General features: G+C 51.5%; 9 protein-coding genes across 25 annotated transcripts in view; 4 read left to right on the top strand and 5 right to left on the bottom strand.

Moving 5' to 3' along the window:
• Nucleotides 1–414, bottom strand: part of LOC131670317 (endoplasmic reticulum-Golgi intermediate compartment protein 3) — a 2,867-nt gene extending 2,453 nt beyond the window's left edge. Inside the window, exons 1-2 of one of the 2 annotated variants that reach the window (XM_058945824.1) lie at nucleotides 272–401; nucleotides 106–210 (exon numbers count right to left, since the gene is read on the bottom strand). Coding sequence is in view for 1 of the 2 variants with exons in the window: in XM_058945823.1 (XP_058801806.1) it covers nucleotides 255–342 (88 nt within the window). In the remaining variant the exon portion in view is untranslated. Of the gene's footprint in view, nucleotides 1–105; nucleotides 211–254 lie in introns of both variants that reach the window. The other variant, XM_058945823.1, reaches the window with a different exon arrangement.
• A 1,331-nt stretch (nucleotides 415–1,745) lies between these two features.
• On the bottom strand, nucleotides 1,746–9,630 carry LOC131670338 (protein PALS2). The gene is made up of 8 exons (XM_058945853.1): nucleotides 9,294–9,630; nucleotides 7,517–7,674; nucleotides 3,895–4,227; nucleotides 3,555–3,791; nucleotides 3,016–3,490; nucleotides 2,603–2,937; nucleotides 2,138–2,212; nucleotides 1,746–1,988 (listed from the first exon to the last, which is right to left on the bottom strand). The coding sequence occupies exons 1-8, from the start codon at nucleotides 9,484–9,486 to the stop codon at nucleotides 1,812–1,814; spliced, it is 1,983 nt and encodes a 660-aa protein (XP_058801836.1). The 5' UTR covers nucleotides 9,487–9,630; the 3' UTR covers nucleotides 1,746–1,811.
• Nucleotides 9,631–10,684: 1,054 nt separating this feature from the next.
• LOC131670336 (venom dipeptidyl peptidase 4-like) lies at nucleotides 10,685–18,340 on the top strand. 2 transcript variants are annotated; one of them, XM_058945850.1, is made up of 13 exons: nucleotides 10,685–10,741; nucleotides 14,333–14,599; nucleotides 14,704–14,775; nucleotides 14,864–14,916; nucleotides 14,997–15,193; nucleotides 15,281–15,450; nucleotides 15,906–16,006; nucleotides 16,087–16,307; nucleotides 16,395–16,652; nucleotides 16,746–17,034; nucleotides 17,115–17,309; nucleotides 17,419–17,579; nucleotides 17,821–18,340. In XM_058945850.1, the coding sequence occupies exons 1-13, from the start codon at nucleotides 10,700–10,702 to the stop codon at nucleotides 18,168–18,170; spliced, it is 2,376 nt and encodes a 791-aa protein (XP_058801833.1). In that variant the 5' UTR covers nucleotides 10,685–10,699; the 3' UTR covers nucleotides 18,171–18,340. The 2 variants fall into 2 exon arrangements, with proteins under 2 accessions (XP_058801833.1, XP_058801834.1); XM_058945851.1 differs by lacking the exon at nucleotides 10,685–10,741 and adding an exon at nucleotides 13,884–14,038.
• A 1,651-nt stretch (nucleotides 18,341–19,991) lies between these two features.
• On the top strand, nucleotides 19,992–24,609 carry LOC131670337 (venom dipeptidyl peptidase 4-like). Its single transcript, XM_058945852.1, has 13 exons — nucleotides 19,992–20,128; nucleotides 20,837–21,061; nucleotides 21,158–21,223; nucleotides 21,461–21,513; nucleotides 21,587–21,783; nucleotides 21,859–22,031; nucleotides 22,613–22,710; nucleotides 22,777–23,003; nucleotides 23,077–23,331; nucleotides 23,408–23,696; nucleotides 23,772–23,966; nucleotides 24,049–24,209; nucleotides 24,280–24,609. Exons 2-13 carry the CDS (start codon nucleotides 20,846–20,848, stop codon nucleotides 24,594–24,596), a joined length of 2,247 nt encoding a protein of 748 aa, XP_058801835.1. The 5' UTR covers nucleotides 19,992–20,128; nucleotides 20,837–20,845; the 3' UTR covers nucleotides 24,597–24,609.
• Nucleotides 24,610–27,921: 3,312 nt separating this feature from the next.
• LOC131670339 (inactive dipeptidyl peptidase 10) lies at nucleotides 27,922–63,887 on the top strand. Of its 6 annotated transcripts, none has more exons than XM_058945859.1 (15): nucleotides 27,922–28,357; nucleotides 35,136–35,175; nucleotides 42,209–42,264; nucleotides 48,080–48,264; nucleotides 49,645–49,751; nucleotides 49,835–50,033; nucleotides 52,650–52,724; nucleotides 52,830–52,882; nucleotides 53,207–53,504; nucleotides 54,074–54,312; nucleotides 55,631–55,949; nucleotides 57,512–57,937; nucleotides 58,036–58,480; nucleotides 60,123–60,328; nucleotides 60,391–63,887. In XM_058945859.1, exons 4-15 carry the CDS (start codon nucleotides 48,172–48,174, stop codon nucleotides 60,493–60,495), a joined length of 2,565 nt encoding a protein of 854 aa, XP_058801842.1. In that variant the 5' UTR covers nucleotides 27,922–28,357; nucleotides 35,136–35,175; nucleotides 42,209–42,264; nucleotides 48,080–48,171; the 3' UTR covers nucleotides 60,496–63,887. The 6 variants fall into 6 exon arrangements, with proteins under 6 accessions (XP_058801842.1, XP_058801838.1, XP_058801839.1 ...); XM_058945855.1 differs by having other exon boundaries at nucleotides 48,080–48,273; XM_058945856.1 differs by lacking the exon at nucleotides 35,136–35,175 and having other exon boundaries at nucleotides 48,080–48,273.
• Nucleotides 63,888–64,863: 976 nt separating this feature from the next.
• On the bottom strand, nucleotides 64,864–66,547 carry LOC131670329 (meiotic recombination protein W68). Its single transcript, XM_058945840.1, has 4 exons — nucleotides 66,465–66,547; nucleotides 65,729–66,177; nucleotides 65,294–65,648; nucleotides 64,864–65,218 (listed from the first exon to the last, which is right to left on the bottom strand). The coding sequence occupies exons 1-4, from the start codon at nucleotides 66,545–66,547 to the stop codon at nucleotides 64,918–64,920; spliced, it is 1,188 nt and encodes a 395-aa protein (XP_058801823.1). The 3' UTR covers nucleotides 64,864–64,917.
• A 22,635-nt stretch (nucleotides 66,548–89,182) lies between these two features.
• On the top strand, nucleotides 89,183–93,605 carry LOC131670341 (transcription factor glial cells missing 2-like). The gene is made up of 7 exons (XM_058945867.1): nucleotides 89,183–89,313; nucleotides 91,328–91,430; nucleotides 91,499–91,729; nucleotides 91,817–92,086; nucleotides 92,165–92,258; nucleotides 92,325–92,857; nucleotides 92,927–93,605. Exons 1-7 carry the CDS (start codon nucleotides 89,303–89,305, stop codon nucleotides 93,572–93,574), a joined length of 1,890 nt encoding a protein of 629 aa, XP_058801850.1. The 5' UTR covers nucleotides 89,183–89,302; the 3' UTR covers nucleotides 93,575–93,605.
• A 2,033-nt stretch (nucleotides 93,606–95,638) lies between these two features.
• On the bottom strand, nucleotides 95,639–110,576 carry LOC131670340 (RB1-inducible coiled-coil protein 1). 6 transcript variants are annotated; one of them, XM_058945861.1, is made up of 15 exons: nucleotides 110,172–110,576; nucleotides 109,827–110,094; nucleotides 108,834–109,564; nucleotides 105,847–106,055; nucleotides 104,437–104,725; nucleotides 104,050–104,359; nucleotides 103,283–103,561; nucleotides 102,686–103,093; nucleotides 102,392–102,609; nucleotides 101,776–102,307; nucleotides 100,391–100,806; nucleotides 99,991–100,309; nucleotides 99,542–99,902; nucleotides 99,016–99,473; nucleotides 95,639–98,936 (listed from the first exon to the last, which is right to left on the bottom strand). In XM_058945861.1, exons 3-15 carry the CDS (start codon nucleotides 108,905–108,907, stop codon nucleotides 98,844–98,846), a joined length of 3,966 nt encoding a protein of 1,321 aa, XP_058801844.1. In that variant the 5' UTR covers nucleotides 108,908–109,564; nucleotides 109,827–110,094; nucleotides 110,172–110,576; the 3' UTR covers nucleotides 95,639–98,843. The 6 variants fall into 6 exon arrangements, with proteins under 6 accessions (XP_058801844.1, XP_058801845.1, XP_058801843.1 ...); XM_058945862.1 differs by having other exon boundaries at nucleotides 109,827–110,067; XM_058945860.1 differs by lacking the exon at nucleotides 109,827–110,094.
• A 9,324-nt stretch (nucleotides 110,577–119,900) lies between these two features.
• LOC131670320 (junctophilin-1) overlaps nucleotides 119,901–136,350 on the bottom strand; it is a 21,816-nt gene continuing 5,366 nt past the window's right edge. The window contains exons 3-13 of one of the 5 annotated variants that reach the window (XM_058945827.1): nucleotides 134,839–135,050; nucleotides 131,290–131,573; nucleotides 131,044–131,211; nucleotides 130,491–130,954; nucleotides 129,852–130,422; nucleotides 129,605–129,688; nucleotides 129,078–129,319; nucleotides 128,868–129,002; nucleotides 128,502–128,793; nucleotides 121,057–121,266; nucleotides 119,901–120,491 (exon numbers count right to left, since the gene is read on the bottom strand). In XM_058945827.1, the coding sequence (XP_058801810.1) occupies nucleotides 120,405–120,491; nucleotides 121,057–121,266; nucleotides 128,502–128,793; nucleotides 128,868–129,002; nucleotides 129,078–129,319; nucleotides 129,605–129,688; nucleotides 129,852–130,422; nucleotides 130,491–130,954; nucleotides 131,044–131,211; nucleotides 131,290–131,573; nucleotides 134,839–135,050 (2,749 nt within the window). In that variant the 3' untranslated portion in view covers nucleotides 119,901–120,404. Of the gene's footprint in view, nucleotides 120,492–121,056; nucleotides 121,267–127,353; nucleotides 127,557–128,501; nucleotides 128,794–128,867; nucleotides 129,003–129,077; nucleotides 129,320–129,604; nucleotides 129,689–129,851; nucleotides 130,423–130,490; nucleotides 130,955–131,043; nucleotides 131,212–131,289; nucleotides 131,574–134,838; nucleotides 135,051–136,350 lie in introns of those variants that run through there. The other 4 variants (XM_058945828.1, XM_058945830.1, XM_058945829.1 and 1 more) reach the window with 4 other exon arrangements.

Below are 136,350 nucleotides of genomic sequence, written 5' to 3'. Positions count from 1 at the left end.
AAAGCAAACATAAGTGAAATTCATTCGAAGTTCTTGTTGAATTTACAAAAAAGAAAAGCTGAATGAAAATAGTAGCTTGGAATTTTAATTGCTAAGATGACTTACGATCGATCGATGTTTAGTATCGAAATGCAGTGACCGATCGAATCGTCGCAAAATTAGAGCGGCAGGTGTTCGAACACCGCCAAAACAAATTTGAGTATCAGCGCGCTGAAAAAGAAGAGGTTAAAAGGGGAGTCGAACGATAAATTTACCGATGGCACCGCCGTACGTCTTGATCCGGAAGTCCTCGAGAGTTTTAGGGTAAGCGTCAAATTGACGTAGCCTCTCGGGGAAATTCATGTTCGTGAAACTCACAAAAAGTCGATCATCTGGTCGATGTTGTGCGTCAAGAATCAAACTGACTGCAGCGTTGGCTCGTGCGGTCCGCCGTGGCAGCGCAAGCGCGTAGACTTAGACTTCCCTATACTTAGGTATGTATATAGGTGTGTGTGTGTGTGTGTGTGTGTGTGTGTGTGTGTGTGTGTGTGTGCGTGCGAGAGTGAGTATCTTATGCAGCAGCATGGCCACGGATGTTGGGCCCCTATTATTCTCATTCTATTCGACCTGATCAACCGTAATTACCTTCGTTTATTTGACATTCCATGGCATATAATTTCAACAAATATGCGACTGCCTCGACTTTCAGCGAACTTTCGCGTATACTCTTAATTATAATAACAGGAAGGGCGCCAATCAAATGAAACATCGATTGCGTATAACAAAGTTTTATAAATTTTATTCAATTCATTCATCACACTTTTGGTTTCGGTTTTTTCGTCAAATCCATACACAATATGTTATCGACTACATTTAGTGCCTTTCTATATCCATCATTCCTTTAGAAATTCCACGGTAATGGCTCTTTATCTATGGTAAAAAATATATATATATTTATTTGTTTTTAATTTATTTTCGTACCCTTACATAATGCACGTACTCATCATACTGCGATGATATTTTGTTTTCGTTACTGTGTCTCTAATGGCGTGGGCTTTTTCATTTATTATTTACGTGATTGTAACGTATCGCAGGTGATATTTCAAGTACAAACGAGTACTGATATTTCGAAATCTCTCTCCGTTAGTACGTTTATCGGGACTCTAATTCGTTCGGCGTATACCTAATCGAGTATATATTGCACTACGCATTACCGTTTTGTAAAAGGATTAAAAAAAAGCTTTTCACCGTTATTGGAATTTCTCTGAAAACATACGATAAAGTACATAGAAAAAAAATAACAACGAGAAAACAATAAATTGGAAGCAAGGGAGTTCCGAAGTATCAGTAGCACGAGCAATTGGTTTGTTTTTTTAAGGCAGCGCGTGCCGCTATCTAATTGGTGCATCATAATTGGGCTAGTACGATCGAGAGATGTACAAACAAGTAAGAAGATAGACATCCGATAGGAGGAAAGAGAAAAAAGAAACAATATCGATAAAAGATTCACTCGACTCGCGTGAAATCTTCGGCGAAACTTATAATTAATAAATGGACGGCGCTCTGATGAAAAGAAAACTAGTAATTAATAATAATCCTCGCAGTCGCGAGCTTCATCTACACGTAACGATCGCGCGATCGAATGAGAAGTAAAAGGGCGACGATGACAAAACCGCTCGTCAAAATGTAAACTTGAATTTGCCAAAGAAAGAGGAAAGAGCGGAAAGGGGGACAGAGGCGTGTTGGTATTAAGAAAAAAGAATATATATCGACGAAAGCGGAATGCCTGCCTCTGCCCGTTATATACAGGAATCGGTATAAAATAAGCTGAATTAGTAGATCCAGTTGACAGGGACCCATTGGTCCTCGCTCGCCAAGGCGTCGAGAGCAGCTACAACCTGGCGGAAAGTTTGGTCAAAGTCCTCGTTTACGATCACCAAGTCGATGTACTTCTCGTAAGCTCGCTGCAGGGCTGCCGATTCTTCCAAGGTTGATTTCAAGTCGTCCTCCTGAGCGAACGATTATCATTAGATTAAACGTCGAGAAATAAATTTCACGTAAACAAAGAAATATCTAATGTTTTTCGAATATTTCACGTCGTATGATGCAACATCGAGTGGACGTTGGAAAATAATAGAGCAACGTGCAAAATACAAACCTCGTACAAGGACGCCAAGGACTCCAGGGTTCTAGCGCGTCTCGAGCTGTACCTGATGGAACTCTGGCGATCAAACTAGCAAGGCCAACAACAAATGACATTACATGACAAAGGAAAACCAAAGGTGAGAAATAAAATATAAAAATGATGGTCGTAGACTCGTGTGGGTATGCTCGTAAAATAAGTTCTGAAAGTAACAACGAAATATCAAGTTAACGAGCGACACGCTGAGCATTAAAATTCTAATGAGTCAGCCTTCGAGTATGAAATGTCGCAACGTCTCACGGGCTACGAACACAAAATATTCTACTCGTTAGGAAGGTGAAATTACTCGTAGGTCCATACACGATACACAAATGCAGAAGGGGGCAGAAGGGGGCAGAAGGGGGCAGAAGGGGACTCTACTCGGCGAAAGCCTAGCAGCCAAGGCAGCAAGGACGGCGGAGGCTGCAGGGCCGAACGTACCGTGAGATTTCGGCTGCTGGCCCCGGTGGACCTGCCCAAGTCGTAGAGCGACTTGAGCTGCTCCATGCCCGGGGCGGCGATGAAGATGACGTAGGGCATGAACTCGGTGCTGTTGTGGAGGATCTTGAGCGCGGCGGGACTGCAGTCGAGCACGCACATCTTGCCGGCTCGGATGAGCTCGCGCACCGAGTCGAGCTTGGTGCCGTACAGGTTGCCCCCGTGCTCGCCGTACTCGAGGTAGCGGTGCTCGCGAATGTCGCGCTCCATGGCCTCGCGGTCCGTGAACCAGTAGCTCTTGCCGTTCTCCTCCAGCACCCGGGGCGGCCGCGACGTGACTGCGGTGGGACAAGGAGTCTTTCGTTACTGGCCGAGCCGCCGTCGCCGCCGTCGCCGCCGTCGCCGCGTCAACTCACAAGGCACGATCGTGCCGAACTTGTCGGGATCGCTGTTGATCAGCCGGTTCTTGAGGGTGCGCCTGCCGACGCCCCTGGGCCCGACGAGCGCGAGGGTCTTGCGCCTGAACGGCGGCATCCTGGCCACCTCCTCGTAGAGCAGCAGCTCGGCGTTGTCGAACTCGCCGTTCGACTTGGACTGGTACATCCTGCGCTTCTTCTTCTTGGAGATGCGCGTGCCGCAGATGCTGATCTTGTGCACGAAGTCCGCCTCCGGCGGGACGAAGGCCTTCCGGCGCTCCTCCAGCTCGAGCGACGGGACGAGGCCCAGGGCGCCCAGGCTGTTGCCCTCCACGCGGCGGGCCTGCCACCAGTTGGGGTCCGCCTGGTCGACGATCTGCAGGATGTCGCCCTTCCGGAAGGCCAGGCCGATCTCGCGGCAGGGCAGCAGGCTGTCGTCGGCCGGCTCGTAGTCGAAGAGCGCGCGCATGTAGCTCTGTCGGACAGACAGACGGGCTCGAGTCTCGGCCGGCGCGCCCGCGGACGCGCGCGCCACTCACCGTGGGCTTGACGCTGCCGGGGTCGTCGGACGCGAGGCCGGGCGCGAGCTTCAGCGTGAGGTTCTCCTTGGCCTCCTGGATCGCCTGCTGCAGCTCGTCCGGGCTGTGCACGCTCTTGCCGTTCACCTCGAGGATCACCTCGCCGGGCCGCATCAGGCCCTGCTTGGCCGCCGTGCTGCCGCCGAGGATCCGGGCGATGATGAGGTTGCGGTTCTCGTCCACCTGTATCGTCAGGCCCTGCGAGCCGAGGTGGCGAGCGTCAGAGACCGAGCGCCGGGCCGAGCGCCGGGCCGAGCGCCGGGCCGAGCGCCGGGCCGAGCGCGGACCGCGGACCACTTACCAGCGGCTCGTCGGGCTGCCTCAGCAGGCCGACGATCCTCACGGCCTCGGTGAGCGCCTCCTCGCTGCTCGGCATGCTCCCGAAGAGGGGCGGCCGCCCGCGGGCTCGGCCCTGGGCGCGCGCGAGCTCGGCGTCGGCGACTCTGGCGGCGACCACCGCGTCGTGCGTCTCGAGCAGGCTCCTCAGCTGGCGGCCACGCAGCAGCAGCAGCAGCTCGCGCGACTCGGGGCTGCGCGAGGGCTCGAGGGCCCGCGTCACCTGCTGCAGCGTCTCCCGGACGGACGCGCACGCGGGGCTCGCGTGCTTCGGCGGCTGCTCCGGGCGCTCCTGCACCTGCGGACACGCTCGGGTTACGCGGCGCTCGCTGGCGGAGCGCGGCGGAGGCGCGGCGCGCTGGCGCTTCGTAACCGGAGAGGAATGTCGCGGCGCGGCAATTAGCGGCGGCGAGCGAGCGACAGGCCCGGCCGAGGACGGTCCTCGGCGCGCAGGCGCGCGCGCGCGCGCGCGAGCGGCCAGCGACCGTTAACCTCGCAGCGCAGGCCGCGCCCGTGCGCCTGGGCTGCGTGGCGCGGGTCGCGGCGGCGCGGGGACGCTCAGCCGGACTCACCTGCGGCACTGCGGAGGCACGAGTGGCTGCTAGCGCGCACCAGCTGGAGTATCGATCGCGTCTCGGAGCGGCGGCGGTGGCGGCGGTGGCGGCGGCGGCGGCGGCGTCCTCGTGTGGCTCGCGCGACGCTTCACGACTGCACGACTGCACGACTGGGCGACTGCGCGACTGCGCGACTGCGCGACTGCGGGCCAGCGCTTCGCCTGCGCTTGGGCCGCGCCTACGTTCGGAGGGGCCTCTCCTGCGCGTAGGCTGCCCGCGACTCACGGCCGGCGCGGGTGGGGGCCCCTCTCCCGCCTCGATTGTCTCCGCGACGGCTCGACTCGCGCGCCGAGCGGCCGACGGGGCCCCAGGGCCGTAGCCGCAGTCGCAGCGCAGCCATCGATCGGACGCTCCGACGCGGCTCGCAGCCGTCGGCCAGCGCGCGCCCGCCGGAGCGCTCGTATCGACGCGAGCCGAAATTGGGCGCGCGCGCGATCGACGTCGGAGCGACAGAGGAGACGCCGCCGGGCGGAAAGTGGAGCGGGCCAAGCGCCTCGTTGGTACCTCGGTGCGCGTGCCCTCGTTCGGCGTCTTGCGGCTGCACCTCGACGCGTGCTGGCCGCGCTCCCGACGCGAATTATCGAGCGCGCTGTCCGCTTTCGCGTGTGCCCGACGGAGTTTCGCGAGGCGCCGCGCGGTGGGATTGGCTTACTCGAGGCCGACACTGGACTCGCTTTTGTCGTGCACTGCGCGAGCCAGCCGAGCCCGCGCGTAACGCGACTCGCGGGAGCGCTCGCTCGACGGGGCCGCCGGCCTCGCTCTCGTGGCTTCGGCCGCACGGCTCCGCGCGGCGGCGCCCACGCCCGATCGCGTCCAACTGGCGAGACGCCTCTCCGAGCTCGGCTGTTCGGCTGGAAGTGCACCGGACGCAGGTTTTTCGGCAAGTGGGACGACGACGACGACGTCGACGACAGCTCCAGCGCAGCCGAACGAATCGCGCGTGCCGACGTTCTCTCAATAACAGAACCGGACGGACGTTAAATATATATCGGCTACCTGGTCCCTGACCAGCCGAACCATTGGGAATAGAATGCGATCCTCGCATTCCGAGCTACGAATGTCGGGAATACGAAAGCCCGCCGTAAGTCAAATTGACAGCGAGGCAGCCGCACGCGCGCTGCTCCACGGCTCTCCTCTGTAATAATAATCCGTCGGGCTGCGTCGCGTCGTTGAGGCGAAGCGAGCGTGGGTTGGGCGGCGTCGACCGCCGCGCCGCAGTCGGCTGCGGATCTGAATTTCGGAAAACGATAGCACGCGCGGCCGACGAATCCGTAAATCCGGAGCGACAGCGTCGACCGCGCTCCCCCCGTGGCGCGGCCCCCAGGTCCCGTTCGGTCCGCGGCCACGCGAGCTTCGAGGCGCGAACGTTCGCGTGGCACGCGGGAGGGCCGGACGGACTCCCCGGCCCCCGGCCGCCCTCTCGCTCGACGCGACTACGAGGAGGACTACGAGGAGCTCGCGAGCCGTGGTTATATTTATGCGAATCGATAGCCGCCGCCGAGCCGGCCTCGTCGTTTTCCGTGCGATCGCGTGGGCCGAAGTGTGCCGCTGCTCCGACACACTGCGCGGCTAATTGGCACCCGCTGCCCTTGTCGCGGCAAGGCCGGCTCGCGCTCGTCGCCTCGCAGTGTCGCGTACGACGACGGAGCGCGCTCGAGAACTCGTGGTCACGCGCGTCAATCTGGAGCGTCGATCGATTGTCGCTGCGCGAATGCTCGCTCGGATCTTCGTTTTGGCTCGTTTGACGCCGGACGAGCGCACGAACCCGCGGCAATTATCCACCGGCGATTTTTCGACGATCCCGATATTTCGGGAAGCGGGGGTCGCTTGTCAAATCTTCCGCTATTATGTCCGCGTCGGCGTTCGCTCGCGAGAAGCGGGCGCCGCGAAGCGCGCTCGCGCTCGGCATCGCATTTCAAAGGTTTTCCGCGCGAAAATAAATGACCGCTTCGCAGAAAACTTCAGAAAAACTTACAGGCGTGCGTTTATTTATATGAGCCGCTCTTCAGCGATATTCAGCGACGTTCATTTGGACTGCGCGAGTGTCGACGAACTCTTGTGCAACGATGGAAATACGCGTGTGGTCGCAGCGGACCGCCGTGACAAACAGTTTATTTATAATTGTCGCTCGCTTCATTCCGAGAATACTGAAGAGAACGCCGACAGGCAAATTCGTCCAAGCGCAATGCTCGCGATCGCCCGTCGAATTGGTCGCGAAGCGAAGGCCCATATCCGGCGAACAGCTCCGCTCGTCGCGTGAACTTGCGAGTGGCGGGCGGAGCGACGCTCGGCCCGTCAGTGTGCGGGCACGCGTTTGGATGCCAAAGCTCGCCACGTTGCTCATAATATTATGGCACCCTCGAGCGTTTACGCGGCAGTAAACAGCTGGCTGCTGTTGTGCGCGTGACGCGAGCGCGCGGCCCCCAGGCAGCCGCAACGTCAGCGGGCGCCGAGCTTGCGAATATTTCCGATGGTTCTATTAATAACGCGAACAATATCCGAGCGCGTGCGCGCGTCTTGTGTCGCAGATCGAGCGAGCTTTCCTTTCGATGATTCGTGACGTCGCCGACGGCTGAGCCCCCCCCCCCCCCATGACGTAATGCGCCGAGAGCTTGCGACGGCGCTCACAGCGTTCACCGGCTCGTTTATCGCGAGTGCCGCGAGCGCAATCGGACTGGCTTTACGTCGATGCCATTCGATTTCCTTACGCACGAAGATATTTCAGCGAAATCGCACGGTCGCGAGAAAAGTGGAAGGAGACGGAGTGGCTTTCGTTGAATTTGATCCGAGCGTGGAATGAATAATTCCGCGCGGACACTTTGGAAATAAAAGAAGCACCCCAGCTCGTTCGCCCTGTGAGACCGTAAAAGTTTACGCTTTGCGGGCCGCGCCGGCAAGCGATAAAAGTTATTCTGCCATCGATTTCCCAGGGCCAACCTCGCTCCAGTGCCCGAGTCGCGATCGACTTCTCACCTGCATGAACGACCTGACTAGAGGGTCCCCGATGAAGGCGTCGAGGAATATCAGATCCGTTTCTTGGGCCGCGGGCAGGACTGCCTTGCGGTCGGCGCGCTGCTCGTCGCGCGCCTCTGCGATCCCATCGCTGCCGTCGCGGGAACGCATAAAAGCGGCTGTAACATGAACAAAGTGGCGGACAGCCGCGTTAGAGTAGCTCGGTGAAAATCTCTGTCCGTCTGTCTGTATCTTTCTCGGGCGTGGCAAACGGCGCCCGAGTACGCGGCCGCGCGATCAATAATCGCAGCTACAGGTGGTGGTCGCGCGTATATCGCGCCACCGGTGCAAGCGCGACCGTCGGGCGACTTGACTCTTGGCGCTCGATTGGCACGGCCTGTCGTCACGTCCGCGCGATCGTCCTCCGTCGACTGGCTCCGCGCGCCGCCGTCCTCCCCCTTGGTCGGCCGCGCTCCGCAAGCTCGTCGCGCTGCTCGCGCTAACCACGTTCGCGCCGACCAGCTAATCGCCGCGCGAACGAGAAACGTTGCGCGAACGCGTCGGGAGCGAGAGCGGGGCGCGACGCGAGTCCCCCCTCGCAGCGATCGCCCGCGGCGTCGGGTCCGTTCGGCAGCGCGCCGGCCGCGGGAGAAAGGGGCCCAGCGGCGGGCAGGTGCCGAGAGCGACGGACGTACCGTTATCGTAGTGGGCGACTTTGTCGAGGTCCCGCTGCACGGCCTCGCTGCTGGCCAGCAGCCGGCGCTCCGGCCGCTTCTTCCCCAGGAACACCATCGTCGCCTGGATCCTCTTTGTTCAGAGGGCGCGGGGCCGCATGGCTGGCACTGCGCGGACGCGAGCCGTGTGTCCTGCGGCCGAGGGGCGGCCCGCTGTCGGCCGCGGTCTGCGCCGCAGCGGAGCGCGCCGCGGCGAGCGGAGCACGCGGGGCCCGGCCCCCACCGCTCGGCGAGCGACGCCACGCGGTCGCGCCCGACAACCTCCGCCGCTTCACGAGCTCGCGCCTCCGGACTCGACCGGCGGCCGATCGGCCTGCATTCTGTCTCCCGCGGATCGCGGCGCTGCACCTCGCTCCACTCTGTCTCGCCTCGTTCGCCACGGTCGCGCTCGCGATCGAAGCCTACTGGCCGCCTCGCGACGGAGGAGAGAGCGCGCGGTCGGCCAGTCGATCGTTGGCGGCTGTCTTGTTATGACTGCCGGCGAAACTGCCGGCGGCGGCAGCTGGCCAGCTGCTTAGGCTTCGCTCGCACGCGCGCAGGAGAGGGAGAAAATGAAAGCTCGACATTGGTATTAAAAGCTCGCGCGCGCGCTCTCTCTCTCTCTCTCTCTCTTTCTCTCTGTCTCTCGTTCGCGCGAGCAAGCAACCGCCGTCTACACGGCGCACGACAAGTCTTTATGGATCCGAGCACGTGCGCATGCAAAAGTGCAACTCCCACCCTGTGGCTTGACGAGCTTCAAGACAATCACCGTACAATAATTACGGCCTACTCTGATGAGCCGCCGCTCTTCAGTGCTCTCGCGATGACGTTTGCTGGGCAAACGCGAGGCCGCGCCAAGTATGATTTATAGCTTCGGATTAAACATCCTGACTAGAAATAGTTTTCCGCTAGAGACTCGCTGCCTATCCCCCTTGCCCCGTCTGTGTTGGCAAGACGTTGTTTAATAACACGTTCGGAAAGAGTATAAACAATCCGCGATCGCTTCTTCGGCGACGACAATTGAGCGATTCGGCAAAGTCGCTCCGGAAGCGAACGTCGAGGGTAGCGGGGAGAAAAGCACTCACCGCCGGCGCAGTCGAGAGATCGGCAAGCCCGCAGCGCAGGAGCGCCGTCGGTGAGTCTATAGTCGCATAGCTTGTTGGACTTGTTGGAGGTCCTGGACGAAGGCGCGCCGGGCCCGGCGACGACGAGCTGGTCCGGCCAACAGACGGTCTTGCGCTCGGCAAGCTCGGAGCTTCGCGAGCGCCTCGCCGTCATCGCTCGCGTTCGCAGGTGAGCATCCTTGTGCTCCCGCGGCGGCGGTCTGCCAACACGCGCAATCGTGGTGGTCGTGGTCGTCGTCGCCGCCGACCCGATCGATACATCTGCGAGCGAGCTGCTCCGGCCGCGGCGGCGAGTTAACGACTAGATTCGCGTTTCCGGACGGCCGGCGCTATCGCGTGCCGAGCTCGCACCGCGCAGCTATACAAGCCGCGCGCTCGCCATGGAAACGCCATGCGCCGCGCGCCCGTTCTAACTGCTGCGGGCACGCGACACTTTGGCCCTGCGCACCCCGCACCGACTGCCGTTGCTATGCATCCTCGCGGCCCTCCGCCGGGAGTCACCTTCGTTTGCATGCTCACGATTTGCACTTCCAGGACGAGCCCTCGCCGATTCCTCCTCATACGCGCTTTTAGAACGTCCTTCTAGAACGTCCCCAATTAACTTATATGTATATATATATATATATATATATATATATATATATATATATATATATATATATATATATATATATATATATATATATATATCTGTCTCGCTAACTCAAAGTCAAAAATAACGTTCTGATTGCCCCGCCAAATGTTTTGGCAAGAATATAGTCCACTTTCTAATGCAAATGTCAAAACACTTTGATATATTCGTTGTTGTCGAATTTCGAAAATCCGTGTCAGCCTGGAAATGTCAGTCAGCGTATGATTTCCAGTGATTTATTGGCTCCTCTAGATCTAAGCCACAGTTATAAGAATTCAAACATAGACTTTTCAGATCACTTTCAAATTCGCCAATTTGTTTGTCCAGCTTCACTGTTTGAAAGGTACTACGAGTGAGACGTAATGCAATCTGTGCTTCGTTCGCGAGCTACATCGATGATTGTCGCAGCCACCCCCCCCCCCCCCAATAAAAAAAAACTTCGTAAAAGTGCGTCGATAAAACGTCGCGTATTTCCAACGCACGATTCCAATTCGTTTGGTTTCCTTGGCGATGGTTTCTGCCGTGGATCACCCGTCGAAACTCGTCACAGAGGGGAGGGAGAGTGGTACGCGTATTTGCATAACCGAAACTGCAGATCTCTGCGAGATTACGCCGGGAATGGGTTAAGAGTGGAGACGGGCGCAGTTTATCAAAAGCTCTCGGCGGAATGACGGCACACGGAGCGCCTCGTTATTTATAGATCTTCGAATCACGTGGAAGCTTGCAGCTCGGCACAATGCCTTCAACGCTGCTGTCTCTTCGGCTATTTTTAATAAAGGTATATCCGTTTCATTCCGCTAGGCCTGGCGTTAAAATTAACCGAAAGACTTTTTCGATCTCATTTTTCCCTCCTGCTCCGTTATTTCATTTTCAGTTTTTTCTTTTTTTTATCTCGGTAAATGTAATATTGCTTTGTCGTTCTGTCGCGCGCGGAACTTGTGACGCACCGAGCACTCGGTACAAGGAAAAGCGGATCGCTGATAAACGGTGTTTATATAGGTATGGGGTCGGCCAGCGGGTCGCGACGACGTTACGAGCAGCGGCGGCAAGGTAGGGAACGTCGCTTATCGCCTCGCCGTCATTGCTTTCTCACCGGGAGAGTAGGTGTCAGCACTGGAATTTAAAAATTTTTTTCCCCATCGGAATTAAATGCATTAATGCAGGCTTCGACGCTGCATTTTCACACGCTTGCCGAGTAGTCGACTTTGCGAACGGATCCAAATCTTTCGAGGATGCATAGCGAAGCGAAGCTTATTATTCTTACCGATGCCTGCAAATTGCCGGCGATAGCTCTGCGAAATGGTGAGAGATAGATAGATAGACAGAGAAAGGAGAGAGAGAGAGAGAGAGAGAGAGAGAGAGAGAGAGAGAGAGAGAGAGAGAGAGAGAGAGAGCGCTTAACAAATCAGACGAGCTTCCGCGCGAGAGAGCTGAGAATAGAGCGACCGCCAATAAATTCATTCGCGAAGCAACGACGTGACAAGCGGTAATGGGCGAAAAACGTGCACGCGGCGCTGACAATAATAGAAGAAGGAGATAGGAGTTTGGCCGCGCCACCCCCTCCGCCATCCAGTGATAGAAACGTGTATGTGCCGTCGCACCGCTCTGTAGCCTGGAAAATAAGAATTGAACGTGTTTTCGTTTAAGCAAGCTGGTTTTTTGAGGATAGATGCCAAACGTAGCTTATAAAAAACTCATTTTTTCCATGCTCATGAAAATGACTGGAACATCGTTTACGGGCTGGTTAATTGTAGAAATTTCACGTTTTTCGCTCATAACTTTTATTTGTTTATTTAGACAAGAAAACGTTGAAACTGACTTTTTTCCTTTTTCGCAAGACCTACAAAACGAACCCCAAGCACAAAATAACATTGACTAAATGAAAAGTTATGAACAAATAAAGATATTATTGCGAGAATAATTTCATATGATTTCTTGCCATTATTTAATATCTTATGAATTACGGCATTATAAAACAAATTAACTTAAACATATTTAATTTTTGATTGTAGATTTCACGATGCTATATTGAAATCTACAATTTTTTTCAAAAAATTTCAAAATTGCAACCTGTAGAATTGTTATTTTATTTTAAGCCTTAGTTGCAAAATTGAATATAGGAATTGAAGATGTCGTAATATTTTGGGATATTTGTAAAGATTATTAAAGAGCTTTAATTTAAGAATAAATCGTTCAAATTCGTTGAAAAACGACAGTTACCGACTGTCTAATTTTACGGCCGATTGTTAAACAATTTATGTTGGTAACGGTACAAAATAATACTATAATCACCAACAGGCCAAGTCGTTTTCTAGATATAATTATTTTGCTTCTGGGAAAAATATTGTCAAAAGTCGGTGAGCCACTTGGTTTTTCGGTGAGTCGCGGCGCGACTAAAAGTCGAGGGAAGCAATCTTGGGAGGCAGCGCGTTTGAAAAACCTTGTTTTCGCTCTTCAAAATCGATGTCGCAACTAGGATGAATCTTTTCTCGGGAACAAATTAAAATAAATTAATCATTCGTTTTTTAATTTGATACCACATAGCGAGAGAAAGAAATTTTAATTGCTTAAAATTACAGAGTCACGAAGAAAGTTTTCGAAGTAACGAAAAATTAAAAGTGAAATTTTTCATTCGAGGAAAAATTGGGAAGTATTTATCTAAAGGAGAAATGATATTTCTTGAATTCTATAAATATTATAATTATCTTTTAAATGCCAAATGAAACTCTGTAAACATCATTTGTAATGTAACACAGCATTATCACATAATATAAATATAATATAATGGTAGGTTTTTAACAATTAATTTACACAACAAACGCACATTCCCATATACATTAATAGTTCCATGCGCTTGATTCTCCTAGAATTTTAGCTCTTTTAACGGGAGGACTATCGATGCTATCATAAAAATGTATCCTACGCCGGATAAAATTCCACATCGTTTCGATTATTTTTAATATCTTGAAAATATATCGTCGATGCTTCGTCGCTTTTCTGAATTGATCCGAACCAGTGTCACTTACTCTTCCATATTACAAAGCAATTTCTAGCATTAAAACTCGCGCTAAAGGCATATATGATATTATTATGTCTTTGACTAAAATTTGAATTACAAATTTACACTGGCGTGACTCCTAGTATTTATATTTTAAAGTAGGCAGATTAAGCAATTCTTCCATATTTTCATAATCTTTGTAAACATCACTCAGGCAAACTGTGATAAAAGATGAAGCTCTGGATCATCCAGATTAATAATCACTATACGTACGAGAAAGAAGCGCATTAACGCAACGTTTAGCATCTCTGTCCTGAAAAAATCAGCTTGTTTCCCGCGTCTATCTGCCATTGCAGCAGATACCCACGCAAAGTGAATGTAATGCGTCATCTCCATTCAGTCATCACGTAACAATTGGCTTGTCGTCGTCCTTTTCTTCCTCTCTCTCTCTCACTCACTCTCGCTGTGGACGTTTCGCACGCCGACAACTTTCTACTAGACGTCAAATTTGAAGCTTGATTCGAGCGTCATCACAGTAAAATAGCGAACGAACAAATGAGATCCTACTGGAATTGAGTGTCTCATAGAATTGTTGTAGACAAACGGTTCGGGAAATCGGAAAAATGCAGACGGAAAGTATCCGTCAAAGCGATGAATATCGACAGGTGAAGCAAGAAAGAAACGTTAGTTTGCCAGAAAGAAGCGTTATAAGGTCTAGAGAGATAAGAAAGGTCAACGGACAAAGCGAGATGAATAATCTGCGCGCTCAGGCAGGTCTCGGAGGTAGCGCAAGCGAACGCAGCGGGAAAGCGATCGATTGTCTTGGAGCGGGAAAGGCGAAGAAGCGGAGGCAGAAGAAGCAGCAGCGAGGAGGCCGTTATTTGTGTACAATTGCGCCCGTAAAAGGCAGTCACGAGTTCATACTGGATAGATAACGCGGCTGAGCACGGAACGGCCGAGTTGGTGTCGCTATAAAAGAGGCACGCGGACCCTGGCAGCGATATAGACGTTCCACGCCGTGATTCCGCGCCGCTTATACGTACCCGCCACGAGCTTGCAAGCATGATCCGAGCAGAGGTGAGTTTACGGCTTTGGCGCTTCATTTTCAATTGTCTCACCTGTTGTACGCGCGCCCCTGTCGTCTCGTAGTCGGCAAGGTTGGCACATGGCTAAGCGCGCATCCGTCAAGTAATAATCGTCCGGGCCGAGCGTCCAAGTAGCTTTATCGTTCGAGATCCGCCGGAACGATAGCGGCGGCAGCGGCGGCAGCGGCGGCAGCGGCGGCAGCGCGCGGGACCTCTGCCAATTTGGCGCTCGCTGTCGCGAACCCTGAGAAATTTCAAGCAAAGCTCGATTTGGCGCCTTCGGCAGGTGTACGGGCTGCTGCTGTGCGCGCAGCTGATGCTGTGGACGTGCGCGCCATCCGCCGCCGAGCCGCTGCCGGCGCCGAACAACGAGGCGTCCGGAGCGAAGAAGCCGATTACACTGGACGACGTGCTGATGAACGCCCTCGGAAGCGACTCGTTCAACGGCAGTTGGATGTCCGACACGGAGATCTTCTACAGGGTCGACCAGTTCCTGGTCAAGTTGGACGTGACCACGCAGAAGACCCAACAAATCGCGAAGAACGCTCTGTTCGTGAGTATAATAGAACGCGCGAATGGACGCCGCTCCGGGACGCGTCACCTTGAAATTGCCCACGGCAGTGGGGCTGTAGCGCTCGCGCGACTCGACTGTTGCAGGAGGAGCTCGGCCTGGAGTTCTTCACCTCGCCCGACAACAACTACGTGCTCGTACGCAACGTCACGCAGAACGTGAGTGACGCCCACGATTATTTTACACAATTATTCAATGACTTATTCAATGACCGCCGCTCAACGCTCCCGCATATTTTGATTTCAGGTCTACAGGCACTCGGCTTTGAGTATATACAGCATTTACAGCATCGAGTCCAAGTAAGCAGAGACGCTCGGCCGACCGATCGGCACTCGGGCTCGGGCGAGCCGACCGGTAAAATGATTCCGCTTGTTCGCAGGACAGTGACTGCCTTGGCCGACGGTCAGCTATTGTCCACGGCGTTCTGGGCGCCGCAGGGCAGCGCCTTGGCGTACGTCTTGAACAACGACGTCTATTACCACCAGGTGAGCGGCAAAGAGCAGGAGACGCGCCGACTGACGTTCGACGGCAAGCCGCAGGTCGTTTACAACGGAATGCCCGACTGGGTGTACGAAGGTACGAGCCCGGTCGCTCGATTTCCCTCCTATTTTCGTTCTCGGCTCTAAGTGCTTAAAACTCGACTTTTGCCCGTGCTTGGCGCAGAGGAAGTTTACGGCACCGACCGAGCGATGTGGTTCTCGACGAATGGCGAGCACCTAGCCTTCGCCACGTTCAATGACAGCCAAGTTCCCGAACTGGTGATTACGAGGTACGGCGAGCCCGGCAGCTTGAAAGATCAATACCCCAAGGAGAAGAGGTTCAAATATCCGAAGGTGAGCGCCCAGCCCACTCGCCGGCGAAACTTTCGCAAGCTCGAATCCATTTCCTTTTTCAGTTTGCCCGAGTTTAAAAATTAGCTTAGCCCCCGTTGATGTATTAGAGAGCCGCGTCGACGGCAATTTCAGCGGCCCATAAAACTCTCGCGTCCGGTCTGCTTCGCTTTCTTCTTCCCTCTTCGTTCTCTTTTGACGCAGTGCTGTCGATCCGAGCCAGCTCGTAAATGCACCCGACTACTCAGCCCTCTGTTTATTTATTGCCATTGCTAGCGCTTTTCACTCTCGTTTAGCCAGCGCATTGATCAGTCGCCGCTGTTGCCCGGCGATTTCGCTCAAATTGCAATGAGCAAAGAAGCTAAAAAAAAAAATTGACGAACGATTTTCTCGCAATAATAATCGAATGGCGCGTGTTGCGCGTGTTGCGCGTGTTGCGCGTGTTGCGCGTGTTTCAGGCAGGGAGGACGAACCCGCAAGTCACGCTCAACGTGATAGATTTAACGGATCATGGCTCGAAGCTGATCTCTTTAAAACCTCCCGTCGACATTGTTGGCTCGTGAGTTTGTCTACTTTTATTACTGCGACACGCTCGCAACTTTACAAGTAACGTGTCGACGCGATTGACCGACTGGACAGGGAGTGCATCCTGTTCGCGGTCACATGGTTCGACGCCAAGACCGTGGCGGCCACCTGGACGAACAGAGTGCAGAACTTGTCGCAGCTCGTCAGTTATTCGCTGACCGGTCAACTGCAGCCTCTCTTGGTTCAAAAATCCCAGGGCGGCTGGTTGCTCAACACAGCCCAGGCGCCCATTCACCACGACAGCTACGTGTTTCTTCACAAGCTGCAGTCCGTCAGTCGGTGCACCTTCTATCTAGTCTGCGACTGCAAGTCCTCCCGAAGCGTCCGATGCAAATTCATCCTTTCCTCCTTTTCACCCGCAGCGAACGCCAGCCTGGGCTTGTTCAACCACGCGACCCGCTTCAGGCTTCTCAACGGCGTCCTCGACCACGAGACCGACCTGACGCCCGGCGAGTTTTGGGTGCACGACATCCATGGCGTCAACGAGGCGAAGCGAGCGCTCTACGTGACGGCCAGTCCCCCGGGCGAGCCTTCTCAGAAGCACTTGTACGAGATCGGTCTGGCGAAGGAGTCGCCGGAGCAGCCCAAGTGTATTACCTGCCAGTTCAAGTCACCCGAAGGTATCGATTATATTATTTGTTATTTTCGATTTATTTCTCCCTGGTTGCCTCCCTGCCGGCGCGGCCTGATCGACCGACGACGAATGCTCGCAGGGAACGCGTGCAGGTACGCCAACTCGATAAGCTTCTCGACGAACCTGTCGCACTATGTGCTGACGTGCGCCGGCCCGGACCCCGCCACGATTCGGGTGTACGACCTCGACGGCAGCCACGAGTTGTACACGTGGTCGAGGAACGATCGACTCAGGGAGGTGTTGGCCACGCGGATAATGCCCAAGCAAATGGACCTGTACATCGAGTCGCACGGGTTCGACGCCAAAGTCAGGATGCTCGTGCCCCCGGACCTCGACAAGTCCAAGAAATACCCTATGCTCATCAACGTGTAAGCGCAACTCCGATTGCGACAGATGGCTTTCGATTCGACATTGGCGAGTTGACCGCAGCTGACCGCGCCGGTTACAGGTACGCCGGTCCCAGCTCTCAGGCGATCATCGACAACTTCGCCCTCGGCTTGGACGCCTACCTGTCGACCAGCAGGAACGTGATATACGCCTGGATAGACGGACGCGGCAGCTCCACCCGGGGCACCAGCATGATGTACGCGGTTTACCGGCAGCTGGGGAGCGCCGAGATGGAAGATCAACTCGAGGTTGCCAAGTGCGTCGATGGATCGATAGCAGCTCTTGTCCCTGGTGCACTGGCTGCGCCGATATTTTCGCTGTTGGATTGATCGTTAAATCTGGCGGTCGCTATTGGCTCTTTGCAGGAAATTGCAGCACAAATTCCCGTGGATCGACAGCAACAAGACCGCTCTTTGGGGCTGGAGTTACGGCGGATATTCCACGGTTAGCGTACTCACTAAGGACGACGACAACGTATTCAGTTGTGGACTGGCCGTGGCGCCAGTCACTAATTGGATTTATTACGGTAAATTGAACCCACGCTTATCATCCGAATATCTCACTTGTTAAAAAAAAACTTGACGTCGAAATCTCGTTCGAATTCGGAACAAAATATGCAATTCGCTATTTGGAACAATAATTTGAGAATAATTTTGATTGCCGAGGCGGTCGGTTAGCTTTTCGGTTAGACTTTTTTTTCAACGAAAGATAAGAAAAGCTCGAGGTTTTTAATATACGACGTTTCGCAATATACCGTCTGTTGACAGACTCGATCTACACCGAGAGGTACATGGCTCTGCCGACAGCCGACGACAATTTAAAGGGCTACGAATCGAGTAGCGTGGTCGTTGCGGATCGCGTGAAAAAGTTGAAAGGCAAGAAATTCCTGCTGATCCATGGCACGGGTGACGACAACGTGCACTACCAACAGTCGATGGCTCTGACCAAAGCCCTTGCCGAAACCGACATATTGTACAATCAAGACTTTTATGCCGATGAGGTGCATTCCCTAAGCCACGTCGGCCTACACCTTGTTCACACGATAGACAAATTCTGGTCCGAATGCTTGGGCTACCACGTGGATGAGGAGCGCAGGAGGAGAAGAAGAAGTGTCTGAGAACTTGCATAAATTGTTACCTTCAAGCATGGAGAGACGAGATAGCAAATAAGTGTGCATTTAAAAGAAATTATACTTGTAAATTTACGTGCGATCTAGATTATTCATGTATATTATGTCCGTGAAAATTTGACGAATCGATCCATGCAAATAAATCAGTCTCGATTTTACTTGGCTTCGCTGTTATTCCTCAGCTTACCACTGAATTCTTTTGATTTACAAGAGCACAAGTTCAAAACAAACTTAAGCTTTCATTTTTAAGATCTGGATTTTTTCGAAATTGGAAGACCAATTTCTGAGAAGTAATCAAATAAGTAGGCAATCAACGTTATATTTTAAAAGGTTAAATCTTAAATCTATATATATGTAAAAGTAATTCGTAGGTATGGAGAGCCGAACAATCAATTATTTATCGATGAATTTTCAGTTGGCTTTGTATTTGCCGACAAACTGACAGATAATACGTGCACTTCTTATTGATAGACGTGGCACCAACTCCAAAGGTATAAAACGACGATGTACGTTGGTTGCCGTCAGCTGGGAGACGCCGAGGTGCAAAACCAAATTACCGCTGAGAGGTCGGTGTTTAAACAACCGTACGGTTGGGAAGAATAAAGCTTGTCGATCTTTTCTTTTATGGTATTTCAGATGATTCCAGAAAGGTACGTGAGATATGTTCGTGGATCGATAGCAATTTGAGGAAAAAGCTGCGGCGGCTAGTCTACAGCAATAATTCGTCCAGAAAACGATAACAATGTCTTCAAATGTAGAATTGCAGTGAGCTCTTGTTGATTATGTTACGGTTACTCCGGTTTTCTTGAACGATCAGTCTCTTACGCTTATTGTATTTACATTTATATGAGAAGCGATATACGTGTAGAACGTTGTATGGATCTATAGGGGCAATATAAGACGATAACTCGAAAGGATAGAAAGCCAAAGAGCCTCGAGCGATAAACGATGCGCGAAAATTTCTAAACGTAATGTTTGTGCTTGTGCACGCCACCGGCGATCATGACGTTCATTTGCGCCAATCGATGGTTACGCGTCAATGCTCCTGTCTATTTCAACAGTTTTTCTATCCGTTGGCTGAGCATCATTTCAGTAACAATGTTTACAAACATCTCTGTCGTACTTTCGACAAGTTCTTCTTTTAGTAGTTCTTCTTTTAGAGGGATAATCAATATTCAAGCCACAATATCCACCCGTTCACTGGATAATGTTCCGATTCATATATATATATATATATATATATATATATATATATATATATGTATGTAATGTGAACTATTTTCTGCGTAAAATAAACTAAATCTGATCTCTGTCCCAGTATTCCGTAAGCGAATACATCGAGATAGCGTACATAGCGTGTTTAATCATACATATCTAATTACCGAATTATTTACTGGTCAAAAGTGATTTTCTAATTTATATTTACTGTGTTCTCACGTCAAATTTTTATCGATGAACTTTGAGGACTATAAATTGTCTCAAGTGAATAGAAAAATGAAGAAAAAATAGCCGGATAAGTCGATTGAATGCTAATTACCTCGACGGGTCTGTACGTGGCCATGGCAATAATTTTCGTGAGAAACATCGAGCGGCGTTCGGTCAGTTGTGCTCGTTGACTCGCTATGCGACATTCAAATCACACATCACTCCCAATCGCAAGATTTCGTTGCGCCTGAATCATACATAACCGGCGCACATTGCAGCATTTCCCGCGCTGCCCGCCAGAGGTCATCGAGGATGGGCTTTGATCGAGAGAGGGGCCCGGTCCGGTCCCGCGAACGTTCACTTCACGAGTTCACATACACGTAGATCAATCGCGGTTCTCGTTCTTTTCTCTGGTCATAGTTTGGTCGTCAGCTGTCACCTGATCTGCATTATACTGTGCGAGTTTATGTGCCAAGTTCGTACGAGATTGTTTACTATACGCCCGTTGCAGAAGAGATACCGTGAGTGCGCAAGGCTAAGTGCCACATCAAGCTTATATTGATATTGTTTGATAGAGAAGATCAATGAAAGATTGATTTTTCTCACGAGAAGGACAAATAGGACTGCTTCTACTGGTCTTTTTTCGATATTACGGTATACGTGGCAAAGGAAAGCCCGTAGTTGCGCTCATACTCGCGCAATCACTTTCAAATAAAAATTAAATTAAGAGCCGTAGATTTATCGAAGAATGAAATAAGATCGAAAATTATTATCGCGAACCGATAAAATAAAAATAACTCGCACCAAACTGCGACAAGCAGCTTGGATTTTCGTTCTCCCCCTATACTTTAATATTCATGCTGTCAAGTTACGGTACGTGACCGGAACGCATACTGCTTTCAACGAAGCTGGCGGTAATTATAAAGTACTTACCTGATGAACTCGACGTTTGACGAGCTTTGCAAAATGCGAGTTGGCTGGTACTTTTTCGTGACAAGATTGTAGTCGATATAGATAAAAAAAATTCAATCGTCGAAAGAAAATCGAATTCATCGAAAATACGGCGTTATCACAGCTACGCTATGTAGCGAACGCTACACGGGGAGAAGAATGAAAGCGATGAGTCTAAAGTATAGCGGTACAATGCAAAAGTGTGACGCGTCGATGCCAGTCGACTTGTTTTCAATTGAATTGCCAGAAATTGTTGGGGTTTTCGCAACTTGTTTCAGCAACCAACGATGGCCACCGAGTCGCGCGTTACTGCCGAGCGGCCCGTCAGCGAGGAGAGAAAGCCCCTGTCCCTCGACGACGTCATATCGTACGCCCGTAAGATCACCTCTTTCAAAGGCGTCTGGATATCGGACACGGAAATATTCCACCAGGACGCCGAATCCGCGTTCGTATTCGACGCGACCACGAGGAGGAGCACGCTGATTGCCAAGGAACCGATTTTCGTGAGTCGAACAAGTCGAAAAAGTTGGAAATGGCAACCGATTGGGCGAGGCGCACGCGACCACACTTTCGCTCATTGTCCTCTCTTGATTTTGCAGAAAGACTGCGAGCTCTTCCTCAGCGCCGATCGAAATTACCTCCTCGTCAAGGGTCCCGAGACGAAGGCAAGTTTGCTCTCCTCCGGACCAAGTCAAACGAAACGACCGAGACGCACATTTGAATAAATCCAGATTCCAGATTATTTCCAAGTGATGGAGTCTCGAGTACTCTTTGAACGAACTGCTCGTGCTGCGAGATGTAATTATTTCGTCAAGTCGGGCACACGAGCCGGCGTCGAGTCCTTTCGTTTCGCTTTTCCGAGGCCCCGTCGAAAATTCCACTGACAGTCGCGCTCCGTGCAGATTCACTCCTACCTGCCCGTCAGCAAGTACAGCGTCTACCACGCGAAGAGCAAGTAAGTTGCGCGCAGCGCGATCTCAGCTTCACCGACGACGACGATTAATCGGCGTTATTGTCGCGCCACGCAGGAGGGTTGCGGACTTGGCCGACGGTCAGCTCCTGGCCGAAGCGGCCTGGGCCCCCCAAGGCAGTGCTCTGGCGTTCGTGCTCGACAACGACGTCTACTATCAGCGGCTCGACGGCGGCTCCAGCGCGACGCGACGGCTCACGAGCAACGGCAAAGCCGAAGAAACGTTCAACGGTATCAGCGACTGGATGTACGGTGGTGAGCAATCTCGGCACAGGGCGTCAGTCGTCCGCCTCCCCCCCCGGCTATAATCAGTCGCGCCTCGCTTTCCAGAGGAGGTCTTCCAGGATCGCAGCAGGGTGCTCTGGTTTTCGCCGAGCGCCGACCACCTCGTCTTCCCGACTTTCGACGACAGCAGCGTCGACGACGTGATTATCTCGCGATACAACAGCCCAGGAAACCTGGCCGACCAGTATCCCGAGATAGTCAGATACAAGTACGCGAAGGTAATGCGCGAGGGCGCCGCGGATCGGCGGGATGATGTTCCGGTCGAGCTCGTCGACGAAAGGCGAGAGGAGAGAGAGAGAGAGAGAGAGAGAGAGAGAGAGAGAGAGAGAAAGCTGGGTCATTAGAACGGGAGCACGGCCAACAGAAATCCATAGAGATTTGACGGCAATTTGGCAGCCAGCTCGCATTCGCGAGTTCGCAGGATAAGCTTCGCGGCTCTGTCCAGACAAGTTTAACGGGCCATAAAAGTCTTGGCGAGCGCGAGCGCAAGCCCTTTTTTCGAGAGAGAGAGAGAGAGAGAGAGAGAGAGAGAGAGAGAGAGAGAGAGAGAGAGAGAGAGAGAGAGACGCTGAGTTTTTAGAGCCGTGGCCGCGTGCGTACAGCCCCCCACCGATGTATTTTAACGGCGAAGCGCGCTGCTCTCGTTTCGCATTTTTCGAGCGGCGCAAAACTATTCGGAGCGGGCTATAAAATTTGGCCGCGACGACGGGCGATAAACGTAAATGGCTTCTCTTTTTCGGCGATTCGCGATGAAATCCGGTTGGGATATGTTCTCACGTAGCTCCGATACGGCCTTTAGTCTGGAACGCCCATACCGAGAGTCACGCTGAATCTCGTGGATCTGAGGAAGGACGAGTCCACGCTGATTGAGCTGAAAGCTCCGAGCACGATAGGATCGTAAGTACGAATGGGGATTCATGTCGAAACATTCGTTCGATTGATGGGCAAACGTTAACTTTGCAGAGAGCCAATTCTCTGGCCTGTCGACTGGTTCGACGATAAGACGATCGTGGCAACCTGGACAAACAGAGTACAAAATCGATCGCAAATTGTCACTTACACGCTGGACGGCCAATCTAAGTTGCTGTTGGGCCAGGAGTCACCGGAGGGCTGGTTACTTTGGGATCTCGTCTATTACACCCCAAAGTTGTGCAACGACTGTCTTGTTCTCGTGGAGCTGCAGCCGTCAGGTAGGCAAGCAATCGGCCGTAAAGCCAACGTTTGACGCTTTCGAAGTGCAACGAAACACTGTGGTCGAGGCAGGCGACGAGAGTCTCGGCTCGTTCAAGCACGTGGTGCGTTACCGAATGTCGAACGGCCGACTGGAGGACAGGACCGATCTGACGCCCGGTGCCACGTGGGTCTGCAGGATCGTGGACGTCGACGGGGCCAAGGGCGTCGTCTACTACGTCGCCAGTCCCGCCGGGCAGCCTTCGCAGAAGCAATTGTATCGGGTGAGCTTTCGCGAGACGAGCGACCAGCCCGAGTGCCTCACCGCCGAGCTGCGGACACCGGAAGGTATGCGCGCCGCGCCAATCGAGTTGCGAGCTCGCTAATCGACGAGTGCGCGCCGCGCGCGCGGGGTATTCGACAGGGAACGCGTGCAAGTACGTGAGCGGCGTGGCCTTCTCCAAGGGTCTGGCGTACTACGCGCTCACGTGCCACGGCCCGGATCCAGCCTTCGTCGGCATCCACGACTCCGAGTCGGGCGCGCAGCTCCACGAGTGGTTCGCCAACGCGGAGCTGCGCCGGACGCTCGTTGGTCGAGCGCTGCCCAAAGCCATGGACGTGGACGTGCCGGTGCCCGGGGGCAGCGCCAAGGTCCGCCTGCTGCTGCCCAGCAGTTTCGAGCCCGGCAACAAGTACCCAATGGTCGTGAAAGTGTCAGTTGGCGCTCGAGTCTGATCAGCGAGCGACGAAGCGCAGCGCGACCGAGACGATGCTTGGCTTGTTTGCAGGTACGGCGGCCCGGAGAGCCAGGCCGTCAGCGACGCGTTTGCAATTAGCTTCGAGCACTACATGGCCTCGAAGCGCCAAGTAATATGTGCGTTCGTCGACGGGCGCGGCACCAGCGGCAAGGGCACCGCGATGTTGTACGCGGTTTATCGCCGCCTGGGGAGTGCCGAGATGGACGACCAGATAAGCGTTACCCGGTTGGTTACCCGGTCGATCGACAGGCTGCCGGCCGGCCGCCGATCGACCCGCCCAAGCTCAATGCCGGCCGAGCCTTTTCAGGAAGCTGCAGCAGACGTACCCCTGGATCGACAGCGAGAGGACGGGGATATGGGGCCGGAGCTACGGGGGCTACGCCACGGCGGCGATTCTCGCCAGGGACCGCGAGGGCGTTTTCAAGTGCGGCATCTCGGTCTGCCCGGTCACCTCCTGGCTCTATTACGGTAAGCCCGACGGTCGACGCCGCGCTCGCGGAGACCAGCGTTAACGCCTCGGACGCCTGTGTGCTCGAAGACGCGATCTACACGGAGCGCTACATGGGCCTGCCGAGCGCCGGCGACAACCTGAGCGGCTACGAGGCGAGCCAACTTACGAAGGACGCGAGCAGCCTGGCGGGCAAGAGGCTGCTGCTGGTGCACGGCAGCGGCGACGACAACGTCCACCTGCAGAATTCGATGGCGCTGAGCAAGGCCCTCGTCGAGGCGGACGTTCTCTTCGAGCAGTTCTACTACACGGACGAGTATCATCCGCTGAAGGGGGTGTACAAACACCTGTACGCCACCTTCGACAAGTACTTCTCCGAGTGGCTGGGTTACGAGCTGCGACAATAAAAAGAATAATGACTCGCGATCTACGTGCTGTACTAATTTGCTTGCTCCTCCCCCGAGCCCAAAGACCCGCGAGCCCGATAAAGCTCGTCGATTGAGAAGCCCATTACTCAGCGTCATCGAGCGCATTTATCAAGCGGCCCGGAGGTCAGCTCCGCCGCGCGGCGCCGCCATCGCGAGTGATCCACTCGGCGAGCCTCGCGCCCGAGAACGAATCGCCGTCGCGTGCGCGCCGACAGGCCCCCGCCGCGATCGTTTGCCGGTCGCGAGGTTCTTGGTTGCGCCGATGCTCCTTTCAGGCCGTGCCCCAGTCCGAAAAGATAGAAGAGCGGCACGAGTGCTACGAGCAGCATTCGATTGGCACTCTGGGCTATGAGGAGAGAGGTCGCGTTTTCTCCTCGAAGCGGGGCGAAGCGGGGCGAAGCGGGGCGAAGCGGGGCGAAGCGGGGCGAAGCGGGGCAGGCGTAAGGGCGCGCAAGGTCGCCGCGACGAGGCACGCAATCGCGAGAGAAGGTCAACGGCTGTTATCATCGCGCGCAGGAATAGTTCAGGGTCGACGAGCGGCAACGTAGCGCGGCCGCGTCGACTGATGCGCCGGAATCACGCGAGCCACTCCTTATCGCGCCACCTTCGCGCCCTGCGGCGCGTTATTGCGGCTATTTTCGTTGGGATTTATTAGGTGTTTGCCGATCCCGATGGCCGTAAAGGCGAAATGAGCGTCGGTTCTCGCAGTCGTCGCGCGTAGAGACCGGACCTTGCCGTGTCGGCGCTTGGTGCTAGAATTTCTGATTCATTGCTGCCGTCTCGTGAAAAGTGGTTACGTGCCGCAACGTCCACTACACGCGCGTGCACTAAGCGACGCGGTATCGATTTTCGAATACTCCATTTGTATGCGTGCACGACCGTCGGCTTCGTATCGTTTTATTGTCCAAAGCCCATACGTAAACTCTGTTAAAGCGCCGTAAGAGCATTATCCACTCGTCGCGGCTACGACACTGCAGTTCCGTGAATCAAGTATATGTATCGGCAATTGAAAAGACATTACCGTAGACAGACCGAACGAGACGCTACTTAGATTTTCACTTTGGAGCGAGAGGCTATTCCGCGGAGATGGAGCGCGTTGCAAAATCAATCTGTGTCTCGCGCATTTTTCGAGCCCAGAGGTGTTCATTCAATTTCGAAAGACGACGTATTTGTCCGAACGCATCCTCGAAAGCGGACTATTTTCCCGGCGATTTTCCGAAATAGAGCGCGCGTTTGGCGCACTCGAACAAAATCGAAAAATCGATAACTCGGGGCTGACGAAAAGAAAGAAACGAAGCAAGACGAGCGAGACTTCGCGCCAAAGGAAAGTACGCAAACCAGTCGGACGTTATTCGCAAGTAACGAGTAGCGTCTGGCGAGTCTTCCAAAATACGACACTGGTCGCACAGAGATTTCATTCGGTGCTTCGTTTAAACGTGTTATGCTTCCTTTTAACCGTCTACAAAAGTCTCTGGATATACTGTAATGTGTCAACGTAATACGTGCTACGTTTCCAAATATTCTAAAGTATTAGCAATTTAAACAAAGCATAGGATCCAACTTGAAACTAGGTATTATCAACGATTACAATTAAAAATAAGATAATACAATTGCACAACATCATTCGAGAGAGAGAGAGAGAGAGATTTCCATTTGATACTGAACTTACTTTTGTTGAGGTTCAAGGATTGAACCGTATAACGCAAAGTTTACGAACGAGTATATCGATAAAGTACGTAAATATAAAAGAATAGGCAAGAAGCAGAGCAGAGAGAGCGGGAGCGCGTACGCGCGAAGCCGTCGCCAACAGGCTGCACCAATACACGCCCGCGATGGCAGACACGCGTAAAACTCGCCAGGTCGCGGATCAACATTTAGTCGCGTAGGTGACGCGCAATAACTTGCACTCGCGGGGCTCACCGGCGCGTTGAGAATACGCGATTAGCCGGAGTACGTGCTCGAGAGCGGGACGAGGTAACGCGCCGCGCCGCGCCGCGAGGGAGGCTCCTTGGGCGTTAAGCGCGTTAGGCGCGCCCGCGAGCACGCGACAAGTATCCCGCGCGAGCGCTCAGCTCTCTCTCTCTCTCTCTCTCTCTCTCTCTCTCTCTCTCACCTTTAGCTTTTATTCTGGCATGCGCCCGGCTAACGAGCGACGCGCCTTTTTCTTTTTTAGGACCGAGAGGCGCCACGCGGGCCACCGCGGAGCTTCGTCGAGCTCGCCGGCGGTCGGAAAAACAAGGCGCACTCGAGCTCGTCAAGGATATTGGAAAAAGCGCCGATGAGAAATTTTGATGGATCGGCTCCAGGGCTTCGTTTCGTCTGTTCTCCCCCCGTTTCTCTCTCATCTGGCCGTAGTCGAAGACCGCGGCTCGAGGATGGGCTTGTCGGCAGAGTCGTTTCCGCCGAGCGTGCGTGCGCCGCGTTCGCCTTGGCCCCGCGCCGGAAACGGAAAGGCGCGCGCAAGGACTCGCGTGCGAGTCTGGCGCGTAGATCGATGATCCTTCTTGCACGCTCGCGGCGCGCAAAGGCCAGAAAGTGGCGCGCGAACGCCGCCAAAGTCGCTCGATCACGACCAGCGCTCGGTGCCTCTCTCTCCGGATCATCGACAGATCAGCTTGCTGGCCGCGCGCAGCCTCCCCTCGGAGTCCTGCTGGCATATACATCGTGCACGGGCGCCCGCGACGTACGTATGTGCCGGAGGCGGGAGAGGAGGATGGGCGGGGGGCAGCCGGCCTGCTAATTGCGCGTAGCAGCCTCCCTGTGCCGCGACTTCCGTGCCGGGCCGTCGCACCGCCCGGCAACCGTTATACGGGGCTTCCATCTCTTGCCGTCGCTGAACTTTCGAAGAGTCTCCCGTGGGGAGACGAGCCGACGGACACAGGTGAGCATGATCGACCTGGCGGAAAAAGAATCCTTTGCGCCGACGATCGCTGATCATCTAGCGCTTCGCCGGCAGGACTGCACAGAGATCAATCGCGAGTAGCAGACTGCAGCTTCGGGCGCTTGCAAGCTCCGAACAGCGTGCAACGATGACAAAGCAAACCTACGGAGCGAGGGAGAGAGAGAGGGCGAAAACAAAGGTAGCCGAGGGCTACTTGGGCCATAGCCGCCGCCAGGAGCTGGTCTCGGTAATAAGGATAGCGGCTGATTGAGAAATAGGCAGAGAGCGGGCGAGTGTATGCGTGCGCGCTCGCTCGAGGGCGGGAAGGGGAGGGTGGCGCGCGCGCGTCGTGCAATGGTGGGGCAGTGTAGCCGGGATTCGCAGCGGCAGCGTCAGCGGCGGGAGGGGAGCAGCACCAGGAGGCCGCCGTCGGGCAGAGCGAGCGACAGAGACGGAGCGACGCAGAGAGCTGCCGCTGCGGCGGACTCAGTCGAGGCGCAGTGGCCGGGCCTGCGTGTCCTGCGCCCAACTCTCTCGCTCTCTCTCTCTTTCTCTTTCATTCTCTCTTTCTCTCTCTCTCTGTCTCTCTGTCTCTCTCTCTCTCTCTCTCTCTCTTTCTCTGGGCCGTCTGCTCTCTCGTCTTCGGTCCTCCAGCCGCAGCTCTGCTGCACTATCGCGCCCATCCACGCACACTCGTCGTCGTCCTTCCCGCTGTCCTCCCCACCGTTCCTCTCTGTTCACGCTCAGTGCGCGCGATACCATGGTCGGCTAAGTTGCGTGTCAGTGCGGCATGTCGCCCGGAACGGCGACCAACTGCTCTCCGGGAGACCCGGCGGCCCTCGCCCGTCCACCGCACGAGGTATGCACTGTTTTCTTCCTCCGTGATCTACTCTGGCTATTTGCGGAACACTGCTGTTCGCGCGCTCGTACTGCCGTAGCTGCGGTTGGCGGATCAGCGGCTCGGTAATCAGCGGGCAACGCGTGCTCGGTCGGTCGGTCGGTCGGTCGGTCGCTCGCTGGCGCCCGAGGCTGTCGCTAATTCTTTGTCTTCCCTCGGCACGTTGGCTGCCGCCACGACAACCCCCGATTGAATTGGAGCGCCGACGAGCGAATCGACAGCCGAGGAAATAATCATCGGAGCTTTTTTCTCGCCGCGCGCGGACAGGTGGCGCAGCTACAAGTCCGTCTATTAGCAGTTATTTGGCGGCAATTTCCGTCGGCGCTCACGGCCTATCGGCCCTCGGAATACACTTGCGAAAGAAGAGGCGGATGCGCCTATCTCTCCCGGACGGCATTCGCGCCGGCGATCGGGCGCGACGAACCCGAGGCGCCAGGCGCGCTGATCGAGCCGGAGCCGTACAGCGCGGCTCGCTGACGCAAACGAGCGTTCGACTATGCCTGCACGCGCGCCACCGGCCACCGAGGCCCGTCCACGGATCACGGGTGTCGTGCGTGCCGCCTGCTTCATTTCCGCCTTTCTTTCTCTCGTCTGTCCCTTGCGGCGCTGCTCGTACATCCGTGTGCTCCATCCGTGCAGAAGTGCAAAAAGCCACCTTCGTAAAAAGTATCAATTCCAAATTTGGCTCCGTACTTGAAAAGAATGACGCTCGAGCAAGATCCCCAGCCCGATAAAACGAAAAAGTAGTTTGGATATTAGATAATGCTCGCCGAGCCTCGCTCGCTCCCTCCCTCCCTCCCTCCCTCCCTCCCTCCCTCCTTCCCCACCGTTACGTCGGCGAAAATTGGCTTCACGAGTGGGGCGCGCGGCGCGCCAGCCGCGAGACGAGGAAACAAGTCGCCAACTTCATCAAAAAGAAACTGCGATTGTGCGCCGCGCGCGATGCATCGTAAATTCGTTTCCCGGCGCGCTTCCGGAATTCGTGATACTCCTCGAGAATCAGTTCTCCGGACGCCCAACGGACGACGCCGAGCCACGATTCGACGGGATCGCAGCTGGCTGTGCCGCGAGAAAAGAGACGCGGCTGCCGCGCGCTCGGGCTTCGACGGACCGATCCCGCGCGAGGCTCGAAAAACCCGTGACAAAGGGCCGCGCAACGAATATCGACGAGCGTATGCGCGCGCTCGGCGTCGTCCTGTGGCAACAAGTTGAACGCCCCCCTCCGCCCGTGTCCCTCGCTCGGCCTGGCGGCTGCAGTAGTAGCGGTCGAGTTTGGTCGGCCGGGTACGACTACCGCCGTCTACTACTCGGCGCTCTCCGACTCACGGAACGTTCGAGGCGCACTCGGAAGCGACCCAAGCTCGTTAGACCAAGTTGCCGGCGCGCGGAAAAACCGGTGCCCGGATCGTGAACGGCCTTCCGATCAGCCTCAGGTCGCGGGCGTCGCGTGCTCGGCTCTCGTCTCCGGCTCGGGACATCACGGGCCCATTGTGTCTCGCGCGAGGCGCTCGCGACTGGCAACAAGTGGTTGATGAGGCTGAACAAGAAAAAGGAAAAGAAAAAACAACGAAGGAAATCGCATTGATATCGGGCGCCGCGGCCCGTCGACAAACTCGGCGATAAGACACGCCCGGCGCGCAAGTTGATATCGCGCGCGGAGGCCTCGAGCGCCAGCGCGTCGGAAGCTAATAATCTGCGTGGCAAGTTGCGCGCGGCCGGCGGTCGCTTATCTGCAGCGGCCCGAGCTTTTGTTTGGAGATGAGGAAAGTCGAGCGATCGATAGACCAGTAGCGCCAGCGCCGCGCGAGACCCGACGAAACCGCGCACGTGCCGCAAAGGCGCGGCTCCCCTTTGCTCTCGCGCTTCCACTCTCGCTCCCATTATCATCTCGCCATTATGATTATTACTCGCCGCTGCCGTCTCTGCGCGCCTCTTTTTTCCCTCTCGCGATAAAGTAATCCTTCGCCGCTTTGTGGATAGGCGCTGCCGCGCGGAATTGATCCTGTTGCGGGTGGCTGCGCGCCGCTGCCACGGCCGAGTTGCATTCGACGGAGGGCTGCTTTGAATTCGGCCGCGAAGGCAGCGAGGAGGAGAGCACGAGGCGCGCGGTCGACCGGAGAAAGCACGTCGACGTAGGCGAAACTTGGCTCGTAACTCTCGCCGCGTTCAATTACGAGCGGCGCCGTGGTTCCTGCCCGCCGCTCCACTGCCACTTTGGTGCCACTGACAAACTTCGGTCGGCGGCTAGCCGATGCAAGACTCGCTGATTTCACGCGCACCACGCGCACCACGCGCACCACGCGAGGCAGGTCCGCGCGCGAGCTACCGAGGACGGACGCAGCAAGGGAAAAGTCAAGAAAAGAGAGAAGCGCGGCGCTTCCGCTCGCGATCGAACGATAGCACGGAGAGAGAGAGAGAGAGAGAGAGAGAGAGAGAGAGAGAGAGAGAGAGAGAGTGTCGGATTCGTATATTAAATGTCCGCCGTTTTTATTATTATTTGGCGTAACTTACGCGAGTGCACTGAGCGGCGGACAACGAAGTAATCGAGGAACGAGGGTCGCCAAGCAATGTTGGTAAAGCCGAGCGAGAGAAAGTGCGAGAGAGTAGAGCGAGCAAACTAATCACGCCGGCGTTTCCGTGTGGTACGGTAGCGCAAAGTTCTCGTCCCGAGAAATCGCCGGCCCTTGGGGCGCAAACAAAGGAAATTTAATGATTCTCCTAATGAGGGAGCAAGACAAAAATCTACCCCTCCGATAATTCGAAATAACGAGGGGGCCCGCCGCCGCCGCCCGTCGTCGTCGTTGTCGTCTCCGTTGTTGCCGCGAGCGGGGTAAATAACAGCGTATTTAGTCCGCGCCCCCCTCTTCCACTTCGGCTGATAGCAAGGACTCGATTGCAAGCTCTGCTCTCTAATTAAACTCGGCGAATATTGCAGCCGTATTTTTGTGCTGATCTCCGAACAAAGAAATGACGTCGGGCCTCGAAGTTTCCGCGGAGGAGGACGCTTAATAAATGAAATCGTCGACGAGTCGGAGCCTTGAATAAAGGATAGCGTCTCGAGAGGGGACGAGGGTTTCGCTTGGTCCCTCGAATTAACTGCAGCTTAGTCGCCTCTTTATACATTCATTAGCGCCGGAGGATCGTTTCGCTTGTCCTCGTCATTCTCGGTCGGCCGGCTGTTCCTCATGGCGATCGTTACGGCGAACGGCGCTATTATGATCGCGCGCCTCGTCGTGCAAACTCGTTCGTCGCGCACGGTAGCCGGCTCGCGAGCGTCTCGTTCCTTCGGACGTACCTTGCCCGCGGCTTTCTCTAACTCCATTTAGGCCCAAGCGGATACCTCGATCGCCACGACAATTCGATTGCGCTTGACATTGTCCGCTTCTCTGCCTGCGTTCTCGTTGCGCTGGCCGGGCAATCGAATATCCCAGGCGGCCTGTGAGGCGAGCTCGGACGGAAAGTTTATCGGGTCGCGGGATTTTCGGGGAAAACCGTACTTTGATCCCGGGCAAAAGTGCAGGGCAGAACGGGCGGCCATCGGTGAGAAAACAGTCGCAGCGTCGCTTGAAAATCGAAGGAGCGACGACGAGAAAGAAGGAGCTTCGCCCGAGAATTCGGCCGAGGGATTGTAATTTGCAGTAGCAACGCTAGCCGAGTGTTTATTCTGTCATCTCCTGCAGGCGATCCACTCTCTTGTTTGATCCTCTCTCTCTCTCTCTCTCTCTCTCTCTCTCTCTCTCTCTCTCTCTCTCTCTCTCTCTCTCTCTCTCTCTCTCTCTCTCTCTCTCTCTCTCTCTCTCTCTCTCTCTCTTCTTTATTTTCTCTTGGCTGGCGCTTGCCGAGTTCAGTGGCCTTAATTTCACCCCCCGGACGGTACTTTGGAGACGGGGCTAAATTTCATTTGTTACTCAACGTCGAAAACTGGAAAATTGTTGCTAATTATCATTAGCCTTCACTTACGCGTGCTATACAGCATAGTAAAACGTAGCCCATCACGATAAATAATACGGTAGATTATACTTCTTCTTAAAAAAAATCTTCTTAAATGTGTTGGAAGAGTATAGTCAAATTGACAATGATATTGCATGAATCGCGAATAGTACGTTTGCTAGTCCCACCCATGCGATATTTTAGCTAGCAAAACAAACTCGTTCCAGTTGGTTCGTTTGTTCACTGTGTTACATCACTGTATCGTGACTGATGCCGTAATTTTTTCTCTCTCGGTGTACAGGCGTACGCGTGTCCAGAGCGACTCGACGCCATGCAATTTGAATTTGCGAGTCAGATTCGAGGCCGCGAGCGCTAATTTTACTTTGAAAGTGGCCGTGCCTGGACAGCCAGCGCTAAGTACGGAGCTACATCGGGGCCGCGAAAATTGTTTCCAAGTTTCGTTTAATTCAAGTGGAATTCGAAAAGAATGGCTGCTAAGAGAGAAAGTTGGCTCGCGGACCTGGCGATAGCGTCTTGTTTACCAACAAACGCCAGCAAAGACAGAGAACAGGGCAAGGACTGGCGAAGCTCAGTGGTGGCTCTCAGTGGCAGCGGAAAGCTCGATGATCGAGGAGGATCGCTCGCTAATCGCGAGCAGTGGACAGTGCAACTTTCCCGTGGGGCGTCGCGGCGATTCCTTCGTCAGGAGCAGTGGTTCGTTAAGAGCTCGCGAGCGAATCGACATTTAATTGACATTCGCGACAGCTAGTTATGCTAATTGGGGATCCAGCCCGCACGGACTCCCTCCCTCTTGCCGCCACGCTCGCTGCCTTTTCCCGCGGAAAATATCGTGCTCTCCGTCGCCGCAGGACAGCTCGTACTTTGGCGTGCGAATGGCTTCTCGGAGAGGCTCCCCGTTTGGCGCGCGACTCGCAAATCATCGGGGCTCGCGCTGCCGTAATAAATATGCACCACGCCGAGGGCGCAAAACAGCGGCTCGCTAACGAAGCCCCGACAGTCGTGGCGCCGATGGCTTTGCCCGTGTAAACGCCGATCCGAGGAGAGGACACGACGCCGAAACGGCTATGCGGCTCTATCGATCTCCCTGCGTACAGTTCCGTGAGTTTTTACGTTTTCCTCCCGCAAGCCAGCCGAGCTTTTTGTGCGCCCGTCGCTCGTTCAACTTTCAAAAATCCCAGACAGCCACGATTCGATATTGCTGGTTCTTCTGGCAAAACTGCGAATCACATTCTAGTTTTATTTTGCCCTGCTGTTTTTCTGTTTCGTACGGCGGCTCAAATTTATTACCGAGTTTCCTCGTGTCCAGCTTTTTGCTGGATTTTCGTTGGGATTCAATTTGATCCCAGGGCTATCGCTGTTCGTAGGCTAAATAGTCTCTTGAATAACATTCTTTTTCTCTTGACTTTCGATCGTTCAAGCTGCTGGAATGGGATAATTCATAAGCTTTTGCAATGAATCCGAGGCGCGTGTTTCATTCGAGTGCAGACTTGTACCAGAGTGATGTTTCTTTCCTCGTCTTCTACGTTATTCCACGACTTTTCCAATGAGCATTTCAGCCGCACTTCAGCTATACAACAGCGGAGTGCGCTTTTGCTCATCCTCGCGTTTCACGGCAATTGTTGCGTTCGCCTACTTGCCGCTGCTTCAAGCGCTACACGATCAGAGCCACAGCGCTGTCGCGTCATTCGCTTTGCTTCGGTGGAAATTGATCGCAGAAAAAGCAAAATTGCCCGATACGCAAAGTATTAACGAGCCGTCAAATGAAAATATAGAATGTGTCACGAACAGAACGAATCCGCGGGGAACGAGCGGGTTAAAGCCTCGCGCGCCTGTCGGAAATAAAAAGTGACGGGAGCGCGGCTGGGCGCGCACGACGCGACGTACCAGTCCGGGAGAGCTCGTGCCCAGGACTGGCTGCGTTGCTTTGCAATTATTATACGCAGGCCAGGGGAGCGTATGCATAGGTATGCGCGCCCGCGCCCACCGTACCAATTTTCCTTTTTTTTCTTCCCTTTTGCGCGCCGGCGATTTGCATGTGTGCTCGCAACGACACGGTTGACGAGCCTTTAACTCGGCGCGCGGTGCGTCGCGCGACGGCGCGAGTAGAAAAATTGCAGGGAGCACGGAGTCGGAGAGATCGATTCGAAAGGAGGATCCCGCTTTGGCTTGCGCGCAGTGGATGCCACTGTAATTCGACTGTGCGGATCGGAAAAAGGAGCGGAACTTTTGCTATCGCGCGCATCGCGCGCATCGCGCGCATCGCGCGCATCGCGCTCGGAGTAAAAGTTGACGCACGCGAGCGCGCAGACAGGAGCCGCGAAGGAGTTTGGCGGTGAAATTACGGGCAAAATCGTTGACTGTCTCGCTGGCTTGGAATAATTATGCAGCGGCGATCCTTTGGGGCGGGGGCTCGGGCCGCTTATGCAGCGCGTGGCCGAGCGGAGTGCAGCTCGCTGAATATGCTAATTAATGCTGGAACGCAGCCGCACTCTCCGTCGTCGCTCCGCGCGTGCGCGCGTACGTTATATTTTACTTTCCCAAATGGGATTTTAAGTCTCGTTCTTGTGCGTCGGCCTGGCGCGCTCCTTGCTCCCTCGTGCGCGCGCGAAGCCCTCGCGGACAATTTGCTCGCTACGCGCTGCGGCTATTCCGGAAACGGCACTCGTCGCTACTCGCCAAGTGCACGAGTGCGCCGTGATTTCCCATTAAAGGCAATCGGGGAGAAACGCCAACTGTTTCGCGCTGGCCGCGTCATTTCCAACTGAGGTATGATTTTCTTGTGTTCCAGGTGAGCCCCCAGTAAGGACGCCGAGTTTACGAAATTTCTCGTAAGTATCACGGCGTCAGTCGTTCTCTTGCTCGGCGCACACCTCGATGGCTCGCCCTTCATTGTTGCCAAGCCATTGTCCTAAATTAATCCTGAAAAGCTTCTTCTCTTCGTGAAATTCAATTTTCATCTCGCTCAATTCCGCAATTTCGCGACGCTCCACGGAGTCGTGCGAGCGCAGGCGGTCGTTAGGCGGACCGAGACTGGCAAAAATTATTAATCCACGCGCGAACCGCGTCCGGCGAGTTAAAGTTGCGGCGTGCCGCTATTGCGGACCAGTGGCCGCTTAATCCCTAAAGAGTGCCGTCCGAATACGCGAGCGTCTGCGAGGACAAGGCGGCCGCCACGGATATACGGATATACGGATATACGATTACACCGAGCGGGAGAGGGCAGCTCGTTCGAGTTGTTTGCCAAAGTCGATGAGACGTCGCGACGTCGAGGGTGCGCCATGCAATGCGAGAGGAAAAGGAAAAAAACAAGAAATTCCGAGAGATCGCGGTCTCGGCAAACGTCAATTCGGTCGTCGTGCAGGCTTCGCCAATAATCCCGAGGCACGCGCGTGCACACCGCGAAATTCGGCAGCCCCCCGCTCTCCCGGCCCTCGTCGCGCCGCGCAAATTTCCATTCTCGCGCCGCTGCGCTAGACACTTGTTGCCGCGTGATGGGCGAAATTTTTTACGAAGGCGCGTCATCGAGCTTAACGAAGGAGAGCGCGCGCCCGATCACAATAGGGTTAGCGATCGCCATCTCTTTGAAAAGCTTGGCCGCCGACACGTCTATCGAGCGCGAGCGCGGAATCAGAGGAGTCACTTTTTTTCCTTCTTTTTTTATTTTTTTTCCATGCTGCCGCGTCGCGTTCACGTGGCACGAAAGTTGGCCATTCATTTATTCAACGGCGCTCTTTTCTGCCGTGGTGGAGACAGATTAAAAGTGAGACGCGAGAACGCCTGACATTTTTTCGCGTTTCGCTTTATCGGAGCGGATACGGGCTCTCCACCGACTGCAGTCCCTGGCGCAATAGCAAAAATCCAGTCCCACGTAGGCCGTCCGTTAATTCCGATGTTTCCGGGCCGCACGTAAACACAGCTCGCGCGCTCGGGCTGGAACTCGATTGGCCGTGCTCGCGGCTCGTAAAGGCGCTCCGCGGGCTATTCGTCCCCGAATTCCAATTAGGACGTTGCTCGCCTCCCGCGCGAATCGACGTCGCAGTCGTCGCGGCGCGATGGAATCTCGCCAAAAGTCGCCGAGTTTATAATCCTGTTTGCCCCGGCCGCCGCGATATACTTACACACATGTGTTGGCAGGCCGTCTGCACGGCGAGTTTGCCGAGAGAGGAGGCTTCCGCGATGTGCGCGCCGCCGGAGAGACGACGCGCGACGAATGGGCAAACTCGCTGCCTTTGCCGTGGTATCGACTTGCCATACGAGCGACGTCGACGACTCGTCGGCGAGAGCGAGACTGCGGAGTTTATTTTTCTTTTTTTTGTCATCGCTGCGAGTGGCGCAAGCACGAGAGAAGGTTGACCGAGATTTCGCTGCGCTTAAAAATGTCTCATTTGCCGGCGACGCGAGATATTCCGCGGCGCAGCTCTTCGCGTCGGGGAACTCGCGAATTGCCGGAAATCCGCCAGCTGTAGCTGTCATTTCCCGATGGCGGACTCGCGCTGCGTTCCGTCGAACCCGAATACTCTCGCACCATTTATTTTCCACGTCCGTTCGCCTCGATTCTCGTGCCGATATGCGCGTGCGACGATAAGCGCTGCTCCCGTGAGCGCATTAACAACCCCGCTCGCGGCCTCCCGGACGAAACAACGACGCACGACTCGCTCCATTTGCGGAGGGACCGTGCGGAGGACCGAATCGCTCGAGTTTTGCATTTCTGGATTGCAACCTTTCGAGGAGCATTGTTCGCGACTCGAGCGTAACGATATCCTGCTCCCGCGGCTCGCGAAGGCCTTCGACGCGCCCTGAACGCGGATCTCGTTCTTGTTTCGCCGCATCGGGGACGCACAGACCGCGGAGACGTCCTCGCTAATCCGATCCGAGCATCGATCGAGTGGTGTCGAGGCGCGAGGAGAGCACTCGCAAGGCTGTAGACGCGCGGCCGAAAAAGCTCTCGGTGCCTCGTGCGGCCAGCTGGAAGGGGCTGGGTGGTGGTGCGTGACTCGAGCTCCGCTATATCGATCCCCGTCCGACGCGGCTGCGACGCCCTCGGTTTTCAAAAAACAACAGAAGGAACCGGCCGGGCCGTATTTTCCAATTAGGCGCGGAGCGTCGTCGCCTCGCGAGGGAAACCTGCCGTACGCGGGGGACGCTCGTGGCAGCGGGTAGCGCGGAGTCTTCTGTGCGCGATGCGCCCCTTTTCGACGCGGCTCTCTCCTGTCCACTTTTACGCCCACCGAACTATTGTCCCGCGAACGGCACGGATACGCGAGAGGCTCGGCTTCGATATTCGCCATTGCTTTTATGGATACGAGTTGCCAACGCGGTTATTAGCCGGATTATCCATTCGGTTGCTCATTAAATTAATGGCCTCGCTCGAGTTTCACCGCTCTCGTATTTTTCAGCGCGTCCGCGATCTTCTCATTTTTTTAATCATCCGATCGCGGCCGGCCAATGCGCGCCTCCCGCCGTTCCCCTATTTGTTTGTACTCCGTTTCGTCAAATTTCAATGATCCGCGCCGCCTGCACGCGGCGAAAGTTGATCAATCGACCGACTGGCCGTCGCGCGCATAAATAAAATTGAATAACGATCGCTCTCTTGTCGGATGCGGGCCGTCGAAGGGCAAATAATTAACGGCCAAGTCGCGCGTGCGCGCGCGTAATTATTGGCAGCGCCGCCGATAAATTTTGCATTTACATCGTGACGGTGAAAAAAAGAACCGCGAGCGCACGACGCGACTCCGGCTTGCAGCGCCGTTCCGCGTTTAGCTAGCGACAACAATTACGGATGCGCAGGCGCGTGCCGCTCGTGTCGGCGGGTTAGTCCCCTTCGTTTTTAATTAACGTCAAAGGCGATTAGGTCTATTCCCTCTTCCTCCTTCTTCGTCTCCACTTGCAATTTTCCGAGTTTCAGCCGACAGTCGTGTGTACTGCTCTTGCTCGCTCTCTCTCCCTGTTTGTCCTTTTTTTCTTGTTTTTATCTCAACGAGAGTGTATTTTTTTTTTTTTTTTTTTTTTTTTTTCGAAAGAGGGAGAGAGACAGACAGAGAAGTCTCGTCGGCAAAAAAATGTTTAAGGATATAAATTGCGATGTTATCGCGTGATCTCGAGCATGCCGTTGAAAAATATCATATTTTTGCGCGGTTGTTTTCGAGCTGAAAGTATTGGAACGTGAGATAGTGCGAGGGTTTAATCTACTTTTGAGTTTCTGATATACATGTAATGCTTTATCTAACGCGAAGCATTGCAATAACTTTTATCGTGTTTTTTTTTTCTTTATCTCTCACTGAAAATAAATCGCTTTCGGCTGGAATTTTTTATCAAATCTTGGGCAATTCAGTCTTAAGGTCAACAAGTCGAGGATTAATTTTGCGGAAAAACGGATTGTGTTATCCCTGAAGATGAAATTAGAAAGGAAGAAAAAACGAAGGTTTGTCTCATGGAAGTTTAGAAATTTTTGCGACGTTGCTTCGAAAGTCTAAAGTATTTCAATGGAAAAGTACACGATATCGCATTACAAGAGAAAAGACGAACTTGATAAAAGCAGGCATGGCAGAAGCGAGAGAGCAGTGAAAAATAAAATTACACGAAGGAATTGCAGAGAGAGCGAGAGAGAGAGGGAGCGCACGGGAAAGTATGAAAGCCGCTCGACAGAATTATCCTCGTCGCGCGTCATATCGGCAGTCGGAGGAAGGATACGGCTCCATCCGCGGGAAATCTGTCCCCCGGTGACGACGGAGAGACATTAGACCAAACGGAGCCTGCGTTGGAAAACAAGAAAAAATGACCACTGCGGCTATCTCTCCTACGCGAGAGGTCAATGTTCAAAAATGAAACGACTGGCAGTCTTGACCGTGACCTAGGAACGTTGCCATGACGACGCACGCCAGCACCATAAGACACACCTCGACCGGGACGTCGATCTTTGACCCGCGCCCGAACGCTCTCTACCTTTTTCCTTTTTTTCTTTCCCTCTTGCGCGTTCGCGTTGCTCGCTCCGCGTCGGAATAAGCACACCGAGGCTTTTCTTGTCGGTTGCGGCCAAAAAATTTTATCCGCGAAAATCCTACTTATGCGCGCCAACCTGTCATGTCCTAGCGGCTCAGCATTCTTCAGGCGCATTTCTCTGGAAGCTCTTTACACTTTCAAAAGTATACGCTCCGCTGGTGCTGCCACAGTCGGCTCGCGTGAAATTCCCGCGCGCGCGCCCCATAAATATTTCGGAGCCGCGGGAGGTGAGGGGGTGGGGGGCTTTCACCACCACCGCCGTGCCAACTGTCGATTATCTTTCCCCTCGTTCCTCGCTCTCGTCAAGTGACAAATTGATTCGTCAAGCTCTCTCTTGCTGCTTGGCCGACTAGTCAGTCCAATCAGAGGGAAATTCATTCCGACCGAGATAAATTTTTACTTCACCTATGAGAGTGCGTTTCTTTCCAATCCACTTTCGCAGAAGCAGCAATTTCGCGTGCGATCCCTTTGGCTTTCAACTTTAAATCATCTTTTATACTTTAATCGGGGTAACGGGAAAATGGCCAGCCATTATATTGCCATATATTTATAGAGGATTTATACTTCTGCCTTTATTATCTTATCTTAATATCGAGTCCGAGCACGAAACTTGAGTGCTACTTTATAGGACTCAATAAACCGAGAGAAAAGCTGTCGCGTCAGTTTTCAGTGCAGTATTTCATCTGTGGTCAGATGCTACAAGGGAAAATAGTGCTTTTTTTTATTAATTTCAAAATACGAATTTCTTAGCGATCTAAACGAGAAGGAAAAAATACTCCCTTGGACATAATTTCTCCATGAGTTTCATCTCGCGAAAGCGGAAAGCATTACAGCGAGGAATCCACGTAAAATGTAAAAGCGAGATGGCTATAAATTTGCGCAGTGGAAAAGTGATTGCACCGGAGCACGTTACGAAAACCGCGGCAAGCGAAAGAGACAGAGAGAGAGAGAGAGAGAGAGAGAGAGAGAGAGAGAGAGAGAGAGAGAGAGAGAGAGAGAGAGAAAATGAAAAGCTCCGTCGAAAGTCGTCCGTCTCGGCTAATGAATCGGCCGCTGCGAAACTACCCGGCGAGCCATTTCGAAAACACCGAATTTTCCGGGGATCGTTGCGAACCGGCCGACGCGCTCCTTGGCCCGTACACCTCGGGGGCCTGCTCGACCTCGACAGCGCCAGCTTGCGTTTCGAGTTTCGCCCCCGTTCGCCCTCTCTTGCGTCGAGGCGCTCGACGGGCCTTATCATCGGATCGCACGCGGTCGCTTCGGCCATCCGCGCGCTCGCACTTTACGCAAAGCCCTCGCGAGACCGGGCCGCTCGAATATTGCGCGCGTGCGGCACGTCGCGATAGCTCGGCTCTGGCTGCCTTCAGATCTGGCTGCGAGGCCGCCAGATTGCCATCCTGATATTCGGCCGTTTGCTTTTGCGCAGGTATCAAGTGGGCCGAGCAAGCAAGCCTTTCCTCGGCAGCCGCGTCATCGCGAAATCGCTCGGAGCCAGCTCACGTAGAATCGGCGGGATCTCCTCGCGGACTCGCCCCGTGCACTCTTATTAAGACTACGTTGGAGCGCTCGAACGAACCGCGGATAAACTCGCGCAGTGCCGCGCGACCCTCGTATCGTGCGTCGTATCCCGTCTCGGCCGTGCATCAGTCGCCTGCCGTTGCCCGCCACCGTGCACCACCCCATCGCCTGCGTCGCGTTTCCCCGCGCGCCCGACAGAGATAACATTTACCTAAGCCGTGGCTCCCCCTCGCTCTGCCGTCGCCGCCGCCGCCGCCGCCGACGCCGGTGACTGCGCTCTATAAGCATAACTCAGCTTTTACGAGCTTGCGCGTTATGAATTTCAATGCGCTCGTTGCAGCCTTGCAAGCAACCCGTTTATTAGCTTGTCCAATTATTTTTACAGGCCGCCGCGGCGATTTTTATTGCGCATCTTGATATAGCGTAGCCGCGCCAGAGCTAACTTTCGCTTGAATCCGCGCTGTCTCTCTCTCTCTCTCTCTCTCTCTCTCTCTCTCTCTCTCTCTCTCTCTCTCTCAGTGTTGCTTGCGACGCGTGGAAAATTAGTCGTCGCGCCGCGCTCGCGAAATGTCCGATGGTTGTTTGTTAACGCGGCTCGCTTCGAGGTTAGCTTCGTTGCTTTCTTTATATTTAGCTTCCTTGGGTGAGTCGCTCATCAGTATGCTCGACGGCTGTTCCGCGAGTCGACTTATTACCTTGGTGCGACGAGTGAGCGGCAAGCCGGGATAATCGCGATTAATCTGATCTCCAAGGCGAGCAAATTTTCGTGTCTCGTAATTCGAGCGATAATGCAAAGAGGAATCGACGCGGCCGTGCTTTTCGCAGGGGCGAAACGAGGAGTGCGCGCGCCGTTAATTTTCAACGCCTCGCAGCTGCTCGCACCTTCCCGGAGCAGAGCGAGGGCATATCGGATCGCGCACGCGAGAGATAACTCGATAATAAATCTTGCGCACGAACGTAGCGATGACAGAAACCCTCGATCTTTGACAGTTATACGCGAACGCGCGAGAGTAAAAGAAAAAAAGAAACACGAAGGGAGCTCCATTCGGATTTGACGGGGTACAGGTGGAACGCGGCGGGGGAAGGGGGGGGGGCGATCCGGATTTATTTGGCCCGTCGACATTCTTGGCATTGGCTTCCGACTATATTTTCACCAAGTTCCGCGGCCTTCCTTTCCTTTCCGCTATTTACGAACTTCGCGCGCAGCGCCAGCGCGAAAGCCACGCGGAATTTTAATTCGCTCCGAAACTTTACGAGCCGCGGCACAGATCCATACTTCTACGGAGCCGAGAAACACAAGAGAGGGGAAGAATTCATCGAAGGCTATATCTGTTTCTGTTGCAGCTGCGCGACGGGCGACAATGAAGCCGGGGACTCGGCTGGCCTCTTCCGAAACGACTGTAAGTAATCTTATAGGCTGATTGCGATTCGCGCGGCGCGCGCAGCGAACTCGGCGACGGCGAGCGACAGTTCGCCGGTGGACCCGCGCGACTGCAACTGAATTAGCCCCGCGAATCTCGGGCAATTTCGCAGAATGGAGCGAGTTGTCGGCCGATTGGAAATGAACGGCGTCGGAAATGAAAAATCAGCGAGCTCTCTCGTTGTTTGTCTCTCGATCAGCCGACCCGTCCTGTGATCGTTCGGCCTCGACGCGACGTTACGGACGCGCACTGTCGCGCGGAAAAAAGTCGTCGACGCGTGAAGCGGAAATGCAATGTTCCAGCGCGAATCGTCCCTCGCACATCTCGAGCTCGGCCGGGAACCCGCGTCGCCGCGTCGCCGCGTCGCCACGTCTCGCGGCTTATCTCTCCTGTGCGATCGCGGCTTGCCCTTCGCGCGGCGGCCTCTCGTCGAGTGAGAGGGCTAGGCGGCAAAACCGCCGCACTGGGTAAGCCGCAGTGTCGGAGCGTATGATTTATAAGGACGCCCTGTCGAGTGCGCGCCGCGAAAATCGCGAAAATCGAGCCCTTAGGACGCGAAGATCGCGCGAGGGCTACCGACTGGTTGGCTCGCCGAGGGCTGATTGGCGGATTCGTTAAAAACGACCGTGGACGCAGCGTCGGTGTACGTCGAGTGTCGTATATGGTACATCGCTGGCCCAAGGCTATACCTTGTCGTGCGGCCGTTACATTCCATTTCATATCCGAATCAATCGAAAGACTGTTTGCGATGCTCTTTGCCCGCGCACTCCTCGTACCCGTGCGCGGCTTTCGGCTTTGTCGGCCGCCGCGCGATAAGGACCGCGCGCTTCCACGGCTATTTTCGCTTTACCGTGGGTTGATCTCGATAACCCCGTCTCTTCGTGTCCTCCGCTCTATCAAGCGCTTTCAATTTGCTATAACAGTTAGAATGCCGTCGTCTGGATTACATCGCGCGTCGCCGTGCAAAACTATTTGACACCTCGATTGAGCCTCCATTGAATTTTCCCCTCCGCAGTTACTTTTCTTTCGTCTATTTACAAAGCAAACATCGCACAACTATATCTGCCTCGGACAAATATTTGCCCGCGATAGCGAAGGCGTCGACGCGTTTACGTCCACGGACTTTTGATTGGAGCTGCGGGAATAGTAAATTAATTTCGGCGCTGCTCTCTTCCGCGTGAATTCATTGACGGTAGGTGAAAAACGAAAGGCTAGATTTCCGGGTGAATCGAGGTGCAGACGTCGAATTCTCCTCCTGTTTGTATTTGGCGAATTTGTTCTCGCTCTTTGGGTCGTTCGCGTGCAGAAATCCGACGCAGCGGCTCTAATGTCTCCTTCGTTTTTATCGAGCGTAAGACGCGATAAAACGACGTGGCAGCGGGAGAAGAGAACGATTGGCAGGATGGCGCTTGCCTCGTCGGATTCGAGGAAAAGCACCTCGGCAGCTCGCGGCAGTTTCGTGTTGTAACCGCCAACGCGCTGCAGTGGACGTATGCGCGCCCGCATAGCCGGCGTCGAGGCTGTCGCGTGCGTAATCCACAAAGCGATTTCGCCGCCGACGACGAATTACATGCGACGAGATTACAGAGCCGAGCGAGCCATTCGTTTTATGGCAGATCGAACGGCAGTTGGAACAGAGCCATTACCTGTTCGAGTAGCATTCGAGATCGATTGAAAAATTCTTCGCTTGTTCTCTCTTGATCGAGTGATCTTTCATCGGGATCGGCGAGCTTTGGCTCGTAAAACAGGACGCGCAGCTTGCCCGATGAGCGCGCCTAGCGCCGTTACTGCGCTGTGTATCCGTATGCGTCACACCTCGTTGTCTTGCACAGTGGCGCGCGGTAAGCATAAAGAGCGGAATGCAAAGTAGCTTTTCCGGCGGGGGCTCGGCGCGCCACCTTTGCATAAGACGGGCGGACGCGCGCGGCGGTCCCCCGCGGCCGCGAGCAGCGCGACCAAGTCGAAGAGAGGCCGGCGATGCCGTCCAGCCGGTCCGCGTGGATCGCGCGTGCACACGGAGCCAGCAGTTGGCAAGCTGCCGAGCCCTCCTCGCCGAGTGCGCTCTCGCGGCCGAGTTTCGCCTTCTCGGCGAAGCTGCGCTCTTTTAGCGAGCTTGTATCGAGCGCCGCGTCCGAATTTTCTTCCGAATTTTCTTCCGAATTTTCTTCCGAATTTTCTTCCGAATTTTCTTCCGAATTTTCTACCGAATTTTCTTCCGTTTTTTCCCCTGGCCACGAGATTGATGGCCTCGCGAGCATTTGGACTAACGCGCGTCAGAGCCGCGGAGCGACAGCCGTCGTAAAGTCGCGCGCCAGACGGCAAGCGAAAGCGAGGAGCGGAGCTCGCGCGGGCCCTTTGGTGCGCCGCGACGGCGTGACTCGCTGCGCCCTCGAAAGAGAGCGAGCCTTCGATCTTGGCCGCGCTGCAGCGCGATCGATCCTCCGCCGCGTGCGCGCCTCTTGCCAACTAGCTCGCTATGGATTCGGCCCGCGCCCTTCTTGCGTGCGCACGCAAGAACGAGCCCCGAAATCGCGGTCCCGCCCGACCGCGCGCTTACTTCCCGTCTCCGAAGGCGCGACCAAGTGACGTCAGCCGCCCTGCCGTCTCCGCTTTTGACAGCAATTAAACAGCCTCCGTTCCGCTGGCTTTTCAATTGTGAGTAACCCCGTTTCGCGAGCAAGACGACGTGGCTCGCTCGCGAAGACAGGGGCAGGGGGACAGCGTCGAAAATGGAAAAAAACAGACGGGGGAAATTCGGCGCGGAGCAACATCAGCGCGAAACAATCTCGATACTTGGCCGAGATCCAAAAAAATAGTACCGCCGAGAGGTCGTTTTCGGCGGGCGATCGATCGTCATCAACAATAGGCGCGCTCGCGGAGCCAAAAGCTCGAGCTGTGCACGAAAGGCTTGACGACTGCGACGGCGAAACATCTCTCGTCCGCTATTCAACAGCCGCCCATTTACGAGTGCCTCTTTGTCCGTCGTTCGTCGGTGGATCCTCATTGTCCGAGTCAATGGGGCGTCAATGAGCCCGAAGGCAAGGAATTAAGGGCAGCCCTCCTGTCACCGCGCCGCGACTTTTCTCGCGACTTTTCTCGCGACTTTTCTCGCGACTTTTCTCGCGACTCTGCTCGTCACTCTGCCCGCGAGTATCCGGCTGATTGCCGGAATTCCGACGACGCTCTTATAATCGGGAAACAAGTGCGTAACCGCGCGATATTAATAAAATGTGGAACGAGCCGATAAAATCCTCGAAAATTTTTTGTCTGCCAACGCGGCAAGTCGTTGCCGATAACCGCTCGGGGAGCAATTTTAATAACCGCGCGTAATTCCCGATGGAACGAACGAACGGCGGCTCAAAATAAAATAGAGGGAGAGAGCGGCATTAAAAGTTGGCCGAGCTGTTATACGCATGCCTTCGGGAATTTTTCAGCGAGTCGCGCGCTGGCGACGTGGCAGGTGTTCGGCAATATTGGAGGTACATTGCGCGCGAATCTACCTCTATACGAGTATATATAGCCACACACATACACGGATAAACGTCGGAAGAAACGAGAGCGTACGGCAGTTGTCTTTTTACGATCGCGTTCTCTATCCATTCTCGAAAAAGTCCTTCGTAAACAGCGCCTCGCTCGCTGCAGCGCCCAAAGTCTGCCAGTTTTAACAAGAAACGAGAACCAAACTTTATTATTCGAGAGAAAAGAGCCCGGCACGAATCGCGGCCACTTTGCGCCCGGCCTCGCCGGTAGCCGATAAATTGTTTCTTCCCCGCCGGCGGAAACTCGCCACGGCGATAGCTGGACTCGACAGCGCAGCGATCGCTCCTGTGAAATTCGTTAATGAGCGTCGTCGTTGGGCCGCGAGGCGCCCGACCCCTAACGTAACCCCTAACGCGTAACGCCCGAGGCGTCACTGCCGCCGCTGCCAGAACCGCGCCCGGCCAATCAATGATAATGAGCGCGGACCGAGTGACTTGTTGAACGGTTGTTGCCCGCGAGGTGCGCGTCTTCGGCCCGATTGGCCGCGCGTTCGACTCGATATTTATGGGCAAGTCACGCCATAATAAACGACGGTCGTTGGCGTTTGGCGGCCCCGTGCCACGTGTTTCGCCGAAGCCTGCTCTCGGGCCGCCTCTCTCCCCGCCTTTTCGATTGGCCGGAAAACCGTTTCAGCGAAGTCTTTCGCGCCCGCCATTTACATTTTATCTGTTTTATTGTGTGTGTGACGTACGCGAGCTACGAATTTCTCGTCGTTGTTTTTTCCACGTTCGAACGAATCGTCTCGGTATGCTTGAGTTTCAACGTATTTCAATCGATAACGGCTCTTTCGTACGACTTTCCCGCGGTCGCGGAGCGGATCGAACATTTTGGCACAGACCAAAAGTTACGCAATTGTTTTCCGATCGATGGAGCATCGGCCGAAACTATATACGAAGATCGTCAAACGTTGGCGTGGGCTGTGCAGAGTCGAAGCCTATTAATCGTCGCGCGGGAATTCGATCTGGCACTCGACGCTAACTCCCGCGGGTCTGATCAGACGCGCGCCGGGTGTAAATATAAATTTACATAAAGCTATCGCGGCCGCGCGGAGCTGACTGCCAATCGAATTGGAGGGTGGAGTGCGACGAATTGAGCGTTTCGCTCGCACGCCGAACATGGAAAAAAAACGATAACGCTTTTCACCCGTGACACGCTTAATCGACTTTTACGCGCTCTGCACCGATTTTCGATGACAAGGATCTTTTTTTTACTTTAGTCATCTCATACATTCTCTCTCTCTCTCTCTCTCTCTCTCTCTCTCTCTCTCTCTCTCTCTCTCTCTCTCTCTCTCTCTCTCTCTCTCTCTCTCTCTCTCTCTCTCTCTCTCTCTCTCTCTCTCTCTCTCTCTCTCTCTCTCTCTCTCTCTCTCTCTCTCTCTGTTATTCGGTGTCTTTCGACATTGGGGGATTTCAGGGCACAGTGCGCACTCGCTCTCTTGTTCACTTGTATTCTTACGACTTAATTTTTGACCGCGTTCTCATCCAGGCTGCAATCGATCTTCTCACGTCCCCCGGATTTCGTATTGCGACCGAGATAAGTTTTGTCTCTAGACTAGCTGTGATAGGTCCCTGATCGTTAGGACAAACGTATTGCCTTGACTAAAATTATTAAGCAACGTTTGTTGCTCGACAATGTGCAAACGGCTCCGTACTCAAGTTAGCTATAGTTTTGCTCATACGAATGTGACGTAGTGTGTACAACTCGATTAGACATCGTTATTTTTGCACGGGCTAAAGTAAAGCTCGTTCTCTCGGTTTTCGATGAATCCACGATAAAATTGCACGTGCGCGAGCGTTTCGCTGGCCGCTGTCGCGCAATTATTTGCGCCTCCCTGTTTGCGCCGTCATAATTACATTCATCCGGCGTAAATTGTTGATGCCGCGCTGGCCGTTCCGCTGATTAAAATCTATTAATCTCACGAATCCCATCGGGAGGCGATATTTTTGTTTGCTCGCCGTCGGGCGAGGCCGAAAATTTACGGATGCAGCTGTTGCGCCAGTCCGATAACGGATGAAAATTGGAGCGCACGACCGATTGGTCACGCCTTGTAAAACGCGAGACATCGGCGCCCGAGCTCTTTGCTCGCTTGCTTCGTTCGTCTCTCGCGCTCGCGTCGACGCGGCCGACCTCTGAATGGGATCGCGTCGAATCGAGACGAATCGGCGGCGGCGCTCGTCGTGGCCGATCGTACGACGAGACGCCCGATAAATATCCTCGCTGGACACGGGCAATCACGCCGGCTCGCGTGTTGCAGGTGTGGAAGCGCGGCTGCAGGCTCAAGTAGTCCTGGCGGCTCTGGCGCGGTGCTGTTGAGGTGGCGGCGGAGGACCAGCAGCCGCGGCCGCTATGAACGCCAGCGTCAACATCGAGAGGAACTCGTGGCGGCTACCCCCCGACGAGACCGTTCAAGTCGGCGACTCCCGCTCAAAATCCACCCAGGTAAAAGAGGTAAAATGTCCGCTGACGCCGCTGCAGCTTCTATTATTTCTCGTGTGCGTGCGTCCAGTCTCGATCGCACCATTCCCTCCTCCGAGTAACATGGATGCTGCGCAGTACGTAAGCTTTTTCTCCGCAGCCACACGCAACACCACGCAGCTTACACCTCGGTACACTCTGCAGCCCCGTGCGTCACGCGCGTCGTAGAGTCGCTTCGCCCTCTTGCCCACCCGCCAACGAGGGAGCGGAATACGGAATGCACGTGATCCGGCCCGCGCGTACGTAGCTCGACCGCGCAGTTCGGCGCAGTAGCCGGGGGTACGCGCGGTATGCCTCCGAGTCCGCGGCCGTCGCGATCCACGCGAGCAGCGTGGAAACTCCGCACCGTATGTTCCTCTATTTTTGTTCTCGACCTCCGCTGCGTTAGCCATTGCGTTCGTTTCTTTCTTTTTTTTTTTTTTTTTTACGTGAAATTGATCAAAATTCAGAATCCTTTAATCAACGATCCGTTTACTTTGCGCGAATTGCCACGTGACAATGCGGGCTCGCATTGTCACGTATTTCATTAATAGGACTTGTCGCCACTTTCCTTTGTAATTTTATCGTTGCTCGCTCAATAAGGGTAAGCGCGATGTAGCTACGAGATCTGCGGGTGCTAGTCTAACGTTCGACTGTCGTGCCGCGTCGATGAACGGTACGCGCCAGCCGATCGGCGCGATTCTTGGCCGCTGAAGCAGCTCTAGGCAACTCTGGCGGGCGGACGATGCCGCGTCGGAGGAGCGCGGCACTGCGAAACACACGAGTATAGCGCGCGCGACGGTGTATCGAAGGCGAAGCGGGCAAAGCCAATTAACGCTCGGCGCTGAGCCGCCGGCGGCACTTAATCTAATGAGCTGGAAGCGCTACAAAACCGCGCGGCTCACGGTCGAAAATGCGACCCCCGGCCACCCCCCTCCCCCTCGTCGCGGCGCTCGTCGATCGCGCGCCCGTTCGCGGAGCGTCACAATCCGCGGGCGACCGTCGCGCCTGCCTGAACGTCGCTGTCGGCCGGTCGCGCGCCGCGTCGCTGGTTCTCGCTCGTCTCGGGCGAAGCGCCGCCAACCTCGCCCCCGCAACTGCAACCGGCCAGATGATTCAGACGGGCTTCGAGCACACCGCGTACGAGGACGAGGTAAGCGCCGCGCGTCTCCGGGGCCTGCCGGCGGAGAAGGAGCGGCTCTCTCGCGATTGCCCACGTACGGACCTTGGCCGAGTTGCTTAGTGCCAGCGCCGCGTGCCTTATCGCCGCCTGCATTCTTTGTTCGAGCGAAACACCCCACTTGCGACATTGTCCGCGAGGAGGGCCATCGATCTCGCCGCGCTGACGCTCTCGGCTGCTTGCAGGACCTCTCCTATCCAGGCGAGGGGCACAACTGGCGCAGCATCATCTTCTCGCTGCTGGTCATCAGCACCGTCATCGCCGGCATCGTCACCGCCATTTACCTGCTCGGGTCAGTACTCTCGTCGCCGGGGGCGAGAAAAGAGCGGCTCGATTAACGTGGCGGCGGCGGCGGTGCCGCTGGTCTGTCGGTAGGTACGTGGACGAACTTCTGTACTGGAGCGGTCGCCGACTGACGCTGGAGGAGTGCCTGCACGGCGACTTGACTCCCCGCAGGCTGCCGCCCTCTTGGATATCGCACGACAAATTCGTCTACCAGGCGGACGACGGTTCGCTCGGCCTTCTCGACACCTCCAACAACTCCATCTCGCTTCTGGTGTCCAACCACACTCTCGTACGTATGCCGCCGGGGCCCTCGCGACGCATTATCGCCGTGCCGGTAGCGTCCGTGCACCGCGGCCACGGGGGGAGGTCTCTCGAGCGAAACCGCGGGATGGACCGCGACGGCTCGGCCGATTTCGCGCGACCTGCCGGAGATTTAATCAAAACGCAGCTGTCTTGGTCGCCGGCGGATTAAGCCGCGACGGCCAAATGCAATTAAGGGACCTGCCCGGCACTGTGCCAACGAGCGCGCGCTCGCGCGACCGGGACGAATGGTAATGCAGTGATTTGCATAAACTGGCGACCCGCCCCGAAGAAAACCCGCGGAAAAGGTAACGAGGCAAGTAGTGGGCAGTCGCCGCGTCCGCTCGACGGTGTTCCAAAACTTCCAAAGACAAGCCAGCCGCGTGATTTTCCGGTCGACGGTTGGATTTATTATTTTGTCTCGGCAGATCAGGAGCCAGCAACAGCTTTTCTACGGCCGCCACCTGCCACCTGCCACCTGCCACCTGTTCACTCGCCCCCCGATATCGCTTCGACCCGCTGATTTATGCGAGCACGCACACGCGTACGCGAAAGCATCCTCGGGCGGGTGCGCGCGGCGAAGAGCGAGAGGGTGCGCGCGGCGCATTGATCCATCCGCGCGCCCGGCAACCACCTCTCGTCTCTTTTCCTCTTTCCTCGTCCCCGAGACCCGAGAGGGAGCCCTTTTATGCTTTTGTCCCTCTCTCGGCCTTTTTTTTCAATGCGTCCCGCGCCAGCTCAGATTCGAGTACATTTATGGAATTGCGGGTGTATTTCAATGCGACACTTGTTTTACGATAAAACGCCGCGACACACGGCCAATGCGACGCCGCTTGCAAGTTACGTTCTCAAAATTCTTTGCCTTGCTCCTCTGCTACGTGCTTTCACGAATACTGATTCAAGTTTCTGAATTTCGAATTAGTCATTAATTCATATCAACGCGATCTTTCGTACAACGGATCTCATTGTTTTCGTGGCGAAAATACTTTTATTTATAGCTTGGCGTAAAAATTTAATACGTATATTACGAAATATTTGCTTAATGATCCTCTATCTTTTATAACGTGTAGTTACGTAGACAATCGTTACATTTTTTTTCGCGCAATGTTTTTTCTTTGGACAAAGGATCTACGTGCATCGCAATTGAATAGTAACAAGTTTGAACATACGGGAACTAGAGTTGTGAGCTATGAAATATATCAAGATCGTGTTGCCACGTATTTTTATATGCAAGACATTTGTAGCCGACGCAGTAATGTATCTCTCGGGGAAAATCACTGGAAATTCATTATAGTTAGTAGCAAGTACTACTAACAATTCATGCCGACCCTCGAAGATTAACTATCTAGTGACCTGTGGCAAACTAAATATAGTATCCTAGACTTGTTCCGTCTTCCGACCCTCTCTCTCTCTCTCTCTCTCTCTCTCTCTCTCTCTCTCTGCCAGCGACTATTTGAAGAAGTAGAACAAAGAGAAAGTCCTGGCTCTCCGCCCACTTGTTTCTGACCTTTTCTCTCCCTTTTCGAGGCAAACTCGCGCGGCACACGGACATTCGCGGTCCGTTAATTTTTCAGCGCGCTCTCTGTCTTCCTCTATCGCTGTTTGTCTGCACGTCCCTTTTTCCTGCGGTCCGAAGGGTCGCGCCCTGTAACTGGTTCGCTCGGAACGAATTGCCATTCCTTCTTTTTCGTTCGTTCTCTCTGTATCTCTCTCTTCCACGGCTTGCCAGCGAGGTGCCGCACCGATTTTTCTCTCCCACCAGAGAGCACATTACGGCTTCTTGCTGACCTGTGCGCGCGATTTCCCCACTGGCCCTCCACACGCTCCGCTCGTTCTGCTTTTATTTCGCCCGCCTCGAATCGACGCCCCCCCCCCTCAGACCTTATTTTTTTCTTTTTTTTTTGGTTTTTTCGGTGCCCGAACGAGCGTCAAGAGAGAATGTTTTATACGCGACTCGAGGTAATGGAAGCGTAAAGTACCCAACTGTCGATGTGAAAGAAAAAAAAGCGCAGCGACGCTGTCGTTGCGCGTCTGCATCTCCGTCGCGCGGAATTCAGAGCTTGGTCGCGCTACGTGTATCCATTTCTCGAGATCAATTATTCCCTTTTCCGTGCCTGCATAAACGTGACGGTGCATTTTTTTTCCTTTTTTTGCGCTCTCGGTTATTTCCGATCTGTGCAACGTCGACACAGGCATCCCACGCACGATCAATAAAAAGCAGTCTTTCGCGACCTACCCCTCGCGAAAGCGCAAACACGTAGCGCGTACGCGAAAAAAAAATGTAGAGCGGAACGGTGGACCGATAATTAGAAAGTCTCGAGGCTTTTGTTAGCGGTAGCGCGAAAGGATGCGACCGCAAATCGGCCTTGGTGCATAAAAGAGTAATTAAAATCGCGAGCAACGGGAAGCCGCCGCGAGGTAATATCGTGCAGCCGCTGGAATAAAAAAAATAGAGTACGCGACCGAATGGAAAGAGAAAGTGGCGCTGGTTCCGATAAAATTTTTTCGTCGTGCAATCGCGCAATCGACTGCTCGTCAGCTCTACGAGATCGCGACGAAAGGGAGGTGGTAATCGCGTAAAGCAGTTGTTTTTTCGCGCCTGCAGAGGCAGCTGAACGTGCAAGGCTACCAGTGCAGCGCGGACCTACGCTACGTGCTGTTCAAGCACAACGTGAAGCCGGTAAGCAAAGAGCTCTGGCCGGTGACCGGCAGGGCGTACACCAGCACGCAGACGAGTCGCGCACACGTATCCTCTCTGGTGTTTGCGCCTCACCCCCTGTTGCAGGTGTTCCGGCACACGTCTACTGCTCATTACACCGTGTACGATGTCACCAACGAGTAAGTAACTCGCGTCTTGCCTGCGCTCGACTCGTTTCCTCTCGGGCCTGTCGCGCGCATCGTCGCGCTCGTCCGAATCGCTCGCGGGAAGCTACGGCGTCAGAGCCACGCCTCGCTCGCTTCGATTAGGCATTACAAAGTTGACGATCACCTCTTAGCGCGCCGTGGTCGCGAGGCAGAGCGGCTCGCCGGTCGATCAGCGCAGGCGAGACGACCGAAAACATGTCGCGGGCGCGACACGCGACACGCGACACGCGACACGCGACACGCGACAAGCGACAAGCGACAAGCGAGCTAACCGCAGCGGTGTGCGATGTTGCGCAGCCACCACATGCCCCTTCGGCTGCAGGCCTCGTCGCGGGTCCAGCAGACGCCCTTCCAGCACGCCGCCTGGCTTGGCAACAGCACCGCGCTGTTGATGGTCTCGGACAACGACATCTACGTGCGCAGCTCGCCCACCTCCAACGAGGACACCAGGCTCACCGACACCGGCGTGCCCGGGATCATTTACAATGGGGTGCCCGACTGGCTCTACCAAGAGGAGGTCCTGCCCCGGCCCGACTGCACCTGGCCCAGCTCCGACGGCTCTCACCTCATGTTCGCCAGCTTCAACGACTCCAAGGTTCTTACGTAGCTCTCGATCGCAGCGAATAAAGCGAATGACCGTGCTGCCTTAATCCCTTGAGCCAGCCATGCGATTCGCTCTCCTGAGATCCTGTCGCTTATCCACCTAAATTGTCCATCTGCCGACCGATTCGTCTCATCCCTGTTCGCAAAGACAATTACGAGAGAATATTGCACTCGTGATTGCTAATAATCCGGTAAAACGGAGATTCTGAAAAAGCCCTTGCAAATCGTATGGTTGAATGAAGCGAGCGAATCGACACAGTGGCAAGCGATTCGCTTTGTTCGAAGCTCAATGCGCTTAATCCAGACGACCGTAATCTGTTCTGACGTAAAGCTTTTTTGAATAGTACAATTATTTAAACGGTAAAACGAGACTTGTGACTTTGGCAAGCTCCCATCTCATAAGACCCGTGATTGCAGTTCTGGCAATCGATGCCTGCATCAAAATGAACGGTTAGCGCGTCGAAAGGATCGTTTGTAAATTTCCCAAGCAAATACTCAGAGCCAAGGGAGACCGACGAGGATTCAGCGGTAACAAGCTTAACAGCACTGATGAACCGACAGGTTACTGCTTTGGAATTCCCGTGGTTCGGAGCGACGATGGGCAGTGATGTGCAGCGCAAAGGTGTATTCCCGCCTGCCAGATCGGTGAGATACCCCACGCCGGGCTCTCCCAACCCCGAGGTGGACGTTTGGATTGTGGACTTTGCCAACGTGACAACGGCCTACAACAATACTACTAACACAACCAGCTCCACTCCTAATAAAGTGAAACTCAAGCCGCCACCTGTGTTTGACGGCCAGTAAGTCTCTTGTTCTCTCTCGGCTCTTCCCCTGTTTCTCCCCTGCTTCTCCCCTGCTTCCCCCTGCTTCTCCCCTGCTTCTCCCCTGCTTCTTGGTGCTGTTCTGCTAATTAGGACTTAACTAGGCCGGCAAGACTTAGCAGACGGCTATTAGCCGCTGATAGGTTTGCTGATTAAAATTGTCAAAAGACGAGGCATGTCATTCTTTTATTGAAATGAGAACCCGGCTAAAGAATTCTTTACAATCGCTTGGAAAATCATTCTTCATAACTAGAATTGTTAACTGGAATCATCATTTCTGGAACAAACGAAACAAAAATCTATCAATCTAAAAGTGTCTTTTCTTCAAATAAGTAAAGAAACGCGACTATTTTTTCACAAAATGATTAGTTGTTATGGTGTACGTTAACAGATCATAGCAGAATGATAACAGCTCTTACATTTGCCGTGTAGTTGAGAGACCAACTAACGTTAAATGGTGAAAATAAGTGCCTTGTTTTTTCGTTTTATTCTAAAACTACCTTTTTCGTAAGGCATTCAGGATAAGCTACAATTTTCGTGATCGTCAATTTCAAAGTCTCAAGTATACACCGCGAAAAATCATCGTTCACATAAAATTGTGTTTTGTAAAAGAATTTATCGCTGATTACGATCTTAAGCATCAGGGTGAACGAAAATCTTTCTTGCGAGGTTCGTGTTTGTTCGTTAGCGTCCCGGACATTCAGACGAGTGATTTTCGAATAAAATCATTTTTTGCTCAATCAATATTTTTTCAATAAAAATTCGACATGAAATTACTTGTTCATTGAATGTCCAGATGCTAACGAATAATATAAGCTCCTAAAAACTCTTTCGTTCACTCTAACGCCCGGAATAATGCCCAGCCCTTGAATCCCTGATATAAATAAAATGTTGTATTAATGACTTTTGTGTGTGTGTGTGTGTGTGTGTGTGTGTGTGTGTGTGTGTGTGTGTGTGTGTGTGTGTGTGTGTGTGTGTGTGTGTGTGTGTGTGTGTGTGTGTGTGTGTGTGCGCGCGCGCGCGGGAAGGGCCGGGCATACTCGAGATTTTTGAAATTTGAGAGGAAGAGGGAAAGTTTCACGAGCATATAACTGCTTCGTTAGAACGGTTTTGACACGCCAAGAAAGACAAAGTGGAACCTTTCCTGCTTAGCATCGCTTCGTCCCCTCAAAAGCAGGAATGTTCTTTTTTAGTGTATACGCTCCTATAGCCGTGTATAGCCATCCCGTTAGACTCGAGAGCCAGCAACTCGTACGAGCGAGAATGATCGCGACAGCGAAGGCAACGATGATTGCAGGGAGTATTACCTGATATCGGCGGGCTGGATCGGCGAGGACTCGTCGCAGGTAGCGGTGGTGTGGATGACGCGCTCGCAGAACCTGTCGGTGGTGTCGGTGTGCCGCGCGCCCAGCTGGGAGTGCGAGGAGACGCACTCGGAGCGCGCGCCCGAGGGACAGTGGCTGGACGCCCAGCCTCACCCGGTGTTCGCGCCTGACGGCGACAGCTTCCTGCTGCTCGCGGCCGTGCAAGAAGGCGACCAGGAGCACTTCACGCACATCAAGCACGTCACTCTCACCCAGCAGAGAATCGCCGTGCTGTCGCACGGCCGGTACGAGGCGAGTAACCAGGCGTTGTCGTTCTGCGTGCCGAGTCCTCGCGAGCTCGATACAAATGTTGAAATCGCAAATAGCATACCAGTCGTTATTCGTACATTTGATGGTAATTGCTGGCCCGAATTTCGAAAAACGAAACAAGGCCTAATTGCGCTAATAAGTACTAGGTTCAAATCACTTTTGCAGTTGTAGCGTATTGGACAGGGATGTCGACAGTTCCTCGTCCCTCTTGGCATTCTTCACTAGAGCAAACAGTTCGGTGAGCTGCTTCTTCACGGTGGCAATGGCTTTGTCCACCTTGGCCACGGACCTCGAATCGACGCGCTTAGCAGGCTCCAAAGTAACTTCCATAAGCGTCCAGTTGGCTCTTAATTTTTCCAGCACCTCTTCTTTGTGCGACCAATCGTGGTTCTTGCACCACTCCTCGAACTCACTGATGTAGAAATTTAAGTCATTGAGGGCTTGCTGGAGGAGGAACAGGTTGGAGCTTTGCTTGAGACTCCTTCGGGTTTCGCTGTCCATTCGCTTACGGCGGTTGCGATTCTGCGCCGGTGATCTTCGGGACTCGTTCACATACTGTGCAAACCTGCTGTGGCTCGGCATCGTCGTGACGTGCTGGGACCGTGCGATCCTTTGCGTAGCATTTCACTGAACGGCGTTGGCAGGTCAAGCCGAACGCCGGACAACCTGCGATCGCTAGCTCGCTCGGTGTCCGTTACTCCCACCCTCGCGCCACTGATATTTTCTCCAATCGTCAAGCAGTTCTAAACGCTCGCATTCTGCATCGTGACGCCCACTTCGACATGTGATACCGCATCTGTCGGTTGTTTCGGAGCCTACTTCCTCTCCGCTCTCGTAAACGTCGTTTTTCCACGTATCGCCTCAATTCACTTTCGAAATATTGAAAAATTTTCCAGACCGATATTTGCTGCGCACGTCAAACAAATTTTTTTATCTACAGTTCAAATTATTGGCTTTACTTTTATTTTCGATCGAATGATGCCGCAATCACGTCATTGCTAATGCAATACGTTGCTGGATTATTTTGCAAGGGCGTAGCAAATCATTCGTCGATATTCCGTAATTTATTATATCTGGTTCTGTAAAATGAAAAGAAAAAAAACGATCAACTTAGGAAAAGAATATGAAATGGTTGAGCGATAACTACAGCTTACGCGCAGCCCCACCAGCCACGATTGTCGCGTCAAGAAATTTTCCGTCCAAGCAGCCTCCCAAAATACATGTCCTTTGTCCCATTCACTCGGTCTACCAAAGTAGCTCGATCTATGGTATCTGAGCAAAGAAAAATAGCTCGCCACGTACCTACAGCGACGATTAGCAGCATTGGACGCGTCCCATCGATGGTTCCTTTCTCTAGAGTATTTATTTAGGCCGCGAGCACAACTGTTCATCTTGTTGCGGCAAATAAATACTTGGATTTCCTACCTTTCCGACAGCGAATAGCTGGAAATGGAGTTTGATACTCGCGTGTGAAAACCGTCGTCTTTCTTTCCCTCGCTAATTGCCGGCCCTGGTTACGAGAGCTCGTGTTGTTGACGCCATAGGTCAGCGAAATTCTGGCCTGGGACACCAAGTCCCACCTGGTCTACTACTTGGCGAGCAAGGAAAACAGCCCCGGCCAGAAGCACTTGTTCTCGGTGAAAGACCCGATAGCCGACGATCCTCGCCGAGTGGAGCCCTACTGCGTGACCTGCGAAATAGGCGACTTGCAGTGGAACAGCCGGCTCTACTACACCAACTGCTCGTACTTCGGGGCGTCGGTGAACCCTCCGCTCGGCGACGAGGCCGCGCAGCCGCGGGACGACGAGGAGTTTGGCTACTACGTGCTGTACTGCAACGGTCCGGGACTGCCGCTGGCCGCGGTGCACTCGATGCGAAGCAACCGGATGGTCAGGGTGCTGTACGACACAAGGATACAGAGGGCCGAGCTGATGTCGCAGCTGGCGCTGCCCAAGCGGCAGAGCTTCGAGGTAGGCCCCCTGGGGAGGGGGGGGGGGGGGGGTGACTTCGAGCTAAGCGCCGAGCGCTTCTAACTCGACGGGGCTGTCGCTGTGGTTGGTGGGGCCAGGTGCCGCTGCCGCAGGGCTGGCGCGCGCAGGTGCAGCTGCTGCTACCGCCGTCGTGGCGCGAGGAGCTGCGCGACGCGGCCTTCCCGGTGCTGGTGGAGGTGAACGGCCGGCCGGGCAGCGCCGCGGTCACCGACCAGTTCGGCATCGACTGGGGCACCTACATGTCCAGCCACAACGACGTGGTGTACGTGCGCCTGGACGTGCGCGGCTCGCGCGGCCAGGGCAAGCGCGCGCTCTACCGGCGCATCGGCGGCGTCGAGGTGCAGGACCAGGTGACGGTGCTGCGCCACCTGCTCGACACCCTCAAGTACCTCGACGAGTCGCGCGTCGGCGTCTGGGGCTGGGGCTACGGAGGATACGTCACCGCCATGGTCCTCGGCAGCCAGCAGGGCGTCTTCAAGTGCGGCGTCGCCGTCAATCCCATCGCCGACTGGCTCCTCTACAGTCAGTCATCCGTGCCCGCTTGGCCTGCCCCGGGCTACTTCGTGCGCCACCTCCTTCCCCGCGCGACCCTCGAACTTGCTGCGCTTTCGCATCGCGCAGACACGAAACTTATCGACCGTTCGACCGGTTCTTCGCTTTCCTTTTCAAACCTTGTCTCAGCAACGAAAAATTCGATCGGGATCGACAATCGATAAATGAGCTTTCCCGCGAAATGCGAAGTGCGAAATGCGAAATGCGAAATGCTAAATGCGAAATGCGAAATGTTCAGTTTGCTTACGAATAAATGAACAACTTTTTTTTCGTCAACGTTTTCATTTTACAAATTCACGTTCCGTTGTGTTCTCCGAGGTTTTTTGCTCGGGATCGAGTAATACAAAAAAATGCAATCTGCAGGCGAAACGTCGTTCCACAGAAGAAAACGGATGCGACGCGTCGAGCTCCGTGTCAGCGACATTGGCGCCACGGCACCAAGTGCCCAAACAACCTTTATGCATATTTGCTTGCTCGGAGGTACATAGTAAGAATGTACGTAGAAATGTAGTCGTTCAAGAATTTTCCAGAACACACTCAGTACTCGGCAGTATCGTTCATTTTTATAGTTGATGCATTTCACTTCCTTGTCCTCTCCAAACTACTATTTCATTAAAATTTCACGACAAATATAATAATACAATATAATAATTTTTTTCGCTAATATAAATCATTAGAGCAGCTGGTTAACAGTTGAGTTCAGAAGGTTGTCTATTTTTTATAAACAGTTATATATTATTCGATAGGGAGCGAAAATCGAGTTTTGCTGAAAAAGACGATTTTATGATTTTATGCACCGATTAGTAGAAAGTATAGAACTCGACATCGTCGCAATCAATTTTTCCTATTCCGGAAAGTGATTTGTGTTCTCGTTAGACAAACTCATTTTTCTCTCCTTATTACACAGTAATGTTACTGTTATTATTATTTCAAGAACTACGTTGAGGCGGAACGCTGCAGGGGTACACTAGGTACTTGCAGGCATGAGTCTTGGCTCCCTATAGTAATTAGCACGTAGACTATATAGCATGTACTGCTATAGTCTAGGGTACTTGAACAGTTACTGCACTATGATTGTATAATGTACGATACCTATGAAAATTCTCATTTTTATGATACGAAAAGTATTAAAAAAGAGTTTCCGTTGAAATAAAAAAATTGAACGTAATTTGTGTCTCGAGTCGCGTACTTTATTTTACATAGTTTGCTTTTCCAAGAACTCGAATAATCGAAGAAGACGATAAGTTTACGCAAAAATATTTGTATAGACAGCAGTTCCGCTACGTAGTAAGTACATTATAAGTAGTGTGCATAACGTGATAAAAGTTGAACATTTTCTGAATATTTTGCAATAGAGCTCATTCCGACAGAATTTTGTCGTTGCTGAGATATGATATTCCCAAGAAGTATGCACATAACAATAGTCTCAATCGTTAACGAGTTTGGAGACAACCGATACGTGATCCGAAAATTGGTCGGAGGCAAGGACGAGCGCAGCCGCAGCAAGCTTGAAAGGCGGTCGAGTTCGGTTGTGCGAAGGAATCGGTTGTGCGAACTAGCCGGGAACGCGGCTGCCGGCGAGGACTGAGACGAGGCGAAAAATCGATTGCAGACTCGGCGTTCACGGAGCGCGTGCTGGGGCCGCCGTCGGAGAACTACAAGGCCTACGTGGAGGCCGACCTGACGCAGCGGGCGAGGCTGGTGCCGAGTCACAGCCTGTTTCTGCTGCACGGCATGGCCGACCACACGGCGCCCTACACCCACGGAGTCTACCTCGCCAAGGCCCTGACCGAGTCGGGGGTGATCTTCCGATACCAGGTGAGCTCGCGAGCGCGATCCTCTTGGCAATGCGCATGAGACACGACGCACACGCTTTGCAGAGCTACGCGGACGAGGACCACGCTCTGACGGGCGTGCTCAGCCACGCCTACCGTTCCATGGAGGACTTCCTGACCCAGTGCCTCGCCCTGGACATCTCCTCCTAGTGCCTCAGCGGACAAGCGACCGTCGCGGCCTCGTCGCGGCCTCGTCGCCACTTGTCTCTCCGATCTGCCGTTCGCCCCGACGACGGCGGACGTCGAGGCAGGGCTCGCGTCGCTCGCGTCGCTCGCCCACCACTCGCACTTGGGCTTCGCCCACTTGCTTTCGGCCACTTTCGCGGTCGTCCGGCAGCAGGCTGATCCGAGCCCTGTCCCCCGAACCCTGCCACTCGTCGACCAAAGGAATCGAGTCCGCGATACAATCACACCTGGAAACCAACTGTCGATATTTACTGGTTGTCCGTTTCGAGCTCCGCGCACGGCGCGCTGCGCCCAACTCATTCGTGTACGGCTTTCTGCGTCTACTCGGCTAACTTTAACCGAGAGCCAACAGCTGTAATATATATAATATTACGTTTACGACTATCACGCCTAGGGATGTAAGAATAGCAACAGAGAGCGAGTTATCCACTTTCGGCCTCACCACAACTTACGCATGCGCGCTGCACGAACTTGCATACAAGGTACACTTTGAGAGATATTTGTACATAACTATTCAACGTGCATCAATATTGTTATCGCGAAAATTAAAAAAAAAAGAAAAAAAAAAAGAAAAAAGAAAAAAAAGCGATTATTATTATTATTATTATTATATATAATGCAAATAAGTTGTCGAGATTTATTGCGAAAAGTCACTCTTTGAATCTAGGTATGGTCGTTACTGTTATTGTTGTAACTATCATTGTCACTGGGTCAGGATAAAGAGAACTGCGAAAAGAAAAAAAAGAAAAAAAAAAGAAAAAAAAAAAAGAAAAAAAAGAAAAAAAAAGAAAAAAAAAGAAAAAAAAGAAAAAAAAAGAAAAAAAAGCGAGGCGAGAGATAGAGCCGTGCGTCCTGGTCGGCCCGCTAGAAGGATTCGAGCGAGCGCGACGAGGACGCACGGCACGGACGAGAATAAATCCGCACGCTGTGCGCGCCGCAGCAGCCCTTATATGCCGACAATCAAGGCTAGTGCAAGTAATCAAACAATAAGTAAGTCGATAAGGAAAAATGTAAGCGTAGTAGCGATATGATAATAGTTAACTGCTGGCTTGCGTCGCCGCCGCGGGAGGAGGAGGAGGAGGACGGTAGGTCGACGGGCTCGCGAGCTTACCTCGCGCGCGGATAGCGGGGCCTGGTTGAATCGAGCTTCATTCAGTTTTTTCCGCTCAGCGAGCGGCGCTTATGCTGTCCCGCGCGCACGCGGACACGCAAATACGAGCTGTCGCGCGTGGAACGACTATACGACGATACACGATACATGCAGATTATTTATGCCACTTGTTATTTATATATTAACGTATGTGCAATTCATAGTCGGTGTAAAATGTTGCGTAGAATTGACACGAAACACGGTGCTGTTGCTATTAGTTGTAATGGAGTCATCTGATTAACGATGAGATACGATCGTCGATGTGTGTTTGTGTGTGTATTCAAAAGACAAAGTGTTTTACGGAGCATTCGTGTGCATTGCAGTAGGTCGGAAAATTTACCAAAAAAAAAGAAAAAGAAAAAGGAAAAAAAAATCAAGTTTATCGTTGGTCGATGTGTAATACGATTGCAGGCTGGGCTCGATCGGAGTCGCGCGAGTTACGACGCTGACGCCGCAATTTTTCGTCGACTCGTTGCCACGATTCAATTAGTTTTTTCCTCCGCCCGAGTCTTTCCGCGACGAACAGGAAACTTCGCGCCGCGCGCATATAGCTCCGAGGACCGTGATGCAGACTTTTCGAATACGTCACCGGTAAAAAGTCTCGTGCCAAAAGTTTCGCGATGGACCGTCGCGTATCTCACGCCCAGCGCCGGGCGTTGTTTATATAGTGGAACGCGGCGACAAATAAACACCGAGATAAAACGCACGCGCGCGCGCGAGCTATGGGAGAAAGTTGTTGAATTTCAGATATTCGACGGCGACTGCGTCGTTGCCTTCGCGGCCTCGTATACTGACTCGCGTAATTTAGGGGCGCGTCTTTTATTTTGCTCGCGCATGACGTTACAATCGAGGATGTGGGCGAGCAATTCGGCCGCTGGTTTTGCGCCGCGATCAGTCATTAAGTGTTAAACGTATAAACGTTCGAACGTTTTAGAAAGGATTTTGGACTTTGTTTTTTATTCTATTCCGAACGAGTTTAAAATATTCGAGGGCTCTATATCATTGCGTTGCGCATATGTAGACATTACAAATTATTTGAAGAATAATGAAAAACATTTCGTGTTTTTATATATCACGTTATAGACTTTTGTACACCAGAACGGATTGTAATGAACTTCCATCTAGAGATTGTTTCAAATTTATTAACACGTTTTTCAAGCTCTTTTTTCGATCGTAACATTGATAAACATATTAAACTGTAGCGTAAGTTTATTGTACAAAAATGAGAAAGTTTGTAGATAGAAAAATAAAAGTTGACTTCTCGTTATGATCTCTGGAGCCCACGGGAAAAATGCGTTAGATCACAATAATAATCACAATGTACGAGCGGACACTTAACGTTCTCGCTAGTAACGCATAGAAATAATCTACAGCTTGATAACATTTAACAAGAAGAAAGCGGCCGCTAACCCAGCTGAAGAAGGATGCACCGACGAGAGCGCGAAACTCAATCAAAATCGCTATTTAAGGAATCTCAAATTTTTGCATTTTCTATCGAACCTTATCCCCGACTTTTTCTCTCCGAAATCTGTTTGTGCTTTTTCGTCTTTTGTAAAAAATGAATGTCAAAAGTCTACGTGTGTCGACGGAAACAAAAATATATTTCTAATCGTTCTAGCTTCTTACCAGAAACTTGCAAAATTTGAGTTTTCCGAAGCTGTGGGCAACAAATTTGTACAGGCGCGAAAAGACTCGCCAGCGGCGCTGATGGTGAAAGATCTAAATTGTAAGTGTCGCTTTAGTCGTCGCTGCTTTGGCAAAAGAAAAAGATAATCGAAAACAAAGAAACAAACAAAAAAAGACTTTCGTACGAATTTTTCAGACTCCTAAATTAGGAAAAGGAGACTCTGGAAGCTCGAAAATGAATCTGCGTCAATTACACTGAGCAAAGCGATATGTTAGTTACGTATAATATTAGAGAGAAGCGCATGGTGATGTGACAGCGCCGTCGAACTTGCGATTAGCACCAGTTATTATCTTCCACCGTAACACTCACGAGATAATCATGTTACTAAGACTCTGCGTTTTTTAATATCAGCGAGACGAGGCACGGCCCGAGTATGTCGGGCGGGCGACAATGTTTTCAATAAACTGTTACATTACCTGAACCCTTATGTTATCTGTCTTGCAATTTGCTTGAATCCAATCGTTATTTTAACAGTTGTTTATAGACGCAAACAAACGATAGTCGATAAATATTTTCGTTCAACTAGAGTCGCCAGATCTTTTCTATTTATAACCAATAAAAAGCCCGATACACTTTTTGATTTCTCATTACATCTTATATAAAATATATTAACCATGAAAGAAATCAAAAGTGAACATGAAAATGACTTGAAAAGGATTTGCAGAAAAAAGAAAAAATTCAATTTCGATGAGAAAGCAGTAAGACGATCCTGGCAGCAGCGCAGAAAGTAACTGATTTCAACAAATGTCGGATACTTCACTTGCAATTTTTACGGTACATTTCATTTCGTAGAAGTAGATCATCCCGCAGGCGCCACCACTCTTGGGATCCCGCAATGAAATCCAAAAGTAGCTCTCGCCTAAAGAGGCGATCCAGGTCGGGCTCCACATCAAGCTCCAAAAGTGTTATTTGTTTGGGTAAATGTGAAAAAATTCCACCGGTGATTGTGATCGACGACAATAGCGACGATGACAAACTGCAAACAGTCAAACGAAAACTTCGAAGACAAAGGGTCACTTGCTACAGCTACGCGGACGGAAAAGATAAAAAGGCGACTCGAGAAAACAGGCAAAAAAGGCATTTCTAATGTTGTTTTATTGCTCTCCCAGCTAAAAATGACGTTCTATTATGATCGTAGCTTACGAAACGAAGTGGAACTTCTGAACAGACTTAGAAAAATATACGTGAATTCAGCAACGGCAAGTAAAAACCAATGGAATAATTAAAAGAACAACGGACATTGGTACTCAAGTTATACAATCAGTTACGATATATTATTTTTTATAGGCATAAATTAGAAGGTCGATCATCCTAATATTTGCAATGCTTATGAAATAAAAACTTGTTTAACTAGGATACCGATTAAATTACAGTAATCGTTATAAAAAAATAAAGCTATTTACAAGTTTGTCATGCCATACTCAATAGATATTATGCATACTTACATAAAAATGACAAAATTGAAATAAATTTGCAAACTGATTGATTAGTAAATGGCACTGGAAAAGACAAGTAATAAAAATATTCTTGTCAAATATAAAAATTGTCTCTAAAAGTAACTTTTGTTCTGAATTTTAGTGGGTATATAATATTCAGATAAAAAATGTTTCATTGGCTTGTCGACGTTTTCAATTTCGGCCTTGCCCAATTTCATCTCATTCAAATGTTGTGAAAAATCCACGCCCACGTAGCAGCGATTTGACAAGTCTTCGATTTTCTTCAAATCTTTTTCTTTCAGTGGGATTCTTGATATGCCTAGTAACGTCAAATCTCTTTGATGAATGCCAAGCCAACGCATTTTAGGACAAAGTAACTGCTCTCGAAATCCTGAATTGTTTGATGTTCCAAATCTGATAAGATATGAGTGTCGATTGGCGTTCAATTGTATGGCTGCGAATAAAAAAGCGACATCAACTACTACTCACCTATAAACGCACATTATCTCGAAACCATAAGGATCCGCGTCAACGAGCGCGTAAACCGGCAAGGCTGCCTTCTCCGAGAGCAAGCTGACAATCATCCTTGACGGAATGTCAGGATAGCCCTTGGCAGTAATCATGATGCACTTGTTGAAGGCGGGACAACCCTCGGCCAAAAGCCTCTGGAACGCGGAATCTTTTTCGACGACTAGCACGTACTCGGCGCTCGTGCGAACTCGCGTCACGTTAGGTATGACGTCTGGCACCGCTTGGCAACTCTGCGGCGCGTAATCCTTCACTACGTCTTCGATGTACAGACTCAGGTCACCAGCGATCAAGCCTTTACTCGTCGTTGTGAATCCTGAAATACATGCAGTCAGGTTTCACTGTCAGTTCGCGTTATTTACGCGAAGTAGCGTGTTCGTTAATATATATGCCCACCAATTTCCCAAGGCGCGCAATCGAGCATCGTGGCAACCTCGCCGATGCACAAATAAACCTTTTCTGGCTTGTCGAGAAAGCGTTTGACAGGCTCGTTCTTCAAAGAGTAATAGAACGCTCTCTTGGTGCAGTAAAAGGAGTCGCTCGTTTCGTCAACGTTAGCGATCAGTTTCGCGTGGACATACTCCAAAATCCTCATGATTATGGCAAACCTCTTGCGAGTGGCATTCCCGCTGAACTTGAGCATTTTTACGTGCCCAACCGAGTCCTCGGACGATTCGCTTCTATCCCCCATGCCGTCACTGCCGGTACTACCCATGCTCTCGCTGCTGTTGCTACTCCAGCCAGAACTTTTGCCATCGGCGTATACAAGACTGGGTGTCTCGTTTCGACTTATTGCTATGATCAGATCGCTTAGGACATCTTCGATGCGACTTATTATTTGCTGCCTGCACATACGCATACTGCCACTGTATCAGGTGTCATTCGAACTGTTGTTATTCGATACAGATGCATTCGAATGGCGCACTGGCAGACGGTTTTCACGATCGAACGCTCGTTTCGTTGACATACCGATAATCGTGAAAGACTTTATTGAGCTATTCAAATATACGTAGGGACGACACAGTTTTATCGAAAAAATAACGATTATCGAACGTTCAACCAAAAACTCGATTCGATTTGCTAAATAATACGTTACTTATAAAAAATGAATTTACACATTCGCAAGACTTACCTTCTCTCAAAAACATTTGCTTGTGAAACTTCGTAAACTTTATCATCCGGGGTGTCTACGTTCATTTGATTGTCAGCCTCCATCGCTTTATTCGCTGGATTTTCACACGGAAAACTTGATGCAAACGTTGATCGCGAAATCGTAATAACCGACGTATGGAACGTGGTTGAGTATTTACCCCGTGTAGTTGAAGCAGTTACAAGCTCTATTTTCGTCCGTTAGGTGCCGCTGGCATGCAGGATAGAGAGGCAGATGCATGTTACCGACCTGGCGAAACGGAGAGGCGCTTATTTCGAAATCGTTCGGAATAGCACTCTCGACGGTCCGAACGCGACGGCAAGTAAAATCTCGTAAAGCGCGCAATGAGAATTTCAAAAGAGACGAAGGGTCTTAGATTCGGTCGTCGGTATAATGTCGCGCTCAAGGGTGCGTAGATAATGTACAGCGAGGATCATTCACGCGAATGTTTACGACGCGAGAGAGAGAGAGAGAGAGAGAGAGAGAGCGAAAGCGCAGCGCTGACGATCACTTCGCGGTTGGTCGTTTTACAGCTCGTTCTCGTCCCTGTCTCTCGCTGTTCCTTTTTACTGCGCTGGCGAATGAGCGTCTCCTCGGATTTACTACCCGCGTAAAAGGCCCAATATATTAACGAATTCCCGCGATCACGCCCCCACGGAAGAATTGGCGAAAATGCTATAGGAGGCGCGATGCACGGTGAGCGGAAAACGGGAGGTGGAGGGGTCGATTCGAGTGTGCGGAACGGTAGTCGCGAGCTACGGGCCCCACTGTCGCAGAGTGGCCCCATTCAGCGCGTAAGGAGCTCACAAATGCGCAGCAGGGAGTCGCTTTGCTCGCACGCGCGCCACCCGAGAAAGTCCGTTTGTGCGTGCGTGTGTTGTTGCTGTGAGAAATGCCACGCACCGATGCCTCGGACTGATGCCTATCTCTCGAATCGACCTTTCTTCCCGGCCACTCGACTCTTGACGACTTCTTTCCCTTTTCATTTCACTTTTTTTTCACCTCGACTCATCGATTTCGCCTTTATTTTGGAGTTGATAAGCTAGCCGCTCGATGACAACTTTCGTCTTTGTTGCGACTCGCAGTGGTCTCAGGGAACTAAGTACCCGATAAATTTCGGCGGCAATGGCTTTTTTCAACGGTGGTAAGAAAACGTGTAACGCGGTATGGTTTCGCCGGCTTTACAAACCTACTCGGGTGTTAATCGTAAAATAAAATTTTCGTACTGGCTCTCACACATCGTTTTATGATATCTCATTCTCGGGAAAAAAACACCGGCTATTCGACTGCCAGTTCTCTCGTATCCAGTGGTAATGAGCCTAATAAATATGTTTTTCAAAGATTTTTTAAAGGATTCTTCAGAAGGTGTGAAAGGGAGGCTTTATGCTAATACTTTTATTATCATATCACTGTTTAAGTAGCTATTCTTGTTGAGTAGAAAACATCAAACACCGAATGAATACATAAATTATCATATTAACTAGCCAAGAGTTCGTACAATATTTTTCACAAGCTCGCGTCAATGAAATCTTGTTGCGATTTATTGAATGAAATAAATCCTGTTAATGCTAGCCAGTCCTCGTATAATCGTCGTGTAATTCAAATGATCATCATAGACTCAGCCCCAAGAAGAATCAACATCCATATATTTGTCAGCCAAAAGTCGTTCGTTTCGGTCATTGTGGGTCAGCTGTATGTTAGCGTTGGCCAACTTATCGCGCAGCTTTGTTCTGCGTCCATTCACAAAACGTTCCACAAGCTATCGAGAAATAAAAAGGAGCGCGGTCGCGGCCATTGTGGCTGAGGGAATCTCGTAAATAGAACACAAATGCAGGCCAATTATCTGGGAGAGAGAGAGAGTCGGGCATTCGCCGTCGAGTGGTTGCAACTGCACAGCGAGAGAATAGTCCCGTGGCGTCGCGTTACAAAGCAAACAGCGGCGCGAGATCTCGCGACGGCGGCGGCGACAACGACGACGACGACGACCCCACTCGAAGGAGAACAGGCCAGATGACATTTGCATCTGCGGCGCTACAAATGTACCTACAAATTTCGGGACCATAAATATCGGATCGAGAGCGCGCGCAGGGACATTAACGAAGCCGGAGCTCGGTTGGGGGGCGCGTGCCAAAATATTTGAGGGGTGCAGCGCCTAAATAATGGACACTGCGCGCTCCTCGATAAATTACGCCGCCGCGGCAAAGGAGGACGACACTTTTCCCATATCGGCGCGCGCGCAGCATAGATGGAACGTCATTGCGCCGACACATTGTCGCTCAGATAGGCACTGCCACCCTGGAATAATTGCTCTACTTGTTCGGCCTGCTACACCTCCCCGTATGCTCTCGCGAAATAAAAGGATTTATTCATGGAAAAATAATACAGAACTATACGGTTACTCGGTCTGCGGACGACGACGCTTAGTTTCGCATTAAAGCCACTCGAGAGTCTCCGCTGCTGACAATAGCCCCTTGGATAGTATTACATTGTACGCAACAAGTACATTCGAGAAAAACAGCCCCTCGACAGACGAGAGAGAATGAGAGAGAGAGAGAGAGAGAGAGAGCCTTCAAATAACCCGTATGTATCGTCGCACGCGCAAGATAGTGTCCACACGGTATCGACGTGCCCCTTCGACGATTCGCCGTCGCTTCGTCGTCGTCGTTGTCGTCGTCGTTGTCGTCGTCGTCTTTGCGCGATTTCCAGCCACTCCACTGTCGGCGTCCTTTTCTTCCTCCTTTGTTTTGCGCATGCCAATAGTCTCTTGAATATTTTTAGCAGCCTTGCAAATTGGTCCTTGAGCTGCGGTAAAGTGCGATATTGAAAATCGTTTAAATCTCAATGAATTCGTTCTTCGATTGGAATTGCGTAGAGTTGACGTTCAGCTGATCTTCGTCTTTCACATTATATTCGTTATAATGAACTTGTTATAGCGAAGTTGAAGAATTTTGAAGGTTATTGTAGATTTTCTTCTTTGTTTCATTGCTCGCGTGACGCGTCGAGCCCGTCGTGATACGCATAAAAAACCCGCAAGTTCGCCAAAGTCCTAAAGAGTCTCGAAGATTTGCGGGAGCTCCAAGCTAGTGGGAAATGACGGAGGTGACGGTAAATTTTCAAGGGTCTCCGAGGATTCAAGTGAGCAGACTACGAGGTTGATGCGATTGCAGGGAAATCCGATCCCGTTAGCGAATGGACATTGAAAGAAAATTGGCCGAGAGACGCCCCGCGGAGACACCTTGAAAGTTTCTTCCGGCACGGATTAAGGTGGCCGAGGGGATGCGATTTTCACGCTCGATTTAGCCCCTTGTGAGACGCCGACGAGGGCTGGGCAAGTGCGACGATCCACGCATTTCTTTCTTTTTTCTCTTTCTCTCGCTCCTCCGCTACCTTTGCAATCTGATATTATCGAATTTGTCCAGCCAATTTGTCTGCAATGCATCTTTGACGGTTACGCGAGAGAGCGTTACTGCGGTGACAGTCAACTACGTGCGAGCGTTGGAAAAAACTACAGAAAAAAAACTTGTCGCAAGTGAAACTCGCTGAAAATTAGTTGCGAAAGCTTGCGCTTATAAAATCAGAGTGTAAAGTAAGTAAGTGTTACGTAAAGCGCAAATTTTAATGAGTTGACTTGTCAAGCGTGTATCAGAGCCATTGGCAACACATTTCGTAATTTGTTCTTTTCTGCTGCACGACATTCGATGTTCTTATTAGAATATGCTTAATTGGTTAGTTTGTCGAAAGTTTGAACGCGGTGCAGAGATGAAACAAGTCGTTTGGGAGGCTGACAGGAAAAAATCGCAAGAAGGTGGTATATCGTAAATAAACGAGGTCCATCCGAAAGGAGGAAGCGGCAGGATGTGACTGCAGTCCCGGTCTCGGATAAAGAAAATCCGAATCTCACAATTAAGTGTCCAATGAGGTCCTCGTAAAAGTGTATTCCAGGAAGGCAGCAGCAGCAGCAGCAGCAGCAGCAGCAGCAGCAGCAGCAGCAGCAGCAGCAGCAGCTCTTGGCAGTGATGTTTTCCGGAGCCCAGCGGGTGGCGCTCGTCGAGTGCCCTCCACGGCTCGGTAGCCCAAAGCGCGAAATTTTATTGTTGCCACCGCCGTGTTCACACACTTCTCGAGAGCCTCTCCTTTCGTTCGGGCTGCATGAATTATTCCAAGTGCGAGCGGCGCTTTTTATGGGAAAGTCTCGCGGGCGAGAGAGGGAGAGCTTTGCCGACACTTATCGCGACCTCATCAGCGATTCCGTGGCGAGCGAGAGCAGCGTCCGTCGTGAGCTGCCTATAGCCGTGAGCGAGGCGGCCAATACCTTAATTGTCAATTAGGCGCGCGAGGCCACAATTAGAGCCCGCGGGCCGAGCGAGAATATCTCGAGACTCGGAGTTTAATTGAGCAGCCTTGCTGCCCCGGCAAACTCGGGCTTGATAGAGCGATTAAGCGATCATTGTGCGCTCGCGCTTTTAGCTTGGTTCATTGGGATATTTGCTACCGCGACGCGCCGTAAAGTGCGATGTTGAATATCGCCGGAAGTGACTCTTGTCGCAGCTCTCGACGGCCGAGAGGGATTGTTTAAGATGGTAGTATACGAGCAGCTCGGCACGATTTTACGCGCGCGAGCGCGCGACGCCGAGCGGACACGCCGAAAATATATATCTGCGGCTAGGATCTCCGATGCCTCGAACGCGCTCGCCAAGATTTATCGCCGTCGTCAACCTCCGGGATGTGCCTTTTCTGCAGGCAGGCGGCGACTCTTCGCAGGTGCAACCGCGACGCGAACGAGAAAAAGCTCCTTTTTATTTTTTTCTCCTCGTTCTCTCGGATAGTCGCACCGAGTCACGCTGTCATCCCGCGCGCCTTTTCCTTCGTGCATCGGCTTTAGCACCAGGCTGCCTCGCCGATTTATGCCTGTTTCGCTTGTCAATTAGGAAATGTTTCGGTGACAATGCCGCGCGCGCGGTTACTCGGCTTAACGACCGCCTTCGCTGTAGCGCTCGAGTTTCCGGAGTGCAGAGTGGAAAAGTCAGGACTGGGAGCGAATCTCCGGATCAACTGGCGATTTATTTTTTTTCTTTCGATTTACAGCGAACGACCTCGAAAGTCGCGCCTGATCAATTGATATTTTAAGACCGCCAGACGACTTATTGACCTAAGTCCCGTCGTAAACGTACGTGGCGCAGCGACTGTTAAACGCTCGAGGGAGAGAAAAAGGTGGTCGCGCGCGTCATACTGTCACGAGGCAGATGCGCTTCATAGACGCTTGCATACTGAAAACGTTTATAGAGGCGCGTGCACAGCGAGAGAGAGAGAGAGAAACGCACGTGTGTCCGTGCTCGACCGTGGCTTTTTCGTGCCTCGCATAAAGCCCCGAGTTATCGCCTACTCCGCGTTGCACGTTACACGCGTAGCGCCCAATAAACTTGCCAATATTTTATTAGGAGTGAATTTTGCTTTTTACGAGCTCTTGCGCCTTTTCGTCGCTGGCTCGCACGCTTGCCGCGTCGAAAGTCGTTGCCGGGCGTGCGAGCGTCCCGCCGCGATTCGCAGTGTCTTTCGCAACGACGCGCGATGCTCCGAATTAATTGTATCGAGGCCAGGTCGAGAGAAGATGACCGCGACGAGCGGAGGAGAGCAGGAAAAATTAATCGGCAGAGCGTTGGCGACGACCAAGACGAGACGCGCGAGCATTAGCACGCGCTCGGGGACCACCGTCGGCGACGAGCTCTGCCTTTCTCTCTCTCCGAGGCGGACGCCAGATTGATACGTTTGCACGCCGTCGGAGATCCCATTGGCCCGGAATATTTGGAAATGCCCGTCGCAGCTTAATTAGGCACAAAGTGACGGGCATTAAGGGCACTGCTGCGCCAGCCGAAGGAGAATCTGGCCGACGATTCTCAAGCCCGACGCCGCGCACACTCGCACGCGGCTTTATCGCCGGCTCAACGGCCCAGGGATTAACAGTGCCGAGGGATCAACAGCTATCCCTTCGATAACGCGCTATCCCTTCGATAAAGTTAATCATCGGCGGTAATCCCCATGAATAATGATTCGCGATGCCCTCTCTTTCTCTCTCGAGCAGCCCGCCGTAAATCGCCGAGAGCTGTTGACTCGTTTGCAGGAGCATCGGCAAACGGTTGACGGCAGGCGCGCATCCAGGCCAAAGTCGACGAGTAAAAAGTCGAGGAGCGTCGAGTGGTTCTCAGTGTCCCCCGCCCCCCTTTTTCGGATTTTCCTCGCGCGCAATGGCCCCCGTCGCGGAGCATATGCTCGTCGTCGTGCTCGTCGTCGTGCTCGTCGTCGTGCTCGTCGTCGTGCTCGTCGCGAGGGGGCAGAAAGGGCTTTGGCGACAATGGAAATCCATTTAGGAGCCGGCGCACGCCCACGCAACGCGACGCATGCGCGCGAACCTGCTCCAGGTGGACTTTCCGCGGCGGCGTCGGCGCAGGTGCGCGAGTGCGCTCGAGCTGGACGTCGATCACCGGGGGCCCGATCGGCGGCGCGCTGATTGAGACACGAGCCCGGCTAATCGGTTTTTCGGGCGCACGGCGTAAAAGTGTCGCCGCTTGTAATGTATATCTTAAATGCCTGCTCAGCCAATTACCATCAATAACGACGTGTCGCCACCGCGACAAACCTGATTTTCGAAGCTGGCAATCAGCCTCGTCGGGATTCGGGCCTCGCGCCGAGTTGCGACGCGCACTTATTATCGCCAGTCGATGTTGCGCGCACGAAATATATGCTCGCGTCGACGCTCCGCTCCGAGGGAGAACGTTTAAGCACATAATTACAGGCGTTATTGATGACTCGCCTCCCAGGTGCTTCGGAATATTCAATTCTCGAGATTTCACGGGCTTAATGACATCTTCTCGCTTGAGAAATTTATAAAAAAAGAGAGCTGTCCGTTCGCGTCTCTTGGATTTTTTCTCGATCGAACGCTTCGGAGGGTGTACGTCTGATGAATCGACGATCGAATCGATCATAGGCAGTCTTGGTAGGTGAAGAAGGTGAATCTTAAAAAGTCCAGATTAATGTGGGAGCTATCGGCCACTAGTGATGGATCACAAATATGGGAGTTGTGGGTGTCGCGCGCATGATCGAAGCGTCGAATGCTTCCTGCATTGACTTTTCCTCGCGGATTCCCAGGAGATTACATCTTGTAAGTGGGACTGCGCTCGGGTGAATGAAGAGGTCGAAGGGGGCCCGAGCGACCGCGAACCTGTACCTCGGACAAATCTTGAGCGAGGGGAGAGCGGCCTACCTGCCCGAGGAGAATGCCATTGTCGCTGCTTCCGAAGACTCCACGGGAAAATGGCGTTTACGCGCACGGTGCAGCCGCCGGCTCTCTTTTGTTGGCTCACGTCAAATTTGCTGCTTATAGCGACTTCCTTAAGTACTTTGAAATTCTCTTTTGAGTGGGTATCTTTTTCGGGGGGGGGGGGGGGGGGGGGGGGGATTGGGCTCGCGCGCGCGCGAACCTAGATATTTACGATGTTCGCTCTTTTGTCAACGCATATTTGACGGGTCGATAGCCAGCAAAGTAATCGACAAAAGTCAGCTTTTTCCTACTCGTCCGTGCTGCTGGCTCTCTCCTGTCGAGAGATTCAAGAGCGATTCAAGAGCGATTCAAGAGCTTAATAATAGTGCTGTCCCTCGCACCGCTGCCGAAATAACCGAGCGCGATAATTAAAAAGAGTCGGCCGATGATCGGGCCCCGGACCAGATTTTTGTTTTTAACGATTCGGCCGAGCGGCAGAGAGCGAAAACAGGCAGATACACGTCAAAACGAAGGGGGACGCAATTCCGTTTACGCGAAAGCGTCGCGTCCTCCGAGTTTCTCGTTAAATCGTCTCTCGGCGACTTACTTCTCGTCGTGATATCGGCGCCTTCCGCGCATCAAGTTAATTAAACCGGACGGTACCCGATGCTAATAATTAAATATGGATGGCGGAGCAGGAGGCGGAACGGGACCGTAAATTGCCGCGCGATTGACGCGTCATCGGATTAATTGGCGAACCCGTGCGCTCGCGGCGGGTTCGCCAATTTGTCAGGTCTATTAGCATCGCGGCCGAAAATTGATTCGCGCTGGCGGCGCGAAATTTCTCTCTTCCCTTTGTGCCCTCGGCCGGCCGGTCGTCTCGTGTTTTGGCTTCATTAACCGCATATCGAAATCGATCACGCTGCTTTATTGGCCGATTAATCAAAGCTTTTTATTCGACGTGTCCAGGTCGAACAATTAATCAGGCTTCAATGGCTCATTACCATGTAATTTGCGTGTTTCGAGCATTCTCGGCGGGCAGCCGACTAAACTTTGGCGAGAGAGCGAGGGAAAAAGGAAGGCGACGGCAGCGGCTCTCGGCCTTGATTTATCGGCGAGTCCGGGCCGAATAGCTTTGGTGGTCGAGGTGCGCGCGTGTTGTGGAATGGGATCGAGGAGAGAGAAAAAGAGAGAGATGAAGAGGTTCCTCGCGCGACGGCACCACTCAATTTATATTTATTTATCTTCTGCTTTCAGGCTACCTCGCTTTATTCTTCCTCCTGCTACGTCGTCTTTTTTTCCGATTCGAGTGTGTCCTCGTCATCGGCGCGAGTTCACACGTTTGCGAGCCAGAGAGAGAGAGAGAGAGAGAGAGAGAGAGAGAGAGAGAGAGAGAGAGAGAGAGAGAGAGAGAGAGAGAGAGAGAACGGCTCTTTTTCTTATTCTCTTCGTCAGTGCATCTCGAGAGATGCTAAGGATCGTGAAGCAAAGGAGGATAAATCAAGCCTGCTTTTTCACGCTTTACTCCTGCGTTTAACGCTCTCATAATGGAAATATCATACACATCTGCGAGCTGCCTGGCATACGCTCCGAGTACATCAATGCCGGCTCAAAATATACCTTTTCTTCTTCTATCAGCCCCTTTATGATGTTCTCTCGGCGGACGAGTCGTTTGCCCGCGTTAAGACTAGATTAGAGTACTCGGTCGACTGACTCTCAAGTTTCCGATAGAACAAAGCCGTTGGAAGCGGAAAACGAATCGTCCGTCGTTGCGACGTGGAAAAAGTGCGCCAGAGCGGGGGGAAGGGAGAAGAATTATAATATGAAAACTGTCGCGTGTAGTCACAGTCCCCGCGGGAGGGCCCACGAGGCGTGAGGCGCGCCGATCGAATTGCAAGTCGCAGTCGCGCTCGGTATCCCTCGATCTCCGTGCTCGTCATCTGCTTAGGAGGTGTCTTCGCGGCGGGGGGGACGACTCGCCGCTCGTCTCAATCGGAAAAGAGAAAGTACGAGACGTCGCGAAGGCGATCATTAGCGTCGCCGTGGTGGCGGGGCAATTAAATCAAAGGCCAGGTGCCGCTTGTCAATAATAATCCGGGCGAGAGAGAGAGAGAGAGAGAGAGATACGTGGCGGCGATAGCGCGGCAGATACGAGCGCTGGCACGCGCGCGCCAAGGCCGTTCGCTCGGGCCGCGTCGGAAAAAAGCTCGCCACGGCGGAGATGCTGCGCGCGGCCTTGGAGCTGCTAACCCAAATGAGGCGAGGGAGCTCCTCCTGGCGGAGGCAGCGTCCCGCGGGGGCAGGTGCGCCCGGTCTATTTGGCGCTCGGGCGCGCGAGATTGCGAGGATGCGCGCGCGCATTCGGGACACGTAGCGCGGGCGCGCGCGCGCGCGCACCATGCGGGCTCATTACCGGCACGAGCCGCGGCACGCGTCGTCCGCGGAGACACGGACGGACAGATGGAGAACTCTATTGACCGCGCCGCTCCGCCCGGTTCTCCATGGCTAGCCGGCTCTCCGACCACCACAGCTGCTACCGTTGGCGCGGATAACCTTCCACGCGTCGCCGCCTTTTTTTCTCTCGCCTTGCTGCCCGCCTCGCCGCAGATCCGCCTTGCTACTTTTAACTTCCTTATCCTTTCCTCGCGCGCTCGCCGATTTTCGTCGTTCGCGCTCTCCGAGCCTTTGTCTCTGTCTCATAGGCCGACGCGTGCAGATGGAGAGTTTGGGCTATGTCCAATTGGTATCTCCAATGGGTCCGATGGGACCTGGCGCCGTACAATCACTGAATAATCGTATCACGTCATCTCACGGGCGAAGTGACAAATGTACGTTCAATGTAATTCGCTAAAGTTCGCGCGAGATCTACGGACATCTTGAAAAGTAAATGTGGTCGAGACGGGCGAGCCACGAGCGCGGTTTAACGGGGCTCGAGAGAGAGAGAGAGAACTCGCAGCGTTTTCGGGCGTCATTAGACATCTGTCGGCACACCGAGAGATGAAAATCCGTCGATAAGCGCGGCAGGCGCGTGTCGTTACGTGCAGAGGAGAGAAGAGAAAGGCAGTCAAGGGTTGCGCGACTCGTTCGGGGAAGAAACTCGATCCGAGCTTATCCAGAGGTGAGATGCTCGCCTCGATAAAGCGTGGAAAATTCATGTGAAAGTCGCGTGCAGCCCTTACGGACACCTGGACGGAGACAGAGGGAGGGAGAGAAAAGAGGCTCTCTCTCTCTGTTTCCGCGGTAAACCGCCACGGTTGCGCGTTGCCAATATCTCATAAAAGCTGATGTGCGGTCTGCACGCTTAGTCCGTTTCTATATGCGACCGCAGTCGTCGTTATTCGGCCGTTCGATTCACACGCTTGCGGAGCCAACCGGTTGTCAGGCTGCATTATACCCCGACTGCACAGATTCTGCCGCGGGTTGCGCGCGTTTGCGCATTCAGTGGGTGTCGATACAGGCACTCCGCGTACAGCTCGCCTCGGCAGAGCTCGACGTTTCGATAACCGGAGCGCGCTTTGCGCAAGCAAGCTTTCACTTCTCGATAAAAGAAACGTTACAATTCCGCCACAAGCCGGCGGCGGAGAGGCGGAAAAAAAAAAAAAAATAAAATACGTACGTGCGCGAAGTGTCCGCGGCAAAGGCAAATATCAAGCGAGACCTCTCAGTCGTAAAAATGACGATAGTTACCGAGCGCATCGATCAAAAGCGAAATACGGGTAATCAAAAAAAGGCGCGCGCGAGCCGACGGGAGAGAGCGGGAGAGAGCGGATAAAAGCTCACCTCGTCAAGGGAATAAATCAACGGCGTGTCTCGCATAAATAAATTGACGCGGCGGCGCACGCAACGTCGGCCGGGCGACTGCAATTGCGCAGCTTGCAAGCGGCCGGGAGGCTCGAGCGGGCATTTGAAAAGCAGCGTGGGGCCTACAAAGAGGCCGTGCGAGCGATTCGGGCGGCGCGCGAGCGAGCGTAAGCGGACACCGCGCGCCGCGGCACAAAAACACCGCGAAACCCAATATCGCGCCGCGCGCTCTCGGGATGCGCGCTGCATCTCCGCCGCATGTCCGCCGCATGTCCGCCGCGTGTCCGCCGCGCATCGGGAGCGAGAAAAATGAAAATCCCGCAGATGCGCGAACGCGCAAGGCGCACCTGTCTCCGGGCCGCGCGAGCCACCGCGGGCTAATTTTGCCGTGCAGCTGCGACGCGCCAATTTTCTTCTTTTTTTCCCTCTGTTTTAGCGCTGACACCGCGAGCTGGCCACGAGGATGACGAAGGCCGGGGGATGGAGCTGCGGCTCATTTATCAAAATTGACCCAATGAATTGTGACGTCGCTGCCGTAATTTCGAGCGCGCACAGAGATGCTGTGACGAATGGCCATATTGCGCGCATGCAGGTAGTCTCTAACGAGGGGTTGATATTCGCACCCTAGCCGACGCCCTCGCAGCTCAGAGATCAACCGGCAGACGGAGTTAATAGTCGTTAGTCACGTGTGTGCATGTCTACGGATACTTCTATAATCAAATTCATTCGAGAGTGGCTTCGTGCCTTGTCATTTGATGGCTAATTTACTTCCACAGCTTACTACGAGTCATTTACGTGAGCCCGCGTGGCTATTCGCGCCATATTCGCGCCATATTCGAGTTTTTTTCTTGCTCGCGTCGATCGGTACAATAGCTGTTTGCCGTGGTGGCGGGGCTTCCGATCAAGTTATCGAGCGAGAGTTCAAACACTTTCCTCGAAAAGTATAAAGAGCTCGACGGTTTTTCGGCGTAATCAAATTCGTCGCGGGCTTTTCGAAAACTGAAAGAGTGCCGTCACAAACAGCACTAAAAATAGCGCAATTGACAGGACAGCTAGAGGGAGAGGGGGAGGGACATCGTATAGTTATACACGCGAGCGCGCTGAATATGGAAAATCCGTCGTTCGTCACGCGGATAATCAACCCGTATGCCACAATCGTCGCGTATTTGTTTCGAGCATTATCACTTCCAGTTTCGCGTTTCACCTGCTCTCATAAATATCACGCGCGCGCGCGCGCGCGTATAGCGGGATCGTCGAGCGCAAATTTATCAGTTTGTCACTCAAGCGAGCGAGCGAACGAACGAACGAACGAACGAACGAACGAACGAACGAACGAACGAACGAACGAGCGACGCGAACGACGAGAAGAAAAAAAAAAGAAGCGAAAATGAAAGAGAAAAAAAAAGGCAAAACAAAACGAAACGAAGCAAAACAAAGAAACGCAGAAATAAAGGAGGGCGGCGTCGCACGTGCAAAATCAGCGGAATGCAGGGCGCGCGGAGGACAAAGCGGCGAAGAGGTGAAAAGTGCGCACTGGAATCGCGTTTACCTATGAAAGGGATCGAAGACACCTGAGGCGCCACACACGCAGCGGCGGAGGGTAACCCTAAACGCGCACAATGAGAGCTCCTTTCAGCCTCCCTCGCTACCGGCCGGCCGCTTGCTCGCCTCGATCGTCTTTCGAGGGATGCCTGAGCGACGCGTCGAGCGCAGACGTAAACGCCCCGCGCGTGAGTCACCGCCGCGCGCGCCTCGGATCGCGATCGACCGATGCAATTTGCGCGAATAATATCTCGATCGATTGGCGGCGAAGGCTGCGAACGAGGCTGCGCGCGCCGATGCGCGACGACGGGGACGAGCTTGGTCGGTGAATCAGTAAATTTCCATGCGTAATTGGCGCGGCAACTGGTCTGCGCGTCGCGCACCCCCGGGGAGGATCCAGCCACAGCGAAGCGGAAAAAACACAAAAAAATTTGTCCGCCACGGCAAATGGGGTGTCGAGAGCGTTTACACAAACGACCGACAACAGATGGCGGCGAAGGAATGCTGCTACCGCCGCTCGGGCATTTAGCGCTTCAAATCTGATATATAAACGAGTCGAGAGAGATCGCGGGGCGTCACGAAATTCTACGGCGCGTCGACAAAGAAGCGCACGCCGTAATACGATGAAAACTAATAGATCGGATTAACCGCGAGGAGGACTCGAAATTGATTCGTCGGCAGCGAGCACGCGGCTTTATTTTGATAGATCGGCTTCCGGCGGCGCGGAACGCCCGAGTGACACTCGAGGAGAGAGAGAGCGAGAGGCTCCGAAGAAGGGTGAGACAAAGAGTCCGCGCGGGTACGCTCGCAATTGAAGGATCGCGGCCCAGCCGCGCGGCCCGCCGATGACTCACCCGTCGAGCGGTCCGCTTGCCTCTCTTCTCTCTCGCGGTTATCAACGCTCGCACCCTCTCGCCGGAATCCGTCGGATCGAGACTCGTTCGATCGGCGAAAACGAGCGCGGGCCGGCGAGGAGCAAGGATCGACAAAGGGGCCGTCGGCTGCGGCCACCGACGACAGCCGCATTGTTCCCCGCGGGCGTCCAAGTGCACTCGAGGGGCTGCGCTTTTCTTCCGACGCGGAAAAGACGATCGCATTCTTTCGGACGAGACGCTCGTGTGCCCCCTCTCTCGTCTCGACGCGTTCTTCGCTCCGTGTTTGCGTCATTGCGATAAGGGTACGCGAGCCATTCGGCGCAAAGCGGGCGCAGCGTCGCTCGACCGTCGATCGAGTATTTTCTTCTTTACGAAGCTTGACCTGCTCGGCGAACGGGCTAATTTATAGAAAAGCCGGCAATCGAGTTTCACGCACCAGGTGGATAGACGCTCTCGGAGAGACCACACGCAAAGCCGGGCGCCAGATAAACATCTTATCCGCCGCAGCGTCTCGCTTTTGGGGGTCCAGAGCCCCGAGTTTGGCGTTCCGCGGTGTCTTACGTAACGGCGCTTTGTACGGCTCTCGTGCGCCGGCTAGCGAAACAATGGAGAGATACAGTTCAGGGGAGGGTGGGGCGTGTTTGTGACACTCGGCCAGATAAACAGAGTCGAAGTAGGCGCAGCGATGCCCTCCACCGATTTCATCCCCTATGAATTTCCAGATTCCTGCGGTCAGTCGAGTCGAGCTACCGTCGCTCGCGGCGCTATCACTCCGAGTCTCGCGCGAGTCATCGGCTTTTGCGTCGCGACGAGAATTACTGCTCGGCTGATCTGCCGAGAACGGCGAATGGTGGGCGTCCGAATCCCGGCTAATTAAATGAAACAGCCGCGCAGTCTGGCCATAAATATCCGAAGATCTCTGTAGGGCGCAACAGATAGTAGGCGTCGCTCGCGTTTTTTCGGGCTCGGAGCGACAGAGAGAGAGAGAGGGAGAGAGAGAGAGAGAGAGAGAGAGAGAGAGAGAGAGAGAGAGAGAGAGAGAGAGAGAGAGAGAGACAGGAAGGAATTCATAGAGCAGAGTCGCGCACAGAAACGAAAGGGGGGCGTCCTTCCCACACCAATCAAAGTAGTAGAGAGAGAGAGAGAGAGAGAGAGAGCTCTTGACGCTCGATCCCCAGGGAGTTATCTACCCTCCCTTTTCTCTATCTGTCGGCGCATAACGTTCGCGATCCCTAATGCCCCGAAAACTCATTTGTTCGACACGTCGCGCTCTCAAAGGTGTATACGTTACAATGGAGCCTCGCGTGCGCGCACACGCTGACCACTCGCTCGCAGATTCCGAGCAGTTTGCCGGAAATGTCCATGGTCCGCGCGCGCAGCTCGGGCGTCGCGCCGGCTGCTGCTGCTGCTGCTGCTGCTGCTGCGGCTCGAGTGCTCGAGACTCGAGAGAGCGCGGCGGGGGGCTCGGATTCGGCCCCCATCCAGCGGCTCGCCCAAACGCTAGAGTGGCCTCTTGGACGACGCTCGCGCATGGGAAACCGAGGCGCAAATATCGTTTGATCATCGTTCCTTGGGCGCCTCGGCGGCCGATCGCGACTAAACGCCCGGGCTCGCCGGCGAGTGCGGCGCGGCCGCTTATCGCGCTTCCGCGCCGATTTACGCGCTAGCCGATGCGTGACCGTAGCACGCGCGGCCACCTGGCGCGGCGAGCCGCGCACGTGTCGCCGCGCACGGGCGCGCGCGCGCGCGTATCGGCGCATGGGGGTCGAATGTGTCGAATTGCTCGGCTAATTAATAAATTTCTCCAGACTCTTTTTGCCCGGCCACGGCTCGATCGATCGTTACGGCGCGCGTTCGCGCAGCGCTTTGTCGCGGACGCCCGGGCAACGGGTGCTGCCGCTGACGCTTCTGCTGCTGCCGACGTTGCCATACGCCCCGCGCCATCGTGCCTAACGATCGTCCGATGTCGGCCTGCTAATTTGCTGCCGCTAATTTTGCCCGCGGCGGCTGTCCGCGATCGCAACAGCCCGGTCGCTTTATCGGCGGCGCTCTTCGGCTGTGCTTGTATCGCGTAAAAAGAGTTAAATGCCGAGGAGAACCACTTGGGTCCGAATCCCCCTGCTAAATTCAGGACAGCCGGCGGTTTCGCAGGGCGCACGGGTCGCTCGTATTTCCGCTAATTCACTTGAAAACGAGACACCGATCGGCCAAGCAATCCACGGCGCGGCTGCTTGCGCAAAGCTGTTGTCTCGATTCGTCTTGCAGTGTTAAATTTGGAATCGAGGTAGCCCGATGACGATCCGACCCGACGACGAGAGGAAAATCTCAACTAGGGTTTGCCAAAAGTCTTCCGTCGGTATACGGGCTATTCCGTAAAACATATCGATTTTATTGGCAGAGTGGCGCGGGGAGTCGTGAGATATCGGAGATCGTAATGGAGGCACTTCATGGGAAATAAATTCGACGGCATGGTGCGTGTGCAGTGCGCGCGGCGCGACTTTTGTGAAGAGGCGCGCGAGCGCAAGCCCGCGCCTAGATGTGGGCGGTTTGACGGCCCAATAAGGCATGACACGAGCGATCAGTTTACTGTTTTTCCCGCTTCTTGCGATCGCTGCTGTGTCTTCCTTATTCCGCGGCGCGTTCACACGAGTCTCGGGGGGCGACTCGCGGCGCAGGGCACAACTCTTGCCTAACGGGGTTGAATGGTAAGCCCCGATTGTTTCTTTGCCCGATGAGCCGACGTCAATTTTGGACTTTTTCGAGCGAACGGCAGGCTTCGATTGGCCCCGAATTAGAACGTCGCTCCGGCGTACAACATTTGCATTTGGAACGCTGTTCACCCTCGCTCGCTCGCCGTTCACCGATGCACGAGATAAGACTAACCGCCGATGAATGGACATCCTATTATGTTTCCCTAAATCACGGCCGGCTTACCAATCGTTGCGGACCACTGCTTCTCTATTTTCAGATAGGCGCAGGCAGACCACTGACGCTCAGCCGTTCAGATCCATTACTGTCGTTTGTACTCGTACTTATCAATGTTGCGCACACTCATCCCAATTCGAGCGTCAGTACGCCGTGCGCTTACCGTTATCCTGCGTAATAAAAGGCCTCGATTATCTTGCCTCAAAAGTCAAAGCACCACGCGCTCGCGTACGAAACTCGATCGCGAAAAGAAATGAATAAACAAACAAACGAGATCGACGAACCGAAGTGGAACGGGAGCGCAACCCGTTCGTACGCGAACGAAAATCTGCCCTCGTGCAATAAGCTCGAGTCAATAGAGCAGAGCAGCCGGGAAAGTAAGTCCGGCCGCTGAATCGGATTTCCGGGCAGTTTCTATTGTGTCGGCGCGTGGCGCACCACGCAGGCACGTGAAAATCTGGCCGATCCATCACCGACGCGCCGCCTCTCGTTATAAGCCACCGCTGCCCATTGTCGCCAAAAAAGAGAGAGAGAGAGAGAGAGAGAGAGAGAGAGAGAGAGAGAGAGAGAAGCTACGCGACTCCGAGCCGTTTTCAGCAGTCTATGAGATTAGAACGAGCTTCGGGGATTATTTGTAATGGATACTACACACAATGACAAACCTCTCTGGCTATTGTAAAGGTATATTTTTGACCAAAAGGGTAGAATTGAATTCTCCGTGGAGCTCTGTTCGGAATATGTTGTGCAAAGGATACGTGGTTAAGTGTGGTTTCAACGCTTTCATTCGTTATTCAATCGAATCTATTAGTTACAATATGCTTTGATTTCGCTTTTTTTTTCTTGTTTTCTTCGACGGCTGCACATTCAACTATTTCCTATTTTATTTTTCTAGGCACATTGACACTAGTTTGGATAAATTAGTGAAACGTCTGCATCGCAACAGCCCAATAATTTGAAAAAGCTGCCTTGGCTAATACGTCCGGGCATTCCAATGTCAAGTTCGTGCTCGCTACAAGTAAGCAGGCCCACGATAACCCTCGAGAGGCTCCCTCGTAATTAAGGGATAAAAGCCATCATAGACGAGCAGCTAGCGTCAACGCGCATCACCAATTAATCGTGGCCCTTGATATTTCCATGAAGCAGCGGCGGCGGCGGCGGCGGCGGCGGCAATAACACGACGCCCATTGTCCGGCAATTGAGTCTGCCTCGGGGTTGTTGCGCTCGCAGTGCTGCTGTATGGAATGAAATTGATTGAAATTGCCGTGCGGTGGGCGAGTATAAAAAGTAAAAAGATGAAAAAGGAAGACGAGAGAGAGGACATAGGGGAGTATTTTGGTGTGACTCTACCTGGCGACGAAGCAACTACGGCCGCCCTCATGCCTAGGCCAGCGAATCTCAGCCCTTCATTTTCCGGCTCGCGACGTGGAAATCGATGTGGGATCTTCGGCGTTTATGATTTATACGTGTGGAAGTTGTCCTCGAGATTTTCTCAAGGAGCTGCTGTCGCGGCTTCCTCGAGGAGACGGACTAGCGTGAGAGCATCGCCGTATACGTGGGCGTTTTTATTGAGCTGCGATCCGTCGAGCTTAACGACAGTCGGAGAGCGAGAGAGATGCGCAATAAAGATGGCTGCTGGATACAATCAGCACGCGTCGAGGCCAATTAAAATGCATACATATGAACTGACCATTAAACCGACTTCCGGACGCACGCTCACGAAAGGGTTGACCAGCCTCGACAATGAGCCGCGGGGCGTCCTACTGCGCGCGCATATCCTCGACGAGTCTAGCAGGACACGCGCGCGATGCATAAATCGTCCGGCAAGAAAGACGGAGAGAAAAAAATCGGCGCGATTTCGGCGAAAAATCCGTAGCGACTGCGGCACGGGACGCGCCGTAATTCAATCCTCGCTTGGCGGACGTATCAAGGGGTTATAAACAAATGTGTTCAAACATATAGGGTATCGCTCCGAGGTAGGGTAGCACGTTTTCCCTCGTGTCAACAGGCCGCCCCGCGCTGCTAATCCCTGCGGCGCGACCGGCTGATGCGGCCTGATGCGGCCTGATGCGGCCTGATGCGGCTCGTCCCGGAGAGCCGTTGAGAATTTAATCCTTCGCTGTCGGCGACTTGTTCGCGCCGAGCGCGGGATCGCCATCGCTGCGCACCGCTCTCCTCGGGCGCCGACGTCCTCGCGCGGCGTCGCTGGCGGCGTAACGAGCGTGGGAGGGAAGCCGCCGACGACAGGTACGCCGGGGAGCGGCCGAAGCGCTCAATGGAGATTAATCGCCGTCGATGGGGCATTGGCTGTGACTGCGATCGACGCCGCGTCGAGCCGGCTCTCGTTCGCGTGAGAATCGCGCCGGACTTCGTTGCGAACGGTCTGCTCGCGAGACGCGTACCGTCCGCAATCTCGGAAGAATGCACGCGGACGCGCTCCCGCACGCCGGCGCAATTAGCGCGCCAGTACGAGCTCATTGTCCCGCAATAACCTCCTCGATAATAGGATTAAGTTTCCTGTTTTTGTGCGCGCAGTTTCTCTCCGCGCAAGAGCCGCGCGGCGACGAAGGGGGCAAGAGATCGGGCGGCGCGCGAGCCGCATTATTGGTACATTATTCGCCGCTGCCGCGCAGCATATGTTTGTGGGGGACTGCTGACTGCTAAACGCTCGGGGGTGGCATCTCTCTCTCTCTCTCTCTCTCTCTCTCTGGCTCCCTTTTTTTCGGCGATGCTCACTTTTGGGGGCGTGCGCGCTTCCGCAACCCGAAGCCACGCGGCCACGCAAAAAAAGGCCGCTTATAGGCTGTTATTTGGCCGTCGGATTTGCATATTTTTTTGCCGCTGCTGTTTGGTGAATTTATGGCTTATCTGGCAGCTATTTAAAGCGACGTTTATAACTCATTTATAACGGCAACGGGAGCGGCAGGCGGCCGTATCTACTGGGCATTTTTATTCATTGCGCGCGGGCCTGTTTTTCCATTAGGCGATCCGGGAAAGCTCTTCGCCCTCTCGCAATAACGATTTGCAACGGCACGAGCAACGCGTGCGGAAAGCGCGTTAATTATTCTCGCTGGGGATCGGTTGACGGGCTCACAAATGGAAATGCAGACAAAAACCGCGCATTTTCCTCGACAAAGGTGAAGGCGAAGTCGAAAAGGGGGGAAAGGGCGCGATCGAGGAGCGGCGCGACAGCGATGGATTTTTAAAGAGCTGCAGTAGCTGAAGCGAGCGATGCAAGCGCGGGCAGGCGCGTGTTTGACAGGTGACGCCAGAAAATTTCCAAGCAAACGCGTCCACCTACGTGCCCGGGGCACGCGACTAGCATTGTATGCAAATCAAAGGAGGAGTGCAGTTGCCGAGAGAGAGAGAGAGAGAGAGCGAGAGGGGGGGGAGGCGTGGGGTAGGGCAGATGTTCCTTTCCTCGTGCCCCTGACTTTTTGGGGACGCAGCGATGCTCTCTAGCCTTTATTGCGTGGACGTGAGCTGGATTTCCAAATGGTTATTGATGAGTATCGCCGAAAGCTGCGCGCGCGTGCGCTCGCGATTCGACACACTCGCTCGAGAGCCTCGCCACAATTGAATTCTCATCCGTAACTGTAAATGATTATTTCGGCAACAGGCCTCGAGGATTTCGCTCTCGAGCGAAAGATTTGACGGTCCGCGGTCTACTGTGTGCAGGATTTTGGCCTCGCTTTGATCCGGCTCTCGAGCGAGATAATCGATCGTTCGATCCCTTGGAACGGCTGCATTTGAAAGCGATTATCGCTGCCACCGCGATTTCGCGGAACGCACTGCAAAAGACACTCGCGGGCACGGTTGCGTCGGACGGTCTTTTTTTGTCGCACGCCAAGAATCGCGCCTCATAAAATTGCATAAAGATCGCCGGAGCTATCGCGAAAGCAACAGTCGGAAAAGTGTCGGGCGCCGGAGCTCGCAGAGAGAGAGAGAGCAAAGTGGGTGGAAAGCAGATAGTGTCAGCGGCAGAGCGAGGGAGGGAGGAAGAGAGGAGGGAAATCGGGTGCGGGGAGTGTACAAAGGACAATAGAGCTCCGTCTCTCCCGCTCTCCGCCCAGCCAACAATCAAATCGCTATCAGTCCGACCCCATTACCCTTTGATCCGCTGCTGCTGCTGCTGCTGCTGCTGCTGCTGCTGCTGCTGCGGCAAACACGCGTACACACGGAGCGAGCTGATTGCCCGAGAGCTCGCTCGCGCCCTGTTTGCACAGGCCCCGACTCTCTCGCGCGGCACTTTTCCCGATTTCCCTCTGGCAAGCCGGCTCCCGCTCGCTGTTTAACCAGACAGCGCGCCGAATTACGTCGCCGTCGTCGCGCGTCGCTTTCTCCTCTGCCGTCCCTGTTCGCACCTGCGGTCGCGGGGACACGTGGTCGGAAGCGCGTCGCCGCGCATAGATACGAGGCTGCCTATCGCGCACGTGCCGAATCGCGCGCGCACGAAGCGAGACGCGCGAGGAGTCGGCGATCGCCGCCCGACTCGCTCGAGCCGCCGATCGTTCGCGGGCTAAAAGGATTAAGCCGGGGCAAACACGAGGATTCCCGTGGGTATCGTTTAACAGCGGCCGCGTAGGGGTTGGCTCTGTCCGTTTGCGCGCGCGTCCCCTCCCGGCCGCCCACCGAGAATCGAGGCTAATTGCGATTTCCGTTTCGCCGAGTTGCGATCTCCTCTAAGCGCGCGCAAGTCCTTCGGCAAATAGCGATCAAACGCTGCGCGCCCGGGAGCTGGGCCGCTTTTATTGCCTCTAACAGCGCCCAATCTCTAAGCCTCGATTAGGATTTTTTTTATTCCCCGCCAATCGTCGAGCCTCGGCCTCCTTCCATTTGTTCCTCCATTATTCCTTCGTTTCGCCTTCAAGCCCTCTCTCGCTTCTGACTCATCCCTTCTCGCTGCTTTCTATTCGGCGTTAATTGCGTGTTTGAGTTTTATTTATCGAATGAGCGACCCAACTCTCAAATACTATTACCGGCTGCCCCGCGTGATGCGTCAATACAGATTCGGATTAGGGAGGCCTGATACGTATCCGTCGGCTTTTTAAAGTTCCATTTGTTTTCTTTCTTTTTTGGTAGGCAGCATCGCTCGCTCGTGGCTGGCACTTTTCTTTTTCAATGGAAACTTTGGTCGCGCGTACGCATTTTTTCCGCGTGAACGACGTTCGAGATGAGCCTACTTTCGCGTCGGCGCGAAGCAACGCCTTGAAAATTAGCAGTCTTCGAAGCCGTCGCAGCAGCGAATCATCTATACATTTCTGATGGAAACTGAAGAGGCACTCGAGCTCTGGAGAGAGTTGGAGCGCGCCGGTATCATCGGAATAAAATTGGCGCGTTGAATCGAGTGCGACAGGCTCGCAACGTCCATGAAAAAGACGTTAAACCTCATTTGAGAGCAGAAAAAGATGGCCGGCGCACTCGACGCGCATAAGTAGAAAATCGTCGACAGACATCGCGCGACGAGCGGCGGTGGCACACGCGTTGCGTGTAACGTGGAGGACGCAACGCGCGCGAGGCAGCGGCGCGTGCTCACCTCGTCGTCGCATTCGCACGATGTACGTTTGTCTCTCTTTCTCTCTATTTCTGTCTTTCTCCGTGTCGCCGACGAGTTCGATCCGAGTGTAACGGGCTGTTGTCTTGCGATTATGCGGGTACTCGGGGCGAGGAGGAGGCGCGGCGGCGGCGGCGGCGGCGGCGGCGGCGACGGCAGCAGCAGCAGCGAGGGGCACTCGCGTCGAGAGCCCGATATTTCCTAATTCCCGCGCGGCGCCGATTCGCTCGGTCGACTTTGAGCGGCAGCCCCCGCGAGTTTGCGCCCCCGTGGGCCCGTGCACCCGAACGCGCTGCCAGACAGAGCCGCCGCGTTTCGTAGGCGCGGTCTCGACGGGCTTGCGCGCGTCGAGCGACGGCGCCTCCGCTCGCCGCTTAAAATTCCGACCGGGCGCGCTCGGCGCGTCCCCCATGGCGAGCAAATCAACAACAATTTCCCAATGACGAGAGCAGCGCGACGAGAGGACAAACAGAGGCCGACAGGAGCGCGAGGGAAAAGCAGAGGGACGAAAAAAGAGCCGGCCGTGCGAGCGCGAGCGGGTGCGCTGCAAGGGTAGGCCACCCCGCGGCGAGCCGAGCGCTCATTGGCCGCGCCACGCCACTCCCCGCAAGGGCGGAGTTGAGCTGGCGCGCGCTCTGCCACCGTGTCGAGCTCACCTCGTCCTGCGCCAGTTGGACGCGCGACTCCGTGTCGCACGCAGCACGCAGCCGCAAGCAGATCGTGCGCGCGCGCGCGACGGACCGACGGCCACCAGTGTTGTTTCGTGCCTGCGCGTGACTCCGCGATATCGGCCGCTCGGCTGCTGGCGGGCGACTCTGCCGATCCGGGGACGTTGTTGAGGATCGCCGACTGCCAGCAAGGACTGTCGACTATGGTTGTGCTGTGAGTATCCGGCTTGTGGCGACGTCCGTTCGTCGGCTCGACGGCGCAACGAGCGGAGCGAACGTCACCTCTCGCATCGCGGTCACTGCCTGCCCGTCTCTTGCGATCCTCGACTGCGCGAGTTGCTTTCAGCCGTGCGGATTCTCGTTTTACACGGCTTTTCGGAACGCTCGATGGCTCAACACCCGATAATCCAGTATGCACGCACGCACGGACGCGCGAGTGCGCGAGCGTACGAAATAAGAAGAAAATTCTCGCTCGTATTCGCGCTGTTTTTCTCAGCTCATTGAAAGCCACTTGAAATATAATTTATAAACTGGATTTTAAGTACGAGCACGCGGCCTTTATCGTTGGCGGTGCGCGGCGCAGGAACGTATATATAAATACATATAAATTAAGACGGATCGGAAAGTAGATTCGATCAAGCGAGGCAATGATTGAAATTGTGGAGCGAGTGCCGGTCCGAAATTGGGTGTGTATATATAAAGTTGGACTGCGCTTGGACGAGGATTGATCAAGGACGAGAAAAACAGTAGTGGCGTATCTAATCAGTGGGCGTGCGGCGTTCCTCATTGGTACGCGGGCGTCTGCGGCGATTGGCCGTTGGTCGGGATTGGATCTTGCCGCTGTGGCGCGCTTACCTCCTAATCGCGCGCGCGCTCTCACTCTCTCTCTCTCTCTCTCTCTCTCTCTCTTTCCCCGTTTCACCTGCGACTCGGCTCGGCGCCATCTTTAATCGGCGACGTGATTTAGGAGAGCACGCGCGTCGTAAATCGCGCCGAGCGATTTATAGGCTCGATGATCGGGCGATTAGGGCAGCGCCTTTATCGATGCAATTGAGAGGTAACATCGGCACGCGAGCGCGATTAGTCATTGTGCGCCGCGAATAATTCATCTCTCGCGGCTTGATCAATTAGCGGTGGCGGCGGCGGCGGCGGCGGCGGCGGCGGCGGCGCTCTGGGAATGAGATATTAAGCCGGAGATAGGCCGTGCGCGCGAGGGAATGTCACGGCGGATAGCGTCCCGCCGAGAGGGGCACGCGTGTTGCCGAACGCGGCCGTAAATCGCCCGCGAGGCCCTTAAATCAGCGCTAATATATGTACTGGCATCGATCTCGCGCCGCGAATTCAATACGCGAGCGCGCGCGCATCAACAATTAAGGGGGCCCGCGAATCGAGGATAACCCGAGGGGACGGATCGGCTGGATAAAGTCGTCGCCTCGGGGTAAGATGATACATCGCGCGCGGCCGATCTAATTGCGCGTCTCGCGTGCGGCTTAGGAAAAGTCGCGACGCGAGAGGCTCGGGTCTCCGTGCCGCCTTCGCCCCGAAAGCCGAGAGTCGGCCACCCACGGCCAGCCATAAGTATAACTGGTGGCCCATAAATTGGGATTTTATCACGATCGCGCGTCGAGTTGCGCAACGCTAAATTAGGACTTTTCTTTCGGCGACTCGCGATTCTCGATACGGCGCGTTTATCATCGAGCCACTTCTCTCCAGCCCTCGCTCGCTCGCTCTCTCTCTCTCTCTCTCTCTCTCTCTCAGGCCGTTTGTCTGCGGCGTCGCGCGTTCCGAAAATCGGCGCGCAGCGTTGCGCAATTACCGAGTTCAAGGGTGAGCAGACAAATGCGGCGCCGTCGCGGCGCTCTGGCCGCTTGTTAATCACGTTGCACGTGCGCGCGAGTCGCCCACCGGGTGTCAATTAGGCGCTGAGTAATCATGCCGCGGTAGGCGTTGCGCGCCGGACAAATTGTCGTCGGGCCGCGGCTGCCCCGGGGCCGGCGAAAATGCCGCGAGACGCGTCTCGCGCCTCGCGCCCGGCCGCTCCGCTTGTTTTCGCGCGCGCGGTAACAATATTAATGCCCGTCGGGCGCGCGCTCGCGCCAATTAGCCGCTGCAAAGGATCGACTCGGCGCGATCTCTCCCGCGCCTATGCCTACATTTGCACGTCCGCGCGCAGCCTATCCGCCGATCGCGGTGCCGCGGCCGCTCGCCTGACCTCCCATTTGTCGCAGGAGTCGCGTTGGGTCGCCGACGATGTCAGCGACTGTCGCCGGAACCCAGCAGCAGCAGTTTCCCCATCAGGAGTGGGACATCAACGACTCCAACATACCAAAGGTGAGTCTCGGGGAACCGGTTCGCGGTCGAGCAGCGCGCGCTAATGGGACGCCGCGCCGATGTCGCAGGTGGTGGACTACGACGCCTGGTGCGAGTGGGCGGACGGCCACGTGCGCAAGGTCTACGCTCCCGACTGCGAGGAGGCCAAGCGACACGCGTCCGGCTGGGCGATGCGCAACACCAACAACCACAACGTCAGCATTCTCAAGAAATCGTGTCTCGGCGTGCTCGAGTGCTCGCTCAAGTGCGTGCTTCCTGGCGGCGGGCGCGTTCATCTGCGACCTGCCATCTGCGATAAGGTAACGAGCCGCGCCGAGGCCCGCTGTTTTTGCGCGTTGCGCGCCGGGCCCCGAACGCCCCGCTGAAGCGTCCACTTGTCGAGACAGGCGCGGAAGAAGCAGCAAGGCAAGCCCTGCCCGAACCGGCAGTGCGCCGGCCGGCTGCAGATCCACGCGTGCCGCGGCCACTGCGGCTACCCGGTCACGCACTTCTGGCGGCACACCGCCCACGCGATATTCTTCCAGGCGAAGGGCACCCACGACCACCCGCGGCCCGAGGCCAAGTCCACGTCGGAGGCGCGGCGCAGCGTCGGCGCGGGCAGGCGCGTGCGCGGCCTGGCCGTGCTGCTCGCCAGGGAGGCCGCCCTCGGCTCCAAGGTTGGTGGTGTCCCGCTGCCCGCCCGAGCCCGCGACCCTAACCCCCCCTCTCCGCCTTGCTCTGTTCTCGGCGCGCAGCTGCTGTCGCTGAGGGCCGCCAAGCGGGCCGGCCCCGAGGGCCTGGAGCTGGGCGCCAGGGCCGCGCAGATGCCGGCGCCCGTCGCCGACAAAGGTGAGCCCCGGCGCGCGCCCGCCGGCCCGGGGCAGCGCTCTCACCCGCTCGGCTGCTTCCTTGCAGGCTACTCGTGCTCGTGCCCGCCGTTCGAGTGCGTGTGCGTCGCGGCGCAGCGCGGCTACCCGCAGCAGGCCGCCTTCCAGGCCTGCCAGCAGCAGCAGCAGCAGCAGCAGCAGGCGCAGATGCAGCCGCTCGACGCGCTCGCGGTGGCCGGCAGCCCGGGCCAGCCCGCGTACGTCCAGCCGGCCCAGCAGACGGCCGGCAGCGAGGCGCCGGCCTACTGGGCGCCGCAGGCCGCCGCCGAGCAGGCCTACGCGTGCCTGCCGCAGGAGGCCTCCTGCTACCCCAGCGCCGACTTCCCCGCCGGCTTCGGCAGCGACCTTTTCCAGCCCGAGGAGATCTTCCAACTGGACCAGCCCATCAGGCCCGACTTCGCGGTCGGCGACGGCGAGCTGCCCGCGCGCTCGCCGCCGAGCCTGCTGGACCTGGGCAGCGGCACCATCAAGTACGAGGTGCCCGAGATGCACGAGTCCAGCGCCTACTGGACGCAGCTGCTCAGCGAGGACTCGAGCAGCAGCCACGTGAGCGCCTCGCAGGTGAGTGCCCGCCGCGGCGCGACCCGGCCGCCGACTCGTGCCCTCCTCACCTCGAGCCTGTGCTCGCAGCAGCAGCACCACCACCACCAACACCACCACCTCCACGAGCCCGACAAGGAGGGCTGCGCGCCCTTCGACCCCTACCAGGCCGGCTGGCCGAGCGTCGACGCCCGGCAGGACTACGCAAGCGGCGGCTACGACTCGGCGGCCAAGGTCGCGCGCGGCGGCGCGGCCTCTAGTCACTCGCCGGTCGCCGAGGCCGCCCCGGCCAGCTTTGGGCCCGGATACGAGGCCGCCGGCTACCAGCAGATGCCGCAGCTGCCCGGCCAGCGCGGCGCCGCCTCGCCCGGCCCGCGCCAGCACGTCGGCCTGGCCGACAGGCTGGGCTACGCCCAGGCGATGCAGCAACCGAGCCCCGAGCCCTACTTCTACCAGAGCGCCGCAGACAGGTGTCACTACGCGTGCGAGGTGCTGGACACGCGGCTGCCGCAGATGCCCGCGAACGGCAATTTGGCCTACGGCGAGGTGGTGGCCGCCGATCTGGACATGCCGCAGTTCGTCGACTACACCCTCGTCGGCATGCTTTGCAGCCCCGAGGAGGAGGAGGAGCAGCAGCAGCAGCAACAGCAGCAGCACCATCACCACCACCACCAGCTCGCCTCGTGTCAACAGCAGCAGCAGCAGCCGCTGCTGCACGGCTTCGTGCCCCATCATTAGACCCGCCTCGACTTAGTCCCAGCGTACTTATCCCGAGACTGCGCGCGCAATTTTTACTGTATAAACTGAACAAATCAAAATGATCGCCCTCATGCTATTGTTGTTGGGAGCACCAAGTTCCTTATCTAAATTCTAATGTTAAGCGTTTATAATTCTTCAATTCTTAGTATATATATATATATATATATATATATATATATATATATATATATATATATATATATATATATATATACTGCTGTTTTCCAGTAATTAAGTCATTGATTGTACATAGTTAAGTATTATTATATGCATTTTAAATGACATTATATGTGTATATATATATATATATATATATTCGACGAGAACGTTAAGTTGTATGGAGTGTTAGCGAGTGTTAAAGAATCTTACAATAAAAATACAACTCCTATCTCGTGTAAAAGTCACTTATTTCTTTATTATTAATGCTCTATTATTATTTTATCATTAATAAAAAAGTGCTTTGACATATACTTTTATCATGTAAAAAATCTGTATGTTATTTCCAAGGAATGACCATCTATGGAGTTTTTCGCGCTTCTTCGTAGATTATCTTTTTTAATCCTCTTCAACGTTTTCACGTTACACGCCTTAATAGTAATTAATAAATTCTCTCTCATACCAACATGAAACAAGTTAAGTTTCGTGGAGGAATGAGAAACGAGATGGAACAAATTTCTTATTATGTCTAACGTTATCTGACAAATCATTGTTTATTGACACTCTGACAATTGATTCCTAACGGTAATTTTAGATTATAAGCATCGTTTATTAATTAATTTACACGACATTTTTGAAATAAACAAAAATCTACTCACAGTGACGATTGTGATCAAGCTTTTTTCGTTCCTTAATGCAAAGATAAAACAAAAATGTGACCAATTGTTTAGTTTGTATTTCTACGTTTCTTATCAATTCCGTAACCTTCGCACGTATCTTGAAATATTTCAATCTACAAATATCTTTAAAAAACTTTGTTAAAATGCAGGAAAAGTTACATGAGTAAACCTGTAAAGTTTTCTAGAAATATTAAAAATAATTAATTAATTGATATGTCGAAGTATCACAGATGTGTGCTTACGATATCTTGTGAAAACCGAAAAAAATTGTATTATCCCTTCCGGTCGTGGTTAACTTATAATTCTCATAGCTTTCTAAGTAACAATTTTGAGATGACAAGTAAAAGTATAATATACCTAGAAATAAAAGGTTGATAGCGTATTCATTACATAATAATTAAATTGCACGTAATTTATTGCGTCAAAATTTAACAGAAAAATGTAATTCGTCGTTTTTTCATACGTGGCGTGGGAAGTTCGATTAATTAACGAACAGTTAATTTTGTTAACACGTTTGGCAGTCTCGGCTTAGCCTCAGATGTATATTTATACGAGCTATGGACTCGCCAATACTTTCTCGGTTTCAGTCTAAATTTTGTCCAGTGGCTCGGTTGGTAACATATTGATTTCGCCGTCACTCGGCCGGGAAATTGACAAGAGCATATAGCACGTGTTTACCAACCTCGGCTATTAATTCTCCATTTCTCACATACTATATGGACTTACCAATACTCTCCCAGCTGAGGTATGTAATCTACTATAACGGTAGAGGTACGTAATCTACTAGTTTTGTCCAGCGAGGTCAAAAGTATCATGTTATCGACCAAACCGCGGTTCGGAAATTCTACTTTCGGGACGCTAGAGAAAAAAAATTAAATTTTTTTAAAACAACAAAATAAAAATATACATGTCCCCCCCCCTTCAGTCAAATCAAAAGATTTAATTGTTTTGGTCTATGGTCGTAACATCTTATTCACACGCTGCGCCGTGCGGCAATTCAACGTTTCCTGCACGTAAAAGCGTAATGGAAATCAAACTTTCAGCACGTGTGCGAAAAATATCTAAGTATATACTTCATAAGAAAAAGTAAAAGTAAGTTAAAAAAAACACAAAACCGTAAAGGATACCGCTTTTCGATGTAAATGTTAAGTTGGATGAAATGTTAGGGAGGGTTGGAGAATCTTACAATAAAAATACAATTTGTATCTCATGTAAAAGTCACTTATTTCTTTATTATTAATTCATATATAATCATTTGTCATTCTTTAGCTTTTTAACAGTTATCTCATCTCAACGATCACAATGCTCCGCATATTTTCTCGCTTTCTCTCGTACCCTTGCAAACTCTTGATTTTTATCTTTATTACAATACAGATTTGCGTTTACAATAACGCATGGTAAAAGCAGTGAAAAATAATAACCGATTATTAATCATTAATGAAATACAATTTTATGTTTATTTCTCACTTCCTTCGCACGTGCTCTGCTTCGATTTGTCGTACACTTTTTTTTCATTTTTTTAAATCTAATTTCCACTGAAGGAAATTCTATTCACGAACTAATCATGAAAACCAGAACAGACAAAGCGTTAGCCTTTACGGTCATGTATGTCTTTTACTTTCTCTAAAGAGGCATATATCATTTATATAATTTTTGCACGTGACATGTGGGAAGTTCGATTTCCATCTTGCTTTTCGGCGCGGAAAACGCTAATATGCCGTACGGCTCGTCAACATGCAGGAAAGACATTGCGCCCATGGATCGGCAGCGATCAAACCTTTTGAGGGGGGGGGGGGGGGGGGGGGGGGCTTGTGCCCCCATCTTGAACATCTATATTCATAATTTCTTTGTTTTAATTAAATAGTTGTTATTTTTGTGCCCAGCGATACAAAAGTAGCATTTTCCCGACCGCGGCTCGGTCGGTAACATGCGAATTTCACCTCTGCTGAGCAAAAAAATTGTACTCTTAATCTACTACTTGTCAATTCCTCGAACTTCCCGCATCATGCGTGAAAAAATAGTGTATTACTCTTCTGCTTAATTGTGACGCAATAAACTGCGTGCAATTTAACTATAAAGCAGTTGATTAATCATCAACCTTCTATTTTTAGCTATGTTTTATTTTTACTTCTCAATGGGTTGATCTAAAAATTGTTACTTAGAAAGCTCTGAGAATGATAAGTTGACCACGACCGGAAGGGATAATACAATTTTTTTCAGTTTTCACAAGATATCGTAGGCACACATCTTTGATACTTAGACTTACATCAACTAATTAATTATTTTTAATATTTTTAGAAAACTTTACAAGTTTACTCATGTAACTTTTCCTGCATTTTAACAGAGTTTTTTAAAGGTATTCGTAGATTGAAATATTTCGAGATACGTGCGAAGGTCTACAGAATTGGTAAGAAATGTAGAAATACGAAAGAAACGATTGGTCAAGTTTTTGTTTTATCTTTACAATTAAGGACGAAGAAAAGCTTGATCACAATCGTTACTATGAGTAGATTTTTGTTTATTTGAAAAATGTCGTGTAAATTAATTAATAAACGATGCTTATAATCTAAAATTATCGTTAGGAATCAATTTTTAAAGTGTCTACGGACAAATATTTGTTGGGTAGCATTAGACAGAATGAGAAATTTGTTCTATCACGTTTCTCATTCCTTCACAAAATTCTACTTTCTTTTTTATGTTCACTTGAGAGCGGATTTACTAATTACTATTAAGATGTGAAAACGTTGAATAGAATTAAAAGAGCCACGGCAACTCTACGAAGAATCGCGAAAAATTCCGCAGATGTTCATTAGTTTAAAGCAATATTCAACCTTTTTTACATGATAAAAGTACAAATGAAAGCGGATTTTTTTGTCTCATATAAAAAACATAGAAAAGAATTTTATCATTCCAGATTGTTCGTAGAGTGTCTGGGCGCCGCAATGATCACAGCTATTTTAAGATATTCTATACGAAGTGTTTATACGCATATCGGTAAGAACAATCGGTGCCTATTGTCCTAAAAGTAAAAATTTTCTCGCCCGTACAATCTATTATATATCCAGTTTGTAAACGATAGCGATTGAGACCGATGATAACGACCGCACTATCATTGGTTTCTTTTCGCCACGTCTAGTAATTTCTTTTCTACTCTTATTTTTACTTTTATGTATTTTTTAATAAGTGAAAAACGAGCAACGCGTTATCGCTCAAAAGGTTTATACTTTTTTTGGGATTTCCATAGTACAAAATAATGAATCGAACTTTTTTTTGTTTAACCAGCGACTCGGTTGGTTGCAAAGTTTTAACGCTGAAATAAATAATTCAAATATTATATTTCAGATAAAGCTTAATTATAGAAATTCAGCGGCGTATCTAAAAATCAGTCGTATGGGATTTTACTGTAAATATACATAAAGATGATAAATATAAAACTAGGTAATTTTGCCAATTGCTTTGCTACAGCGGAATAAACTTGATTATTATGTTCATCTTGAAAACGAAAGTAAACGTACTGTTTTAATTATTCTTACATATATATAAGTCATTGCACACTCGAGTGATTACTTAGACGAATAATAGCAAGTTTATCATACGAATATATATTATTCATATGCGTATATCTTCAAGATATACAATTATACGATTTTAATATATAAAGGTATGACCAAAGCTGAATATCGTAAGTTCATACGAATTATAAAACTTATATGTCTACTCTCCACGGAGTGTGAATATTATCTATATATATATGCTTCTCACAGTATAATTACGTAGAGCATGCTTTTTTATTTTTTCTTTAATATTTTTTATTGTTTAAGAATCAATGGACTGGTTGTATCCCTTTATCATTATTATTTCAATTCGATGTTTTGTTTTTTATCAATATAAAAAAATCGACAATCGACAAGTTATTAGTATGCTTGACAATTTTAAATTAAAACGTGAAGAAAACTAAAATATTAAACATTGTATTGCAAGCGTCGCTCGGACTTACGTCAATGATTAAGGTTGTTTCTAAATCACTTGCTGTCCTTGCTATGTACTATAAAAAATAACAACATAATAAATACGGATTCTCTCTCTCTCTCTCTCTCTCTCTCTCTCTCTCTCTCTCTCTCTCTCTCTCTCTCTCTCTCTCTCTCTCACGGTCACAGCAATCCACAGCATTCGACGAATATGTTCCTCCTAGCTTATTTTTTGTCGGCCTTATCACGGGTTTTTAAAATATTTTTTTCATTTTTAAATTATTTATATCACAATAAATGTCAGCGCATCCCTTCGCACGTGTACTTGCTCATACTCAAACTTTTTCGAAGATGCGTCTGGAGGCTCTGGCAGGTTTTGGCCTTTCTTTTGATAATTTCATCGTTCCTTTAAATTAGGCAATGATCTTTTGAAGGAAACATCAATTAATGCTTGCCGGTAGTTATCAGCCTCTGAAGCGGTTTAACTCGCACTCTGAAGAATTTTGTTCCTTGTGGAACCCTGTAGCGGTTTTCCGACTATAAAAATCAAATAACCATTATTCGCTGCTCTTCGTATTGTCTCAGCTAAGCTATTTGTAAATTCAAAAATGTTTACCTTTCTGGCTGAGCAATATTCTTTCTCGACCACTTCTGCGATAACGTGCGGCTTCAATGGTTGTCCATCAGGTTTAAGTTTGAGACCCAGATCAGCGATGCAGTCCGAATTCAAAAAGTAAAAAGTCTGCGAGTCCTGCAGGAGCGTGTAATTGCGATGCTCCTGATCCCAGGTAACGAGCACTATGTCCCCAGTGTTGCAACTCGTATACGTGATTTTTCCGTGTTGCGCCAAAGTGGTTGTGCTCTTGGTAAGCTTATCGCGTAAAGAGTGAGATGATGAAGGCTCGCGACGACTGCGCTCGGTACTCGTTGAGGCATCAACTCGGCTCGGCGACACTCCAACAACTGCCACCGAGAGATTCATTTCTTTATCGTGATTCACTCCTGGTGACGAAGCTATTGAAGATGAGCTCATTGAATCCGTAGATACCACTTTTTTTGATACGCGTTCGGTTACTACATGGCAAACAATTTTGTTAGTATAATTGCAATGAGAACATGCAAACAGCTGCCAAGACACTTACATAATTCAATCTCGAGACGCTGCTTTTCGTTAGTAAGAACCTCCAATTTAGATTCCATGTCTTCTTTGCTTTCGTGTGACGCTCTCAGTTCAGAGTTGAGTCTTTGATTTTCTGCTTCGAGAAGCTCGAGCTTCATAGGTAGAGAAAGCAAATCGCTATCAGTTTCCAGCCTAACTTTCTTAGACTCCGATACCTTCACATCATCAGATTTCTCTGATTTCATCGATTCTCCGAGCTCGCTATTTGTTTGGCTCATCTTCAGACATTCATCCTCTGTTGCGAGTTTACATTCGTCTGTCGTGGGTTCTTCTGCCTGGGATATCATGGACTCATGATTAGACAATTCTAGCAAATCTGCACGCTGTAGAATAAATAATTCAAACAATTAACATTTTTCTTGTTAATTATGAATTATATGGTTTTGAATTCAAAATCTTGATAGAACATACATTTACCTCAATTTTTTCAAGACTTGAATCGCTAGGACTACGTTCTATCGTGGAAGCATGTATCAATTTAAATCTACTTCTTATGGCTTCACACTGAGCTTTGTATTCTACTACCTGTAATTTGTCGTTCTCTTCCTTCATGGTTTTTTGAAACCTAATCTCGGCTAAGATCAATTTTTCTTCTAGTTTTTCTACTTTTTCTTGACTCTTTTCCAGGGAATTTCTCAAAGTATTCGTTTCTGCAACTCTGGCATCATCAGCTTCCTTGATGGCGGCCTCTTTATCGGCGAGCGTCTGCTCCAATCTCTCTTCAATTTGCCTGAAGAATGATAATTTTATATCCGACCATTGTAAATAAAAATAATTCTATAAAAGTGAAATAAATAGATCAATTAATTACCTATAGACGATTTGCAATTTCTTCATCTCTTGCTGTTCACCTTCAATCTTCTGCCTCATGGTCGCAATAAGCTTGTCCTTTTCCGAGCTGTCTGTCTCTTTATCCGCCAAAGCTCTCTCGAGATTACAAATCTGCTCGTCTCTAGTTTGTAGCATCTTTTTCAAATCCGACAGCTCGAGCTCATGATCAACTGTGATTTCTTGTTCTCGTTCCTTCAGTGCGCATCTATGGACTGAAAGTACCTTGCAGATATCCTCGACGTGTTTGGTAATGATTTGTCGATCCAACATAGAGTGTTCTTTCATGATATCGAGTTCACGACGTAGCATGCGAATGGAATCCCTAGCCACAGATTTCAAGTTACGGATTGTGTCACGCAGACGTTCTACTTCTTCACGTGAGTTATTCAGATTTTCCTAAAATGTTTCAGTAAGTTTATTTTTTTTTAATTCTTAGAATTTATGTACAAAAAGTTATTTTCAATATCTCGTGTTTACTTTGTACATTGTTACTTTTACTTTTTAAATGTCAACATCTTTAATATATTTTTTATTACTTCATGGTGGCATTCATGCATGTGGAATCAAATATCTCAGAAAACAATTTTCTGATTCATATCACTTTTTTCTGTGGCTATATTATTTGAGTAATAGTAAGCATATAATAGAACTATAAGTAATCAGACTTAAAATATAAATGTATTGTTATAGGTTATAGTGAAAAACGTTCATTCTTGCCTGGAAGTAAAATATATATTGGAAAAGAATGGTAAGGGTTACGGATAAAGAGATAGGATAAGTGCGACGGCAGCTATCCTGAAAAAATCAAAAGTAGACGAAAACCCAGAACCGTAAATAAATTATTAAAAGTTATTTCTTATTTTTGAAAAGATCTAATAGCCGTGGTCTAGCAAGTCCATATTTATTCAGAAAAATAATGACAATGTAAAATAGTAAGCAACAGAACAGATGAATGTAACAAGTGATGTTAAATTTAAGCAAGTAAAATAAACTGAGAATAAAAATGACGTAAATGCACACTATGAAGCGTTTGGATTAGACAACGAGAGGGTGTATACGTTACGAAGGTGAGCTAAATGGACCGTTAAAAATACCGGTACCAAATGGACCGTTAAAAATACCGGTTTCGAGTCAATGTGACTCGGAATATGGTATTTGTAAAAAAAGGAACATCGAAATGGTTTTATCTAGTAATGAAGAAACTTAATGATTTAAAGTAAAAATGTGACAATACAACTTCATATACTGGTAATTATGAACATCTTTCAATTGGTGGTGGTGTTCAACGACTACTTATATGTATTTAACAGCCAATCGAATCTACAGATCAACAGCGGATATGTCGAAGTTGGTAGTGCCCCGTACCTGAAGCAGGGATACAATAGCTTGATGCTGGCTATCAGTCGGATGTTCGCTTAGACTGCTAGGCAGTGATTCGTCCATGTAAAACTCCGTGCCCAGAAAGTCATTAGGTCCAATCCCATTGCCTACGGATGGACTACTCCCATCGCTGCCGGACTGCCGCCTTAGTTTTTTCTGCTGACCGTCGCACGAGCTCGTTGTGGTGTTAGTTGGAAAATTCGAGGCTAATTTAGGGGAAGAAGGGTTGTGCTCAACGCATTCGGTTAGAGGACTGAGAGGCTGCTGATCCTTTTTCTCGCTAGTGGACAAAGATGGGAATTGGAGGAGTTCGCTCGAGGAAGACGTGGATCGATTCAAAGGTGAGACGTTTGTCGAGGTCGACGAGGTCGATATCGAGGCGGCACCAACCTCCATTTGCTTTTGACGAATCGGCGTCTGCTGTTTTATGCTCTCGTATGATGTTAGTTTCGAGTCCGTTGCTGCCTGTCCAATCTTTTCGAACTCTTCCGTGTCAGTTTCAGATTCAAAATCTCCTCTGCAATGATTAACGTCCAATAAATTATAAATCTTATCATTTACGTTAATGGTATGTACATCATTTTCAAATTTCAATTCTCACCTGTCACTTATTAACGGAGGTCTGGCAGCTTCCTGCTCTTTAGGCACGTCATCCACGCGCATCGATGCACTTTCCTTTTCTTTGTTGCCGTCATTACTGCTTTCAGTGATACTTTTGGAGAAGAAAAATTGCGTTATGCTACTCAGATCGGGTGTGGAAACCCTATTTGCTAAATCGGGTAACTTTTGTTTCAACAATTCCATGTCTTCTGGATTCAGCTGTAATGTAAAACATCAATGTGTTCAAAATTCGACTAACGAAATTTAGTGACTAAAACGACGAAATTAATTTTACCTTGGGCAAACCATTATCAAATACTGCAGGAGCCTGTGTGGCAAATGGTGGTGGCACATCCTCTAAGCCTGGGAATAGCGTGTTCAAGAAGTGACCTTCAAATTTATTCCGAAACTCGCGCCTCCTCTCGATCTCCTCACTGTGGACGCTAAGAAGTTGGCTAGCGAGATCACTTGCCCACATGAGAAATGCTTGGGAGAAGGTACGCCGGCGCACAACCTCGGCAATTGCCTCCATGTACATCTGCGGTGCCATGTGAATTTGGCGTAGAATTTCAAGTTGACGACGTAAACGTCGTAGACTTTCGTTATACAAAACCAGCCTGTTGTCAATATCCATCATACAGTTCTCCACTTGCATTATCCATTTAAGACGCTCATGGAGGTTAGGCGCTAACTGCTGTTTTGCCTGAAATCAAGATGTCAAAGGTTAATGAGTTGTATGTCAAGAATTACATTGAGAAAAATATGTTTTATCCAGCATTTTATCGCATTTGATTGGTTATAATATTTATGTTTTTGCGTGCTCATTTTATCTTATCCTAGTAGATTTTCTCGAACAATGTTTCTGAGAAAACGTATGTTATAAGACAATTACCAGAGTGCAACGAGATCGGATGTCACGCAATTCGTTGTGATTTTTGAGCATGACTTCAAGCTGCTTACGATGGGACCTGCAGAGATCAGGTAGGACGCTTTCATCATTGAGTTTGGATACGCGATCTCTGTTCTGACAGAAACCATGCGAGAGCTCTGTTTGTTCACTGACGATTTTCTTCGTATTGACCATCATTTTTTCCAATTGGAAAAGACGTATGCCCATCTGCTCGACGTCTTTCATATCCCGTCGGCTTGCCGCTTCGATCACGTGTTTTATCTGCAGAAGAACAACGAGATTTTTTATTATCGATGAAACTGACAGTTATTTGTTACGAGAAAATTCATGCGCAAAAGCTTCTGACAAACACATTCTTGACTGCAGAATCTGCCTTGAGAATCAAGTTTAGAACTTGTTTATTGAAATTGACGAAATTTTCCAAACATCCTAGTTTGGCGTGAAGCCAGACGAGCTTTGTTTGTTGACTTTTCCAAATGAATATCACGACAGTCGCGAAGACGGCTATACATCGATTGTTGTTTCTGTATATCTGAGTCACGACGATAGTCAGCGGCGACAAAAGTAGTACCGTTCAAATTCAATCCCAACAGCTTTCCAAAGCGCAAGTGGTCTAAATACACGCGCACCGTCATCCATTAAATTCAGTGACCGCAATAAAAAGTGCGCGAGTCGTTAATCCATCGTGGAAACGCGTTGCTGCACTAGTTGCGTAAGAAAAATAGAGAAGAGGAAGAAACAATGCTTACTTCGGTCTTGATTGCCTCCATGGTGCACTCATCGAACTGCTCGAGGCCTCGGGCGCACTGCTCGGCCACCTGCTCCAAGCTGCTCTGATTGTCCTTTGCCGAGATCCATCTAAGCAAGCTCAACGGGTCCGTAGCTGTAATCTCTAACTCGACCTCCTTGGTGCTCGGATTGGTAGGGTTAGTGGTTTCGTTGTCGTCTTTCTCGGCGGCAGCTTCTTGTTGATCCTTCGGATCGTAAAAGCCTTCGGCGTGGGCTCTCAGTGCCGGCAGGATCGGGATGTTCTCGAGCATTTTGAGATCGGTGAAGAAGCTAAAATGGAATCGGAGCGTGAAAGAGTGCGCCGAGGAAGCAGCGGCTGGGGACGGCGGGAAGGGAAAAGCGCTCACGTCTGGAGGAGATCCAAGTAGTGCTGGCGCTCGCTGAGGTAGCCGGCGAAGTTCTGCTGGACCGTCTCGGCGCGACTCTGGAAGGTCTTAGTGATGTCCTCGAGGTTGGCGACCACGGCCGCCCAGCCCTGCTGCTGCAGATGCTGGTCGTGGACGAGGCGCTCGCAGATGCGCGCCTGGTCGCGGGCCAGGCTGCAGCAGTACTTGGCGAGCTGGGCGCGAGACACCAGCGTCTGGTACGTCGCCGGCATCGTCAACGATTGTTCCACCTGGCTCTGCAGATCCACGTCTGCCGAAAAGTAGATAAACTGAATGCTCTGCGCTGCGCGGCACTGCGTTATCGCCGAGTGATACTAGATGGTTGTGATGCCTTTCGAGGAGAAAAATTATCGAAGAAAGAGACCGGTTTTCGGATGGCGCTCGTCATTGGAGTACAACTATCTGCTACGAAGTACTACGAAGTGTACGAATTACTTTTTTCTCCGATAACGCTAATAAGACGGAATTCCTTGAAAAGTGCAGCGCTGACTCCAAGTGCAAACGGATCGAGTAGTTCGTGCGTCTTCGCGTCTTTCGAACGGCGGCCAATGATAGGAGCGCGGTAATTGAGGCAAATCAGGCCAATTATCCTTACGTAAGACTCAGCGCAAAGTGCGCGACAATATTATCTCTCGAAGACGTGCTGCCAAGAGCACTGGTCACCGATCTCAAAAGCTCGCAGGCGAAAATGTCGGCGCACGGGGATACGCCGTCGTCGCTTCCGCCTTCCGCGGGGTGCGCGCATAGCGAAACCGCGGCGCACGGTTAGACTTGTCTCGCGTGCAGGGGACATCCGATCCCCGGAATTATGAAACGGCGAGACACGGTGTCGGTTGCCGTCGCTTTGGCGACGTTTCGGAGCGCGTATTCGGACACCCCGGTAGCGGCGAGCGATTGCCGGGAAAGCTCGCGTCGCCTCCTTATCGAGAGCGAGACGACGACGAAAGGACGGTCGACTCGTCGATGGATTTGCACTCGCGATCGAGAAAGCCGACGCGGGCAGCTCGGCGTCGCGCTCCGCTTTCGATTTTCCGCAACCATGCAGCAAGCGCGCGGAGGGAAAGCCGCTCGGCGCAAGGCGGCTGTCGATCGTCTCGACGCAGGCGGAGCTACGGCCACGACGGAGAGATCGATAAGCGGAGGCTTATGCAGCGGACGCGTTGCGAAATCACGCGCGGCCACGATAAAAGCCGAGCGCGCGCGCTGCAGCGAGGCTCTCGCGGCTCTCTCGCGCGGCGGCGTCGCACTGTCTGACGGGCTCGAGGCCGAGCCTCTCTTACGCTCGCTGGCGGCGATCGACTCGGCACGCTGCTGGCGATGCCAAGTTTTCCGAGCTGCCAGATTTCGTAGGTGAAAACGAAGGATCGTTACCAGAGCCGTAGTCGATGATGGGCGTGGGCGGCTCGTCCTGCGCAATGAGAAGCTTGCTGAAGAGGAAGATCGGGTTGGTGTCGGAGCCCGTGGAGTAGCAGCAGACCCGGGCGTCCGGCTCGAGGCTCTCGCCACCGCTCATCAGCAGCACCTGCTGGTCCGCGCTCACCGCGCATTCTCTCTCGATCGTCTGCTTCAGTTCCGCCACGCTGCAACAAAGCCAAGAGCCGTGCTCAAGCTCGCAGTTTCCGAGCGGACCGAGCGCACGGCGATTTTCACGGGGCAACGCGGTCGCCGTGTAGGGCTGCTGGAGCGTGCGGGAGAGCGGACGAGCGGTCACCGTGATGCCAGCATCGCATCGGCCTTCGGGCGCCTATTAATAAAGCGCTGACGCGGCGCGCGGTCGCGAGACGAGAGCAGCTGCCCCACGGAATGAAACTTAGTTTTCGTCGCCGGCTCGGTCGTCGCGATCGCTTACGTAAGCTCGCGAGCGCCCGGCCGAGTCGCGGCCTTCGCCGGCACGCCCGAATCAAGGTCGACCGGCCGTCCGCGCTCGTCGCCCCCGACGAATTTCGTCGGGTCGCCTTTGTTCGCGCGAGGCGCGCGAGGCGCGCGAGGCGCGCGAGCGGAGGGGGCACAAGCGAAGTGAGTCGAGGCGCGCGAAACAAAACCTCTTTCCTATCGGGCGCAGCGACCTGCTTGCAGTGCCCACCGCTCGCGCAGGTCCCTCTCTCTCTCTCTCTCTCTCTCTCTCTCTCTCTCTCTCTCTCTCTCTCTCTCTCTCTCTCTCTCTACGTAGCGCGTCGACGTTGCGACACGATGCCGGAGCTGCAAGCCGCTTTCCCATCCGTAATGCATGAGAATCGAGCGGTGGAAAGTTCCTTCGCAAACGCGCCATCTTCGGATCGCCCCCGACGCAACTCGATTGACGAACGCGTTGCTCTCACGCGGCGGCGCCCTGTCACTTATAGTCAAGGGGCCATTCAATTTCGAGGGTGTTTACCCGATCGAGGCAACTCTCGATTGCTTACGTTACGTCCCGAGCGGCATAAGACAACCGAGAGGTAAGAAACGCTATCTTTTCTCTTCGTTGATGTTAATATTCATTTTGTTCTCGCGATGTACAAGACGTTTTTTGTAGAGGCGGGTGAGCGTTTCTTGGCTGATGAAACCTGTCGAGGGTTTTCTCGAGGAGTAAGTCGAGTAGCTCGCAAGGGGAAGACACTCGGTGTCCGATTATGCGAGTTGCTGAAAATTAGCATTACGGAAACCGTATTGCTTTGTAACATAAACAATCGAAAATCGCTTCGACCAGCTGAACACCCTCGAAATACCGATTCCGTGGGTGAAATACATCTAGAAAGCTTGGATGTTTAACGTGACCACAATCGCCCACGGTAAGGCCCATAACTCGTAGACTATCACGGCTAATTCGATGAGACGCGGCGAGAGCAGCGATTTTAATTTTTTTCATTCTTTGTGGTTTTCCTTCCTTCCTTCCTTTTCGTTTCTCGTTGATGCCAAAGACTCGCGAGACTCCGAGCTCGAGTAATTAAAGACTATAATTGGTAGTAGAACTGGGGAAAGTTGGTAAATACTTGTGCATTGACGAACTTATCTGTCGGCCGCTTACTCGAGCGCTGCGTTTAAACTTTTCTCTGGCAATGATCGCTGACGTTGTATTCTAGTCTCCGTTAACCATTGGAAATCAACGAGAAAAATTGAATGGATCTCCGGGCCGCGCGCCACGATTGCGGTGACTTCTTTGCCGGTGAGAAGCTTCTTTGCCTACGAAATATTGCCGATAACCTTGGTCGATTATCGAAATAAACCGGCGCGTGCGGGAATGGACGAACTGTAAAGAGGAGCGAGGTGTGCGTAACGTGCAACTGCATTGGATCCGAAATAATAATTGCGAGGCGCACGGAACATGGAAGACTCGCGTGTGTAGGCAACGCGTCGAGCGCTTTCAGTCGCGAAGAAGCGCCGATAACCGAGCTTTTACGGGACAATCTCGAATTTTTTTTTCTTATTCCCATTTTCATTCTGATAAAAAAAGAAAGAAAAAAAAGAAAAGAAAAAGAAAAACACGTCTGTTTATTTGAACCGCACGATAGCCGTCGAGTGGACAAGTCGTATACGCGATATCAAAAGTCGTATAAATCACAAAGCTAATGTGTTCAATGAACCGAGAACTGAACGAGCGCATCAAGTTTTCCTTCGGATCATCTCTGTGCCAATCTGTTTTAAAGCCACAGCATTGAGTTATCCATGCGTTTTACTTTGCCGCATTTCCTCGTATCATTGTTGCGTTAGATTGCGCTAAGCGCGATTTTATTGAGTCTACGCGTGCATGTGTGCGTATACTGGTTACATTCTAGCTGTACAATATTAAATCGATCGAAATAGACGGGCGTTATATAAGGAATTAATTATAGATTGCGCTCGCATCCCACCTTCATCCAAGTGTTAATTTTAATTGAAACGAGATAGAGCAAACGCGCTTTCATTCAGTTATTTTCCCCCTGCGTAACTTGTTCGTTGTTATGTCAACTGCAAGACTGAGAACTTGATCTTTGTCACAACAAAGACGAAGATAAAACCGAGACACACGGTCACGTGATTGAACCAAGTAGACATTATGTCAGACACAAATTAATGAAAACAAGCGTATCTAAGCCGTTAAGCGACTGCGACGAACGTTTTTAAAATAAGAGAATCTATTGCTGTATCAGTTAAAAATTGTATTGCAATCAAGTCCAAATACATTATAAATTGTGTCGCGTTAATTAATGTTTTCATGATTGATGCAAATCATAATTTCTAACTCTCATTGCATCACTAGATCTATCACTAATGAGCATATACACCACTGAGCTGCATGATAAGTTGCAGTTTAAATTGGGCTATGAGATCATTTTACAAATAATTTGGATAACACAGAATCATAAAAATATGACGAATAATATTAAGAAATATGAACCCACCTGGCTAGAGCAAATTTGTTATCAAAGGTGAAGGTGGCACCAGTTTCAACTTGGAATACATAGAGCATATTCATGTTGGTAGTCTAATTGTGGTCCTCGTTAAAAGATATAATGGTTTGCCGACCAAGTCAAAGATCTTTCTCTAGTTGTGTGACTGTCATTCGACTATTGAGACCTTTTTAGTCAGCTCAGCTGGGGCCGATCCCCACGTTCCACTGTCTGCGCGAGGACGGCCCCTGTCTGCTTCAATATCATTGGTTTCGCAAAGTTACCTTTTGGATTTGTTCACAAGTCCTCACGCAGACTACTTCAACTGCAACAGCTACTATCAGTTTCATTCAGAACTCAACAAGATAAATCTCTATATGGATACTCTTGCAATTGATTCTCCTGTCTCTTTCTTGATGATTTGTATGGTAATTGTACTGATGAACGAGTGTCAAAGGCTTAGAACATACTAGAGATCAAAAATTTGCTCGCATGTAGACTGCAGTCTCACTTGATACATAGGAGATACTCTTAGGAACCTTGCTTGCAAATTGTTCAATAAAAAAAAGCTTGCCTCTTTGACTAGTTATACTTTTGAGTGATAAATCTTTTAGAAATTCTCTGTTGATTAGAGGACGACCTCTCCTATCTTCTTTCCTGTCCAAGACGATACTTATAACAGCCTTGAGTTGAGTTATGTAAAAAGGTCAGCCCTTAGAGCCATTGCAATCTTATTTATTCACCTGTAACAGACAATTTTTTTATGATCACTTCAAGTGATACACACATACAGACTGTGGTTAGACACCCAATAAAGACAATGATTAGCGTACTCCATTTTTAACTTGGGGAAAGCTCTACAAGCATATAAGTACGCTGCACTGGGCCTTTAAATTTAATAAACGCATATCCATGTTACGTTGACTGACAAACAAAAACAAGTAGAGCTAGTTGGTAATGAAGCGAAGTAGCGGATCAACACAAAGGATTTTTCTCATCGCTCACCCGCACAATGAACCCGCTCATGAGTGTCAGTGCACAGATCAGAGTTTTTTCAAATGACAGTTGACGAGCGACAGGTGCATTGAAAAATGGAAACGATAGCTTTCAGTTGCGAAGTCCAGAGCGGAGAATCGATAAAGAAAAGAGTTACGCTCGTTCGCACGCGCGCTCTCTCTCTCTCTCTCTCTCCCTCTCGCTCACTCATTCGTCGACGCGGGTCGGGACTTGTCAAGCGGCCGACAATCTGTTTGGCGAAGGGAAGTCAACAGTACTAGCAGTAGTGCGAACGTACCGAGAAGAAAGGTGAAATGAAGCAACGAGTTGGCAAATGACGAACGTGAAGCTCACCTTCGACTTAATGGACTTCGGCCAGGTCAGTCAGTTCCTCGTTCTTGCGTCCCTTAGCTGCGTCGAATCACAACAAACGCGCACAGGCACACCGACGAATCGATAGACAGGTACACACATACACAGAGAAAGAGCGAAGCAAGTGGTTGTGTCGCTGCGCCACTCTCGCGAAGCCGTCGAGAACAAAGGACGAGTGTGCAAGGCTCTCTCGTCTCGTCGTCACCGTCAATTTTGTGAGTCGAATACTGGTAAGTCGTCTGGGTTATCTGTCAGTTGAGATTTCGTTACTCCAGTGACATTGTTTTCTGTTCTGCGCACACACACCCGCGCACCGCTACTTCTCTTTTTCGTAGTCGTGTGTATCCGTGTACGTATGCGAAAAGAAATTGTGTGCAGTCCCGTCGACCGCCAGCTGTTCACTGAGCTGCTGATCGAGCGCTCGCACAACAAAAAGAGTACCGCGCTCGCTCTCCGCTCCCTCTCCCCTTCCCCTTCTCGTCGCTACTACCAACAACATCTCAGCTATCTCTGTCTCGTGCACGTGTTTGTGCGCAGTAGCGACCCCGCAGTTTCGACGTCACACCGAAAATCCGACATTTTTCACGTTCTTTTTGAGTCCTGTTTTCCAAAACCACCTTATGTCCACTGATTAATTTCTCTGGATTCGAAAGTGATGCCTAATTATTTTTCTTTTCAGTTTTAGATGATTGTACACGCAAAAAGAAAGGAGACATGTATGAACGCGTGCGGAGACTGATTTTTTAATTAATATGTACATAATTAATGAGTTACCTATAAAAATAGACAGAATTTACGTTCTTCTTGATTTTGGACAATCGTGATGGAACGAGATTTCGACTGACAATGTTTAGGAATACTTTTACAAAGTAAGAATTTTTTTTTCGCAGTAGATTGAGGTTAACGAGACAAACATAAACAGACCGTGGATTGTCCGTTATTCGCTGATCATATCGTAGAAAGGCGCTCCTGAAATCGTTGAATTAGTTAACGAATAATAGCTCGATTCGGTGAGATAGTGCTTTGACGATGTTACGAGAGATCAGCAAACGAAGACGCAAAAGCATCTGTGTTGCGCCCGAGCAAGTTACGCCCCTGGTTCTACGAGCAGTAGATCCAGTTTGGCCTGCCTATACGCGTCTCGTTTTATCAAGCGTTCGTTCGTTTCTATCAATGTAAAATTACCAATGCAATATCTGGTGATAGAGCGTAATAGTTATCCTAGCAAACTAAAATTTCAACGCCTCAGTGGCTACCAAAGACGCTTCTAAAACAGTAGAGTATAGCAGAGGTAAAGTAATCGCGTGCACGAGAGTGAGACGGAGCGATGCGATTCTCTTGCGAGAGCAAGAGAGACGGACAGAAAATATACAGGCTAGATAGTCGACGCTGGCATAAGCAACGTAAATTGGTAAAGATGAGGAGGGGCGCGCGAGTAGCGGCTCGGATATGTGCGCAGATGACTGTCATTTGAAGTCACCTCGTTTTTGACGCAAATCCATGCACGCGCATGCGGCCTGTAACTTGATGTAATTGCACTCGAGGCTTCATCGATTGGGCTTCGGCTGTGTAACACACTTGCGCTTCGCAGCTTGGTTGTGTCGGTCACGAAGAGTATACAAGAAGGAGAGCCAACGAGCTCGGTGGGCACTTGGGGCGAATGTACATACGAAAATTTCGTAAGACTTTTCCAAGATGGCGGCGGAACTAGTTCGAATATCTGTACACTTGAACTATAACGAATGTCTAAATATAGACTATTCGCAAAATTGAATTGCAATCATGATTGTCTGCAAGACAAGTTGAACTAGCCAAAATTTTATGAAATTTATGCAAATTCGTACCGCTTATGCGTATCGTTCGCGTACTACTTCATTCGCCTTTGCTTCTCTCTCGCGCTGGAACGACCTCGCCACAGCTTCACTTTCGCAGCAAATCCGAGGCCCAAGGCTCTTTAAAAACACGGAGCGCCTAGCAGATGGTCACGGTGGGGAAATTTTCACGCCTCGCAGCGGCAGGAGCACGGAGGGATGCATCGCCCGTTGTTGAATATTTCACGGAAGCGCGCAAGAGTCGGTCGTACGTCCGACTGATTACACTTATACTCGTATGTACATGTGTCGAAGCAGATTTTCCGCGAGCACGCCGACGCAAAGAGACGAAAGAACGAGGAATAACGCGAAAAAAATATAGTGCGAGAGCGAGCGTGTGCTGCTTATCGAGGAGAGCATCGACAAACCGTTCGACAACCTCGTACGAACGGTTCTCTCTTTCTGAGCCATCGCTTCCTTTCGAACTCATTCCCAATACGCAGTAGTTTTCGTCGATTGCCAAGAACGATGTCGAAAATTCATACGAATCGTGGCAATGACGGATTCCGCGTCCGTTGCATCGTAAACAACGTATTCTACGCAGCAACTTGGATTTCGGTCTTTTCCTCTCGCTTTTCACATCTGCTCGTCAGAGAGTTTGTGCCCTTTCTCCAAGCTAGCTGCTGGCCACCGACGGCGCTTCCGTTGACTAAATTGCTCTCCGGGGTACCGAAAACATGTAACTAAGTTTAGCGCATATTTTCTCATTTCATCTTCTCTTCCACGGGCTAAATGTCAATCAAAGAAAATTGGCTGATATTTTAGTAGCATTGCTAATTAAATTTCAACTGTAATAACAAACTCCGAATGGGAGAAACGTTGGTCAAATAATTTCGGGACCCTAGACGCAATGTTTCCAGCGGCAACGCTGGCCGCTGGAATCCTTTTTTATTACCACGCGACATAAATCTGAAGAGAGCGCTCTCGAGTGCCCTCGCTCGCCCAATCCTTGTGTGCGTGTGCGTGTGCGTGTGCGTGTGTGCGCGTTTGAAAAAAACTCTCGTTCCCTCTCCCCAGTGACCTTCGGTCCCAAACTAAGCTGCGCAGGAGCCTCCTAGCAGGCTGCACTTTTCCTTTCCCTTGGGCGCCATCTTCGCCGTCACTTGAACGCACTTGCGAAACGTGCGAAACATCCATTCAATCGGGATATAAGCCGTGTAATCGTATGATGACGTTCATCGCGCAATTTAAATGCCTCGCGCGGCGCTCCGCTGACTGCGACGCTCCGCTGCTCTGGCAATTTGCGCAGCTGCTTACCGACCTGCACGGACCTTCGCCTCCCTTTGTTCGGACGGCGCACTTTCGTTCATTTTCTCCCGCCCATTAGCATGGCCGGGTATATATATTGATTTTTCACGAAATCCCGTGCGTGCAACGTTGCCGTGCGGCCGCATCGCAACGCTGCTCTTCTCTCTCGGACAGTCGAGCAGCTCGATCGTCGGCTCTCGGTCCGAGTTTGCGTCGCGAATAGGCTGGCGCGGCATGAACACCCGTCGCGAGATCGAACAGCGAAGAGTCCGAAGAGTCGGGCGCGAGGAGCCGCGATCGGCGCCACGTATCGACCCCCTAACCCACTTGGCCGCGCGCGACCGTAGCTACGCGGTGAAGTCCATTCGAGATTCGACGATGCGCGCGGAGCTTCGCCCGACTAACAGCGTCGCACCGTGGGACGCGCGCGCCGATTCACCTGGCTCTTGCCGCTACGTCGATCGTCGCGATCGTCGCGATCGTCAGCGCGCGCACGAGATCGGCAAAAGTTACAAACGTTACGCCAGCCGCTGCGGGAGCGCAAGACAAAGTGTCGCTGCAGCTGCGACGACGACGATGACGCGTTTCCACGGAATGCGCCTTATTTATCGCGCGATTGCCACGCGCGCTGTCGCGTCATCGAGAACAGCGTTTGCAAGCGAAGAAGGTGTAGCAAATCTACTCGAAGAGCGATGCCGCGAATGGCGTCGTTTCTTTGTTTCGCTCGTCGCGTTAGTCGTTGGCGTGCCTCGTTCACTACGAACTTTTGGCCGCGAGAGCCGACAGGCGCGCCTCCAAAGTATATTTTCGGCCGGCTCTCTCTCTCTCTCTCTCTCTCTCTCTCTTTCTCGCAATGGAAGTGTGTTTTCGCCGGGACGTCGGCCACGTTCTCCCACTTTGTTCTCGTAAGAGAAACTTGTTACGGGTGCGGATCGACAAGGAAACGCGTATTCGCGCGGAAACTAGCCGCGCGTCACATCAAAATATGTAGAGATTGACAAACACATTGAAATCGCTCGGCTTGAACAGTTCTTCCGCTATGGTCGCTCGCTTTCTTTCTCTCGAATTTCCCGTTTATCTTCCGCGCAATCTTGCCCTCGTTAAGCTCTCTCGGACGGAGCTGATTGGGTGCGAATGCTCGAATTCAAGATAAATTGGTTCGGCGAGATACGCAATAACGAGCACGTGGTCCAACGCCTGCTAAAAAGAGGCATCGGCCTCGCGGTCACTTTCGGCGTTCCGCTCGGTTACGGATTCTGAGCCCGATCGCAACGCAAAGCAACAATTTCGTCATGCCGATGTCGCGCGCCATAGCGGTCGATTTCGTCAGCCGCGAGCTCATCTTGGGATCGCGAAATTGTCATCGGTCGTCGACGGAACGGAGAAGAAAAATCGTCGAACGGAACGAGCCGGAGTAAAGAGTTGGAAAGCGGCCAAACGGCGCAAAGGTTGTGGATACGCGCTAGAATCGCCAGCCACGAGTGGTCTAACTCCTCGAAGGATTAATAAACGCGAGTCGGCCGTGGACGACGGGCGGATACAAGTGGCGCGTCGAGCTCATAAATAGGCCGACGTATACATATATAGCGAAGGCTGTACCTCTCGTCGACACAATTATGTTACCGAGGGACGCGGACGGGCATCACGCTTGCGCGCTCTCTCTATTTCGGACGAGAGGAAGAAGAAGAAGAAGAAGTCGAAGAAGGGTGGGCCGGATACTGAACTCTGCTCCCGCGAGCGCGAGCGCGGGCGCGCGTCGAGCACGCGCGCGACAAGGTCGTCCATCTCTCGCTGGCCGACGAACTGTCGCGCCCGTCCAATTTTTTTTTTCCTTCGCTGCCTCGATGGTGGGGACCAGATAGCGCGACTGCTAGCCTACTTCGGATGTAAATATTTTGGCTGTGCCGCGCGCGGTCACGCAACGCGCCAGGCCGCTTCGCGTGCTGCGCGAGATTGATTCGATGCTAATCGAGCTCCTCGAATCTGCCTTCGCGCGCGTATACGCGTACGTGGGACGACGCGACAGCTGCCCCCGACTTTCCTTTTGTCGACCCAATGGACGGTCATTCGCGCTCATCAGCCATATTAATTCAAACTGTGCCACTGGAACTCCGATTCCTTGTCTTTCTTCATTTGCAGCTTATTCAGCGTCAAAGCAGCATTCGATCGATTCCATTTTTCTGGTTGCTCGTTATCTTCGTCCGTAGGCACGCTTCGTTTGTTTCAGAGGATAAGCGTGCTCTACTCAATTACTTAACGACTCAAGTTTATTTGCGACTTTCTACATTGGCTTCGAAACGAAACCTTCGCTCGTAATTGCGCTGCTAAGATTGGACGACCATTTTAATCAATGGAACATTCAATTGCATGGAAATGCTAGGCTTTTTTCTCAATTAAAAATTGAAATGCGATATTTGACTACGTAGCTTTCAGTTTGGAATAAAAACAGTCTGTCGACCTGTCTCGATGATGTTTTAATACGACGATTTATTTGTGCGTTCTTTGACGCAGATGTAGCTTGAAAACAGACTGCTGGATAATGCGCTATTCTAATTATTTTATCGCAAGACAGCTGAACGCGTCGTTCGCAATACCGGGGCTGAAGCTGTCGATCAAGTAGATGCCAGCTGATTAGGCACGTGCTCGTCGCCGAGCTCAGGAGCTGAAATTTGAATGAGCAAGCCATTCGTAACAAACATTTGGATTGCGATTCCGCTGAGATCTCATTGTCTTGGCGGCCGGCAGGTGCGGTCGACGAGCGAAAAAGCCGCGACGCGAGGCGAAACGACAATGAACGGACGGCGCGGCAGTCGAGACTCGAGAGGCATGCGGCAGTCGCGTGAACGTCGCGAGGTCAGAGCCGCTCTGCAGCGCGGGAGCACGCGCGGCTTGGCGCCGCGTACATGGTGATTCGGCGCGCCTACGCGAGTTCACGCGCTCGCACCAAATCGACCGCGACGACTGCACTCTTATCCGCGCGCTCGCTCGGTGAACCTCGACCACCTATCTCCGCGGCTGCGCTCTCGGCCGTGCGTCTCGCTGGTCGCGGCACGGCCAGCCCTGCGCCCTCGCGACGCGGGTCGTCGATCTCGCGCCGGGCTCGAGCGCGAGAGACGCATCCGCGACCACTGAGCTGCTGCCGACGCGACCGTGCTATTTCGATAAACGAAGCCGTTGCGCAATGCCCCGTGTGCGCATAGGCCTCGACGCGCACGTGTGGGAGTGCGCGATTGCGGCTCGGCCGCCGATTGCGCAACGATGCGATGTGTGTCAAATTGCGAGTGCGAACTCGGGTCCCATCGCCGCGTGCACGTATGCGGGGCAAACTTGCGTTTGGATGCAGCTACCGATCGGCGCGGCTTCGCGAACAGCGTCGCGGAGGGATCGAATAAAACGAGCGATCCCGCTGTCGAGGAGAAAATTGAACACCAGCAGCTGTGTGGATTTATAATACAAGTTTATTTAACGTGACGTGCATGTTTCAGCGATCATTGTTTCTTACTCGAAGATCCTCCAAATTGGTAATATTATACAATCAATGGTTTTTCGTCGTTTCACGGACTAACGCGACTATGAGTCGCTTTTATATAGTAAATATGTATGTATATATATATATATATATATATATATACACACACATATACAAGGACGTATAATAATAATGACAATTCTCACATGGTGGTATATATAAAGAATTGATAAATATATATGTGTATTTGTTTGAAATGTACAGTGAATAATGAAAGAATAGACTATATAGTAAAGAGGCTGTAACAATGAAAATATACAAATGGCAGAGAGAAGCAATGGAAAGCCTCGAGCGGGGCATCCGATTGTAGGACGTGGATCTTCTGGCCGACACTTGCTTCGATTCTCTCTGTACAATGCGAAGTCTCCACTTGGCAAGAGCATGACATGGCTTGGATTTCGTTTGTAGAGCGAACAGCGCAACGCGCACCCGCGGCAGCGGCCTTTCCTCGGCCGAGCGTGTCCCGCCATCTGTGCCGCAGCGCGCAAAATCCACACCGCTCCGCTTATTTATAGTACGCTCGACAAAATACTCGCATCGGCCTCGTGCGTCCTCTCTCTCTCTCTCTCTCTCTCTCTCTCTCTCTCTCTCTCTCTCTCGCACTCGAGATTTATAGCTCGACGCTCGCACGCGCGTCCAAATTCTCCTGGCGACGGTGCACGCACGCGCGGGATCATTGCTCGCTGCCCGTATTCCTTCGTCTCCTCGCGTCCGAGCTCGCCTCGTTCGTTTGATTTCGCGAGCATCGCGGTGACGGCACAAAATAAATACAGCCACACACAAGTTTTTCCTCCAATCACCTTTTTATTGCTATCATGTGCGAATAAATCTTGTATAATGAAACAGAGCGAGCGAACAACGTTACTCAAAGTTTTCTCCGTTTGCCATCGACACTTGAACAAGTGATCGTCGTCGTGCGTAATGGCATATATCTCCTCGTAAAATTAGCTTCGTTCAACGCAACAATGTACTCTTGGTCTGCGACCGCCGTACGCGAATGATACGCGAATGGTACGCCGATAAAATAACACCAGCATGGACCTCCTTCCAAAGCGATATTTCTGCACGGATTTTCAGCTTCTCTGCGCGCGCGCTCTCTCTCTCTCTCTCGATCGGCTTGCTCTGCCCGATGAAATTAAGGTGGTCGACATATAGACACCCAACACGCACAGTCGACCAGTTTAAAAAAAGCGAGTTACAATTTACTTTGTTATCGGGGTTATCGGGGTTGCCCTTAAAAATCTCGTCCGAGTTGAAAAAGTTTCTGCGCACATTAATTAACGACGGAGCTCTGTCCGACTCTGTTACATGTAAAGCTACATTCGTAAGAAAATGATGTAGGATTCGATTACTCGGAGGATCGGAGTTTATCCTTTGAGGAAACATTACGCCTCATCCCCCGAAGCTTCGCGCGTTCACTAAATCAACTAATCGTTTTTTTTCTCCCTCTCTTTGAATTCTCTCGCGAAGCCACAAGCGAATATTCGCGTCGATACAATTTTAAACTTGTTCGTCTTCAAGAATGACACTTTGTTACGATTGGTAGCGACACATTCATTTTTGATTTGCTAAGAAAAATTACAATTTGTTTTTTTACGTTGTTAACTGAAAGTCGAGCACTCGACGCGCAATATGTATAGGTGAAAAATGTTTCTTGGTACCTGCTAATTCGAAAAGCATAGAAGGCACGAGGTACCAAAGCTTTGTCTTATTTTTTGTTTCGCATTAGCCAAATTCAGGTCAACGTGTATAAATGTTTCTGGATTATGCCCATACACTCTTGTGAATTCTTACACTTACGTTCATTTACTCGCAGCAAAGTTTTACTTGTCGAAATGAAGAGGCCCGGAGACATTTACAAAATGGCTCAATACTCCGAGATGTTTTAGATGAAACTCTTGAAACGAGGATATTGCACGTGAATGAGTTTTTTTCAAGTTCTACTTGTCGGCAGTAATTGAGATGGATCCAAAACTCATCAGTTCTTTTACATAAATCTCGAACAGAATCAGTTTCCTTGCATGTAAAAATCCCATGAGTTATGCTAGTTTCCTATTATTAGAAAAAATATTATTCGATGCCTCGGAACCTCTGCAATTTCCCGGTTGAATTGTAAATAGACACATTTTCCTTCACGACAGAGTCGGTATTGCGAAATAAAGTTTCCTCGTTCAGAGGCTACATGAATGGTTGACGTTCCACGTGGATTTTAAAAATCAAATTCATAAGCGTTCTAGAAGAAAAGGAAAAAAATGTAGAACGCTATTGTGAAGGAAAATGTATTTGCATTCTTACAGAAACACGAAACGACGGTTCTTTTTATTTTTTGTAATGGTACAGTGGAGATGAATAAACGCATCTAGGTCAAATGAATCCTTTAAGAAGAATAACAGCGAAGTTTCACAAACGCCGCAGTAGCTTAATCTTAATTAATGAATAATAATTCATCCTTGATAAAATACTCGAAGATAGATCTGTTTGCATTTTGTCGCTCGGGCATTAATAATCATGTAAAGTGCAAAAAACGGTTCTGACGATATGCTAAAATTGTCGTCCTTATCTATAAACAGCCTCGCCCGCGTTCGTCATATCTCTCGGCTCTATAATTAATACAGTACAACGGAGTCATCAGTCGACTTCGGTGGGTCCGAATATTCCAACAACAATCGAGTCGCTCGCGACTTTAATGAATACGCCCCACCGTCTCGAATTAGCCTTTAAAAGCCCATGTACGACTTGCCGATCGTCCGAACATTTTACAAATATTAAACATTACGTGTATATGTAGGATTTGCCTCTTAAAATTGTTCCTTACTTACGTTTGTATTTTGTGCGCACAAGTTTCGGTCTCGCTTAAACGTTGGCTTGCCTTTCCATTACTCCTATCGACAATTAATTCATCATCGATGTTTTATTTCGTTTCTCGGTTCAATTGAATTTCACGTTCAGCTACGTTTTATCCGAATGTATTCCTTTTAGTAATAACATATTTAGTCCCCGAGCAAAGACACCGCGGGGCTCAATTCTTTATTAAAAGTGTTCAGTGTAAAAATACGAGTGTAATTTTTGTCTTTTTCTTGAAATATATTACAGAGTTGTCTCTTATAAGAAACTCGAAGAGAATTGTTTTGGTGAAGCCAAATACAAATATTCGCGTCCTCGTACGTCTGCTTGCAGCAGCGCCTTCGTGCTTCATATATGCGTGCGGACGGTTAACAAATGGTTCGTTTGCGTTAGAGTCTACATAAACGTGGTCGTCAGGTCTGCGAGCATTAACAATAAACGTTTAACAGCAACAACAACATCAACAACAACAGGATAAATCTTGTCTCGCCGACGTCCGACGCGCGACGAGATCTCGTCCATTTTCACAGGTAAAATGCCGCTTCGTCGTGCTTTCTCCTCTTCCTCCGTCGCCCCACGGAACCAATAGCGCGTGCTGGAGCTGTGGTGTCCGCCAGGGGCTCGAGAGTGCCTCCTGCTGCCCTCGCACTTGCTCACATTGCCGCTCGCTCAAGTGACCTGCACGACTCGACGCTCCGGCCGATCGTCGTCGGCCCGCTTGTGCTACGTCAGCAGCTTGATGAACATCAGCGCCAGCGATATGTTGATGAAGAGCACCAGCATCACCAGCTGTTGTCTTGAGAACCAGTCCTGCAAATGAATCGGAAACCGAGCGACATGTAGTTGAAAGCGTAGGAGCCAAGCGAGGCGCTTCGCTCGTCGCTCGTTTCGTTATTGCGGATGATTCGTGGTTTCGTTTGTGTGTCTATACGAGCGTGTGGCATCCAGCATGCTTGGTGCAGAGATACAGAGTCGAGTTGTGTGTGGGTGGGTACGTTGCGCGCGACGGGCGGGGACGGCGGGAAGTCTGTCATGCTTGCAGTTCACACAGAGCGCACGGGGGAGGCGGATTAAGATTGGCTCGGCGTCACATCGACAATAAAATGGCACAACTGATCGTCCAGCTCGGCGAGAAAAAGTCCGATTCGAGAGCGATGGCAGTGAGCCAGCGAGCGGCGGCGACGCCGGCACCGCCAATGAACGCGATTCCAAATCGAAAGTGCGCGGCAATGCGGCAATGCGCCAATGCGCCAATGCGCCAATGGAAAGAGCGGAGAAACCGGCGCAGTCGGTCCATTTTAGTTTACTCGGAGAAATTCCATATTCCATTACAAGCGCTCGTCGAGTCTCTTGTCGTAGATGCGGGATAACTCACTTTGACCTGAGGACTGACAAGGTAGAGGAGAGGGTTAGCTCGGAGCCTCTCGTGCTCGTCGATCTGCCGCCTGATCTCCTCGCGCCGGATGCTGCTGAGCGCGCTGACCTCCTCCCTGGAGAGGGGCGTGGTGGCGGTCAGCTGGATCGGCTGCGCCACGTCCGGCAGCGATTTCTTGCGCTGAAGGCTCATCGCCGCCGCTGGCATCGCCTAAAGACAACAGTGCATGACCTAGCTGTAGCTTGTACTTCGGTTTTTACCCCCGCCCCCGTCCAGCTCTGCCCAACCCAGCTCTGCCGGGGACGGAGAGCACGGAGAGCAGGCCTTTCCTGTTCTCTGCTTTTCTATTGCTTTTAGCCCTCGACAATCTCTTTACACCCGGTAAGCTTCAAGCTACGAATACTGTTAGCAACATAACAATCAAGCAATTTCTGTTAAGTCAATTCATTTTGCAAACGCAATTTTAGAAGAGAAAAAGAGAGATGCAATTTTCGTTTGTACGATCGTTCGTTTGCTCGTGTCGCTCTACGGACTGTGCAGTGCTTTACGTTAATTACCAATCACAGAACGAATGCTTTGCTTGGAACACGACAACTCAATCGTCGTATCACTTGGAATTCTAATATCATTCTGTAGACTGCTATCCTTACCTTCTTCTAGAAAACACGCATTAGAATAAACTCATAACATTGTACGTGGATCAATACGACAGTCGCGGAACGTCGAGTTCAACGTTTTCCTATAGTCGTCAAATTCTTCTCGTTGGAATCCGAAAGTCTGGGAATAGACAGCCGCCGTAGCTAGCCGAGAGTTAAAATAAGTAAAAGTTGGACGAGCCCGCGGGTTTTTCGCTCGGCAACGCGGGTCCGCGCGACGTTACGTAAGCGGCGTTTTCTCGCGAATGCGTTTGACAGTTTGACGAGCGCGTCGGTCGCCCAGGGCATCGAAGACAAAGCGTCTCTCGGTGTACGTCCCGAAATAGACGCCAGACTTTTTGCCGGAAGACGCGCGTAAATCAATCGGCGCCGCGAGCCGATAACGGTGGAGTCGCCGAAGAAGAAGAAGACGACGAGGAAGCCGCGGCGCGACCCCGGAATTATAATTGGCCCGCGAGTCGATTCGCAAGCCACGCGGCGCGCGGGTGCTTCGTGATCCTGGAAGCCAGCCAAGCACGAATCCTCGGCCCCATACTCGCGGCCTCCTCGCGCGCACCACGGCCCGTGAAATTTTTCGACGACGCCGGTCGGCTCGTCCGCGAATGGCCGCCGTCGCGAGAGTTGGGCGCACCCGCCGAATTATGCAAAAGCCGATTCTCGTGCCAGCTGGACGCGGCTGCTCCGACTTGGACGAGCGTCGCCTGGGAGCGGGCTTGTGCAACGCCGCACACGACTGGTGGCGCGTTGCGGTTGTTTAGCCGAGCGCCTAGCAGCAGCTCCGGAAGTGCAGAGACGCTTTGATCTTCTCGGCGAATACTTCGCGGCACTAATCATGTTTATATTCGTAGTGGCTCGCGGACAGTCGTTCGGGCTATTATTTCGGTGTAGTCTCAATGTCACTATAAATTTAGCTATTGACTGGCTGGCTTGAAAACGGCACTGGGCGCTGAAGTATATCGCGGAGGCGCGAGCGAGCAAGCAAAGAATGAGCAAAGGGAAAATAAACGCTTCTCGGAGATGAAAGCGCCGAGAGAGAGAGAGAGAGAGAGAGAGAGAGAGAGAGAGAGAGAGAGAAGAGGATACCTCGACGGGTGGGGCGACGATCCAGGACTCGGAGGCCCGCCTGGCCATGAGTGCCGGACTGCACAGCAGTGCCTCCTCCTCCTCGTCCTCCGCCTCGGACGGCCAAAACATCTTGCCCGCACACCCGCGCTCGTGGCCACAACACTGCCTCAGAGCAGGTCTACGCGCAGGCGATGGCCCGCGGGGGCCACCACCAAAAAGCACTTGGAAGCTCGGACGCGGCCCGACTGAACGTGGTGCTGACTGCTGGTGGTCGCCGACTCGGCCGCGACCAAAATAGAGAGAGAGAGAGAGAGAGAGAGAGAGAGAGAGAGAGAGAGAGAGAGAGAGAGAGAGAGAACAGCCGTCGCCAGCTCCACGCCACTCGGCTCCTCGCGAGTCCCCACTGCACTGCACCACCGTGACTGTGCGCTACGCCCAACGACTGATCGCCAACGCTCGTGCGCTTTGATTAATGGCCTGCGGCTCAACAATGCAACCCTGGCATTGTCAATTTTGGCAGCTGCCATTGCTGCGCCACTTTATCGCGCCCGAGTATCAACAAATTCGCGGGAAATTATTTACTCGACGTCGCTGCTGCTCAGCCCGCCTCACGTATATGATTCACGTTTGGCAAGCCGAGCATTAGCACTCGATTTATAAGACTAAATTGCGCGAGAATTCGAGACGCTGTTTATTTTGACGGAGTCGTTGCTATGATGAGTATTGGCCGCGGCTCAGAAATAGAACTCGAAGCTCCGCGCGAGCGCGCCCATAAAAATCGCGGAGCACTCCGCCTTCCAAGAAATAAAAATTTATCGAGGAACATTCAGCGAGCAAGAGTAGAGGGTGGCGCGCCGGAATTGCACTCGGCCGTATGCAGCACAAGTCAATGAGCTTCGATGATTCGGCGAGGTTCGGCACGAAATTATTTCGAGCCGTCGTCCGAAATGTCGCCGACTGTAAAAGCCCGCGAGCTCTTCTGCATTTGTCGTCCTTGCGCAAATATTTGGCACGAGCCGGGAGACGCTCTATCGCGCTGCTGCGACGGAGGGATAGTGCGAGCCGATCGCGACGATCGTTGGGACTCTGCTGTGTACTCTAAAGCTCGCTCGACACCTGACACGCCGACAGTCGCCGCGAATTGCCTTGTATCCTTCTTCTCCAACGCTTCTATTTGCAACTCTCTTTTTCTCTGCGTTTCAATTATTCAGCAATTTAGTAACTAAAACTAACTGAGATATCTAAATTTACTATTGAATTTTCGCGCTCGAAAGCGAACAGACTCGATGTGTTTTTACGGTAATTTTGAAATCATCAAAGGTCATTGAACTAAAGATTCGTCTACTTCCAGTTTCCCATTTTTATTGTTATATCCTTTTTATTATTTTTAACACATTCAAGATTTTCTACATCGATAACTTACACAAATAATCTTCTTCTACTGGAATAAGTGCATACAAATCGGTCAATGCAGTACGCTAACGTATCAAAATTATTTAAAGGTATTACAGAAAAAAAACAATCATCGAACACAAGATCTATATACCTCCCATAAATTAATCGTAAAAAGTTAGTAATTTGTATTGCATTAATCGTTCACTTAAACTTGCAAATTACATATATGACACGCGTCCATTAATTTATCACAAGCGTCAAACTTACACAATCCAGCTCACTTTTTTTTTAAATAACAGCTTGCTATCAAATTTACAATGGCATTGCACAAGTAGATTTGTTTAGTATGATTTCTTGATTAGCCAGGAAAATGATTATAGATTCGATCTTCTATTACGACTTTTGAAAATTAAAACATAGTTATACATCACTGTTAATTTCATTTTCAGATTTCCGTTTGGTGTTTTCGGTAGTATACGTTAGTATGTTCTCACAATAAGCAGTGCCACAAAAATATCATCGGTATTTTCATTATTTGTACGACTTTATGAAATTAATCAAGGCGAGCTTACTCGACAACAGCATTTATAACGCTGTGTTTTAGCATTTTGTTGTAGTTTAGAAATAGAGTCGACGTAAAAGAAGTGGACACGTCGATGAAGGAATTTTCTTTTGAATAAATAAACAATCACAACGCATATCGAGGTATGTTTCGTATTTACGAGAAAAGACACTTTTCTAAGCTTGGTTTTTTACATATTTTCTCTCGAATCTCGCCATTGTTACTCTTTTCATTGTAAATATCTTTCGGTATAATCTATTACTAACGTTTTCTTTAAAATGAGATCAAACAAGTTTTACTATATACTACGTAATTGAATGATAATTAAATATAATATAGATTTTACAATGGCAATAAACCTTTGTTGAAAATGATTGTATGCATTAGTCTAATATCAATGGAATTTTATAGATTCCCATAAATTTCTCGATGTATTAGTGATTTTATAAGGTCACCGATTCCATTAAGGCGAATTTGTACATACATTGCAGAATTTTCAACTTAGAAAGTCCTTATTTCTAACTTCCTTTTTTATATCGAAACTTTCTCATCACGTTAAAACTTGCTATCATAAAAATATATAAATGAAAGAAGTTTCTACTGCTACAAATTTTAAACTAATAATGAACTCATTACAGTTTAGTAAGCAAATCTAAGTTTCAGAAAAGAACAAACTTACCATCTTTATGAATTGCTTAAAAAAATCGATTCTGATTTACGTATAATTTCATATGGACTAAAGAGTTCGATCTAAAACTTACTGAGTATTTTTATGAAGGACTTTAGTCACTCGACCTAAATCTACACGATTTTAATCTTAAAATTTGAATAACTAACGATACGCTATCGCATTCAATACATGGTAGCCATTAATGAATAAATAAGCATGCTTTCAAAACGTAACATCTCTAGTAGTAAGGGGATACGGTGTGGAGGTGGAAAAATATTGAAATATGTACCTTTTTTAAATTATTCGAGTAGTTAATGAATTCGTATAGTAAAAATGTTAATATTCTTATTAGTAGATCAAGCGGGTGTAGCATATATATGTGTACAGAACGTAGGTAGGATTGAGGAAAGTTGGAATTTGTTATTTATATAAATCTTTATGACCCTACATTGTTTTACAAAAATTTGCTGAATTCTTGGTCCCCGCCTCCACACCGCCCCGAACCCCTATAAATATTTTATAATTGGTCGTCGTACTTCATTCGGGAACCTATTAAATGCAGTTATTGTAATTTCATTGATGGAAAGTTCATAAATTTTTGTCGTGCATTCATCGTATAATTGTCACTCTACAATTTCTTTTATACTTTTTAAAACAAAGTGTTCGTACATCAAATGCTATGACAGTTACATCTTGTTACATCACACGGTTTTGTGCATTCTATCACGTTGTATGTATGTATGTATATATATATATATATATATATATATATATATATATATATATATATATATATATATATATATTTAAAGGCTTTTCAATTGATAATAAGGTATTATAAAAAAATTATCGATAAATCATCAAAAATAATTGAATAACAAAACCATGTCGATATAGGCCACAAAGCACCGCATTGTATAAACTCTCATTTATAAAAGAATTCAATTAAAATAGCAAAATGGAGGGCCTTAGTTGCTTTGGAATCAAAGTACATGTGCGACTATGAATTATCGTTATTGTTTCCTGTAACGACGGAATTTTTGTCTGTGAATTGATTTTTTTTGTTTTTCTTTTATTTTTGTTGTTGTTTTTTTTGTTTTTTTTATTATCGAACCTTTTTTTCATGTATTTTTTCTTCAGCAAATCGGACCCATTGCGCCGATGAAATATGAAGAAAATCACCCTGTAGATTATACATATCGAGCGAAAAATTCACTATCTAAATTCTGTTACAATTTTGTCATTGAAATGTGGCAATACAAAAATAAGCTCTATGAATATACCTCCAAACACGTCACTTCATTCTCAATAGATTCTTAGCAAGGCGACAAAGCATTCGATAGAACATTATTTTGAGTGTTGGACACTTGTTATAACGAGATAAAGAGGAGAAAACGAGAAATGTCGTGTTTAGTTTTGAAGGGCTTGAGAAAAGTAGTTTGTCAGGACGTGACAGCGCAAAAAATCTTTCCTGACATAGGCCTTATAGCTATTGGAAAAGCTGTCACAGAGTTTTCCCAATATCCATAATCCAGTTATAAAGTACAACTATGCAGAGTTACTAGGCGGATATCAACAGGTACATTGAAATTTACGGACATTGTACTCGTTTGGAATATATATATATTGCAAAGTACTCATTCGTTATCAATGTCAATCACGCAAATATATTTTCGTTTAAGCTTGTATTCAATGATTCAACAACGTGGCTTTCAGAATTCCGTGTAAACGCATGGTATATCACCTATTTCTCAAAAATACGTAGTCTCTGTAATAAATTCTCTTATTATTCTGTTGTTGCTTTTTTACAGGTGAGCCTGGCAAGGAGGGTGCCGCGCCGTTGAGCGAGCAGGCAATAGGCGGGTAGGTATCGATAGCACCCGAGTCCGAAAATTCGTCAGGAATGGAGACGACAGTAGCTGGGACACACTTTTGAATTCGGTATCGCGATAAGGTAAGGTTACGGTAATAAAAATCCACAGGTCAAAGGTACGCCATCCTCCTCGGCAGGAACACTACTTAGTTTATGGACTTGTTTTGTTTTGTTCACGATTCACGTTCTTTAATTTGTAATGTTTTAGAATACTTATACTCAGAGAGTTGCGCGGCTGTTTGATGTTGCGGCGAAGGCGGGGACCGTCCGGCTCGCGTCCTGGGTGTTGGCATGCACAGAACACAGCACAAATCGCCAAACAGTTACAATCAGACAGAAGGGAAAAAGAGAAACTATTAGGAATGTTATAGGTCAGTTGGGCTTGCTATGTGGGATCGGCTTGGGATGTTATATAAAATAGCTTCAAAATTTGCAATCTATTAGATATATTAATATGTATGTATTTACGACACCGAAAATAATAATACGTATATTAAATTAGTAATCAGATAGTATTAGTAATAAACTACGTGATTGAAAGAAAAACAGCTTTAAGAAAGGAGATATTATAACGAGTCATTAACCACTACTGTTGTCAGCGCTAACATTGTTACTTATAAGGTACAAATAGACTACTACTAGTAACAAGCGACATACTTCTGCTTGTTTTTTTTTTTCATTTTCTAGAAAATCTCTTTGTTATATTCATCTTATATGGCTCTATAAACTAGTATTTACTTGTATGCTCATCAAAGTCTAAGCTTATTATTGACTCGCAGATATAGGCATAGATTAGTTAGACTAGTTGATTGACTATTGCAAATTCGTTAAGAATGCGCTTGCAAAGTGGGCATGCTTTCAATTTCAGTAATGCTCATTAGTAATAAGTATGAAAAGGAACAAAGAGTCAAGTTTCAAGACCAGCACGAGATATAAAGTAAAAGAAAACTAGATGGAAAGTCAGCTCGAAAAATCTCTAGACTATGGATTAATACTGTGTAAATCGATCAGATGAGAATTTGTACCTTAAAGCTACATAAACATGACATCTTTGGAGAGACGTACTTGTCATTATTTCTGGTAGATACGGAATTTCTTTATATGCAATCTAATCGTACTTGTACATTTTGCAAAGTTGAATCTCAAATCTCAGGTCTTTGGTAAGCTTTCCACAAGGTGGTGATATCGAATGAGAAAAGAGAGAGCGAAGTGAAGCAACAGTACCTTATGTCCGCCTCCGCCTCCGCCGCCAGCACCAGCAGCAGCAGCGCTAGCGCCGCCGCCGCCGCCGCCGCCGCCGCCGCCGCGACCAGGCGTGACGTACAGGCTCTCGGTTCGCTTGGGCTGCCCAGGACTCGGCAGTATCTCCTGGCCGAGACCCTTGTTCTTCAGCAGCACGTATTCGAACTGGCTGGACGTCGAAGCGGCGTAGGTCGGCGTCGCCGCCCCGCTGCCGACCACACTGCCGTTCAGCGGCGTACCCGACCTTAAGGCGCTTGGGCTTCTTATCGACCTGCTGCACAGTCACACCCACGTCACGCTCGCGCTCTTCCTTGCCACGTGGCGCTCGCTCGTCTTCCTTGAACTTACTTGTCTGGAATATCCGGTGTCGGTGACGAGGCCATTTTGTCGACGGACGGCTGCCTCGAGCCACTGATCAGCGGATGTCTTCGGTAGCGGTCGACCGAGCTGTCCCTGCTAGGAGGCCTCTTGTAGTGGTCCAGCCTGCAAACAAGGCCGGCGCTCGGTCAGTCGCTCGCTAGCCAGACACTGGAATCCGCGCGGATCCACCTGTCCGACCTGTCATTGAGAGTCTGCCCGATGCCGCTAGCAGGCTTGTCCTGTGGATTCAGCACTCGGCTGTTCCTACGTATGCTCGCCGCGTTAGCTTGCCTCTGACTCTCCTCCGACGAGTACTGCTGTTGCTGCATTTGATCGGGCCTCTGCGCGAATTGTGGCTGTTGCTGCGAGCTTGCACCGTACTGGCTCATCTGATTCATCATCGGCTGCTGATGGTATCCGTACTGGGTCGGCATAGGCGGCTAGAACAGAGTCGTGCGTCAGTCACCATCGTTGGCCAACTGTCCCCAAAGCTCTGTGCGCATGTGCGTGTGTGCGCGTGTGTGTTCAAGCAAAACTACGGCTATCGAGTACAAGTCGTCTGTAAGCGGCAGCTTTCTCTCCAAAAAGATCTACAAGCACTAGAAAAGAAAACAAGGGACCGCGAGGGAGTTGGATCCGATCCGGTAAGGCTCGAGCATTGATTAATCGATCGAGAAACTTTTAAACGGCGGGTCAGTCAACACTTGTTCAACACGGGGGCTTACACCAAATGGCTGGGCTCCATAAAGGCTCATTTGACTTAGCGACATTGGGCTGTACGAAGCCATCGCCTGCTGTTGTAACAACATCTAGAAAATGAGAGAAAAGCTTAGATAAACAGGTTCGGCGCTGAACTGGCCAGTCGCAACGTCCGCCTCGCCCCGCTTTTCGGCCTCGAGCGTCGACAAGACAAGCAAGGAAGGAAGGAAGGAAGGAAGGAAGGAAGGAAAGCGAGCATCGCGGAAGAGTTACCTGTTGATTCGCGTAACCGCTGGCCTGATATTGATTCTGGAATCCCTGCGCGTATCCGTATTGGTCCAGGTTCTGCGAGCTCGAGTAGGTGGCGTACTGGTAGGCCTGCTGCTGGTGGTGTTGGTGGTGGTGTTGTTGCTGTTGCTGCTGCTGCTGCTGCTGCTGCTGCTGCTGCTGATAGACCGGAGTAGGCGACGGCGAGGTGCTCGGGAACTGATTCTGAGGCAGGATGCCCGAGGGCGGCGTGTACGGCGAGCCCGGGCTGCTCGGCTGCGAGTAATTGGTCGCGCTCGGCGGCTGATTCTGCGGCAGCACCAGCACATTCTGCGGCAGCGGCTTCATGCTGGCCCGCCTCATGGCGGCCATCGTCTGGCCGACGCTCCCGCCGGGGTTCGACTCGCCCGCGTCCGTGCGGTCGGGCGTCATGCTGGGCTGCTGCTGCTGGGCGGGCTGCTGTTTCATCGGCGAGAGGTTCTGCTGGTCTACGCTCGAGCCCTTGTGCAGAATGCTCTTGGTCGGCGCCGCGTCCTGCGGCGGAGGAACGTATCTTGGAATTTCGCGGTTCTTCAGCCTGTCGACAGCCCCAGGGAGGTGAGCAGAGGAGCAGAGCGGTCGCGGGAGCGGGCAGGGCGAGCTTACCTCTCGAGTCCCGGTTGCCGGAAGTCGGGGGCGAACTGCTTGGCCGTCTGCTGGGCAACGTCCGAGTCCTCCCTAGCCTGGTCGGCGGCGATGTCGGCCAGCTCGGCCTTGCCCCTGGCCGTGGCCGTGCGCGAGATGGCGATGTCGGCCTTCTGCAGGGCGAACTTGCTGGCGCGCTGCGCCGCCGCCACGGCCGCGTCTATCCTCTCGCGGAACTTGGCCGAGCGTATGAGGAACAGGTGCTTCTTCTTCTGGCTGGTGATGAGCACGTTGTTCTTGTACTTGCCCTCCTCCTTGGTGTTGTCCCGGAAGGTGGTCACGCCGTAGCCGTACTTGCGGTTGTTGAACCACTCGCCCTCGTAACGCAGACCGTCGCTGCGCTCCGAGATCCCAAAGCCCGTCCGCTTGTCGTTCTTCCACTCGCCGAGGTAGGTTTCGGTTACGGAGGCGTCCATCTGCTCGTCCTGTGCACGGAAATTGGCGTTTGGCTATTTGGTCGCACTCCGAGGCTAGCGCTACGCGGGAGGTGGGGGGGGGGGGGGGGGCGGCTGACCTCGATAACAAAGGAGGCGTTGCTGTCGGTGTGCATCGAGGCGGAAGCCTGGCTCTGCGAGCTCTCGGTCGACATCCACGACGCGGTGCTCGCATTGCTCCGGATACTGCCTGCCGTGCCACGCTTTTCAAGGTCTCCCGTGCTCCGTTGCTTGCGGATCTTCAAGCCCTGTCGAAGAGCGACAGAGACTTGAGCGTTAGGCCGGGCCGTCTTCCACCGGGAACGAATGGCGCCGGGGTCACTCACAGCGAGTATGCCCTTCTTCAGGGACTTTTCGGTGAGCGACTTGCGCCTCGCGGGCGGCTCGTCGCTCCTCGCTTTGAGCACGAAGCCTCCTCTGCTGTCGTCGACGCGCCTGTCTCGCCTGTCGGTCGGCTCGGGCGTGGGCGCGGACGTTCCCTCGGCGCTCCGAAGGGACGTCTGCGACGCCCGCGTCTTGGACTTGTAGTGAGACGCCAGACCGAAAGGCGCACTCGCACGCACCCCGTAACCGTGTCGCATACCCCGCAGCCACTGACCCTGGTAAGTTCCTGCAACACATCGCGCTATCACGTTCCGCGCTTGACCACTCGATCTCGCCTGCGGCTTCTCAGTACTCGATGAATCGACGACAGCCGCTCTGCGGAACGAATAGTCGCGGATGCCGGCGTTCGATTTTGCGAAGGCGTTATTTTTGGACTTTCCTTATTCTTTCTCGGGTCTCGCCAAACCCATGTTACTAAGAGCAAACAAGATTGAGAATTTTTCTCGGCTTTTTCACGATCCGCCTCTCAGAATTGTCACCATTGACGATGACTTTTCTAGGCATGCGCTCTGCTCGCTGCCGCGTCCCTGAATCAGAAAACGCTCGATGACGACATTTATTTACGCGTCGATTGGCGATGAATCAGTGCGCTCATCGAGAGAGAGAGAGAGAGAGAGAGAGAGAGAGAGAGAGAGAGAGAGGGGGGGGGGGGAAATAAACGTGTCGTTAACGCATCGAGAAGGGTTTTCAGTTGCTTGAGCTGCGAGTTCATTGCGTTTCCTCGAGCCCCGGTGGAAAATAGATGTTGATATTTATAAAAATGACAGTCGACCGGAAGTAGTTCTCGTTAGATCGTCAATTTCAGGTTTTTTTTCGCCTCGACAGCTCGGTCGATGATGCCCTAGCAACATTCCAACGGGACCGAAGAGGATGAACGAAGCCAATCGCATACGCGAGGAAGCATTCCCCGAGTAACTTTCCGCTCATTTTCTTGCGCCTCGCGTTTTCCTCTCCCTCTCGCGCTCCAGCGAGCCACGCTTTCAGTCGCTTATTTTTAGTGACTCGTGCTGCTTGCCTACGACTGCCGCCGCCGCCGCTGCTTCCGTCGCACAATAAGTAATAAGGGCCCTTGTTCGAGAGAAGAGAAAGAGAAAAGCGGCATGTCGGCACGCGCGGATCGTCGAAGAGCGCAGCCGGCATTGAGGCCGCGCCACTCGTGCAAACCTTTCCCAGGCGCAAGAGACAATTTATGCATATACTTCCGTACTCTATTTTGCATTAAATCGCTGCAGCTGATTCGAATTTTTTCAACCGCGTACGGTCATCGATCGCCACTCCGCGGCTGTCGATTAGTCTTTCGCGTCGGCGAGCGCTACGGGGCAAGTTCATTAGTTCATTAGAGGCGGACCCTCAAGGAAGGGCTGATTAACAATTGATCGCCTTAATTGTGGCAAAGCGCGACATCGGGCGCTCCGATGAATTAGGTATCGGCCCGCTTCCCCGCCGACGATTCTTTCGATTCTTTCGATGCTGATGCGTAAATCGACAATCAATCATTTTCACGGCTGTTTTACTTTCGACTACGGATGACGTCGCGAGGCCGCAACAAAAATTAACGCAGAATCAAAGCGAGTGCCCATACGTTCTCGGCGGAATATCGCGAGTGCAATTGCATTGGAAAGCAATCGGGCGTTATCAATGGCACACGTACCGTTGGACCGCTGAAGAGCTCGCGCTAGGGGTGTATTCTTAAAAAAAAGTGACGAGGATGGGGAGCGCTCGCCAAGTGTCGAGGAGAGGCATAGAAGAGGCGGCAGCAGCGCAAGAGAAAGTAGGAACACGGGGCGACGCAGGTAGACGAGCACGAGGCTGGTCTGTCGGTGGGGCTGCCGCCTGAAAATAGCCCGTTGGCCCGCTGCTGCACGTGCGTGTGCTGCGCGCAACGTCCGCTTGAGTATTTCGGTACGGCGGGCCACACTCTCGAGCCTACGACGCGCTCGAGATCCGCGCACACCTGACTTCTTTTTCCTTTTTCCATTTGTTTGCGCGACGAAGAAGGCGCCCGCGCCTCGCCCGAGCTTGCGATCGTGCAGCTCTCGTCGGCGATCCTCAATTAGGCCAACGGGAGCGCGGATCGTCGGGCCGGTCTCTGGCTTCAAGTGGAACACGTGTCGGCGCATTATTCATCTTCGAGGAGCGATGGCGTTGCCAATAAATCAATCGGCTAGGAAATTTCGCGCCAAGCAGCTTGCGTGGCGGCGAGTCGTCGTCGTTTCTAGTGCGCGAGACATTCGTATGGGGCGCAGTAAAATTAATCGGCGCGACGCGCGTCCAATTGGAAAGGAAGAAGAGGCCCGGCGCGCGCGAAAATTCGAAAGCCGCGCGAGGTCTAAATAAAGCTCGCTCGGAGAAGCGGCGCCGGCCGCGGCACCAGCTAATGCAATAAAACTTATCTCGCGGGCTGCACTACATACGAAAATTGCTGCTCAGATAAGCCGCTCTCTCCGCGCGTCTGCCGACCCGCCTGCCGACCCGCCTGCCGAGGACATCGGCCGATTCGTACGTGTGTACGCCGATCTGGCTTGCACGCCCTTTATCGGCCCGCTCTTGAAATACCGCTGCTGTTTGCCGATCGAACGCCCGCGCGCTCGTTAATGCATTTATACGAATAAGCCCCGCCGGTTTATTATTATGCTATTCGATATTACGGCGACTGTGTAATCTTCACTCTTCGCGCTGGCAAATTTCTCAATGTAAAACTTTTATTAGCTCTTCAACAACTAAATCGTCTTAGGTCTTGTTAATCATGAGTCTCAAAGTACATTCCGATTTATTGCATGATTTTAACCTTGTGCAGAGCTTAAACTTGAACAGTTACTTTCTCGTGCTTCCTGCTCAGACATTTACTAATTGACGTTTCTTTGCTTTGTTAAAACTTTGTTAATAATGAGATTATTTTGAATGCAGCTTAATAGTGATGCACGAAGACTGGGTTAATGATTTCCGCGACAAGCAAGAGGAAAGATTCGAAGAATGGCGATTAAAATGTGCAAGAAGAATCGCAAAGAAATATGTTGTACATGTAGAAAATGGGGAGCAGGGTAAATCTGCTTTATCGGATACATGTGCGACCTTGTGCTCGAGGAAGCGAGGAATTCCGTAGGTAAACAATTAAGTTTGATGAGCAGCGAACGGAGAGTTCAAGAGCCGGGAAGAGAAGAAAGAATGCGGCAGGTTTGCTCGCCGATGCTGGCCGATACTCCCGGTATGGAAGAGCAGCAGTGGCAACTGTTAATTTATTTAGGCGCGAAGCGAGAGACCGCGGATTTATTTACTCAACGGATACAGCGGCATCTCTCGCGAAATATAAAGAACTGTCAAACAATCGCATCGAATATATCCGCCTGGAATGGGGGGTGGGAGGAGAGGAGAGGAAGAGAGAGAGAGAGAGAGAGAGAGAGAGAGAGAGAGAGAGAGAGAGAGAGAGAGCACACCGAAAGAATGTCGAGGCGGAAAAAGCGAAGGTTGGGCGGGGATTCGGTAAAACTCACCGCTGTCGGCGTAAGTCTCGGAGCCGTAGCCATCTTGAAGGCCACTCGACCATGTGCCTTCGTATTTGGCGGTCGAGGTGGTCGATTGCCTCACCCCGTAGCGGCCCTTGAAGCCCTGCGTCCACTCACCGCGGTACAGCCAGTGGCCGCGCGTCTCCATGCCGAGGCCGTGGCGCTTGCCGTTCTGCCATTGGCCCTCGTAACACGAGCCGCTGAAATCATCAACGCCGACGTACCCATCAACATTTCTCGGACGGGTGGTAAGCGGCACACCCAGCGCTTGGCCCCCTTCGAAATAGCCAGCTCGCGGCAAGCTCTTGTCGCTCTGCGCTCGTTGTCGCCTCGTCCGCGCCGCCGCCACAGCTTCGCGAGCTCCTCTTGCCCAAGCTGCTTCTCCGCGGAATTTACCGCTCGGCGAGCCTGGCAATAACGCGAATAAATATTCCGATGCTTTTACAGCGACCATCCCGCACGTTTCTTTCGTTTCCGCAGTGGCACATCTAATATAATTTGCGAGTCCGCATTTACAATTCACTTTCTCTCATTTTTCAACATTCGCTTGTCCACTGCACTCGATATGCAGACTCCATCTGTTTGGTAAATAAACACAGCCCGGAAATTCTCAGCTTATATCTTACCGTCGAACGGCCCGTTTTGTTTTTAGTTTGCCAAGCGAGCTTGCAAGCTCGGATGATTTGTTATTCAAAGTTTTCTCGTGAAACGTGCGATCGACAACAAACAACGTGAAAATAAAAATTACTCGAGCTCCATCTTGAAACGGGAAATTATTAGGCTGAGACTCGACGAAAGTTATCTCTGGTGTGTTTGGTGTACCCAAGTTTCAAGTCAGATGTTTTGAAAAAGGGATGTTCCGTCGATCCGTTTGGCCATTACGATAACAAGCGACTGGATATTTTTCAACGGTACGATCATAAACCGCATCGTCGAAACGTCGATAACAAATAGGAAATTTTTGTGAGTCGACGAACAAGCGCTCGCCCATCACAGTGCCCATCTGGCAAGATAGCGCTTTGCTGCGGTTTCGTTGCATCCATCAAATGCACACACACACGGGCGCGCGCGCGCATACGCAAACATAGAAAGAGTCAGAGAGCAGCAGCGAGACGCTCAGCCGGTGACCTTGCTCCAGTTACGCCTCGGAGAGACATCCCTCACGCTCTCTCTCTCTCTCTCTCTCTCTCTCTCTCTCTCTCTCTCTCTCTCTCTCTCTCTCTCTCTCTCACACACACTCTCTTAGTCGCACGAGGGGAAAAGCGCGCCGCCGACTCAAAAATGTAGGTTAGCTCAAAAATATATTGATCGACAGTCGGAAGAAGCCTTGGATTTGTCTATTCTGCTTACGGATTCTCATGGGGAAAATAATATATACTGATCTTCCGCTCGAAATTGATCGCCAAGCACGAGGATTTGATGGATACGCCATCTCTCGTAATCCATCGATTTATCCTATGAACATTTTTAAGGAAGCTTCCGTGGCAATACATCTTAAAA

The sequence above is a fragment of the Phymastichus coffea genome, unplaced genomic scaffold (genome assembly GCF_024137745.1).
Source record: "Phymastichus coffea isolate CEN01 unplaced genomic scaffold, Cenicafe_Pcof_1.1 PCOF00108, whole genome shotgun sequence".
Classification (NCBI taxonomy): domain Eukaryota; kingdom Metazoa; phylum Arthropoda; class Insecta; order Hymenoptera; family Eulophidae; genus Phymastichus; species Phymastichus coffea.
The sequence above is the reverse complement of the archived record's forward strand: the minus strand, read 5'-3'. Positions and strand labels throughout refer to the sequence as shown.

What these genes read in the sequence shown, in the direction of transcription:
- LOC131670338 (XM_058945853.1), bottom strand. Translation starts at nt 9,486, where the DNA reads ATGACGGCGAGGCGCTCGCGAAGCTCCGAGCTTGCCGAGCGCAAGACC. An exon ending in GGCAGCCCGACGAGCCGCTG is followed by an intron (nt 3,792 to 3,894) that starts GTAAGTGGTCCG and finishes CTCGGCTCGCAG; the next exon opens with GGCCTGACGATACAGGTGGA. An exon ending in CCAGCAGCCGAAATCTCACG is followed by an intron (nt 2,213 to 2,602) that starts GTACGTTCGGCC and finishes TGGCCTTGCTAG; the next exon opens with TTTGATCGCCAGAGTTCCAT.
- LOC131670336 (XM_058945850.1), top strand. Translation starts at nt 10,700, where the DNA reads ATGCCTTCAACGCTGCTGTCTCTTCGGCTATTTTTAATAAAG. An exon ending in GCCCGACTGGGTGTACGAAG is followed by an intron (nt 15,194 to 15,280) that starts GTACGAGCCCGG and finishes TGCTTGGCGCAG; the next exon opens with AGGAAGTTTACGGCACCGAC. An exon ending in CCAGTTCAAGTCACCCGAAG is followed by an intron (nt 16,653 to 16,745) that starts GTATCGATTATA and finishes GAATGCTCGCAG; the next exon opens with GGAACGCGTGCAGGTACGCC.
- LOC131670337 (XM_058945852.1), top strand. Translation starts at nt 20,846, where the DNA reads ATGGCCACCGAGTCGCGCGTTACTGCCGAGCGGCCCGTCAGCGAGGAG. An exon ending in TCAGATACAAGTACGCGAAG is followed by an intron (nt 22,032 to 22,612) that starts GTAATGCGCGAG and finishes TACGGCCTTTAG; the next exon opens with TCTGGAACGCCCATACCGAG. An exon ending in CGAGCTGCGGACACCGGAAG is followed by an intron (nt 23,332 to 23,407) that starts GTATGCGCGCCG and finishes GGTATTCGACAG; the next exon opens with GGAACGCGTGCAAGTACGTG.
- LOC131670339 (XM_058945858.1), top strand. Translation starts at nt 48,172, where the DNA reads ATGAACGCCAGCGTCAACATCGAGAGGAACTCGTGGCGGCTACCCCCC. An exon ending in GTGTACGATGTCACCAACGA is followed by an intron (nt 52,883 to 53,206) that starts GTAAGTAACTCG and finishes GATGTTGCGCAG; the next exon opens with CCACCACATGCCCCTTCGGC. An exon ending in CCACCTGTGTTTGACGGCCA is followed by an intron (nt 54,313 to 55,630) that starts GTAAGTCTCTTG and finishes CGATGATTGCAG; the next exon opens with GGAGTATTACCTGATATCGG.
- LOC131670329 (XM_058945840.1), bottom strand. Translation starts at nt 66,547, where the DNA reads ATGGAGGCTGACAATCAAATGAACGTAGACACCCCGGATGATAAAGTT. An exon ending in GCAAATGTTTTTGAGAGAAG is followed by an intron (nt 66,178 to 66,464) that starts GTAAGTCTTGCG and finishes GCGTATGTGCAG; the next exon opens with GCAGCAAATAATAAGTCGCA. An exon ending in TTGCGCGCCTTGGGAAATTG is followed by an intron (nt 65,649 to 65,728) that starts GTGGGCATATAT and finishes CATGTATTTCAG; the next exon opens with GATTCACAACGACGAGTAAA.
- LOC131670341 (XM_058945867.1), top strand. An exon ending in ACGACTCCAACATACCAAAG is followed by an intron (nt 91,431 to 91,498) that starts GTGAGTCTCGGG and finishes CCGATGTCGCAG; the next exon opens with GTGGTGGACTACGACGCCTG. An exon ending in GACCTGCCATCTGCGATAAG is followed by an intron (nt 91,730 to 91,816) that starts GTAACGAGCCGC and finishes TTGTCGAGACAG; the next exon opens with GCGCGGAAGAAGCAGCAAGG.
- LOC131670340 (XM_058945861.1), bottom strand. Translation starts at nt 108,907, where the DNA reads ATGAATATGCTCTATGTATTCCAAGTTGAAACTGGTGCCACCTTCACC. An exon ending in TTGAAAAAATTGAGGTAAAT is followed by an intron (nt 99,903 to 99,990) that starts GTATGTTCTATC and finishes TTTATTCTACAG; the next exon opens with CGTGCAGATTTGCTAGAATT. An exon ending in GCGTCTCGAGATTGAATTAT is followed by an intron (nt 99,474 to 99,541) that starts GTAAGTGTCTTG and finishes TTTGCCATGTAG; the next exon opens with TAACCGAACGCGTATCAAAA.